The sequence below is a fragment of the Neovison vison genome, chromosome 7, assembly GCF_020171115.1.
Source record: "Neovison vison isolate M4711 chromosome 7, ASM_NN_V1, whole genome shotgun sequence".
NCBI lineage: Eukaryota > Metazoa > Chordata > Mammalia > Carnivora > Mustelidae > Neogale > Neogale vison.
The window spans coordinates 2,466,018-2,606,361 of record NC_058097.1 but is presented as its reverse complement, the minus strand read 5'-3'; the positions used below and the strand labels follow the sequence as shown (position 1 = coordinate 2,606,361).

Genomic DNA, 140,344 nt, shown 5'->3' with positions numbered 1-140,344 from the left:
TTTTAGCCTCTGTGGGTCACACGGTCGCTACCACTACGACTGTTCAACTCCGCCACTGTAGCAGAAAGTAGCCCTAGGAGGTGTGGGAACGGATGGGCATGACTGTGTTCCAATAAAACTTTATTTATAAAAACAGGCGGTAGGCTACTATTTTCTGACTTCTGGTCTAGACCAAGGTTTGTTTAAGTCCCAGCTTCCAGCATTTACTCCATGTGACTCTGAACATGTCCTTCGACCTCCCTGAAGCTGTTCCATCTTCCGTGAAATATTTTAGGTTGAACAGGCAATACTGTCTCTGTTGCAACTGTTCAACTCTGCTGTCGTGGGTTTAGCACCCATGACAGGAGAAAAGGAGACAAACGTGTGAATGCGCGTGAAAGGTCGTACGGCAGTGGGGTCAGACTTCGGTGTTGCTCTAGCAACCCTGACCCGGGCTTCCTCGGGGTGGCCTTGAGCTGTTTGAGCCACCAGAGCCTCAAGCTCCCCCTGGGTGCAACAGGAATAAATACGGACACATGGTGTCGTGGTGAGGGCCAAAGGAGCACCGTAACTCCGGGTTATTGGGGTCAATGGTCCGAGGCTGCACGTTGGGCGTCAGAACAGACATCCCACGTTGGGGAACTGGGTAAGCCACCAGAAGGCCAATGGGAAGATGAAGCAGCCGCTTTACTAAGTGGGGCCCAGAGGCCTACATTTGAGGCAGCCCCCCGGGGAAGATCTAGAACCCTATGAAGACTCAGCTTCTCTCTTATTTCATTGGTCCTAAGGTGCGGAGTGGTCCCGTTTCAGCACTTTGAAACCAGAGGGCCTTTTCCAGTCCGTACTCACACTTGGTGCCCGTTCCTCTCCTCCAAGGGAAGGGCAGCCCTTGGGGGACACGCCGACCTCACATCGCACAGGGACGCCGCCATCTGGGGAGCCTCAAGATTTGGCCGGCCACCCGGGGATGGCGCCCCAAGGCCCTGGGGCTGGAGTTGGGGAGCAGGGACTTCACACCAGACACCCACTTCCTCGGCGGGGCGGACGCTTCCTCACTCTCAGCACAGAGGCAGGCCCCTCCCGCGATAAGGAAAACAGGGTGCCAGCCCCCGCGTGTAGAATGTGACATTCTTTCCAAACAAGCCAGTTGGTTTACAGCCCTGCCTTGGAAGACTTCAAAAACACACAGGCTCCAAAATCAAAGGCTTCCTGTTATAAATTCATTTCTACACCTCAGGTACTTGGTGGGTGGGGGAAGGGAAAAAAGTTGAGATTCAATGAAAAGTGGTTGAAAATGCTCTAAAAATACCCTGCTTCTGGAGGAGAATGGTCTGGCCTGTCTCCGAGGCCAGTGGAGAAACACTCCAGCTTGTCCTGGGGTTTTTGAAGGCGTTTTACTTTCAGAGGTTAGTATTTCTGCTGTTCTAAAATCTGAGGTGCCTTAAAAAATTCTTTTTTTTAATTTCAAGGCTTAGAAAGAAATTTAAGATGCAGAATGGATCTTTGCAGTCAGATCTCCTCACCTTCTAGATGAGAAAATGCAGGCCAGACTCAGCAGGGCGGGCCGCAGTCGCCAGCTGGTTACAGACAAAACAGGACAAGACCACCGTTCTCCTGGAAGGTTCCAGAAGGTGAAGTTGGACTCAGGGGCACTACAGGACAATCCTCTCTTGCTCTTTAAGAAAAAAAAAAAAAATCCCGATTACGGAAGCAACATGTGTTTGAGAAAATCCAGAACATTCCTAAGAGCCAAAGAGGAAATGTGAAGTTGTCTGTGACCCTGACATCGACAGACACTCTCTTCCCAGACCTGGCTTGATCTGGATGATGCCCCAGAACTGCGTTCGGAGGTTGCAGAGGACGCCAAGACGCCACGCACCTCTGAGCTCATCTGTAGCTGTCCTGTCCCACCGCTCAGCTCCCAGCCCAGAGCCTGGTTCTCTCTGGGAGCCTGGGGGAGGGGGACGGGCCTTTCCAGCCTGGACAGCACAGGCAGGCATGCACGACGGACAAGCAAGGAGTGAGAGAGTGTGCTACAGACTCTCTGCAAGGACGGCCGTGGGGCTGGAGCTGGTTTCAGAAAGATTCCCGAACCGTGCCGGCGGGGTCCAGGCCTCTGCCTTGGCTGAGGCAACCCCACCCTGGGGCATCCTTCCCCTGCTTGTGTCTGGCCGACACCTTGGGGGCTCAGCTCTAGTCAAGCTCCTGCGGGTGGCACAGGTGCCTCTTTTGCCTTTCCCAGGCCCAAGGGCCACGTCGACAGCGGCACTAATCACCCTGCAAGAACTTGTCCCCTCCCCCACACCTGTGCCGACCCCTGCCCCGCGTGCCGGTATTCTCATTCCAGCCATGGTGGGGTGTGTGCCGTGTTTCCGGTGACGGACTCCGCACAGCCCGGCTCCGGGAGAGCCCTCGGTCTCGGTCTGCCTCGTACCCGACTCACAGGGCCAGGTCCGGGCCAACGCCAACCACGCACAAACATTATAAATCGCCCTCTTGGTTCCCATACTCTCGACCTGTGCCTCGGTGGCCAGCGCTGTCCTCTGAGAGCCGTAGAAAGGGACAGCTACCGTCGCAAGGAACAGCCCATCGACAAGCTTCTCATCACACCTGCCGGGCGCGACCTGTGTCTGATGACCTGCTGCTGAGACCCAGACTGGACCTGAACGTTCCCGCCAAGCCTCCTGCCTGCTGAGGGCCAGATGCTTGGCGTCGGGTAGCAAAGCATCTGTTTGCCGGGCGGAATTTTCTGGTTGTCACTCTCGGGTTTCGTGTCACGGAGACGGGAACTCGGGGTGGACAGGTCCCACCACACGCGTGCTCCGGGAACAGCCATTCCCGCAGGAGCTGGTCTCACTGTGTCGCCGGATGTCCACTGGAGCAGCAAACAAGCAGGCAGGGGCGAGGCTTGGAGGACAGGAACTTCCGTGCATTTCCACAGCCCTCCACGTATCGCTCAGGGGATTGAGTGACGGTGGCAGTAAAGCCACAGTCCCGCACGTGACCAACATACAAGCGTACACCATGGGGGACAGAGCAGGGCACCAACTCTGCGAGGTGACGGACGGTAACGAGACTCACGTGGCGACCCCTTTCGCAGGGCACGCAAGTGTCAAATCACTGTGTTGTTCACCTGCAACTAATAGAAGGCCGTGCGTCAATTATGCCTCAATAAATGGTAAAAAATAAAGAAAGAACACACAAGCAGAGTCTGTCCACGGCCAGACGCGCGGGCAGCACGTACATGTGGTTTCAAAATACAGTTGGAGCCGTCGCGAATAAATGGAATTTCGGAATGATTTGCTTTACAGTTCCCTTAAGTCACATTATCTTGTTAAAGACATTAACCTCGGGCCTTTGCTGTTACAGATTTGCTCTTATTGTTTTCATCCTGGGAGCAACCTGTAGGAGAGACACTCGTCAGGGAACGGGGGTCAAGGGTCATGAAAACACTGATTTTCAAGGTGGCTGAATGGCCGTCTGGGGATCACTCGCCAATTATAGAAAACAGACATTACTTTTCAGAACCTGCTTTATAATTTGAAAAAAAAAAAAGTATGACATCTCCAATATTAATAAGCGTTTCCCAGGGTGTCTGGCACGAGGCAGACTTGAGGAGCCAGCCCCTCTGATACAGCGGACTGCAGGCAGGCGCCGTCCCCCAGGGGCCAGGGCTGTCTGGGGGCCTATCTGGGGGCTGGACACCCAGCCCGGCCCCACACCCCCAGCCCCGTGCCCCCTGCCAAGACTGTTGCAAAACGCATCTCCGTTTTACTCTGTGAGGTCTCTGGGTAGCCTTCTCGGGCAGCAGGAATTGGGGTTTTAGCTGATCCCTGTTCAGAACCACCAGACCCTCGGTGTCCCAGTCTGTAAAGCAGGGGAGTCAGCGAGTTTGCCAGGGACACGCCAGCTAACAGAGTGAGGGGACCGCCAGCTGCTGAAGGGAGCGTCAATTGCGGCCATGCCGCTGGCTCAGGGCGCTCTGCTTGCTGCCCTGCGCTATCCCAAGTGGTGACACCACCAGCTCCCACCAGGTCATTTGCACACCCCTCCTTGCAGTCATCTCTAAGGCTCTAAGACAAGTTCTGTGGTCGCTGGGGTATAATTCCTTCCCAGGGGTGGCAGAGTAAACTCTCTCCCTTCTTATAAAGGCTAGACTTGGGCAGGAACAACTGGAGGACAAAATACAAGGCAAACTAATCCTAAGGGAAGAGCCTTTCTCAAGAAATCCGCAGGATCGAGCCTCCCATCCTCCTTCCTTCTCCTGCCTTGCTTTTCAGGGCCACATTTTGCTGGCCCGGCTTCCTAGGTAACTGGAATACTCCTCTTTAGAACAGGGCTGGGGTCTTTGCGTCCAAAAGAGCCTCTGTGACACCAGAGTCCTCATTAAGAAAGATCTGCAAAGCCTCGTTGATCGTGCTTGGATACAGTGCAAATCTGTCCAGCTTTTCTGGAAGGCGACGGAGCAGTATCTACCAAAGCTACCAGTAGGAATAAGCAGTGACCTGAATTCCCCACTGTTAGGGCTTTGCAGAGAGGAGATAATTAAGGATGTGAGCAAGAAAATTTAACTCTAGGATGCGGACTGTGGCGGCGTCTGTCTGGAGGCCCAACACCAAGGGACCGAGGAGGAAGCAGGGCCTGGAGGTGCAGGCGCTGCGGGTGAAACAGGGACGCGTCCCCGCCGTTACTACGTAAGACATTCTCGAAGTTGCGTTCAGCTTCCCTTGCTCGTCAGTGTGCACCTGCGTGCGTGAGTGGGGTCCTCGTGCAGATGTGTGTGTGTGTGAATGCGCATGTGGGCGAGCACACGGGTATGCCGGCACGTGTGAGTGGAGCGTGTGCCCGCCAGCAGGCTAGCCGAGCCCGCGTCACAGCCCATCGCTCCCGCTCTCAGTTCCCCTCCTCCGTCCCGCACGTGGGGCCGCAGTCGTGCAGGCAGGGGGAACTCCCAACTCCGTGAGGATGCAAGGAGGTGGCCGGCGAGCCCTGACGGGGGACGTGTGCTGAATCAAGCAGCACAGCCTGTTTTTAATACACACCAAAGGTGGGGAGGAGGACATTTAAGTATTCAAAACAGCTCTCTGAACGGTGGATTACCCGAAATCTTTTCCTTCTTGCTTCGCTGATTTTCCTACTGACAAGTTTTATCCTTAGGTACCAGGAGGAATCGACTCCTCCGTCCTTCTGCATCCAGCAATGTGAGCAGAGCTGAGCTCGCCGGCGGGGCGAGCCAAGTGGGCCGGCGTGGCCTGCAGAGACAGCAGAGCGCAGTCACCTGCCCGAGGATCCGCACTGGTGCGTCACAGCGCGGGGTGAGGCTCAGCAGCGAGCAGGGCGGCTCTGCCCCCTGAGAGACCGGGGCTGCGGGCGGGAACTTAGAACTCCCACCGGTCTGAGTTTGGGTTGGGCAACTGTCCGGATTTCCCTGGGCTTTGGTTTCGTCAACTGACTGACAGGGAAAACAAGAGATGCCGCCCCATGGAGACGATGCGGGGCTGGAGTCAACCAGGTGAGGCGAGCATCTGTGAACAAAGCCAGAAGGGGCCCTGCCCTCAAGGAGCGGACCGGAGCGTGCAAGGTCATCATGGGATCGGCTAAATCCACATAAACTTGAGGCCCTCCTCCATTTATCGAAAATCCACGAGTGCCCGCCCTGTGCCAGGCGCCGTGCCAGTGCTGGACGCGCCGCTGCAAGCGTGAGCGTCAGAGCCCCTGCCTCAAGCTGACGGGGAAGTCCCGTCTGTAAGTACATACCCACGAACGCGGATGCAAAGAAATCCCCGCCTTTCACACTGTACTAACCGCTGACTTTGCATAAAGAGTACCTGAGGGTTCCGAGCAATATTTCTTCAACTGTAGGGCTGGAATGTCTCAAAATTGCATGTTGGTGGCATCTGCAAAGACCCTATTTCCAAATAAGGTTACGTTCACAAGATTATGACTTCGAAACATCTTTCCGGGGACACAATCGACCCATAACACTTCTCAAATCACTCAATGAGCTCAAATCCCTGTCTGAAGACCCAGTGCTGGGCCAGGGGGCAGGGTCCAAACAAAGATAACATTCCTCCTTCTTATGTTAAAAGCACGTAGTGCTCACCTATAAGTACCTGGAGAGGCACAATAGAGATTTATGTTGATATTAAAATGCAAACTCATGCTAGTGGCTTCACAGTCTGCACAAAGGGCACTGGGAAAGTTCTGGAAGGGCCATCTCAGACCAAGGCCTCCAGCAAGGCAAAGAACCCTTCCATGTAAACTCTGACAAGCATCCTGAACCACACCGGCTTCCTTGCCCATGCAGGGTTTGGAACCCTACTTCAGATCCAGAACATGTTAGGACATACGAGCTTTCAGCAAACGTTTGCAGAGTCCAGCACAGCTCACCCAAACCTGCCATGATTACAGAGCTAAAGTACGGCCAACAAAGCTTTTCAAGCAAGTCGAATACACACCAATCACATAAAAACAACAGCAACAAAAACAAGATTTTCTTCCTTGAGCTCATAAAGAGGCTGCTCACTCCCAAAGCCCTGTAGTCGGATTGTTTATTGGGACCACGTCTGCAGCTCATCCCAGACAAGGCTCTACTTCTGGGGGTCTTCCCTGAGCAGACTAGAGTGAATACCACACACGTCCAAAGACCAGACGCAAATGCACACTTTTGCCCCTCCAAGAGCTGCCGGGTACATAACAACAGTCTTCTGGCCCAGGGAAAGCTCGACTTTACTGCGACCCTGAAATCAGTCTCACTGAGAATACCACTGAAGTCAGCACTGCCGCCACCACCACCAAAACCGAAGACCGGCGGCTTCTGGGGTTTCTGCAGACACAGGACGGCTGTGCCGAGCGCATGGCTCCTGTGCCCCTCACAGAGCAGATGCTCAGTAACACCTACTTAGTGTGTTTTCTCATATTAATAAAGAAGCAATTTGTATTCCCTTGTTGTTAAATACACAGGTGCCTGTAAGATATTTAATGAATAAATTGGCCAATGGATGGATGGACGGACAAAAGATTTCTTTTTTGATGTCCTAAGCCTCACTTCTCAGCCTCGCTTCTCAGCTGCCATGCTGTGGGCAAGTCCTAGCAGCCCCGCAGGGAGACCACAGAGACAGGCCAGGCCCCCGCTGGACAGCCCCGACTCCACTCTGTGCAGACCGCGGGTGCGACTGAGACCTCACGGACTGGCCTTAGAAGTCGATCTTCCACTGCTTCCTGGCTGAGCTGACCCAAGGTGTCGGAGCCTGGTGCACCAAACCCGGCACAGGTTCCAAACCTGTGCAAGATAAATGATCGGTGCTGTCTGAAGCCACTAAAATTTGGGGTGCTCTGTCCTGCAGCAGTGAATAACCGGATGGCTTACTGAAACGAAACCTCCGGAAGTGGCCTCTCGGAATCCGTTTTCAACAAGGGCACCCCAGGATGGAGGCTGCTGCCGTCTGGAGACCCCAGCTACGGGGACTGTCCCACGGCTCGTGGCATGAAGACGCACACTACGTCCACTATGCGAACAGCCAGACGGAAGAAAGCGAGGGTGACTGTACGCTGTGCGCTCCTGTCGTAAAAGAGCGTTTTTGCTCATACATGAGTAAGACATTTCTGGAAAGGGAGCCAAAAAACTTAACAACGGGTGCCAGAGGGAGGGTTAGAGAGAAAGAGTCTGCAGCAGGAGGGAGGTCATAACCTTTTATACTCTTTTTGAAAAGAAATACCCATTTTCTCCCCAGCTTATTTTATATTTAGGTTATTTTAAAGGTGGGGGAAGCTGGGGCTCTGAGGTTGGACCCCATGGGTTCTGGTCCTGATGCACGGCTTACTGGGTATGTGACTCACAGAGGTCACTTGAGCTTGCCAAACCTCAGTTTCCCCATCTGCCAGAGGCAATGAAAACACTGCCTACTTCCCTGGGTGGTGGTGAAGACCAGGTGAGCCAAAGCTCAGAGGATGTGTAGCTCAGGGCCCAAAGTACAGACCCTCCCACCAATGGCGGCCCTAATGGCATTAGTCTTTCTGTACTCTGTGCTTTAGGAATGAGCGTGTGCCCACATTACCTTCCACCGGCATCTGCCTCAGCCTTAGGCAGGTTGACACTGAGATCTGCACCCACACTCAGCCCAGCACCTCCTGTCCCTCTCGCCTTTACCTGGGTGGCTACAGAAAAAGTGGGAGGGGCACCTGCTTTCAGGTGTGGAGGGTGTAGCAACGTGGGAGGGGAGCACCACCGACAAAACCCCTTCCAGCACCTGATGTTCCATCTTGGGCTCACAGGGCCTCTCCCTGTGCGCTCAGGAACAGGCACTCGCATGGTTGAGGCAAATCCCCTGGCCCGTGGTGGTGAGCCATCATCCACCAACTGCCCCAGCACCAGAGAAAATGCCTCCTGCTGAAGGGAGGTTCCCCCTTGGCCCCCATAGGGGGACACTCTGTTACAGGAGAGTGGCAAAGCCCTCTCTATCCCAGGTGCTCTTGGGCCCAGCCAACCCGGGGGAGTGGAGAGGCTCCACCAAATAAGAAATGGGAGTCTGGGGGTACGGTCAGACACGTGTGGGCCAGCCTCGCCAGCGCTGAGGGTGAGGTCCGGCACTGGTAAGAGCTCCCTACGGTGATGTTCAGTGAACCAACATGTATTTGGTAGTCATGGGGATGACAGCACAAACGCGGTGAGCACACGCGCCCTGCCCTCGAAGGTGCCACAGTCCATGGCAGGAGTTAGCAAAGAGCATTCAAACATGATGCCCGAGAAGCCCCGGCCAGGCTGAATTGCAAGTGAAAGCGGGCTGTGATCCAGGCACCCTTGGGCGGGTTAGAATCAGGGGTGTTCACCTGAAGGCCATCATCCAGCATCTTCCCCAGGCCTGGAGCTCTGAGATAGCGCCCTCTGTGCATGTGGGAGAAACTTTGCAGAGCAGCTGGCCTGAGAAATGGTTCTGGCTGGATGGGCAGGACTCCTCCGGTGGAGGCCACTCCAGGTGGAGGCCATGGCAGAAGCAAGGGTCTGGCAGGAGGTTCGAGTGGGGTCTGTGGGGGATGTCCAGGCATGTGGCTGGATTGTTGGGTAGGTGTAGACACTCTGGAAAAACAACCAGGACGGTGGGAGCCCCATTGAGGAGGGCTGGCACACTGGCCTGAGGACTGGGAGACTGTGAGCCCAGAGGCAGCTCTGGGGTCACCCACCCGGCTCCTGCCTTTCCACACTCATGGACAAGCGGCTTAACCTGAGTCTCAGCTCAGCTTCCTCCTCCTCATAAAAAAGGAGCCAACAAATGCCCAGTCCTTTGGGGCACCAGAAGGCTTACATGAGACGGTGTGTGCCATACGCATGCCAGGCTTGCGTCACCCTGACACAGGGAGCACGCCCTGTCACGGTCGCTGGTCTAATTTCTGCCTTCATTGGAAACACCTGTACTATGTGTAACAGATCACCCCCAAAACTTAGTGGCTTAAAACAGCGAACACGTGTTTAGCTCGCAAAGCTGTTGTCTGGGCAGGGCTCTGCAAGAAGGCTCATCATCTCCACTCCACAGGGAGTCAGCTGCGGCAGCTGGACTGGACGCTGAAGGGTCCACGTCCAAGATGGCACGGCGCAGGGCTGGCTGACTGGTGTTGGCTGTCAGCTGGGAGTTCAGCCCAGCTGAAGGCAGGCAGTCTTGGGTCCTCTCAGTGTGGGCCTCTTGGGCTTCCCTACATCACAGCGGCCAAGCTCCAAGGATGAACGTCCCAACAGAACGGCACAGAAACTGTACCTCCCCACAGAGCCTACTCTGGGAAGTCACACAGCTTTGCCTCAGCTGGAGGCCCAGGCCCACTGAGACTGTAGTGGAGGGCGACGCAGACCCTCACCGATGGGGCAGAGCACTGTAAGAAGAGCATGGGTCGGGGAGAGCTCGCTGCAGCTGTTTTTGAAAATACAACACACCAAATGCCTGGTTGAGAGTCTAAAAATGAGAAGGGGATGCTGGGACACATCATAAGCCACCACCCTTGCTTCTCTATGGCATGGCTTGGTCTAAGCTGGAGGGTGAAATAACTCTCAACTTGCCAGTCTGTGCCCATTGGGAAAATGGTAAAGACACAATCACACCCGAGTGGGGTTACGCCAGACTTACCCAAATCATTAGTGGGTACACATTGCCAACCGATCTAGAACTTCTATTTAAAAACCCCACAGATTAAGGCACCTGGGTGGTTCAGTCGGTTGAGCGTCTGACTCGATTTCGGCTCAGGTCATGGCCTCTGGGTTCTGAGCTTAGCAGTCTGCTTGTCCCTCTCTCTCTGCTCCTATCTGCTCCCCTAAAAGCTTTTAAAAGAAAAAAATCCCATAGATTATCCAAAGACAGCGACTGCTGACCTCACGTTTCCAGAACATGTTATCTTATTTGATACAATATACTCAAACCCAACAATGGAAGGGGAGTGTCCGTCATTGGCATTTCTGGGTCAAGTTGCCCACTAAAAGTCACCAGGCCTAGTGGTGACTATCCACTATAGTCGAAGGACAGAAACTAGCAAGGGGTGAATTGCTCCCAATTTTTTTTTCTGCATGGATTTCCTGCTTCCCCGCTCACTGTAATCAGAATATCTGCAGGTTGTTTTTAAACACAGAGGACACCCAGAGCAACTTGAGAAGTGAAAGCCAGGCATGGGCAGCCAGCGCGGGGTCCAAGGCTGTGAGCTCATCCTGACCTGCAGGTGCAGGGAAGAAGTGCCCCCGGGGAAGCACCGTCTGCCCTTCCCAGCAAGCTCTTGCTTAATGAAGGCCACGTCACGTCGACGAGTCAACGGAGGGCTCCATTTCTTCTCATCTCCCCTCCATTTGGCCCCTAGAGCAGGTGTTTGCCGAGCTTGAGGTCTCTCTGCTTACATAACCCTTGTTCCATTTGGAAGGATGAAAAATCTCCCTGGGGTTTATTGTAAACAGGCTTATGTTCACCCAAACACAGAGAGGAAAGGTCAGCGGATTATTCATGCGCCTCTGTCTCCCCGCCGGGCCCTCTCCACCCCCAACCAACTGCAGACATGTCTTCCCACCCCAATATCTGGGCGGGGGCCAGGACCTGCGCCCAACCTCTCCACCAGGCCATCCGAGGCACAGGGCCCGATGACGGGGATGAGGGCCAAACTGGCAGCACCGACGCTGTAATGGGCCCTGCTCTGGCGACCATTTCCGTTGGATCTCAAGGAGGAGGCGAGGGGGAGTGGAGGTGGGGAGCAGGAGAAATTTCTTGACGAGCCGCCATGAGTAGAGGCTTGGTCACGGCAAGACAATCTTTCACGATGACAGAAACGAATCCAGGAACTCGTGGTGTGGGGCCAGCGCGTTTCACTCAGGGGAGGGAGGACCCGTTTGCTCAACCAGCCGCTGTGATGCCGGTAACACCCACACCCTCACTTGGTCGTGCCCAGTGTGCGAGGGGTATTTTACATACGTGACCTCACCCGAGATGGCATCACTGGGCCCGTTTCACAGATGAGAGGTGGAGGCTCAGCTCAGCAGGGAGGACAGACTAGTCTCCGCTTCACCTGGCCTTGGCTGGGCAGCTGACCGGAAGCTGCAGGCCCCCGCTCCGGGCTGGCCCCGCTCCGGGCTGGCGCGCTAGTGCTGGCTGCCAGGGGGACGCTCAGTCCGGGGAAATTGGGAGCCTTGGCTAGCTCCTCAGCTGGGGCCTCCTGTGGCAAGCCCACTCAGAAACGGTTTTGTGCCCCACGGTTGCAGACCCTGGTTAGCTACGCTGTGCACCTACAGGCAGGACTGACCGGCACAAAACACCATTGAGAAAGACTGGCCGGCAAGTCGCTCAGTGGGTGGCGCCCAAGGTCCGGCCACAGCAACGGTGTCACCTGGGAACCTCGTTCGATATGAAATCCTGGCGTCACCCCTGCCCTCTTGAAACTCCGGGGATGGGGACAGGGCGGGAGGGGCGCAGGCCCAGCCCTCTGTGTCTCAACACCGGCTCTGGGGCTGCAGAGGTTCCAGACGCCCTTTGCGACGTGCTCCCTCAGGCCCAGCCTGCCGGCCCCCACCCCACAGACACAGACCAGCGCCTACTGAGTCTTCCCACAGGGCAGACGCAAGTGACCCACGGCCCCTGCGACAACCAGACACTGCCGCCGCCCCTCCCTGGTCCTGTGGTCACACAGAGGGGTCAGGTCATGCTCTGAGGCTCCTCACGGGTTTTGGTCAAACCAGAGGGACAGCGCAATACGGCTCAGGACCCCACGTGTGCATCCTGAGGGCACCCACCAGACCCAAGGCTAATGCAGCTGGGAGCTGGCCACAGAGGGTGGGAGGGCTCACACAGCCTAGGGGCAGGTGTGGGCACGAGGGTGGCTTAGGGGTCACGGGAAAGGGCAGAGGCAGGATCTCAAAAGGGCCGCCCACTCTCCATATACCGCTGGCAGCTTCGGGCGAGTCAACAAGCGTGCCCCGACCACCATGCCCCATCTGTGACCGGGTGAGCCGGCCTCCACTGGGCTCACAGAGAGCGCTCCCACCGACCTCAAGCCTCCACTGCGTGCTGCTTCCGTTTTGTTACTTTGCTTTTCAGAGTGAAGATGCCCTGGCCTCCCCCTGGCTTCCGATGGAAGCACAGAGTGCGAAGTCAGGCTCACCCGGGCTCCCCCCGCATGGTGCAAACACGCACCCTTGCTACCACGGAGACCGGGCCTGGCGCGGCCCTGGGAGGAGGGGGTCGCACAGTGAAGGCACATGCCTCGAGCTGCCCCCGATGCCCTGCTCCAGGGACCGCGGGCTCATGGCACGGACCGGCCTGGGTGGGCCAGCCAGAGGAGGGGGTAAAGAAGGGGTGACACCCACGAATGCAGCTGAGGAGGGTGCAGGGAGGGTGCTCGGTTCAATGTTCTGTTTCACTCGTTCTTCCGGGGTAAGACGGAAGGTGCAAATCTGTCCCAGTGGATGAACAAGCCAACCCCTGCCCCTGCCACCTACTCCGATGAGAGCTGGGCAGGCTGCTGCCCTCCCCAGCCTCAGTTTCCCCAAGTGTTCATGCGATTTATGAGCGTTCACCAGCTGAGCAAGGCCTCCACGTGACTCGGCAGCTGAGATGTTTGGGTTCAGACGGCCCTGGTTTGGGCCCAGGCTCCACACCCTTCAGCCCTTGGCTGCCCTGTGACTTGGGGAGAAGTCACTCAACGCTGCAAGCCCCAGGTTCCCTGTCACTACCGTGGGGATGATGGTGACAGCTGCCTCAGACAGAGACAGCCCGGGCCAAGTGCTTGGCTACAGAAGTGACTCTAACAGCAGCACTGGCTGCTCTCGTCTACCAGCGATGGCGACGGGCGACCGGTCTGACTCGACTTACCAAGCGCCCAGCCTGAGGGGTCTCCAGCCAGGCACAGTCCCACTGCCGGCCGGGCTCCTCCCCTCCACCATCTCCGATGGCCAGTTCCACCAGGTCCCGGGGGCCTCCCGTGCAGCAGCCCCCTCCACCCAGCACCTGCCCCATGCCCTCCGCCTCACCCTGACTTCCTGGGGTGGCTGGTTTGCTTGGAATGTGCCTGAGCTGGGGGTGACCTGGGTCTCCACTCCTCCTACAGAACAGCTTTGGTAAACACAGGAAATGCGGTTTTGTTCCCAGACACGACTGCACGAGACTCTGGTGGACAGGACATGCTCTTTCCAGGAAAACACTCTGAATCCGGAACTGACCCTTCCTGGATTCTAGACCTAGGCAAGGCCAAACCCCAGCTCCACAGGAGGGCAACTCCCTGGCTTGAGGGGTTTTCTAAAATCTTGGGGGGCAATGATGTCACACTCGGAAGTCGCAGTTACACCAAGGAGGAAGGAGTCACTCACTTCTATTCTTGCCCATTTGGAACGGCCAGATCCCTACGGGGGCAGGAGCCAGACAGCCCCAGGCACTGCTGTGCAGAGGTCGCATCCCTGCACTGCCTGTGAGAGTTCTAGGACATTGGACAACTTGCTGTGTCTCACTTTCTTCACGTGTCCAAAGGAGGTATTAACAGTTGTCACGTGATTAAATGAAGTTCCAACAGTGACTAATGATGATGCTCTAGGCAAATGCTTTCTGCAGAGATGGATATTTGGATGGATGGGTGGGTGGGTGGACGGATGGATGGACGGATGGATGGATGGGTGGATGGATGGATGGATGGATGGACGGACGGACGGATGGATGGACGGGCACCTGGTAGACAGATGGATGGATGGACAGATGGATGGGTGGGTGGATGGATGGACAAACGGATGGATGGTTGAATGGGTGAATGGATGAATGAATGCTATCACAAAGGGGAAGAAGAAACCTGCTCAGAGTTTTTAAAGTTTTATTTTTGCACATGAGAAAATGTAGTTTGAATTCTTGGAGACAAAGAGATGTGGATTGGAGGCACTGGCTGTGCCTGGCAGAGTGGCTGTCCCAAGCAGCCGTCCTACCGCTCACATGCTTGTGTGACTTGAGAGCGACATCAAGGACAGTGAGTCGCATTTCTGTAGGGACTTCAACTTAGTAAAACCTTAAACAGAGATACCTGGGGAAAATAAGTCAGTCTCAGAAGCAAAGCAATCCGATGTCTCCAGGAAAAAATTAAGTGAAATAAAAGCTGATATAAGAGGGATGGAGAGAAGGAAGGACAGATGGACAGGTACCAGGTAAGGCAAGAAGAGCAGGGTGTGAGCTGGAGTCTGGGTGGGCGGTAAGGCACGGGCGCTGCCGGAGACGCCTTTCAACCTCCCGCTGTGTCTGAACAGTTCCGTAGTAAGAGCTGGGAACACAATGCCCCCCATCTTCTTCACCGGGAGTGAAGGCTAATTTCCACGGGTCCTTCGGGCCCTGATGAATAGGGTCGCTGCTTGACCCTCAACAGACAGCAGCAACAAAGAAGGTACCAAGGACGGCCCCCAGAGGACAGCAACTGCCCCGCCATGGGGCGCCAGGGAGCTGGCTTTGTGTCAAACGCTGCTGCGGTGGCGGGGGCAGGGCAGGGGAGTGGCACGTGGCTTCTGCCCCCCACAGGTCCAGTCCTTCGTGGGGCACCTCTGCTCCTGCCGCTCCCCCTCCTTGGAGACCCTGTAGTCCCTTTCTATCTGCCTCCAAATTTCGAGAATCTGACTCTGCCCATCAGGTTCCCAAGGAAGGGCCAGCTGCATTCTGTAGGGGGCTGCAAAAGTACACTGCTAAATCCTTAAACAGAGACATTTGGGTTAATAACTAGATCCCAGAGGTGAAATCTAGTGCTGGCAAAAAAAAAAAAAGTTAAAATTAAAAAATTTTTGTAAAAAGGTGGCAAGAGAGACGGGGGGATGAAGAGAGGCCTCCTGGGAACTCAGTCCTGCAGGTCTGCTATGTGGCCAAATCCCTTTTATATTTAAAACGGTACTATATGGCACTCTGGATTCCCTTTTCCCACAAGGGGAAACTGAGGCACCGTGCGGTGGGTTTATTTGGGGTTTTCTGGTGGCGGCCTTGGTGGTAGTGGCAATTTTCAGCCCCACATGACGACCACCAGCGGGCCTGAGCCAGAGTAGGGATTTGAACCTGGCCAGTCTTGCCCCACACTCCAGCTGCCCAGTTTTGCCCAGCGCTGAAGGCCAACTCAACGTCTCTCCCTCAGGCTTATGGCTGAGCAAACGGCACAGTCTGGCCAAAGGGCCTGCCCAGCTTCAGCCAGAAGCAGTGCCCCCAAGTGGTTTCGGTCCCCTCCAGAGCTTGGCAGCCCATGTCCCACCTGCACTGTCAGTGAAGCTGACACCGTGTGCCCGACATCAAGGGGCAAGACCCCAGGGGACAACGGGGGCCAGGCCTCCGAGTGGCCCGAGACCAAGGACATTAGCCCTGGGGGCCGCAGCCACCCTGGCGAATCTCAGTGGCGACACAGACGTCAGAGAGGTTTCCTCCTCAGCAGCGAGGGGACGGCTCACATGTCGGAGGTGAGTCACCGTAGGAACCCATATGACACCAATACTAATAAGGCCAGGCATGAAGGCTCGGCTCTGCCAAGCCAAACAGGCAGGCGCGGGGTGGGGTGGGGGGGCTGCTGCTGGTTCAGTTTATAGGTCTCTCTGCCCATTTATGAGGCTGCGTGGTCAGGACCCTAAGTGGGCAGTATGGTCAATTCTATTATAACTGGGCCTGTTCCAGGCCTCAACGGTTTAAAGGAAAAGCCAACCGTACAGAATAACGGTGCCCTGCCCAACGTCCTCGCGCACAATTTTCTGCAACGCTCCAGACCCACCCGCTTCTCAGACGGCCGCCCATCAGCTCTGGCCCTTCCCTCCGCTGCCCGCGCGGGTGCAACTCGCGGTGCCGTGGGGGTCTCCATCGGAGACGGGAGCTCACACCCTCTCGGTCCTGGTGGTACGGGAGCATCATCTGGAGAGTTCTACGAGCTAGATGCTGCACTGACTCCCAGATTTCAATGTTGCGGGGTGGGGTACAAGGACGGGTGTTTAGAAACAGTTCCCCCCCGAGAAGTGGAGGGATGGGGAGTCGTCCTAACTCGTGGGCATCAGAATCACCGGTGGGGCGGGGGGGGGCAAAGATGAGTACGCCAGCCCTGGCCGCCCCCTGATTCAGCAGGTCTGGGGCGGGGGGGTCTGGGAATCCACATCGTGTACAGCGGCTTCTGGTGCAGCCACGGCACTTGGGAAACACTGCTTGACCAGCGGGCCCCTCCGCGGCAGTGGAAGTGGCCCCTGCAAAGGAGGGGACATGGTTTGGTACCAGCTTCCTTTCTCTCACCCTAGGCTTCCCTGCCTCCAACTCCTCCTTCCCAGTCACCCTCAGAAGACCGTTACCAAAGTGAAATCCTGACTGCAGCGTGCGGCGCCCAGGAACGGATTAGAAAGGCCAGTTCTCAGCCGTAGCCCAGACCTCCCAAACCGGAGACTTTGGGGCTGGGAGCAGCCTGCTGTTTTAGCACATATCCCAAGGCAGGTCTCATTTGGTAGAGACCAAGACCTGGAATTTCCTGAAGACACATCCCCCCTCATCAGCTGTGTGAGCTTGGATAAGACACTCCCATCTCCGGCCCTGCTTCTACAGATCACTGCGTTTGGATCGTGTATAGCCCTTTGGAGCAGAAACACCTTCATGCATTTAACCTGAGGCCTAAGAAGCTCCAATCCAGGGACGTGGCAAGGCGAGTTTTGTGGTCCCCACCAAGTTCAGATGGGGAAACTGGGAGGCTCAAGGCGCAGTAGGACTGGATAATGGCAGGGCCTGGTTCTAAACCTCTCCCACCCTGCAGGATGAGCCTAGGTCATTCCCAAATCCAGGGCCAGCTTTCCAGAACTTCCCCTCCAGGCTATACGCCACACCCAAGGCCACAGGGGGTGGGTAGAGATGTTAGAGGTACCTTAAGGCCAGCAGCTAAGAACAGTGCTCAGAGACCCCAGGCTACACCTTGGGGTGGGGTGGGGGGTTATCTTCAGTGTTTTTCAGTAAAATGTTCACAGCAATGGCTCAGACAGGGGTGGCTGACCTTTGGGATAGGGTCGGGCTCTCCTGCAGGGCCTCTGTGCTCCCACCACACCCACCATGGGCACGGGATTCCAAGCACAGTAGCCTCATGGGACCCTGGCAGAGAGGCCACCATCCTGTCCTGCTGGGGAATAGGGGTGAGAGTACACCACCCAAAACTACTCCCTTGGCCAGGTAAGGTGTGTGGGATCCTTGCCTCAGGCCCCAAATTTAAATAGACACCCCAAAACTCAAAACACCAAAAAATCCACAGTGAACAAAATATTGAATTTCTAGTAACAGCAGAATCTGATCCTGAACTGGAACAACCTTGCCTTGTCACACCCTCATCTTGGCTCTGGTTCCAATAAAACTTTATTTACAAAAGAGCTAGGCAACAGGCAGTAGTAGGCTAGTTTATCTTTGTTTTTAATTATTATACTAAAATATCATCTTCTCAGTTACCAAGATCTTTTGGCATCCCCTTAAATTTTGCACCCACTCCTGCCTCTGCCCCGCCCACACTGCCGCATCTGCCCGGGACTGAATCCTCCCACTGTCGCGTGCTCCTGAGCCCATGAGCCAGAGTCCAGAGGTGCTGGGTGTCCCGGCAGCCCCCAGGCGTCCTGCTGCCCCAGGCGGCCCCCCTTCCCCCTCACTCAGCAGGACTGTGTATTTGCAGGGAACATTCCCAGCACATCGCTGCTGACGGGGCAGAGCCTTTGCCAGGGGTATTTGCATCAAAGTCTTTTCAACTTTAATGGTGTATGACATTTTTGAGACAAAGTACGGTTCAGCTAATCACGTTTTAATAGCTCTACCTTTACAAGCAGCCTGACTTGGAGTGCGCACTGCGCTATTTTAATTCCTTAGCCCTGATGAGCACCATTCTAAACAGGTATTCCATTTCCCCATTTATAAAGTTTGCTCTCAGATGCTGGACGCCAGCGAGCTCTACAGAACAACTATACAAATATAATACTTAATATTGGATGTCAGTTTGGGTGTTCCACTCAATTTCCTGGAAAGAGCTCGAAACTCCTCTTATTTGGGGCAGAATATCCAATCAGTTCCATACTCTAAGACCCGGCCCGGACGGCTATGCAATACCACGTAACTAAGTTCTCTAATTTCTGAAATGCAAATTTGGAGCAGATGTAGGAAAGTGTGTCACTTACTTCTAAACGCAACAGTTATCGGGCCGAGCAACGAGGAGGGATACTTAGGGGCCACGTTCATGGGCAGCTCCCCCCCCACTGAGGCACGGGCTGGGCGACGCGCCCCGTCCCAGCAGGAAGGCACAGGAGGGCTGCGGCTTCTGCTCGCATCCAGCACTGAGGGGGGCTCAACCGGACTGTGGCCTGCAGCAGGTCCTGCAGCTGACTTCTGGGTCAAAAGGGAGCTCTGGGACGCCCGAGGGAAGGTGGGCAGCACAAAGGCCCCCCCCCATTCTAAACAGAAGACCCTGGAGCGCAGGTCAGGTCTGCGGTTGCCCACGTGCCATCCCGGCACATGCCGTCCCGGCGGAAGCCCCGCCTCAGCTCGGCTCAGACCGGCTCAGCTTGGGGATCACTCGGTCCTTGGAGACTCAAGGGGCTCTGTTCGGGGCAATGTCTCCTTAGTGACTCCGACGCCTGCGGTCAGCTGGGAGAAAGCTCCTGAGGTGCAGAGGGCGTGCAGAAGCCAGTGCCTCTGGAGACTGGGAGCAGCCTTGGTGGTGACTAAGGGAGGGGCACCTTCTCTGGGATGTCACTCACTGACTCCTCCCTCCCTCGGTTCCCCCATCCAAAGGGGTGCACGATCCCCGTAAGGAGTGTCCCGCGATGATCTGAACAGGTGTAGGAAATCACGGAACAAGGCGCTTCGAGCCTCCCAGTAGGAAATCGGGGTGAATTCCTGACACCCAGGATGTGTGCTGTTCCTGGTCCAGGCAAACCTGCGGCAAGATGACAGGCCCTTCCGAGGGACCTGGAAGGCAGCCTCAGGTCTAGCTCTGGCTCTTCTGGGACTGTGGGGGCACGTGGCCCTCGCTGAGCCTCGCTTTCCCCTTCTGCCAGAGGAGGACGTTGGACACCATGGCGGCAAGGTCCTTCCAGCCCTCAGGGATTCTCTCCGGGCTACCCAGGGGGAGGAGAGAGGACGCAGGCAAGGCTGGGGGGCGGGGAGGTAACGGGTCCTTTGCGTGTTTGGGCCCCGAGTAGAGCTTAAGGAGCCACAGCTGGGATGCCATATGGGGGAAGTGTGTGGGTGGCTCCAGCCTTTCCTACCTCTTCCGTCCGTGGTCCGGCCGAGCTCAGGAGCATCCTCCCTCTCCGCCTGCCAGAGGGTGGAGTCCCCGCCCTCCGCTCTCTTCTGTCCTTCCTTCTTCCCAGACATCCAGCAGCCCAACCTCCATGATAAGGAGCCTCGCTGTGGGAAGCAGACCGCTCCAAGCCTCCCTGTTGTCTGGGGGGGTCTCCTGCTAACTGGGTCATAAAAGATGATGCCGTAGCAGACCTGTCTGCACGGCGGGGCCCAGTGACGGGATAAACGAGATGCAGGCAGCCAGGCGGGGTGACTTGCTACATCTCTGCCGGCCCAGACCCAGCAGTGGGAGAGGGCAATGGGCACTTAGGTGGGGCAGAGGGAAAGAGAGGCAATCAGGAAACGCCCCCCAGAGACCCCGGGGACCTTCTGAGACTCTCCGTCCCCTGCAGGCCTCCTCATGCCCGGGCCCTCGCGCAGCTCTGAAGTCAAAGCTGCCGGACCCTCTTCACTGCTCCGATCAGACGAACGCTGCTCCGAGGGCAGCTCAGCAACAAAGGGGCAGGTCGGGGGCACCCCCGACCCTGCAATCCTGTGAGGCCCCATCAGAGTCCTGCCTCCCATCCAGGTCACGCTGCTGGCAGTGCGTCGTTTACTCACTCAGACACCCACTTCCTGAAAATCTGACCGTCCTGGCTCCTGGATGGACGTAAGGAAAGCACAGCCCTCCTCTCGTCCCCCATGTCTGTCATCCCCTTCCATGGGAAAAGAGCCCGTACTCAGTTGGGTGAGTGACCACCCAGAATCCAAACCCCACCCCCACTTGCAGCCAAAGGTGGCCATGTCATTGCGATCTGACCTATCAGATAAGCGGAATGTGGTGCACCCTTCCCTCAACAATGGCACGGCTGACCCAGCCCTCTGCCATTTCCTCTCACAGGTCTTCTTTCCTGCTGGCTGGAATACAGATGTGATGGCTGGGGCTGAACTGGCCATCTTGAGCAAAGGTGACTTTGGGCAAAGGGGGGACACATGGTGGATTAATTAGACAGAAGAAGCCTTGTCCTGAAGACATCACGCAGGAGAGGCACTTCAACAGCCCTGATCTGCTTTCCTCCAGACTTCTTCATGAAAAACAAAGCAAAAAAGCCCGGATTTCTATTGTTTCTAGCTGAAGATAATTAAAATCCATATAACAAGTAATGACACTACTCGGGACACGCGGTACTGGTGCTACAGAGGAACCCAGGCCTGGCCTTGGGGTTAGATGAGGGCTTGCCAAGGAGGCTGTTGATGGCTGTGACCCACAGGGAGTGTTGGTCTGGGGGAAGCAGGTAGCAGCGGCATTTCAGGGAGAAGGCAGGCCAGAGGGAGCAAGGGCGTGTGTGGGGAAGCACTGGGTCCTTCAGGGAGGTGGGGGTACACCCCCACCCCCGCCACACTGGATCTGTGAGATCTGAGTCAGCATCCTTGATTGAGAGGGAGAGAGGCTCATCACTCATGGCACAGCACAAGGCCATGTGCCTTCCAGGCCTTTGGTGCTGCCTTCTAATTCTGAGGCCTAGCAGACACCCACGAATAGGCTCACGGAGAAAGTCGTGGCTGTGGATCTTAGCCTCCGAGAGCAGCTTCGCGGATCAGTTCATGCTGCCTCCTTAGCCCTGGCGGCCACAGGTTCCATGACCAGTGGGTCAGCGCCCTCCTTTTAGGCTCATACGGTCCCGTTCTCTCTGGAATGCCAGCAAGCCCCAGCATGCTAGCGAGCAGGAGGGGACAGAATGAAGCCACTCCACGGCTGGGCTCTGTGACTGACAGCGGTCCTCCCCAGGCACGGGAGAGGCTGTCCAATGGGAGGGGTCCATCCTGCCGGGCCAGGAGGGAGCCAGCTCTGGAGCAAGGACCAGAGTTCCAGGTCCCTGTGTTCACCCTGTGTCCTGTGAGCAGAGCGCGCTCCATGAGGCTCCCGGCATTTTCAGAGAACATCTGGGCTGACCCATCTGGCTGGAAGGGCCGGGCCTCCTGCTAAGGCGGCGGCACACGCTCAGTACAGCCATCTAGGCTGTGGTGCGGCCGCCACTGGGGCTGGAGCAGAGACGGTCATTGCCCTCTTGCAGAGAAGCTGCCCACGGCTGCCAAACGCCAGCGGTGGACGCTGACCCTCGCACCCACGCTGCTGCCCGCTGTGTCCAAGCAGAACCCTCCAGCACCCTCTGCGTTTCAAAATGGGGATGGCGAGGGCCAGTGTGTACTGGGCACGCAGCATGTACCGAGCTGCTCAGCCCCACCACCCACCCACGAGGAGGTGCCGCCGTGGGCTCTCCGGCACGCGCCAGTCTGCGAAATGCATCTGGAGCCCAAGACCAGGAGCGAGCGGAGCGGACTGTGTTGTCGGCCGCAGAGCACACCCTCCCGGAAGAAGAGTGTGATGTGATTTGCTATTCCCCACCCCAGGGCTCGATCACGCATGCAGGACCGCTCGCACAGGGCAGGCAGCACCTCGGGAGCGAGGAGCAGAAACCGGGAGATGCAGCTGGCTGTGTGACCCTGCCCCGCAGCGGGTACACATCGGTCCGGCGGCATCGCTGGCTGCCGGTGTGTGTTCCATCACTCAGAGCGGGAGCTTCCCTGCGTTGGGAGCTGCCCGGGGACCCTCTCTCGTGCCCATCCCATGTTCTCATTACTGCCAGACAGCAAAGCTCAGCACCTGCAGGACCATCACAGTCCCTCACTGGAAGACGCCAACTGCCCCCAGCAGTCCACGTCCACACCCAGCCTGCTGCCGCCCGAGACTCGCCTGGCCCCGCAGATGGGGGCCAAGTGCATCGAGGCTCCCACACTGGGGATGCCAAGAGGACTCAAGAAGACAGCTGCCCCCCGAAGCCCTCCCTGGCCGGAGGCTGGCCGGCCACCTAAAGACACACTCGGTGCCACGGGGTGCGAGCTGTGTGCAGGACGCTCAGCGGACGGCCACCCCAACACCCTCCTGGGGGGAAGACGGGATTCGACGCTGTCAAGAAGCAAACACACGTGGACCTCACGCCAGTTCAGATGCATTTTCCTCTTGTGGATTATTAAATTACATGCATATTTAACCAAAAAGGATGATCTCCTCTGTTGGCTTTGGAGGACATAGTTAGGAGAGGTATTTCAATTCTGTTGACATTTAAAACTAAAAATCATAAAACATCATTTTTGATGTCCGGGCTGTTTCTTCTGCAGAAATACACACTGTGGTGTGTTACAATCATTTCTGCATGAAATCTGCTTTAGATGTACATGTAGGGTGTTTACTTGGTTTTGACTACGTTTTTTGCTGAAACATGAGGCCCACATGTCTAATCTCAAAGGGTGGGATCCTCCTAGCAAGATGCAAATCTGGCAAACGTTCCAACTGGTTTAACATCAACAAATGGCAGCCATGGGGGGAGCAGGGTGGCCCCTGCTTTATACTTTGCAAAAGACAGCTTTTTGTTGCGTTCCCCCGTATTGTTAGGAACAAACTACTTTCTTATTTGAAAAAAAAAAAAAAAAAGTCCTGCCCTTTTATGGGAAAACCAGTTCGGCTCCGTGTATATTACTCCACATGAAAGCATTTTGGCCTTCATTTGTGGCTGCCTGATTACAAAGACAAGATCTTTAATTAAAATTGGTTTGGTTATGTGTATTTCTTTCAAAGAAAACCATCGAAATAGCATTTGTGACTCATTACCTTCTTAACAGGGATGTTAGCCTATCTGCCTCATTATTTAGCCTGTTCTGATGAGGATGCTGACCTTGAATGACAAGGCAATGTACTTATAAGAAGACATGTGTACACCCTGCACTTGGCTTTCTGGTCCTACGGTGCTGACCCGGGGAGGAGTGGGTTGCGGTGTGCGTATACCTCGAGGGCACAGAAACCGTGAGGTCTTAAGTGACTTCAGGAGCACAGGGCTGAGGCTTGCACAGAGGAGCCAGCATCTTTTGGGTGGGCCCTGGGCTGGAGCAGTAGGGGATGCCCCCACTCGGCTTGGCTGGAAGTCGAGGGAAGGCAGGAGCTGATTTCCTCATTATCCCCACATGCCCAGTGTGGGTTTGGGATCACATGGCTTTCGGGAACTGTTTCCAGCCGAGGAACAAGATTGCCTAGATCCGAAAGGCTGTCTAACATGTTAGTGAAATTAGTGCTTAGCAATATTCTTGAGAATTTTGTGGTTTGGGCATTTTGTGTTTTTTCCTCTGCCAAAACAAGCTTGCTAACTTCTCTGCTTCTCTGTTTGCTGCAAAGAAGAGCAAAGGGACTCCAGGTCATTTGCACATCTCATGCGGACGGTGTCCTGTGCTAGCAGGGTGGGAAGTGAGGCTCTACCTCGGTTTTATCAGCAGGATGACCCAGGCTCTCCCACTCCCCGCACTTCCCACCTCAGTCCAGCAGCAGCACGGCCTCTCCCAGGGGCCTAGTGCCTTTGCAAATTGTACGGGGTGAATCTGAGTCTCTGTTCTACGTGTCGGTGGTATTTCCCATCTAGACAAGACCCGCCGTGTTCCCGTTCCTTGGGCAGGTGACGTTGACAAGGGCTAATCTGTGGCGAGCATGTAGGCATCTGGTCCATTTCTGAATATGGAGAGTTCACTCATGCGCTCAATCCCCACAATAACCTGGAGCCAGACTGATCGCTGCGACTGAATGCTGGCTCTGCTGAGCTGTGTGACCCTAGGCAAGTTACTTCACCTCTCTGTGCCTCGGAAAGATTTACTACAGAGCCGATAATGTGACCTCTCTCGCAATGTTGTCAGTAAGTGGGATTAAATATGAAACGTTCTTAAGAGTCGTGCTGAGTACACAATAAGCACCCCCGGGTCGTGTTGGCTATTTCTGTCCCAATGCCCCAAAGCAGAGTCCTTGCCAAAGGCGCACAGTGAATTAGCAGCAGAACTGGGAGCCCGGGCGGTTGATCGCTAGACTACAGCACCGAATACAGAAGCAGCAGCTGCACGCCACCACCGCTGTATGCAGGGTATTTGCGAAAAAGGATGTCACTGGGGGTGGCCGCGGGCAAGCGCCGTGAACCCTGACCCTCCTGGAGGGCAGGACCCACATCTGAGCCCTGTGACAGGAGGAGAATGTTAAATGGCGAGTGCCCATGGTCTCCCCTGTGAAGAGAGTGGTGCCAGCACCGTGCAATAGCCCATGGGGTCACCAGCTGAACGTCCCCAGTGGGGCTCTCCAGCATCCCCGCCGGGGAGTGCCCCACGGCCGTCCCAGGGAAGCTCGGCAGCGCTGCCGTAACAACAGCACCAGGACAGTGTTATGGGCAAAAGCTACACGCAGAAGAGCACACGTCACATGCTAACTTCTGTTCAGGGGGAGTAAGAACATATAGATTTGCATCTTCTCCTACTCTAGAATAAAAGTGTGTCTCTGGAGGGCGGGGGGTCGGGCGGTAAAGCTAGATGCATGGAGCACGGAGATGGGAGCGAGCCCTGTGACATACGCTGTGTCGGTACTTACACACACAGGCAGCATGTGTGGTGACGGTATACACAGCGCGTGCCCATCGAGTGCACACATACATCTCACACTTCGTGTGTGTAGTAGTTAATAAATGTACATTTTAATCTTTGTGAAGATGTAAACGTGGAAACCCCTGCTAACGGTGCTTCAAAATATCACAAAGCAACATTTTATAGGAAGATCCCTTCCTGCCAGGAAGGTCCCTGGGAACATCACCATCCACTTGGAACTTAAGGAACACACGTCCGAAATAATCCGAGAGCCTCGGGAGTCACAGCGGAAACCACGAAGTACTTTGTGACGAAGGGCCGAGAAAGCAAAGCGCCACGTAATCCGCAGAACACAGCAAAGGCAGCGCGGAGAGAGAAAGCCAGAGCGGCCGCTGCGGCGTCAGGAACCTCAGAGCAAAGTCTGCAGTTGGTGACCTCAGCCTCCGCGCTTAGAGAGCGAGAGAAGGAGCAAGTGAAGCACGAGTGGAAGGAGGAGAATAAAGGTGAGACCAGAAGGCAAGGACACAGAAACCAAGTAACAGAGAAACACTAAAAGCCAGACGTCATTTCTTTGAAAGATTAATACAGTTGATAAGCCTCGAGCTCAATGATCAAACAAAACAGAGAGAATGACTGGCATCAAGTATTAGTAATAGACAAGGATTATTAGGTCAGTAGCAAAAAGGACGGAACCACTGGACGTCCTTAGGGAGAAGCAAGCGACTCTTGACACCAACGTGACCCCACAGGCAGACTGCACGTGACACAGACCGTGCGCCTGAACGGAGGCGAGCCCCCAGACAGAACGTGACGCGTGAGCAAGGACCCGTGGAGCAATGACGGCCAAATCAGAGATTGCAAAACCGGGCACGCCGGGGTGGCTTGGTCGTTTAAGCATCCGACTCTTGATTTCAGCTCGGGTCTTGATCTCAGGGTCCTGAGACCCACATTGGGCTCTATGCCAGGCGTGGAGTCTATTTAAAAAAAAAAGAAAAAAAAAAAAGACCGCTAACCTGTACTCCACCAAAACTTGGGGCTTGCGCACCAGTAGGAAAATGAGAAGGCAAGCCACAGGTCACGAGATACGACTCCCACCAGGACACAGGAAGGCTCACGACTCGTTAATTAAAGCGGTGAACTACTCCAGTTTCAAGACGGGCAAACGACGGAACAGACCTCAGGTAGACAATGGTACCCAAGTGGCCATTTTCCCCACCCGGAAAGACGCCCGACACAGCTGGCCACCAGGGAAGTGCGACCTGATAGCACGCACACACGCCAGAACAGCTCCAGCCCTACGGCACCGGCGCCAGCACGTGGCACCAAGGACGCGGGCGGCCGTGACGCCAGCACGCTGGGTGGCTCTGAATGGCAGGGGCGCTCTGGAGCCCAGCTCACAGTCTTACCGAGTAAAGCATGTTCTTACCCACCGGACCAGCTGTTCCACCTCCAGGCATTTACCCAAAACAACAGCAGACAGACGTCCCTGAAAACACTAGTATGGGACCTTCGCAGCAGCTCATTCATAAAAGCCAAGTGTTGTCAACCGGGGAGAGGACACACACATTATGTGTAAACGGTACAACGGGAGGCGATTTTTTAAGAAGAGTATTGATGTGCACCGTTTGACGGATGACGTTCCAGAGCATGTCGACAAGAACCAGCCAGACACACAGCGCCTGCCCTGGACCTGGCTACAGGTAGCTCGGGGATGGGTCAGCGAGCATGGAGGCGGGAGTCTGAACAATGCTTTGTGGGGTTCCAGGGGCCCTGACCACAAAGAGGCACGGATGAGCTTTCTAGATGTGTGGGGAGTCAAATGGCTGTATGAGTCATCAAACTCACCGAACTATATATTTCAAATCTGTATATTCCATTGTACGTAAAGAAGATCTTGATAAAAACAAAACAAAACATGAATATCAGAAAGACTCCTGGCCCAAATCTTTTGCCCCATATTCCCAGAGGTTAGGGACCAGGGACGAGGGTATGATGGGGGATAAGGGTGGGGTGGTTACAAAGCCACACCAGAGACCCCTACGTCATTGGAGCTGTTCTGCACTGTGACGGCGTGAGGATCCCCACACCTACACAGGTGAGAAAAGTCACATGACACAAGGCACCCATGCAGAATACAAGGAAAGCTGCAGATATCTGAACGAGATTCATGGATTATGACAATACAGCATCCCGGGGTTGATATTGTACGGCTGCTTTTCAAAGTGTTGGCCCTGGGGAAAGACGGGGTAACTGGTGACCGGATCTCTCCGTATTATTTCTTATAACCACATGAGAATCTATAAAAGATTTACATTAAAAAACAACTACTTTGTTGCTCTTCGTCCCTTTCTCTCCTACTAACTGGAATGTAGATGAGATGGCTGGAATTGCTGCAGCCATTGGGGGCCATCAACTGGAGGCCACAAGGGAATGGAGGCTGTTCACAGCAACAGGATGGGAGGGACCAGGTCTCCCGGCACTTCACAAGTAAAGCACTCCAGACCCAGACCAGTTCCCAGGGCTTTCATGAAAGAGACATTGTTCATGCATTTAAGTCTTTGCTCAAAATGTGGTCCACAGACCAACAGCCTTGACATCCCCTGGGAGCGGTGAGAAATGCAAAATCTCAGGCCCAACCCTAGACACACTGAATCGGAATCTGACTTCCGGCAAGACCCCTGACTGGCCCATGGGGATTACGAGCTGAGAAGCACAGATTCTAGCGATGGCTATTATGCGCCTCTTCATTTTCAGCCGATCCAAGTACAGAGGTAACTTACTGCTAATGTTCACAAGAACCGTCCTTAGAGGTGCCGTAGTATTTGTGTTCCCTGAGAGCTACTTCTCAGAGCGAGAGAAGATCCGCAAAGAGCCTGCATCTTTCATGCATGAACACAGGAATGCATGGCGAGGTGCAGTGGACATACCCTGCCCAGGTCCCCTTGGCCACCTGAGTCTGCCTGCGGCTGCAGACATACCCACCAGCTTGCTGACAGCAGCCCACCCCAAGCACCTGCGCCTCACCCTCCCCACGGGGGGCGGGGGGTCAGGAACCAGTGAAGGATGAGAGCCTTGGATAACCGCCCAGCACCCCTGCCTGCAGTGGGCCGACTCCCTCCATCTCTCAGAGGGTGTCCGGTGGGATCAGGCTCATAAGGCATCCACATGACCTTGTTCTTTTGCCCCTCCCTGTCTTGCTCTCTCCCCACTCTCTCATCCCTCCTTCCTGGGATCTTCCCCAGGCAGACCCCGGTCTGCTTTCTGGGGGCCCCAAACGTAGACTCTGCGGCTGAAGTCATGAGCTCCAGCTTACGACTCTCAGGGAGCCCGCTCACTTCACCCGGCGCACGCACAGGAGGAGGGACCACGCCTGCCCCAGCAACGCGTGGGGGGCTTCAGTTTGGGGGAGATGAGGCTGCCCTTTGGAAGAGGTCACCGGGAAATCACACAAATTCCCGAGACGCCCTGGAGAGCTGGCATAGGGGGTGTCTCCATGAGAGTGCCGGCCAACGCTGGACCCACGCGCCCGGTCGTAAGGGAACAGCCACTGTGCCCTTCCCTGCCAAGGACCTGGGATGACCTCTTTCCAAGGGGTCAAGAGCTCAGGCCAGCTGTGGGGAATGCAACACACTCCCTCAATCCACACAGCTGATTTCCTGGTCACAACATGGCCTAAGCCGTGCGTGCCAGCCGCGTAGAGACGCCAAACAGACTCCGAGAACAGAGAAGCTGGACAAAGCCTCGGAAATCAAAGCATTGTCTTTCTTCAAAAAATGCTTACTCATCTTGAAAATGACAGCTAGCCGAAGACGACCACAGTGTGCAACTACTAGTCTCCCCTTCCTGCCCGCTTCTACCCGACTCCTACTCCAAGGCCAGCTGCCTTGACCATGGGCCCCGCCGTGTGTGCACGCGCTTCCCTCCCCATGGACACCGCGTACATGAAGCAGAGTCCTCTTGGGGTTCGTCTTTGCAGAATGGAGTGGGGTGCACCACCGTGCCACGGTCTAGCCCACGGCTCCCAGAGCCAGGCGCTGCAAACCCCGCTAGGCCCACTTACAGCTGTGCATCCCTGGGCAAGTTTCTCGGCCTCTCTGGGGCTCTGTTTGCTCGAGTGTGAAGCGGGATGACAGCGGCACAGAGTCTGGCGCCGGCCGCGCGGGAGCCTGCCGCCCCGGTCGCGCAGTTCTCCTTGCTCGTCCCAGAACGTCTCCTGGCCGTTCTTCCCGGGTCAGCAGATGTCCCCTCATCACACACGTGCCTTTCCAAGCTGGCAACAACTCCGTGGGGGGTGGGTGGCTTTATCCCTACTTTACACATTGAAAAATAAACTGGCTCAGAGAAGTTAATTAACTCGCCGGAGGGAACAAAGCTAGAGACCGCCATGGGGCAGAAAGGGGAAACCGAACAACCCTCTGAAAACATTCTGAAGGGTGTCTTAGCCTCTTCTTTTTTGGGCTCTGAAGGGTTGCCACCCCCCTTTCGGAGTCTCCCGGGTGGTTTTCACGGGCACAAGGGACAAAGCCCTGTCACTCGGACACAGCCCTCCTGTACTTACATTTTGGCTCATTTTTGTTGCTATTCTGGGGGCTGGGGCAGATCACAGAGCCGGGACCCCCATGTCACCAGTGATGAAATACCGGATTCGGCGTGTGTCCTCGGCGGACACCTGGCATACTGGCCCGTCAGCCCAAAGCGCAGACGCTGCTGTCATCAGCCTGGCGGGGACGGCGGCGACCATGCCAGGGGCTCCTCCTCCTGCTCCCCCTGCAGGAGGCACAGCCAGGTGGGCAGGGGCCGCTGCCCTCTCGTCCTGCTCTGGGAACCATTTTGTTCAGGGAAAGAGAAGAAGCACTTCTGTCCACGGGGAACGGCACGGTACCCGGTGCACAGATCGCCACTTAAACTCGGGGCGCCCGGAGCCCCCTTGGGCTGTCTGTACCGCCATGTCTGCGGACAGAGAGCAGTGCCAGGAGGGTCTCCCCCAGTGCAGGGGCCCTGCCCATGTGTCCCTGGTGACGCCGGACCATGGACATGCCTTTTGCATGGTCAAGCTACTTCTGAATTAGCTACATCCTCGGGTGGCTGACAGCCCCGGGTCCAGAAAGGCAGTGTTGCGAGTCTCCCTGGCACCCTTTCTCTGGGCTGCCAAGCTCTCCCTGGGCAACCAGGGCTGGCGGTCTGTCTCTAAGTCGTCCAGACCCGCTGACACCATAAGTCCATCCATCCACAGGTAGCCTTTCTTCCAGAAGGAAATAGCTTTTCCGAGAGAGCTTTCTGGATCATCTGTGTACGCTGCTGTGGGGACGGCTCCCCATGGCAGTCCCATAAACGGTTGGTCTGCAGCGAGGGCTGGTTCCAGGTGCAGCCCGGTCGACCGTGGCCGCTGCGCCCAGAGCTGCCTCCTGAGCAGGCCGCCGGTCCTTGCCCTCCCAGAGCGGCAGCCGTGACAGGCCCCGTTTGTGACAGGGGAGTCACAATGCTCTCTTGGCAGAGGGTCTCCTGGAACGGCTGTGAGGCAGGCGGCCAGTGGAGGGGAGCAGAAGGGAGGGAGCAATTTTATGGTGCTTTCCCTGGCCCAGGAGCCCCAGTGGAGGCTCTCGTGTTTCTAGGCTCCAGCCGGAGCGCGGGGTCCTTCCTCAAGCAGACCCCAGGAAGGCCAGGGGGCCAGGCACAGGGACGCCACTCTCCCTGGGACATGCTGGCCCGGAGGGGTTCGGGGACACTAGGAGGCCAGGGTGGCCAGAGAAAGCAAGGCTGCTCAAGAGGGCGTGATGGCCAGGTTGCCATTCAAATCTGTGTTACGGGCGATTCCCTTCTTCCTGTTATTCTAAAACTAAGTGCTTCATGCACTGGGGAAGTATTATTAAATACGGGCCTGCTGGATGGGCCATGGTTGAAGCTCATTTCTTCCATTTTGAAGAGTGTCCAGTTCCCCTGAGGAGCCCTCCGGAGGACCCGTCGGAATGGCTCGGACCTCAGCGTGGCTCGTGAACATTCGGCTGGCCCGCCTGCCGCGTGTCCGTGCCTGGGAAACCTCCAAGTGTCTTCCCGAGGGGCTTGGGATTTTAGGCTGTCTCGGGTTTACCCCAAAGGCAAATCCATAACTGATTAACAACAACAACAACACTAACAATAAACAAAAAATATGGCATTTAAAAAATTCTTTTCATGTTTCTCTAAAGTGTCTGATACACACAAACTCTCAAAACATTCCAGAGAAGACAGAAGGGGATTAAGCCCTGTTTGGGATAAGGAGATGTGTACTTTTTCAAGAGTGGAATGAAGTTCGAATTTGGCCAGAGAAAATGTGCGTCAGGGCTAAGACTCTCAGGTGCGTGTCCTGCCCCCAAGAGTGGGCTCCTAGGGCGGCGCGCGCTGCAGGCTCTGGAGAAGGGGTTCTGGAGCCAGGGAGTGGGTTTGGATCCCGACCCCTCCATGTGCTAGTCACATGACCCCAAGCAACCTGCTGAGCCTTTGGGGACCTCAGTGTCTTCATCTGTAGTGTAATACCGGCATCCAGCTACATGATTAGAGGAACCAATCCCTACCACACGGCTCAAGGCTCCTGGTGCATAATAAGTGCTCAGTGAACACTGCTAAGGTCCCGTTCCCTTCTGCACATGTGTGAGGTCCTGCTATCAGCCCTGGGGAAGGGCCCCACTCTATGGAGAAGGTGGTCCACATGTCTCTGTCTCATGGCGGGAAGGCCAGCAAATGGGCACAACTCTGATTTTTTCCTGCAAATCGACAAACTCGGGGAGAATGATTGGCTAAAACCTCATCAGCAAGTCTCTTAAGATCATTCTCAGCAGCAGGGCTGAGCACACAGACCGAACAGAACACACTGGCCAAGTGGCTCACAGCCTTGCCTGGTCCCTGGCCCCCAGGCCCGCAGGGCAGAGTGACTGACAGCCAGGTGCACCGTGAGCAGCTCTGTCAGGTGCGTGTGGCCTCGGCCAGGATGCCGGGCCCGGCTACTGACTCACCTACATATTGCTTTGAAAGCAACTGGTGGATGTGATCTGTATCCAGAGGCCGTTCACTTTAGGTAAAGGAGATGAGCCTCAATAATCTGGGTGGGCCTTGTCCAATCAGGTGAAGGTCTAATGAAGCAAAACAGGTTCCCAGAGAAGAAATTCCCCCTCAAGACTTCAGACTCAGCTCCTGCCGGAGCTCCCGGCTGGCTGCACAGAATCCAGGCTCGCCAGTCCCCGTGGTGGTGTAACCTACTCCTTGAAGTCTCTCCGTGTACGTATGTATAGAACATGGACAGAGAGACTTCAAGCAGCAGGACACACATACAACGCAGCTACCATTACAGAGATGTGTGTGCTCCGCGTCTTGCTCTCCCAAGGATCACACGTCACGTGCGCACGTATAACCCCTACGCACTCTGCCTCTCTGGAGACCTGGCTGCCGGCAGGGGCAGGAGAGGACCCTCTCGCCGCTGTCGGAACAAGAGGAGGATTAGCCGCGGCTATCCCGTCCGTGCTGATGGGCACTCATGGGGCATGGGTCCCCTCATTTAAGCCCACCAGTACCTTCCTTTGTTACTTGAAACTTCCAAATGAGATTCGGGGGCACCAAGGACGCTTGCACTTAGAGCTGCTGCCTTCATGAATACAACCGCTCCAGGCACCTCCTGTGGGCAGAACCATGTAGTGGTCGTTCTTCTGTGACTGGCTTCTTTCACTGAGCGAGATGTCCTACGGGCCCATCCAGGTCATAGCAGGTGACAGTTCCCTCCTTTTGAGACTGAATAATAACCCGTTTTGTGTTTATTCCACGTTTTGTTTATCCATTTATCTGTCAATGGACGCCTGGGTTGCTTCCACTTTTTGGCTATCGTGAGTCCTGTCAGTAGGAACGCAGACTGTGCAAACATCTGGCCAGACCCTGCTCTCGTTCCTTTGGAAATCTACCGACACGTGGGGCACGCTGGATTTCTTACTGGCGTTTCCCCAAGAGTCCTCCCGAGGTCGGACCCATCCTCACGTCCTTGTAGGTCAATTCCTACTGTCTCCAACCTCACAGCCTCACGGTTCACAGCACCGTCTGCGTCGGTCCGGCCACAGCGGCACGTGCTGATGTGCCACACGGATGACGCCGGGCCACTTGGTCCCTCGGAGGGACTCGATACATGACACTTATTTCTCATTCACTAAGCGAACCGAAGGGTGATCTGGAGTGGACAGACAAAGGAACACCCTGAGCTATTTCATTTCCTAAGGCTCCTGAGCCTCAAAGAGAGCAGGATGGGGAAGCACGTGGCGTTGGGGTCTTGCCGGAGGCTCTGAAACAAATGACGCAGGGGGACACAGCCAAGGAGCACAGGTGGTCCGACCTTCCGGGAACATAACCTCACCGAGCCCTGCTGGACACAGAGCACCCCAGAGCGGCCTGCAGGCCCTGGGAGGCCCTGCGCCAGCTACCCTGTGGGAGTGTCTGCATCCTCTCTCGCAGAGGTGTGTGGCCAGACCTCTCCAGCAGCTTCTCAGCAAACTGCACTGCAGGGGCGTTCCTGGGAGTGCCTGGCATCTGTGAGTGCAGTCAGGGCAGCCCCCTCCCCACCAAGGGCTGAGAGTGGGTCAGCATCTCCACGGACAGAGCCAGACCCTGGCCGTGCTGGGGGCGTCGGCTGGGGCACAAAAGAGCAGAACTATGGCCAGGGCTGGCCCAGAACTGCTGTGCACAGTGACCCAGGAAAACAGAGAAAGCTCGGGCTTTTCTAGGCAAAGACTCATCAGGTTTCCTCCAGCAATTCCCAGGCAGCTCAAGAGTTGGGAAAAGCTGAACCTACTCTCAGAAAGCCAGTCCCCTCTTCGCAGAGATGGTCATTGTCAACAGTGCCCGTGTCCCCTTCTTCTGTGGTAGCTGAATGTTCCCAGGGCGCATGGCCACCTCCAATAAAGAATACACTTCCCATGAGGTGCCTGGGTGGCTCAGTGGGTTAAAGCCTCTGCCTTCAGCTCAGGTCATGATCTCAGGGTCCTGGGATCGACCCCCACATTGGGCTCTCTGCTCAGCAGGCAGCCTGCTTCCCTGCCCCCTCTCTCAGCCTTCTTGTGATCTCTGTCTGTCAAATAAATAAATAAAATCTTAAAAGAAAATAAAAAGAAGAAGAATACACTTCCGGGCTTCCCTGCAGCCCGCTGTGGTCACATGACCGCGTGCAGGCCAATGGCGTGTGAGTGGAAGTGACATGTACCATGCCCTCAAGGGGAGACGGCCAAGGCAGAAACCGGAACACTGAACAAACAGAACAGACAGGCTGCGAGATGAGAACACACACTGACCACAAGGAGCCCACCCTCTCCCTTCTGCTGAGTCGGGTGCGGCTCTGTGTAAAAGGATGGGCGAGTGGCCCCCCATGCTCAGGTCCCGTGTCTCTGAATGCACCCACCAGCCCCCATGGAGGGTCACACCCTGTGCCACCTCCCTTTGCTCTCGGGTCTCCCTTCTCCACGCCAGGTCCTGGGTGTGGGCAGCAAGACCCTGTGCCCAGGGTTCCCCAGTCTGCCCAGGGGGACTTGCCTCGTGATATGAGAGGGCAGGGTAGTAGAATGTAGGAAACGCTCTTGTGTCCTTAAAGCCTCTGGACCACTGGGAGGCCACAGACTCAGAAAGCCTGTCTTGGAAGTCAGAAGCTTTCTCTCTGCATTCCTACCATAACATCCTAATCCCCCTGTGGTGGACTGCTGCTTCTCAAGGAAACGAGAAAGGTCAGACACGGATGCGTTCAGAGCTGCTACAGCGGAGACCCCAGCAAAACGGCTCGCACAGGCAGCTCCAGTGTCTCAGGCTCACACGCGCAGAGAAGTCCCTGTGAGGCGGTTCCAGGGTGGTGGGGGGAGGTCAGTTCTCGACCCTTCTGCTCTGCTCCCCTTCGCACACCAGCCTCCGTGTCACAAGACAGCTGATGACGTCAAGAAAAGCCGTGACCACGTACCCTGTGCCAGACCTTTCCCTTACCCCAGCAACTCATGCCCGTGAGCCTTCAGAGCTGGCCCCACTGCACAGACAAGAAAACGGACACGATGCACAAATTCTGTCCTTTTACACAGCAAGAGTCTCACAGGCAGGGGGGCGCCACGGCGCACAAGAACGGCACGGGGGACTGGTTCCCTTCCCCGTTCTGCTCAGCCAGGAGCTCTCTCCTCAAGCTCACAAGATGCTCACAGCAGCTCTGACCGTCACTACAGCTACAAGCGTGCCGGGCAGGACGAGCGAGGAACGGACGCGTCTGCCCACACACACGCTCGTCCCACAAGCCCTTCAGAAGGCTTCCATGCAGGACCTACCGACCAGACTCAGGTCACGTGTCCATGCACCCGCTGCAGGGCACTTGAAAAATGAACTCCTCCTGACACAGAGACCGCTCAGCCTGTGCCCGTCACACAGGGACGGCCTGACAGAAGGGGTCGGTTATTTCGGAGTGTGTGCTTGGGGCCTGACAGACCCTCCAGAGCTACACAGTCCAGTCCAGCCACGGGGGGCGAGGACGAAGGTTCGCGGCCCAGGAAGGAGGTGGAGGCCCCAGCCAGGCAGTCGGCTGCCATCAAAAGATGATGGAAACCGTCTTGTGGTGTCGGTGTCTCCGAGGTCCTCAGCCCCAGAACAACTGCCCCTGGCTGTGGGCAAAGAAGAGACGGCAGTTGTTTTCATAACTCCCTGATTATAATGCCTAATTGTTAAAAAAATGTTTGCCGGAACCCAACCAAAACACAGCTCTGATGGCCTCTAGACCTGACCCTTGCCTTCCATATACGCATCGACTCATGTTCGAAGCTGATGCCTTAATGTAAAAGCAATCTGCTCTCTTCACCTACATGGAATGATCGCAGAGCCAACTTATCACGGTAGGAACTAATTTTTACAACATGTGTCCTGACCCAGGGTCCATCCGATCCAGAGAGGGGATAAGGCCTAGTCCGCAGGCCGGCGGAGCACCGTCCGCTCCAACGCATCAGCCTTTCTGTTCTGCCTTCGTGTCTGCTGAGAAGTTAGACGCTCTTTCTTTTTCGACATGAAGGTATTGCTGTGGGTCCCAACCTTCCAGAACCCCTGTCCTTGGCTTCCACCCCTCCTCCCCACGCCGTGAGAACGCGGGGCAGAGTGGCAGAGCAGAGTGCAGGAGTCAGCGGGGGCCCGTGGACAGGCGGTGCGCCCGCACGCCCCGCGGCCCCTCCCTGAGTGACACACCGCCAGGCCAAGCAGTGGCTCGAGAGGACAGGTGTTTGTTGCCCTCGCAAACCCGCAGCCTTGGCAGGGCGGGTGGGAATGTTACCAGCAGACCCGCTCCCGAGGTGGCGCCCCCGCGCGGCTGTGGGCTCTGGCCCCCGGGGCAGATCTTGGGGGAGAGACTGGCACGCACCATCTGCCCCCGCACAGAAGGCCGGGGCTTCGGAGGCCAGCTCTGTTGTGCCTGAGCTGAGTGAGCTCAGGCAAGCTCCTCAACTCTCCTGAGCTTCTGCTTTCCCGAACACAGAGTGGGGTCACTCTGCCTGACACTGGGGAACCGAGGAGGTGAACGCCGGACGGGCTCTGGATTCCATTTACGTCGGCGCCGCTGCGTGTTTTCCCGCCGGGGTTCTCACGGCTCCAGAGCAAAGCCACTCAAAAAACCAGTAAGCTCCTCTGCCACCATCCGCTGCTGCTGCAGTCCCACTTCCAGACCAAACAGGACTCAGCAGAGCACGCAGACACGCTCTTCTCTTTCCCCTCCTCACGCACTAGGCTCCGCGAGATACCTAGTTCTCTGCTCCGGGACGAGCCCTCGGCGCGTCTGTGGGGGCCACACCGGTCTGGCCCCCCACGCAGAACTCCTCTGCGAGGCTCAGTAAGTCCTGCTTGTGGTGTGTCCTACCTGGGTGGCCTCGCCTGCTCTCTGGAGCCCCTGTCCAAAACTTAAGACAGGAAGACACACGGTCAGCGTCCTGAGGGCACCGGCTGGGCCCCCGACGGCAGCAGCAAGCCCCTGTGGCGTTCTCTCACACCTTCCCACCCTCCGGGCCAGACTGGGGGCTCAGGGCTCAATTCGCCCCTTACTGGGTGACCTGCCTCTCCACGCCCAACTTTCTCATTTGAAAGCAGGGTGACTATCATATTCTCACTGCGGGTTCTTAAGAGCCACGCGGAACGTGGCTAGGATGGAGGGTACCGCACACACCCGCGAGCTGTGGGGGCCACTCTGCACCTGTTCTCTCCGGATTCCTGAGGTCAAGACCCAATTTGCTCCTGTGCCTCTGTCAGAGCCCAGGAGGAGGGGTGTTCCTTCCGGGGGACCCAGGACGTTGGAGCAGGACTCTGTGTGAGTGCCAGGAGTGGGAGGGGAGACAGAACCCTCCCTGCCCACAGGACATGGCTGTTCTAGTGGGGGTGTCAAGGCACACAGTAGATCACAGTGAGTTAAGACAATATGATCTCACTGTGTGTCAGGGAAGGCCAGGGTGGCCCCTTTGTGCAGGTGACATTATACGGAAATCTGGCCAGAAAGGAGCCAGGCCTGAGGACAGGTGCAGGCAGAGCCAAGGCTGACTCCCCTGGGGCTGCTCCTAGTTCCTCACCCCCCCACCCCCCCCACACCCCTCCCCAGGCTTCTCCATGGCCTAGAGCTGGGGATCAAACAGTAGGCACCGTGGGCGCTCTGGAACCCTGGTCCTGCATGTGCCACTGTGCGGAGGTGACTCTGTCTGTGCCTCGGCCCCCCACCTGCTGCTGAGCGGACGGCACGGACGGGTCCTGGTGCTCGGCGAATACTGAGCCCGTGAGTCCCAGCGTTTGCGGATCCGGCCACACTGGGGAGTTCTCGGGGATGTGGGTGCCCCTTGCTCCATGTAGCGGGTCATTCACAGAAGGTTCCTGCTGGCGGAGGATGAGACTCAGGGACAGATGGGGTCCCCACGGGTGGAATTCTGTCCTGGAGGGCGAGGGCTGGGACCGTCAGAACAGCCCTCGGAACCCTGAGCCAGCGGCCCTGTGAGTGTTTCTTGGAAAGGGTTCCCACTCCCTTCCCTGGAACAGGCGAGACCCCAAACTACACCGACGCTGCCCCCCCCAACACCGGGCCGTGCCTGGAGCCCCAGCCTGTTTCCACACTGGCGGGATGGTTTACCCACTGGAATCACTGAACCCTTTCTGTTTGTTTCGTGAAAAAAATGGTTCTGTTCGTTTTAGCCACATTGTTTGTTGTTAAAGGAATGAAATAATTAAAACAAGAGGAACACTCTGTGGGCTCGGATTTGTATCTTTACGAGCATGTAAAACGTACAGATCGCGGCCATCGTCCCTTCTCGACCAACACGGCCGCATCAGTTTTACTCGTGGCCGTACTGATTTATAACACCACGTCTTCTATTTAACAAACGCAAATACAGAGCATTAGAAATCTAAGTCCGTTTTAGCTTCCCGGGGCTACCCTAACAAGCCCCACGAACTGGGTGGCTGAAAACAACAGACGGCCTCTCGGCTCCGACGGCTGGAAGTCTGAAGCGGGGCGTCTGCAGGGCGCGGGGGGCTCCTCCAGAGGCTCGAGGGAGAGTCACACCAGGCACCTCTGGCATCTGGTGTTGGCAGCCGTCCTTGGCATCCCTCGGCTTGTGGGTGCCTCTTTGGGTCCTCTCTGTGTCTTCCTACCTTTTGAAAAACTTCCTTTGCCCATCTTTGTCCAAGTTGGGCAAAAAAAAAACCCGGAACAAGAGGCAGGTGTGTGTTCTGCCCCAGGACTGCGCGTGGGGAGGGTGAGGAGCAGCCCTGCGTGCACAGCGTCCACCGCCGGTGCGCATGTCCGTGAGGACAGAAACACACAGGGAGGATGAGTAACTTGCTCAAGGTCGCGGTCGGCGGGGGAGTGGGGACTCAGACCCTCCCTCACGGTGGAGCGCCCCCCCCCCACATACTTAAGAGTGCCCCATGCTCAGCACCTGCTCCTGTTGCCGTGACAGGCCTCACAGCTGCGCAGCTCCCACCACGGGCGCCCACCACACTGTCTCTCCTGGGAGGAGCGCCAAAGTCACCCCAATTCCAGGCTCCCCAGGCCCCACGTGGATGAACATCCCCAGGGCTCCTCACTGGGCCCTCGTGAGACTCCGTTCACGGCCACGTGCACATATATTTGAGGCCCATCATGGACCCTCTACAGCCGTCGGTCAGGACGCAGGCCAGGGAAGGTGTCGACTCACCCGCGCAGGGCTCACAGCAGGGGCCCTGAGAGGGCAGACCTTTAGTGCGGAGGTCCAGGTAAAGGTGAGAAGGGCCCCCAGGGGACTCTTGAGTCCTGCTGGATCGGAGCGCACAATCCACTCTCCAGGGCGACTAGAACGATCCCCACTGCGGGGCTCCAGAGGCTGTCTCCAACGACATGCCTTCCCATCAAGACGGAACCCTCCCCGGGGATCCAGGCTGACCCTCCCGCTGCTCTGGCCAATGGAACGGTGTCTGCACACCTGAACCCAGGTCTTAAGGAAGGCAAGAGGCCTCTACTTTCTCCCTCCTTGAGTCCAGGCACCTGGTCACACGGTGAAGCCACAGGAGGAGAGCGGGTCACTCTCACGCGGTCCCACGTGCGCGGCCAGCACCGACTGCCAGCCAGGAGAGCAAGCCAGCTCGCACAGCCAGCCCACCGACGCCGGGGAGCGTCACATGGAGCGGAAGAACCGCCCAGCTGAGCCGGGCCCATGGCAGAATCCTCAGAAAGAAGACTCGGTTGCCGTTATAAGCCACTAAATTTGAGGGTGCTGTCTTGTATATTAAGGGGCACAGAGACAACATCCAACAGAAATGCACACGTTTGCCAAAAGACGCGTATTAGAGCACTCTGAAGAGCACCACTGACGACGCTCTCCAACCAGAACCACGGTCACATGCTCCCACCTCAGAAGGAGCGAAGGGCGTGGGCCAGAGCGTGTGACGGGACGTTCCACAGCAGGGTGGATGGACGCCCTGTGGCTCCCTGCAGCAGCCTGTGTTGAGTCACGAGTGTGCAAGTCAGAGCGAAGTCTCCATGTCACACTCTGTACAACAAGTCAGGACGGCCGGCTGCACCGAGTGAGGGGGCGGTCGCCTCCCGCGCCTCGTAGTTGCTTTGGGCGGCTATGACAGAGCACGACAGCTTGGGGGCCTGACGCAACAGACTGATTTCTCACAGCTCTGGAGGACAGAAGGCCAAGACCAAGCTCCTGGACACTCAGTGTTCAGTAAGGACCCACGTCCTGGATGAACAATGGTGCCTTCTGGCCATGTCCTCCCGGGGTGGCTCTCTGGGGCCCTAATCCCATCAAGGGCACAAATCCCATCACAAGGCTCCACACTGACACCCTCATCACCCCTCTTGTAGGCCCACCTTCGGTACCATCACATGGGGGCTGAGGATTTCACACCCCAATTCTGGGGGTCACAGACAGTCACTGTAGGGGCATGGCCGCAAGGGGGCACATGGAGCTTCTGGGGGACGGGGATGACCGACCTCCTCTGCGAGCTGCATATAGAGAACACTGCCTTTGAGAAAACTCATCAAGCTCACCTGTGGCCTTCTCTGCTTTATGTTCTATTTCAGTAAAGAGTGCAATTTTTTTTAAAGACTTTATATATTTGACAGACAGAGATCACAAGTAGGCAGACAGGCAGAGAGAAAGGGGGAAGCAGGCTCCCCGCTGAGCAGAGAGCCCAATCTAGGGATCGATCCCAGGACCCTGGGATCATGACCTGAGCCGAAGGCAGAGGCTTTAACCCCCTGAGCCACCCAGGCGCCCCAAAGAGTGTACTTTTACAACATAAGTCCGACAGTTTCTCGTCACCCATTGCTTCGTAGTGAATCATGGCCATGTGCAGTAGCTTTATGATTTCTCACGGCTTCTGCGGGTCAGCAGCTGAAGAGGGGCTGGACTAGCCGACGACTCTGGTGCAGGGTCTCCCATGGGGTCCCGAACACAGGGCCTGGGCCAGGCTCACCTGAAGGCCTCACCGCGCACGCTCTGGCCTCTTTCCTCCACCGAGCTCACCTCCGCGTCGACTTTCTTCAGGGCTCTTCCCTCTAGAGGATGAACTCTCCCGCTGGCTTGCCCTTCCTTGCTGCTAACCACCTGCCTCTCCCCACCAGGACGCACGCTCCTTTGACCACGAGGGCAACGGCTAGCGCTCAGCAAATATTTGTGAAATTAAGAGGCAGGGAGGTGTTGAATGCAGAGCGAACATGTCCTTCGAAGCACAGCCTCGGTGCTGTCTAGATGCTGAGGACCAGGACAGGCCGCCGTGAGACAGCACATCACAGGCAGCTGGGTGCCCTGTGTTGTGTGGTGTCGCATCAGACAGACTCGCAGCATCCACTGCCGTCTTCCCATGTGTCTCCAAATCTGGAGAGTAAAAGCACTTGTTTCCCAGACTCCCAGCAGCCCGCGGGCAGGAGGAGTGAAACCCAGCCAGTGAGATGCCCCTGGCCAAGGTCTGGAGCAGGTGCCAGCACCCGGTGGCTCCACAGCTGCACGGCACAGAGACCCGGGGGTCTGTGCACAGCAGGCCAGCGTCCAGTCACGCGCCGTGGCGAGTCCAGACGCAAGTGGGTGGTGACTTCCCGATCCCGGCTGCCAGGCACAGCCGTGGTCCCAGCTTCAGCAGATCCAGAGCCGCCTCCCGCCTCCTGCCCGAGGGAAACTTGGTGCTGTCTCAGCAGGTCAGAAACTTGTGCGCGAGTCCGTTCGGGAGGCCCTGCTAGAACACACCACTCCCTCTGACAATTTGGGACGCCCCGATCCCTTGTATCAAGTCCCACTCTGTGGAACACGCTTGCAGGGAGGACACCATCATGCGACCTGCCAGGCCTGGGATGTCTGAAAGGAGGGCGTGAACATGCCACGCCCGGCTACTGACAAGTACGGCCACAAGGCCCAAGGCAGCCCGAGAAGCCCGGAGTCCGGCCCATTGCCACCTGGACGCTCCGGCGACGAGTGCACAAAGCTTCTAGACATTTCGTATGTCGGGTGGCTCCCTGCCTCGCTCGCCTTTTGGCCCACGTGTTTAGGGTAAGACCCGCCGGCGGCTCGCATCAGTGATTTTACAGAACAGTGAACACCAAATTCTTTTCTTCTGCCACATGCCACAGAAGTCTGTCTTCACGCGATCTAGTCCTGATGCGACCACTAACATTGCTGCGCCACACTGGGCAAGCCACTCACCCCTCCTAGTCTTCATGTTTGTCACTACAGGAAGACAGAAGGACCCAAACCATATCAAGCTTCCTTCCAGCTTCGAATGCCGAGAATTCCTGTCTATTCTGCTGTGTGTTCTGTGAGCGTGTACGTGTACATGCGTGTGAGTGTGTGTGTATGTGCACGCGCGCGCATGTGTTAATGCCTCCTTATGACCAGTGAACTCTGCACAGCTCCCTGTCCCAGTCCGCACCCTGCCATGTTGGTGCCTATGAGCTCCAGAAATGGAGCTTTTTTTAAATATTTTTACTCTGGGAAGAAACAGGGCAGGGAGAGTAAACACAACATGACACCCACCCCCCCGCCCGATGCCCAGTTCCCACAGCTTCTCAGCCTGTGCCTACTGTCCTTCCCTCTCTGCCCTTTGGCAGGCCGGCGCCCTTGGCCTGCTGTGAGGGAAAGCCCCTCTCTACACCTCTCCCTGAGTACCTTTACAGAGCAAGGACGGAGCTGGGTTTCCTGGCAATGCAGTTGTGGGTCAAATTAAGCATTCTGCATCCCAAGTTGTCTTTGCATCTGGGTCACCTCTTCCCAAATCCTGTTTGGAAAAGTGCCCTTATCAAGAACAGATGCTCCAGATGTTTCACAGACACTGGCACGTAAGTAAGAACACGGCCCCGACACACACACGTTTTTTCAGAATGCCATTTTTAGAACAACAGGAGTGACTCCAGGGTGGTCTGAAGTCAACTGTCCTCAGAGAACTATGAACTTGATATGAAAATTAGGCAATGCATTTTAACACCTACTCACACCAGGCCCAAATTCCTGCGCTATCACCTATGGCTCCTCCCGGACGCGCCGGCAGAATCCCGCACCTGGTGTCTCTGTTCAAGGTCTGGGGCAGCAAGGAGTGCTCAGGCAGGTCCCGGGCCGGCCCTAGCTCTACCCCTCAGAAACGTGTGACCGTGGGCCAGTCACCACCTCCCTGGGCTTCCGTAACCTCATCAGCAAAATGGGAATCATACTCTCCAAGTCTCTCTTGTGGGCCTCTTCGGGGACTCACCAGGTAACAAAATACTCGGCGTGGAGCCCGGCACAGAGGAAGGGCCCGCAACGCTGGGGTCCCGCCTCCCAAACCGTGCGCGGGGCTCCCTGGCACCCGGGTCGCTCCAGGACGGGCGCAGGCTTGCGGGCGCGGCTCACACCACGGACCCAGACGCGATCCCAAAAGGGAAAAGCTGTGTTGGTTGCCTGATCCCTCCGGCCCTTCTGCCACTTCCTCACCGCTCCAGCAAGCCTGACACAAGAAAGGCATTCAACCTCATCTTCAAAGGAGAAGAAAGCCCAGGAAGAAAACGTTTTAGCAGAGGGACTTTGTCTGCGTGAGAACCACGACTCCAAGGCTCCGAGGACACAGTGCGGCTCTGTTTTGGGGCTCCTCGCCGGAGCAGCCGGCTCGCCGGACAGTAAACACGCTTCTGATGAAATACACGTTTTGTGCAGCGGATTCTCCCGCCGTGAGTAACAGGCAGTGTGCTTCCAAGAGCGTGTCAGGCTAAACGCATCTGTCATCTCAGATGGGAGACCCTCCCAGCCACGGCGCGTCCTGAACAGTAGCAAGGACGCCAGCCCTGGGCGGGGAGGCCCGGCTTCTGAGTCAGCCCGCGGCGCGTCCAAGCCAACGCTCTGGGGCCACTGAGGCCGGCGTGCGGACCATCCCGTGGATGCTGATGCCCCGGCTGCCCGCACCCTCTCCTCCTTCCGCCTGGCAGAGTCCCTGGGTCGTACAGACAGTGTGCCGCCCAAAGAGCCTTGGGCCCCCGGTTGTGTACTGGCTGAAAACAATAAACCACATGTGTACTTCCATTAACCAACAAAAGTCACATCCCGCAACACCACTTAACAGGAGCTCCCTGCAGTTGTACCTCCTGAATGTCTCCTCAAACCCCAGCGAGTGCCCAGGTGGGATCTCATCTCCCACCTGGGGATCCAATGCCCGTGAAGCACCCGGGATGTGCTTCATGAAGCTGATGGGGTTGGTGATGCCCCCGAGAGAGACAAGCCAGTCGAAGCAAGCAGGGTCACACCATCCAAAGTCAGAGGTAGAAGGCCTGGCCTTCGGCATGCGACCACAGAACGCTCATTTCCTGGGAGAAGAAATGGAGGCTTGGGGACAGGACGTGGCCTGCTAGCACCGGCACCGGCCCCGGCCCACCATCCAGAGCTTCCCTCGCAAGTGCAAACACCTCCAGAGACGCCCTGGTGCCCGGAGACCAAGAAAGGCTGTGGGCACCTCCCCCCCTTGCCAGGACCTCTGTTCAGAGGGACCCCAGGACTCCCTGTTGTCTCTAGACAGTGCAGAAGAAGGGGACGCGGGGGAACTGAGAGGACAGCACTGCAGGGCAGCGGGGAGGCTGCCCTAAGAAGGCAGTGTCAGGGATCGGGGGGTGTATGTCTGTGCGTGTGCCTGCGCGCACACGAACGTGAAAAAGAGATGTCCATGGGGAAGGATGGAGACTAGTGTCCCACCCAGCCCAGAAGCCAGGGAAGTCAGGCCTTGACAGCAGGGGTGGTGGCCACAGCCTCTTTCCTCTAGGACACACCTGCCTGCCCTGAGAGGGGCTATTAGCCCCGTGATTAGTTTACTCCTTCCCTCGGGGGCCTTGGGCAAACGTTTAGACTGGGGCCTCCCTCTTCTCATTTGTCCAAATATTTGCAGCTTGTGGGTCATGTGGTCACTCTCTGAAAGGCTAAATTTGGGGTGGTTCTGGCTGAAACCATCTCCAACCCCTCAACACTGCCAGGGCCAAGCTGAGAGTCCCCAGTGTGTCTGGAAGCTCCTGGTGACATCCAGGTTGTTGGGAAAGAGAGGCAGGGAGTGAGAGGCTTGAGCAACTCCTTTTAGGGGAGCTCTGCACGGGGGACCCTGCCGCTGCTTCTCAGCTCCCCCGGCCCCTCTGGGACAGTGTTCAGAGATGAGGACCCCGGGGCCTGAGCAAGGGAAATGGGACCCAAGCCAGTGGTGCGGCGGGTGACGGTCTGAGCCCCACCGACGGGGTCTGCCTCCGTCCTACTCTTCACGGGGCCTTCCTCCATCGTCGGGTCGGTGACCCAGGCCGTCGCGTTTCATCAGCATCCTCGTGAGGTTGCCCTTGGCCGTCATTTACTGAGCTCTTCCCCTGGCCGGCAGCTGCGCTACTGCCTTCGCGTTCACATCTGATAGAATTCTCCTGAGTCCCCCAGAAGGGGGTCTGACTTCTCCCATTTTACAGATGAGGCTACTGAGGGGTGGGGGTCAGGTAACACACCCAAGGCTCATGGCAGAGGCAGAACCAGGCTGAAAGCCGACATGCTCAACCTGCCCCCTTCCAGACCACTCCCCAAGAGAGCTGCCATGCGACCTCCCTACGAAGCTGCCACGGGCTTCCAAGAGGCAAACGGGTCACGGGGCTGGTGGGAATCGGAACGTGGGAGCTGCGACCAGACTGGGTGGATGTTCAGCGCCCCTCTTCGCCAAGAAGCAGTATTCCTCCCCAGGGTGCCTTCAGGGCCTCGGGAAGTAGCGCGGAGGCCGCGCCGGTGCCAGGGCTGGGGTGGGGGCACAGGCGAAGCCGGAAAGGGCTTGGAAGCACGGCTCGTCCTGCCTGGGGTCGCCTGGAAGCCTGAGCCTGTACTTACTTCTCCCTGCTAAATAACAGCTCTGGTTTCTGCTAAAAGGATTCATTCCCAGAGCACAATAATTTTCATCTCCTCCTTGCTACAACCCATAGTTTATGGCTAAATATACGCCATAATGAGCCACTGGCCTGATAGCGTCGTTAGGGAGATATTTGACCTCGGGTTTAATTGCAGGATGGAATAAATGGCTGGGCCCGCCAGCGCGCAGGCGAGTTCAGGACTCCGCATCTGGCATCCGCTAGCCCCAGAGAAAAGCCCTGGAGAAAGTGATGCGGGCAGGGAAAGCGGCTCTGGAGGCTCCTGGCCCGCTGAGCAGGGTGAGAGCTCAGGAGCCTGGGCGGGCGGGGGTACCTCCCTGGCCCGACCCTGGAGCCGCCTGCTTGAGGGAGCCAGGGCAGCCGCTTGTCCCTGAGAGCAGCCCGAAGAGTCCCTCTTTAAGTCCAATCTTCTGCTTTCCAAAGCCTCCCAGAAGATGGCTGCCCCCATCCCCGCCGGCAGAACGCAAGGCCAGCGGGCTTGGCACTGGGCTCGAGATGTGCCTTGCCACCAAACTCAGCAGACTAAACACGAGTTTGAAGTGTCCCCAGCATAAACTTCCGGCTTGCATGGGGGCTGGTGACTGGTGAGGGAAGCTGGGGATGAGGCCACCCCGGCACCTGCAGAAAGCTCCTGCCACAATGAGAGCATGCGGGGGGGGGGGGGGGGCCGGGGTCCCGAGGAGGAGGAGGAGGAGGAGGAGGAGGAACTCGGAGCAGCAGCTGTGTCAGGTCTCCCGCCTCTGGGCCCATGACCCCAGCACTTCGGTGAGAAAAATGTGGCCTGGCTGGAGCCTGTGACCGCCCACCCTGGGCCTGCAGGACAGGGGTGGAGTGAGGCCTGCAGAAGCATGGCCCTCATCCTGGTCTCTCCTCTCGGATTTTTCCCTCCGCTGCACAATGTCAAGGCTACAGAACCCGTCAAGAGAATGTCAGCTGAACGCATGGGCTTGACAAACGGCAACTCTTTGAAAGAACAGGGAACCGAGAGCTGCCAGTGAGGTTCAGTTTGCTCCATCTGGTGGCTCTTACCTGGGTGGGAGTGTGTTAGGGATTTTGAACAACCAGTGAGAACTATGGGCTGCTACCCCAAATGCACCCGCACTTCTGCACCTCCCACCTCCAAGATCCCTTGATCTAGTTAAACCCACACCTTGAACGGCTCCATTACCCAAGTGTCTGGAAGCCGACACAGATCTCACCTCCCAGCCCCAGTTTCCAGGGGTCGGCATGGAGCCATGAGGTGGCCCCTTAAACAGACATCCCCCCCACCGCAAGTCAGTGACCCCGGTGTGGCACACTACCTGACACTAGGAAGTACAACGAACTGCCCAAAACCGCAGCTCTCCTGCAGCCGGGAGTGCCCGCTTGCAGAACCTGAGCTCGGGCAGGCAATTTCCCCGCGTTTTCCCTTTTCCTTCAGAGACTGTTTCCTAGGTTCCCCGGACTTTGGCGCCACTTGGGCACTGGGTGGGTTACCCAGTCCGGGTGAGTGCGGCCTTCGAAGTGAGCTTCACCCCGGGGCACAAGCGCTGGGAGATCCAGCTCGGAAGACGGAAGCGCCAGGCTAGGGTGCTCCCCTGGCCGCCACCTCCACCTGCGGCGGCGGCTGTGTGCCTGGAAGCCCTATCCTAAGCTGCGCCAAAGGAGAGCGCCGGCAGCGGTGGATTCACAAGAACAGTGTGGGGAAAAGCCAAGGAGATGTGTGGGGAAAACCAAAATCCCCCCCGCACCGACATCCACCGGGAAAGGATCCGACAAGGCCTGAAATTTCCCACTGTTTCACTTTACCTGTGGAGACACTGCCGGGTAGTGTTTGAAAGACCCGGGTGTGTTTCCACGAAGAAAATTGGGGCATGGTGTCCGTCTCAGCCCTGCTGGCCAAGGCCGGCAACACCCACCTGCCTGGCCACAGCCACAGCCACAGCCAGCAGCCCTGACTGCCTGGCCAGCCTCCCCTCAATGTCAGATCGGCCGGGACCTGTCCGGCCAGTGCTTTCTCCTGCTCTTCCTATCCTCAGTCCTCACCAAGTTAAGAAAAGGAGGCACCAATGTTTTCCCTCCTGCAGAGGAGCAGCAGGCTGTGGGTGCCGGGGCAAACAGTTCCCTTGGGATGGGGAACCTGGAGCTCTCTCTGCCCACAAGAACATCCTGGACCAGGAAGCAAACTGAAGAAGTCCGAGCTGGTTACATTATTTTTAAAATAAAGAAGAGGCAAGGGAAAGCCAGGCACTGAAGAGAGAAGGGAGACTGAATTTATCCCCACCGAGGTGTCCCAAAAGACTTATCTGTGTGCGCTTCAAAAAAGGCACTGAAGGACACAAATTAGGGTTTTCCTTAGCCCAAAAACCTGGTTGTACTGCTGCGGGTTTGGGGGGCGTGACTGCGAACGGAGAGCTCCAGATTACGGGCAGCGGGGGAGGAGGCACGACAATTTCACCCCTGGGGGCATTCGGCAGCGGGTCGGAAGGGGGCTGTGCGCGCCCTTTCATTGGGCCTGGGACTCCAGCACCGCAAATGCCCCGCGGCCGCAGCACGATCGGCGGGCTGTTTGTAATTCCATCCTTTTTTCATTAACATAAACACCACTTGAACAAAAATATACACGGCCACCTACTTCGCCAGGAGAGGCGGCCCAGCACCCACCGGCCGGCGCTCGCCCACCCGCAGGGTCCCCGCCCTAGTGGCGCGTCCGGGGCACCTGGGTCCACGAAGTCTACGCTGTGCGGGCCAGCCCGGGCTGCCTTTGCAGGCTTTGAAGCCTCAGGCCTCCAGGCTCTCCAGCGGCCCCCAGCTCAGCTCGTCACCCGGCAGCGGCGGCTGCCGGTGCCCCACGGAGGTGCTGAGTTGTCAACCTAAATTCCTAGTTAAGCCTCTTGTTGATAAAGCCTCAGGGCAAATTGGTTCCTCTTTACCTGCCCGCCCCCGGCCTCCGCCCTCACCGCGCAGCGCTAATCGCGGCAGAAGCCGGGCGCCGGCGGCCCGGCAGCAAGCTAATGGAGTTGGAAGCTGCACCGTCTCCACTCAGCCAGACACCACGCAAGGTGGAGGAAGGAGCTGGGGGGCCGGGGGACGGGCCACCTGGGACCTCCGTCCTGGGGTTGAAGGCCCACTCTTGCTGGGGTGGGCTTCTAGAGGAGGAAGCACAACAACAGCGGCGGGGTCTCCGCCGCCCACTTCAGTGGTCCTGGCGACCACCTGGTAGTTCTCGTTGGTGCTTCGGCGGCCCTGTTCGCACAGTCTGATCCCGGGTTAGCGACCTCCCGAACACGCGCGTAAGCATGTGCGCGACAGAAATCTCCCAGACCAGAGCCCACCAGAGTCCGTCTGAATCCTGGGTCTGCATCGCCCTCTTCTCACTCCCAACAACCCCCGCACACACCACTAGTTAGACCCCGCTCCCGCTCGAATCAAAAATCAGGAGGGTTTTGGAGACCACAATCAGCCCGGCTCACCGAGGACTCAGCTCGATCTACAGGGGCAGAGGCAGGTGGAGCACAGAGCCGGTTCTCGGGGAGTTCTGCCTCCAAATCAGGTAGCCAGAATGGTCCACTTAGTAGACCTTTAACGTGCGATTTCTCCTTCAGTTACTGCATAATCTTTGGCGTCCTGCTATTCTCCATCACCCTACAGACATGTTCCAGGCCATCTTGCAATTTAAGTGCAGTTCCCGGTTTTGCACAGGGAAAAAAAAAAAAAGCCCCGTTCAAGACATCCCACTGCACGGACCTTAGCTCCAACCTGGGCGTCCCCCTCTAGTGGCAACCTATGCTGTATCCAGAGTCCGGCGCAGAGACCCTTCCCCTCAGCCCCTCTCCCTTCGTGTGCTCGGGCTGCCGCAGGATCCGGGACCAGGCAGTTCTGCCACGGCCGGCCAAAGCGGGGCTCCGGGCTCTGAGGCGCACAGAACTGGTTTCCAGAAGGCGCTGATCCCGGCGCTCCCCAGAGACCCTCCAGCCTCTCCCCTCACTCGCGCCAGCGGGAGAAGACTGAATCGGGCCAAGTGAGTGAGAAAGAGGTGCTCACTGCCACTACCCGCCCCCAACCCGACCCTTCCCGGGCTGGAGAGTTTTCAATTTGCCACTCCAGCGTCCCCCGCCAGCATCCAGGCGCGCACCCCCTCCCCCGGGATGGTCGAGGTAAAATAAACACTGCGTTCACGCAAGCAGAACCCATCATTTGCCCAAACCAAGATTAAAATAATTGCTTCGTCGCAGAACGAGAACAGTAGTAACCAGCCCATCCGGGGCTGCCCAGGACCCTCCTGCCGCCGGGGCCTCGGTGGGCGCGCAGCGGCCTCTCAGCCCGGCCAGCCCGGACTCGGAGCAGGGGCACACCCGGGGCCCCGCGGGGGCCGGGGGCCGCTGGAGAGAAACCGGAGCACGGTGGCTGCTCCGAGTCGGTCGCACCGCCTCGGCCGAACGCCAGCCCTCGGCAATTCTTTTCTGGGAGGCGATGTAAAGAATGCTTGAGTCAGACTCGCCAAACCAGAGTGAGTCTGGGCAGCTTCAAAGGAGAGAGACAGAGGGGCAGGGACAGAGACAGAGAGGTTAGGGGCAAGCAGGCAGTGGTGAAGGGCGGCTACCCAGAAGCGAAGTCCTCAGAAAACGCTACTTTGCCAAAATGTGGAGAAAACCGTTGGGCAGTGGCCGGAGGGGGCCGGGGGTAGGAAATCTATAAGTGGTCTCTTAAAAAAAGTGAATTTGATTCCTAATTGAGTTACTTTTCCTAAGGAATGAAATGGGTCTTAGCCCAATGCAGAGGGGTGGCGGGGGGGGGGGTTACCCCGCGGGGGGGGGCAGCAGTGCCTGCAGCAGCCAAGAGGACCTAACGTTTTCTCAAACTTTCACAAAGAAAAGAAAGGTGGGAGGAGGAGGGAGATAAAAGCATCGACTTTGGCCCTGGGAATATAACAAAATGTTTAAAATACTTTCAGAGATGCTTTTAGAAACAGCAGGTCTCACACATCTTCCGTGTTAGGAATAGAATTTTCGTAGGTAATTGCTAAATTATTAAGAAAAAAGGACCCGGGATAAGGATTAATTGGCGGCGGGCAGCGCCTGCAGATGCCCCGCGAAAGCCGCCGCCCAGGGCAGAGACCAGCGGGGCCAGGATCCTGGTGGGGCAGAGTTGTTCAAAGATGGGGTGTCTCGCAAACACCCAGAAAATATGTTTCAGAATAAAAGGACTAGAAATTTTGAGTGACTACTTTGTTTTTTTCCGCTGTTGGATTTTTAATTCCGCCGCTTGGGAACAAGTCTAGCGTTGAGAGGCAAAAGGAGAAGTATGAACAGGAGCCCAGCGCATTTTAGATGAAGGAGCTCGGCCTGCCTTAGGCGTGGGGAGCAGCGGCTGGAGGAGGCGGAAGAGCTAATCTCCCGACAGAGAGAGTTGGTGCCCGGGCTGATCAGGACCGCACTCCCAGGAATCCCCAGGAGGTCCTGGGGAGCAGGAACCCCTTGGCCTCCAAAGAGCTGAGCTGGGGCCGCTCCAGCGTCTGCCTTGCTCCGAGTCCTCTGCCCCAATTTTGAGCCTGGGCACCCCGGGAGGGGGCAGTCTAGGAGCTAAGGGAGCGCCCAGCCCAGCAACACGGATGTTCACCCTGGCAGAGGGCTCAGACCAGACGCACAGTGCCAGGAAGTAGAATCGGGGCTGCGGGGGGAAGGGAGGGGGTGGTCTCTGCAGGAAGCCTTGGATTTGCCCCTCCTTGTCTGGGGCGGGGGCAGTTATGGGGCTATTATTTTGCTGTTACGAGTGGTGGAAAGAGGGGGCAGTGACAGTCTCCCCCTCTTCTTCCAGATTAGCCAACGGAGCCCAGAATTGGGACCCCTTATTGCTGTCACGGCAGGGAAGGAGGTATCTTTTAATGGACCCCACATTTACTGAGCTCTCGCCGCCTGTGCCACGCCTTGCTTTCCCGCCTGTGAAGTGGGCTCCGAGGCACCAGCAACTTACGCGACACCTAGCATGGTGCTGGACACGGGAGGCGCTCAGGGCTTCCCTGACCACAGTACTTATTCTCACTGCGTCTCCCCTGAAGAGAAACCTTCATTTCCGCCATCATGCAAATGTGAAAGGGGGTCCAGAGAATTTAAGAAGCTTCCCAGAGGTCACACAGCTGGCCTGGCAGGGAGGCAGGACTCAGTTCTTCGCCAACCAGGCAATGTGCCCCGGGCAGCCCCCACGCCCGTCCCCCCGATGGCAGGGACTGGAGAGGGTGACCAGGGACTAGGTATGGCCAGTGGGGGGTGGCATCTGAGACCTCATCATTATTCTGTAAAAGAAAGTCCAATTCTGGGCCAGAGGCAGGTCCCCTCCAACCGAGCACTCTTCTCCCTGAGGCCAGAGCCACAATTCTAAGCCACTTTCACAACCGTCTTGCCCAGGGTAGCCCATTTCACCGATGAACGATGGAGCCCACAGAAGAAGGGACCTTTCCCAAGTCACATGGGCTGATTCTCCAATTTGTGTTCACTCCACCAAAGCTCTGGTCCTGCCAAACCAAGTCCCTAGACAGGGGCCACATAGGCTTTTGGAACCTCCAAGAGAAAGGGACAAGGCATCTTAACCCCCTAGATCCGCAAACACAACGGCTGAGGGAGCACCCCCAGTAACAGCAACCCCAGTTAACAGTTACTCACGGGTCGAATCTTCTCAGTACCCAGGAGGAGCTACTGTCAACTGTTTTTATTCTGCAGATGGGGAGACCGAGGCACAGAGAGGCAGGGCCACCAGCCCCAGGCAACCAGCAAGGGAGCCAAGTCTCAGTCAGGTGGAACTTGCATTCCCAAAACCTCTCTCTGCCCTGGTTCCCAATCAGGACCCCCACTCACCTCACCACCCTCCCGGACCCAGCATGGGGCACTTCCAGCCTTTCTCAACTGGTCCTCAGTCCAGCTCTGTGGATGGGTACTGACCTCATCAGTTTCTCAGTTTCTCCGTTTCAAAATGAAGAAACTGAGGCAACGGGAGTTGAAACCATTCGCGGAGGCTCTCGGTTCTGTTCTGCCCCTGGCCTCCTTCAAAGGCTTTACTCACAGTCCCGGGGACCCCGGAAGGGCCCCCAATACCCTCCCCACTCTCCTGGGAAAGCCCCATTCTAGGGCTAAAGGGAATGAGGCCCGTGACCGGCTCCCAGGAATACCTTCCTTGGAGAAACATCCGTGTCAGAGCGGCTGCTGACAGTGCCAGGAGCCCCAGAGAGAAAGGTGCCCCGTGTGTGCCTCTAGTCCTCTCTCCCTCCCTCCCTCCCTCCCTGTCTCTGTCTCTCTCCCTCCCTTCTTCTCTCTCTCTTTCTCTCGGCTCCCTCCCTCCCCTCCCCCCTCCCTCCCTCTGTCCTTCTTACAAACATTCCTCACTCCAGTCCCCGCTGGTGTTCTACATGCCCTCCTTCCCAAGCTGAACCCATCATTTCTCTAGTGTCTGTTCCTGTCTCTTCCCGGTGTGTGAACCAATTTTCCCACAATCGGAATATGCTTCTTGAGGTCCTTCTCTCCGTGTCTCTGACCATTGGTGTTTCTGGGTTCTAATGACCAAATACCCCCGGGTCCCTCTCTGAGGAGAGGCAGGGGCCCATGTGTTCCAGGCATTCCTGCCTTTCTGCTCTAGGTGCACAGGCCCAGCGGCCCAGCACCCCGCGCTGTTCTGACTTTCCAGGAGCTGTGCCCCCTCCCCTGTGTTATGCACAGACAAGAGCGGCCCCTCCGGTCCATCCTGCAGGAAACAGGCCCAGCAGAGGTATGCAAGTCCTCTGTGTCCACACACAGATCTTTCCAGGGTCCTTGAAGCAGCAGAGTTACAACCCGGCTGGGACAAAAGGACTCAGCCAGACCACAGGGGATGTGTAGGAAGAGGGTGTCACCTCCATTCTCTCAGCAAACCCTGGACTATGGGCCGAGCCCCGAGGCAGGTAAAGCCCCTCCCTCTGACCATCCCTCCCTTCCCAAGCGGTAACACAGCTGGGCAGATTTTGTTTTCTCCCCCAAAATAACACTTATTTTCATCATTTTTACCGCCCCCCGAATGGAAATAGAGCACCACTGGCTATAAATGGAGACCAATGGGCACATTTCGCCCGCACACATCGGCCGGGAGCAAACTGCTGCTTTTGATTAAGGAACAAATCTGAGCGCCTTCCCTGCATCTCCCCACCTTGCCTGGCCCCCAGTTCCCTGACCTCACACTGGTCCAACGCCCTCTTCCTCACAGTCTGTGTGTGTGTGTGTGTGTGTGTGTGTTCTACTCCCCCTCAACTCTGAGAAACACAAAATACCTGGCCCTTGAAATTTAATTCATATTTTCCTTTTGGTTTATTTCTTTTTGGAACGTCACACAGAATGCATTTGCATCCCCCCTGCCCCGCCCCGGCACTGCCCCTCCCATCCCAGGATTTAATTCTACTGGGAGCCCCACCCTCTGAGTACGGGAGGGGCAAAGCCCCTTCCTCTGGCTGTACCTTTTGGGTATCAGTTTTCTCTCCTTCCCTGTGGATCCTTTGTTGGAAAACTAAATCTGGGAGATACCCCTCTCCCCCAGTGCGCGCACACACCACGCGTGCGCCCGTGGGAGAAGGAACCCCTTTGCCCCAACTTTCTGAGCACAGTTTGCAAGCAGAGAGCTTTAAAATATACCGGGATGCCTCCGTGGGAAGGGGAGCGGCAGGCGGCCCAGGCATCCGGAATGGGAGCACCAGGACGTTCAGCGTCCCGGGAACAGTCTCTGTCTTAGAGCAACAGGCACTGCTAATGCCAGAAAACTCCCGAAAACCTCGCAGGGCAGAGAGCTGTAAATTCCTAGGCTGCCGTGCTGTCAAATATTTCACTGGAGAACGTCATGGAAAATGTGTACTTTTGGGTAAAGTGCCCACACAGAGGGGCGAGCTCAGGGCTACAAGAGCCCAAGCACAGACTTTTTTTCCGTGAATGTGTAAGTGTCTCTAATGTGCTGCTGAGCCGGGAGGACTATCTGTCAGGGCCGGGCGTGTGGCTGACTCGCCCCACAGCCGCTCCTCCCGAGGCGGCCCTGGTGGTCCCCAGAGGGGAGGTTTCCAAGCCCCAGCTGTGCAGAGGGCACTGCCACTGTCTCCTCTGCACCTTAGGCTCCCTCGTGGAGAGCCTGGGAGGCGGGGGCCAGAATATGGTTTGCTGCTGACCAGGGGGCAGCCATGGGGTTTAGAGTTTGGCTGGGGGGCCCTGAGTACAGGTGAGGACCGCCCCGAGAATGAGGCGGGCACTGCGATCCGCTTCCCGACGGCCGCAGCCGTCCCCTGCACTGGGGCTCTCCGCAGTCAGGGCTCATTCCACAAGGTCCAGAGCCCACGGCCTCTTGTGACGGACACAGGAGCGCATCTTCCCCACGTCTCGAGTTCACTCCGAGAACCACCCACCCCTGCCAGCAGGACGGGGTGCAGAAAAGTCGCTCCACTGCCAGAAAAGTAAAGTCGGAGAGTCACTCCCCTTCTGAGACGGGGCCTGAGATGAGGCAGGGAACGCCTTCCAGAGTCGCAGTTTTATGTGGTAGTGACAGGCCAGGGCGCACAGGCCCAGGTGTTAGTGGCGCGATCCCTGCGGGATGGCTCCGTGCGTGAGATCACACTCGAAGCCCCGACATCTGTGTGCTCTGCTATTCGCGCTCCAGCGACCACGCTGGCTGCCGAGTCTCCGCCTCGGTGCACCAGCGTCTCTCCCACGATGCCCTGTGTGCACGCGCACCAACGCGTGCATGCTGTACAAGGTTCGTGTGAGTCGCCCGTGAGAACACACGCAACCCTGACCGCGGTCTACGACTTCTAAGTCACGTGGTCCGAAGAGCCTCTGCAGTCCCGCGTGCGAGCCCACAGCCGCGCGTGCGAGGGATGTGCTGTGCTGCACACGGTCCGGAACCGTCCCTGTCCCTACGTGGAGCACCGCAGAGTACACTCGCATATTCTACGCACACACCGAGTTCTACTGACCGACTCTGACAGTCGTCGCGCAGGAAGCTACCGCACCACACTCCTGGCCCCGGAGCCTCGGCACGGACGCGAGTTAGATGTGGGCTCTCCAGGCTCTTCTGTACACACAGGCCTGGTGATGCCCACCTGCCCGACACGGTAGTGCCCACAGGACACGCCGGCATGGACCTCATCTTACCCTACTCCGGGCCTTTTTATTGCAGGTTTCTCTCTCTGTCTCCCATTTTTTTTTTTTTAAGTAAACTTCCCAACGTGGGCCTCAAACTCATGACCCTGAAATCAAGAGTCACATGCTTTACCGGCTAAGGCAGCCAGGCACCCCGTGTCCTACACGGTCCGCCTCCCCGGGAGGACATTCTACACGTTGGCCAGCATCATATGTGTGCACATCTGGCGCCTGCAGAGAAACATCCCACGCATTTTGTGCACAAATCATCCTATTAGCCGGGGGTGGGGGGTGGATGCTCTGTCTCCTGACCCTGACATTTCTCCCCACAGTCCCCTGTCCCCAGGGTCACATTTTTCACCCACAGATACCTCACCACCGTCCCCAACTCCGGACCTCCCTACTGACTCTGCCAGGCCAGGTGGCTTCCTAAACTGCCCAGTGCCCACCTCAGGTCTGGGCCCCGCCTGCCCTACCTTCTGTTGCCTTTGGACACCGCCTGGAAGGGGTTGGAGGGAGGAGGGACAAGGGAGGCTCAGGCCCCTCACTAATGCAGAGCAGGGATAGTGGGGGACAGGGTGGCTGTCCTCTCGGTGGGTGGTCGGCTGCTGCCTGAGCCCCAGCCCCCTCCCACTGGGCACAATCCGAGCTGGATCTGGTTCCCTGCTCGGGTTACGGCGCACTCTCCGCCAGGGCGGCTTCACTTAAGCAATTAGCCAGTAAAAATACCTTGGGCTTGGGGAGTGGAAGACCCGGCAGTCTTGTCTGTTTTTACACCCCCACCCCAATGTAGGATTCCTGGGGCCAAAGCTGGGGCGTAGATTTGATTTGGGATGGGAAGGGTGTCTTTATGGATCTTTAAGCTAAGAGCAAAAAGCTACCCACATCCCTGTCTGTATTTTCTTCACTGTCCCATGGGCTGGGCCCCTGGGACTTTGTTTCCGTCTCTACCTAAGTCTTTCTCTGTACAGGCTCAACGCCTACAACAGCCCTGAGAATAGGTGCCGTCATTTGTCCCCTTCTTAGATGAAAACCTACAATACACAGCATAATTACAGCTAATGATACTGTTAACATATGCTTGAATGTTGCAAGAAAGGAAATCTTAAATGCTCTCACACACAAAAGAAACAGTAACTACATGATGGGATAGAAAGGTCTTAAAGGAATGAGGAGGGCAATCGGCACACTGTATCAGCACACTTGAATTTACACGATGTTATGTGTCTATTTTATCTTAATAAAGCTGTTAAAAAAAAAAAAACAGCCCACAACCACCTCCCCTTACCAATAAACAAGGCACAAAGAGCTTATGCAACATCCGTACAGGGTGAATGCTGCATTCAAATCTGGATGTTCCCAGTGTGCGGGCAGAGGGTCTCTGGCTTTTCCACAGCAGACCCTGGCTCTCCCAGTGGCTTAACTCCTGGTTCCTGGGACAGCTCTGAATTTGCATCCTGGCTCTGCAGGGTGACCCAGGGCATGGGATAACCAGAGCTGGGGACACATCTGTAAAGGGAGGGAGAATACTGACCTCCTGGGGGCTTCTGTGAAGAGTAAACAAATATCCTTGGGTCATTTAACCTTGGTCCTGGGCTCATAGATGGGAGGTAGTGGGTTCATGGACAGGCTCCAGCTCTTTGGTGAGACCTTGAAAAACCATTCTATGAATGTCGCAGGTATGCGCTTTGCCTTCTGGGGTTGGGAGGGTGGAGGGGATCTGGTTTTCAATGGTCTGTCAAAGGGATTCACAGCCCATGGAAAGGTTAAGAACATCCAAGGGGTGTTGATAAGGCAGCGATCAGCACCTGGCGGCCAGTGGTCCAGTGTGCAAAGTCCTGTTCCTGACACTGCGTCTGCGACAGCCGGCTCCCCAAAGGACCTCTCTGCGCCTGTGTGCCTGGGAAGCCAGGAGGGGGGGGGGCAAAAGCTTTTCTAAACTCACTCTCTCTACACTCCACCTGCACTGAAGCTTCTGGGGGAGGGTCTCCTCTTGGGGGTAGAGAGAAAAGATGGAGAGGTCTTCCCTTGGCAGCACTGGCTAACCCAGGCTAGGTCCCTGGTGGGCCTCAGTTTCCCCACTTCAAAATGCAAGATCAAGTGATACTTCTCCGGCTAACTTGAGAGCTGAGAGCCTCCTTTCTGAGCACACAGAAAAGCCCTCCTTGCTATGGATGTGGTTTTTCCTAGAATTGGAGGGGGGTCCCCTACAAATTACAGAGCTGAGAGCTCATTTCCCCTCCCCTCCTTCTCACATTCCCACGTTTACCTCCCTCCTGGGTGGAGATCAGGGGTTGGAAAGAGCCTCCATCTGCTGCGTTGCTGAGGATCCCAGCCACTCAGCCCCTGTCCTTGGACAAGGTAACTGCTGCCCCTTCCCTGCAAAGTCTGGTTTGCTGTCAGAGCCCGAGGGGCAAGTGAAGGCCAGGCAGGGCCCCAAGTCCACTTCCTCCCTAGGAAGGCAGGAGCTCCCCCGTCCCAAAACACACAGGAGCCCCCAGGGGAGCCAGTGAAAGACCCTCATGTGCTGGAGGGAGGAAATGATCTGGGGTTTAGCTGAAGATGGCATCTGAGGCCCCTCCCAACTGGAGAGGACCCAGGAGGGAAGAGGCTACTGGGAAAAATCTCCCCCAATTTCAAGTGTGTAGAGTCCCCTCACTTTGAAGGCAGACGGTCAGACTAACGGAGGCACTGCTCCCGATTTCCGAGAGCCTGAGAGCCGCAGAGCCGCAGGGTACTGCCGCACCCTTAGCAGGCTGGGGAATGGGGCAGCCTCTCCCTCAGGCCTCTCTACTAAACGCCAGATGTGCTCCCAGCAGCTGGCGGTAGCGACCCTTTCTCGGGAACTTCCCTCCCAGCACCGACAGGGCCTCCTAGCCTGCAGCTGCCGTTTAGCAAAAAATAATAATAATAAAAAAGTGACGGAAAGAGAACGTAAGAACGCGTGCGAGCGTGGACATGTGTACCCGCGAATGGAGCGGCTGTGCGTGGGCGAATGCGCAGTGCAGGAGTGTGTGCGCTTCACCGATGGCGTGTCCTCTGCGGAGGGCAGGCCTGTGTTTTCAAGCGAGGGTTGGGGCGCCTAAGCTCTGTGAGGGGTATTCACTAGGGCGCACTGGCGGCTACGCGCGGGCTCAGGGTCTCTGAGGTCCGTGGATGCCGGCTGGGCCGTGTGAAATGGGGGTGGATCCGCGGGTGCGCATTCTCCTGCGCGAAGATACAGCCACACACAAACTTAGTCACATCCCACACACCCTTCCCCTAGGCCGGGGAGCCCGGCGGAAGCGGAGTGCGGAGAAGTAGACTCAATCGGCTTCCGCGAGCGCGGCTCGGCCTGGAAAGCTAGCGACCGCTGGGCGCGTTTCGCCTTGAGACCCCCAGCTCCTCGCACAGACGTGCCAGGCGCCCCGAAGGCGACGAGGCGTCTACCGCCAAGGCTGAAGGCGTCTGAGCAAGGAGGGGGGACAGCGGGGGACAAGGAAGCCAGAGAAACCCGAGAGGACAGTGGGCTTTGAAAAGTGCCGCGGGGCAGGCGCACTCTGAGCCTCCCGGCACTCCCGGCATCTGTGTTTCGTCCAGGCTCCTGCCAGGGCAAGGCATCTAGGCTCCTCGAGACGACCCTGGAAAACTGCCCTCTCCTCCCTCCGCCCGACCCAGGGCCAGGGCCAGGGCCAGAGAGGCTGGGCTCGGTGTCCTGCAGTCAGCGCGCGAACAGCACTCACCTGGGTCCCCGCTTGCTGTGTTGCACCCAGCTCCTGCGCAGTTCCGCGCTCGGCGCCACTGTCCTCCCCCGCAGCCCTAGGCCGCACCCCAGCACCTCCAGGGAAGGCGTGCGTGCGAGCCCCCTGCTGCGGACAGCCTGGCGCGAGAGGGCCGCCCGGGCCTGTGCTCCCCGCCCGCGCAGACTGCTTTCCGGAACCTGGCCTGGCTCGCAGTGTCAGAGGCCCCGCGGCGGCGGCAGGCCGAACCCACAGGGGCATTAGGCCAACTCCCCCCGCGCACGCGGAATTCTCTATTATTATTATTAAAGAATCCCCAGAACGTGTTTACGTTGAGCCGTATAAACTTCCTGCCAGGGCCTTTACCATCTATGAGGAATCGGAACCTGTTCTTGGAAAGTGGGGACACCGGAGCTGCGGGGCCAAATGGGCGGATTTTCATTGTGTGCGTGTGTTGGGGGCGGTGGGGACAGGGTACAATGTGGTTCGGATCTGAACGTGGCTAGTGTCCACGTGAATGAGAATTGGAGAGAATGTAAGATCCTGTGGTCTTACTCCGTGCGGGTGAGTGAGCGCATTATTTGGGGCGCATGTGCCTGAGCACGGTGTGTGCGTGAGTGGGAAGGCACGCGTGAGTATGAGAAGGCACACATGAGTATGAGTTTTCACTTCTGACTCTTCATAATTTGCCAGATTTGCACGTGCACCAATGCATGCGTGTGTGCGCATGAATGAGCAAATGAGCGGGGCCGCTTGTTTCGGGAAGCCCGTATGGTTTCGGCCCCCACAGGGCCGGCGGTTCTCACTTGCTCCCGCCCGGTCGGCGGAGCCCGAGACAAAGCGGCAGCGACCCGCCCTGAGCTTTCGTTTTCCGCCCGTGCTCGGCTCCCGCGGCTGCCCGCCTGCTCGCGCGCTTCTGGGCGAGTCCAAAAAGTCCCAGGCGCAGCGCAGTCCTTCCCGGGGCGGGGAGAGTGGGTAGGCGGTCCCTCACGGGAACATACGCCCGCTAGCCGCGGGGACCCGTGGCCGAGCCGGCTGTGCCCGTGGTGGCCACGGCCCGGTACCCGCTGCCGCCGCCGCAGTTGCGATCTGCCACCCGGCTGTGCGCGTCCGGAGAGACCCAGGGTGTCCGCGCCTCCGAGCGGGGAAGGGGGGGGGTCGCTGCGCAGAACGGGGCAGAGCCGCGGGCGGAGGGCGCATTAACACTTGCTCGCCAGGTTGGTGGAGGCGGGGCGGTTTTGCTGGCGGCCGCGGGGCGCCGAGGGTGGGGGCCCTTTAAGCGCCCACCGACGCTGGCCGGAGGGGGCCGGAGGGGGCCGGAGGGGGGCGGGGGGGGGGAGGGAACTCCTGGAGGGTCTTAGGCCGGCCCTCAAGACGCCGCAGAGAGAAGATGCAGTGAGGGCGGCCTGGCTGGAGCCGTGGAGCCACGGGTGGCAAGGGCCAAGTGCTGTTCCCCGCGGGGGCGCACGGCCGCAGGCCCCGGAGGTGGTGCCTTCCCCCAAAAAACCGGCGACGGAGGTGGGGGGGGGGGCTTCCTCGTGGCCACTGCCGGGGCTGCAAAGAGGCTGCCCCTCAGCCGTTGTTGGGCTCCTTCCCTAGTGGGAGGGCGAGAGGGAAAGAGGGAGGAGAGAGAGGAGGGGGAGGAGGGAGCTGGGGAGAGGGGGGCTCCGCGCCAACCGCCGGCGGATCCAGCAGCTCCTCGGGGAGGACGGGTGGGCGGGGGAGGGCGCGCCGAGGCCCGCTCCGGAGAAGTGGCCGCGGATGACGGCAGAGGTGCAGCCAGCCCCGCGCGCGCAGCCCCCTCCCCCTCCTCCTCCTCCCCCCCCTCCTCTTCCTCCTCCTCCTCCTCCTCCCGGCTCGTCGGCGGCGCAGAGCAGCGGCGGCAGCGGCGGCGGCGGCAGCAGCCACCCGATGTCTTCGGCGCCCGAGAAGCAACAGCCACCGCACGGCGGCGGCGTCGGCGGCGGCGGGGGAGGCGGCACGGCCATGGACCCCGCGTCGTCCGGCCCGTCCAAGGCCAAGAAGACCAACGCCGGCATCCGGCGCCCGGAGAAGCCGCCCTACTCGTACATCGCGCTCATCGTCATGGCCATCCAGAGCTCGCCCACCAAGCGCCTGACGCTCAGCGAGATCTACCAGTTCCTGCAGAGCCGTTTCCCCTTCTTCCGCGGCTCCTACCAGGGCTGGAAGAACTCCGTGCGCCACAACCTCTCTCTCAACGAGTGCTTCATCAAGCTGCCCAAGGGCCTCGGGCGGCCTGGTAAAGGCCACTACTGGACCATCGACCCGGCCAGCGAGTTCATGTTCGAGGAGGGTTCCTTTCGGCGGCGGCCGCGCGGCTTCCGAAGGAAATGCCAGGCGCTCAAGCCCATGTACAGCATGATGAACGGGCTCGGCTTCAACCACCTCCCGGACACCTACGGCTTCCAGAGCTCTGCCGGCGGCCTCTCGTGCCCGCCCAACAGTCTGGCGCTGGAGGGCGGCCTGGGCATGATGAACGGCCACTTGCCGGGCAACGTGGACGGCATGGCTTTGCCCAGCCACTCGGTGCCACACCTGCCCGCAAACGGCGGGCACTCGTACATGGGCAGCTGTGGTGGCGCTGCGGCGGGTGAGTACCCGCACCACGACAGCTCGGTGCCCGCCTCCCCTTTGCTGCCTGCAACCGCCAGCGGGGTCATGGAGCCGCACGCAGTCTACTCAGGCTCCACGGCCGCCTGGCCGCCCTCGGCCTCTGCAGCCCTCAACAGCGGCGCCTCCTACATCAAGCAGCAGCCCCTGTCCCCCTGCAATCCCGCGGCCAACCCCCTGTCTGGCAGCCTCTCCACGCACTCCCTGGACCAGCCGTATCTACACCAGAACAGTCACAACGCCCCAGCTGAGTTGCAAGGTGAGTGGGGAGACCAGGGCTGTCCTAGTCCTGGGGGACTCTGACCTCTGTCAGTGCACGGAACCCAGCCCCCAAACTGCTGGCCGCCGTGGGCGAGGACTCCTTGCCACTTCTGTGGGGTGCCAACCCCACTACTCCGGGGAGGCCCCAGCTCTCCAGAGTATCTCTGTCCCGCATGCCGCCCTTTGAATGGTGGCAGTTTAGGTCCAGATAATTGTTCTCCTCTTCGGCTCCATCTCCTAGCTGCTGGTAGTCCCTAGCCTGGCCAAGCGACCCCTTTCTAACAAAAAGACTCAGACCCCGATATTCTACATCTCTTTAAGCCCTTACCCCCCTCATGCCTCATCAAGTTCCCAGGATGGAGCCCAAGCCCAGTCTTGGCCAGCTGGCTGGGCCTCCCCTGGAATCGCCACCGGAAAGCTGCGTGGACAGAAAGGAAGAGTTAGGCCCGAAGCTGCCTGGGCTGGGTGCTCAGCAGCCCAGCTCCCCAGCCTCCCAAGGAACCAAGGCTGGCTGTGGGACGGCTGAGCTGGGGGACATTTTGTAGGGATAGAGGCAGAGAGGAGCTGTGGCCAGGCCCAGAGCAAGAGTTAGAGGTGCAGGCCCCACAGACTCTGTTTCCGAGGATCCAGGCTTTGTGTCGCAGGTACATTCCTCCCCGCCCCTCCGAGGAGGAGATGCATAAGAGTGCGCCCTTCGGGCCTCTCCTCTCTGCACCCACCAGCCTCTCCCGGCCTGGTTCTGAAAAGGGCGCTCAGGAGCGCAGCAGGGCCTGTCAGGGCTCAGCTGTCAGCTGCCCCCGAGAGGCAGGAGCGGGTCTGGTGGTTGGAGGGCCGGAGGGCCGTCTCTCCGCAGGGATCTCCTGGCCCAGGCTCTGGCTGCCTCTCCACCCGCTGCGGGGAGGGAGCTGTTCTCGGAGGGGCCCTTCCCCTGGGGAAGGCTCCAGCGGCACCAGGGCCTCTGCAGGCTTTGAGGTTGGGAGATAGATGCCCCAGGGCCCGGCACAGGCCTTGGGCTGGCCATGGAAGCGGAGGCCAGACTCTCCTTGAGATCTGCTGGCCCGTGAGAGCCTCCTCACCCCTTCCCCTTCAGCCTCAGGGAGCCCCAGTCTGGAGCTCTGATGTCCAAGGCGATAGAGGCCCCCACAGTGGGCACCCAGGGAGCAGCGGTCATCACTGGGGTCCTGGGATCTTGTGCTGGAGCACAGAGCCCAGGGCCTGGAATCTGGGGCTGCCTGGACCCGCCCAGGGCCGGAACTCTGGGAGTCTGGCACCTCGGTGGGGCGTAGGGAGGCAACAGAGCCCTGCGCTGGGGCCCTGCGCTGGAGCCGGGTGGCGCTGCTTCTCCGCCTGGAGCCCTGCGTCCCTGACCCTAACTCTGCTCCCTGCCCTCCTCTTGCCTCCTTCCCAGGCATCCCGAGGTATCACTCCCAGTCCCCCGGCATGTGTGACCGCAAGGAGTTCGTCTTCTCCTTCAACACCATGGCGTCCTCATCCATGCACTCGGCTGGCAGTGGCTCCTACTACCACCAGCAGGTCACCTACCAAGACATCAAGCCCTGTGTGATGTGAGACCACAGCGAGCAGGCCCCACTGGGCCCGGGCGGCCTGGCGCAGGGACCTGGAACGCATTGCAAGAAACTGCTTATTCTTGAGGTATAACCATAGGCAGAAGACGAGGGTTTGACCCCTACCCACCTGGATTATTTGGAAAGAAGTCCCCAAGGCAAAGACGCAGCATGGCGGTCAGCACCTCCTCCCCCACTTCTTCAAAAGATTAACAAATGGTGGCTGTGGGGTCCGTCTGACCGCAGCGGTTGGTAAAGAAGTATCTGTTTTTGATCCGGCTGAAGGCGGCTGAGACGGTGCTGTGTTGGGGGGACCCTCAACATCTAAACGAGAATTCTGCTGAGGCCTCTCCCCGCCTTCCCTCCAATGGCAGAAGTGGGGGAAGGTTTTCAGAAGAAAGGCCAACATGTGAGACCATCATTATCAAATACTTTATTTTTTGGTTGAGTATTTATCTTTTTATTTTTAATTTTTTTTTTGAAAGAATGTCTTGGAATGCGCAAGTCTCCTCTTAGGGCCCTGTTTTGCAGGAAGCGGGGGCAAGAAATCCCATCTCCCTCCCCATCTCCGAAGCCCTCCAGCAACCACAGGTGGATCTTTGTGCGGACTTGCATTTCCGAAGCCACTGTCCCTCCTACAGAAAGAAACCAGGAGAAGCCCAGAAGCAGGGGCTCCCGGGCCTCTGCCCTCCCCTCACTCCCCCTTGGCCTTCTCTACAGTCCTTTTGGTCTTGTTTCCGATTGCATTTTGACTTTTTCGGCGGGTGTTCCTCTCACAAGACCCAACTGTCTCCCGATCTCTACTGTAAAAACGTGCTGGCGTGAGAGCAAGGGGAGCACCGCGGCGCGGGGACAGGGAAGGCCGGTGAGCGCACGAATTCAGGATTGCGGCGAAGGCGACGCAGAAAGGTTAAGGCACTTTTTTAAACTATAGCAAGGCTCATCCTGTTATTTATTCTACTTTCTTCCCTAATAATCGAAACACCGCATCGGCTCCTCCGTTTATCAGTATTAATGGTGTAACTTTGTTGGCAATATTTGCCGCGTAGAAATTTTTTTTTTAGAGGTCCATTGTAAATTTGAAACAAAGTCCAATCTGTGTAAAAACAAATTTCCATATGTTTATATAAATATATATATAAAATGAAGGACTACCCCTTTTTTTGTATTTGGCTGCTGGGGTGCAGCGTTTGTGACACGTATTTTAAATTTCCTTCTGCACTGTATAAAATGACAATTCAAGGATGTTTTGCCTTTTGTGTATTTTTTCCTAAAAAAAAGAACAAAAATAAAAATGTATAACATTTGTACATGGCCTTTAACATTGTATCAGCTAGAAATAAAATCACTTGAGTATTTTATTGGGATTGGGATTGCAGAGTATCTTCTCAACCCCAGTACACACAGCAATCAGCTTGGCATCTCTAGCCTTTTTTTATGTAAAATGGGGACGTTTCTGAATCCTTCTTTTTCTTTTCTTCTCTCTCTCTTTCCTCCCCCTTTTTTTCTTTTTTCGCTAATCCTCTTCTTTCCATCCTTCGCTTCCTACTGACGTGAGATCTGGACGTGAGTAACTATTTTTCTTGGCTTCTGTTTTTTAAGAAGAGCCCTCTGCCCCTCTAAATGTCATTTCTTGTTTGAAATACATAATCAGATGTTGAAAGAAAAACTGCCCCTCCTTTCCCCAGGGAAAGCCATATAGATATAAGTATATATATGATTTTTTTAAACTTTTTTTTTTTTTTTGCCACCAATGAGAGTTTTACTTGGAGTTTCAGGCTTTACTGTTACCATTTTCTAGCTGTTATAAATTATGAAACAACTTTATTTTTTTGTAGAGTTTTGTTTTTGTTTTTTGAGGGTTTTTTTGTGTTTTTGTTTGTTTGTTTGTTTGTTTTTGGTTCTCTATACTTGTTTTTCCCCAACTCACAAGTGAGTAAAATATAAGTAAGAAAAAGACCACTGGTGTGAGAGCAAGGTGACAAAAACATTTCCATTCAGGAACATTTCCTCCAAAGTCACTGTGGGGGGGGAACAAGGTTTAAAACCTGTGTCTCTAACGGACCACCCTCCTTCCCTACCGATTCCCGCCTACCTAAGAAAACAAACAGTAAAATCACATTGTCCATGCGGCCATTCAGGACCCACCGCAGTCTCTCCGCGTCGTGGGGTTGCGAGCCTCTGAACCTGGTTCTTCTCAAATTTGACATTTTGGACATGAGGGTAATTTCTCCAGTGCTCTGTTACATCAAAATTATCAAACTCGCCTAGGCAATTAATGTCCCAAACTAACCGCTGTCTATAAAACCGAGATAAAGAGTACAGGAAAAGGCTGGTGACTCCATCCCTGGGGTCTCTGGTGGGCCGAAGCGACGGGGCTGGGGTCTCCCTGCTCAGCAGGCTGCCGCCCACACGCACCTAGTCCTGCGCTCCGGGAGCATGTCTGCGGCAAGCAGCGACGGCACTGTCCCTTCTGGGGTGGACGCCACCACAGCAGCCCATCAGACCGGTGCCCAGGAAAACAAGGCCGGAGAAAATCCCGCGGGCCTCCAGCGCAGAAAGCGCGCTCCGCTCGCATCCAGGCAACAGCCGCAGGCAAGAGTGGGTCTTGTCCTCCCTCCCGCGCACGGAGACTGAGCCCCAGTTAGGACCTAGGTTCTGGGAAGTGGGGTTGATTAGGAGAAACCCAATGCCTGCCCAGCCGGCAAGCTCCCCAGTCTCCAGCAACGTCTCCAGCCTCTGCGCCCACTCTTTTGCCCCCACAGGACTGCCAGGGATCTACTGCGCGCCCGGACCAGAGACAGCAGAGGCGAGCCCCGGCTTCCTGCTCCACTCCCGGGCAGCACCTGCGTCTCTGCGGCTCTCCCCACTGCTCCCACATCCTGGCCAGGCATCGAAGGAGGCACGCAGAGGGGCTGGTGCTGGAAAACCGGCCAGGGACCCATAGGCTGGGCCTGGCCTCCATCTCCCAGTCTGATCCCGCGCCTGGGGATGAGAGAAAAGTCTCCCCCTCCCACCCCCAGGAAAGCTTGGCTCGGAAAGGAGGCAAAAGGGTCTCTGCAGCCATGACACTGCTGCCGCCGCTGCTGCTACTGGTGCCTCGTGGAAACTGCTTGCTTGGGTTGCTTCTTCCCCAGGGCCCGATTCCCGATTTGCAAAGGGTCCGGGGGCAAAGCTCCGACCGCCTGCACAAGAATGTGCTGTGCACGTACAAGCAGCATTCTTAGAAATGTAAAGGCATTTCTGACTCTTGCAAAACCACGTGCGCTTTGTGCATTTGTATCATTCTACCGTAGAGACATCCTAGGTAGAACTAATTCATCAAACCTGAGCATACCTCAGTGGGGGGGGGGCGGTCTTGGAACAATGCAGTCAAGCTGCCCTAAGTGTATGAATTCCACCCCCCAATAAAATGCCTGGAGGTAGGAAGTAGCAAGGGTAATGCCATAGGATTTCTAATTGTGGATTACACATCCCGGGGACCCCAGGGTTCTGCATGGGGAGAGGGAGGGGCTGATGTCCTGGGTGTACCCAAGCCTCAGCAGCTGGCCCATCGCAGACCCGGCAGCAGAATGGTTCTGGCATCCTCCTCGATGCCCCGTCCCAGGCGGGAAGGAACTGCAGGTCCAGCCAGTCCTCACCACATGGAGCTCCCTCATGCCCACCTCTGGTCCACATCTGGCTAGAAGGCACTCAGGAAATGTGCCTCTGATGGGAAGGTGCCTGGCCCCCCTGTGCCATCAAAGCCCACCTGTCCCAGTTTTCTTCTCCCTTTGCAGCTGGAGAGCTAGGGACAGGAAGGGAGGAGGGGTGCATAAAGGCCTGGCTCCCTGACTTCCAAGCACCCACCAGCTGGCAGCTATTCCAGAGACAGCAGAGAGACGAAGCTACACAGTCTCTGCCCTGCCACCACCATACCTGGGCAAGCCCCATCACCTCTGAACCTCAGTTCGTGTCTAGCGATACTGACCTTATGACCTATGAAGGGCAGTGGCAAATGTCCTTAGGAGTTCTGGGGTCCCAGACAGGAATGGTCACAAGACCCGCCCTGCTTCCCTAGAGATCTGTCCAGGGTGCGTGTGGGGAAGGGTGTGTGCCACACAAATGGCAAGACTCTGCACTTCCCTAGAGCCTAGACTGGAGGCTTTCCAATGAGCGCTCAGTCTGGGAGCCAAGGAGCTCCCCACCTTCTAGCATCCTGCCCCCTTCCCAGGGAGGACCTCTCAACCTCCAGGCCAGAAGACCCCTGAGCCCAATGACTTCATTTCTGAAGGTGGTTCTCAGTGTGGAACTGCCCTCATCAGAAACACGCAGGGCGGCCACTCAAACTGCAGACTGGGGAGCGTGGCACCGAGAGCTACCTGACTCCACTCTCTGGAAGTGGGACCCAGAACTCCAGTATTCACAGATTCCCAGGGGTCCTGGTGACTGCTTGAGTTTGCAGTCTCTCCCCCAGTGTTCTCTGGACTCCTGAGAAAAGCCCCGGTGAAGGAAGCTCAGCGCGGCCTCTGCTGCCCCCTCCCGCCCAGCTGCCATGGCGGCTCCAAGTCCAGACATGCAGCGGACGTTCGTGCTCACCAGGCAGGCTGCATGCTGGCCACGGAAAGCCCTCTTCCCACACACCCTTCTGCCCTTCTTGGGATTCCCTTAGGGAGTCCTAGGACTACTCCCGCCTTCCAGAGGCAGGAACCAGGCATGGACAGGTCAGGGGGCTTGTTCCAGGCACTGCTAGTAAGAGCTGGAATTTGGAATCAGATCCAAAGCCCTGTCCCTAACTCACTGTGCTTCTCCTGGTCACCCACTTTCCTCCAGCTACCAGGCCTAGCGAAAGGGCCAACTGAAATGCGGTCCACAAGACCATTTCTGCTGCTCGTAGAAAAGGTGCAGGTCATATCCCATGGCTTCGGAATAGAGGTCTGGGAAGAAGCAATGGTGACAAGCCTCTGCAAGCATCTTATTAAAACTCCCACACCATGGAGGAAGCACAGGCCATGCGTCCCACTGTGCTTAGGGCTTACGGCCACAGGGAAGTGCGCCAGGTCCTCAGACGTCCCCTGGAAAAGGGTAAACTGTTTCTGTATTTGGAAATGCCCCTAGAGCCAGCCACAGATCAGCACACGTCTCTGGGTCCTGCAATACCTTGGTGTGGTCACCGCTTGTGTGACACAGGCAGCGAGCGCTCCGTGCTCTCCATTCAAACGGTCAGAGGCCTGGTGAGGCGGCAGCAGGTGTGGGCAGTGGGTATCCGTTAACTCTCCAGGGGTCTTCCCCAGAGGGCCTTTCCTGGGGAGAGGGGACTGTCCCTGGGAGAGAGGCAGCCCAGCGCCTTTGCCCCACCCCAGAAGGCGCATTCCTGGCGGCTTCTCCACGAGGCGGCAGCGCCACCTGCTGTCCATGGGGCAGCTTGTGCGGGGCCAACAGCCGACTTCCCAACCAACTCAAGGAAAACAGGTTTCTCCAGAACGTGGACAGATGTGCACAGAGGAACATGATTTCGAGGATTCAGGCCCTTTGATCTATGTTAAGGGACACATGACCTTGGAGGTGGTAAAGACTAAATAGAATCTTTCCTTAATCGTACAAGTGATGCTGCTTATTTAAAATAAACCTTGCAAAAGTGAAAAGAGGGAACCCAACCACTTCAGACCCTGTCCCGAGACAGCTGTGTTGGTCCCCAAAGATGTCCCCAGGCTCCTGAGAAGCAGAGAGCAAAGACTCTAGTTGACAGAGCCGGGGTCCGAGGGCATGGATTAACTTGCTGAGTGCGTGAGCTCGGGCAGGCGCTTCTCCTCCCTGTGCCTCAGCTTCCCCATATTTGAAGCGGAGGGGACGGTAGGAGGGCGCCTTTCAAAGCACTGCTGGTGGCTCAAGCGAACTCAAAATTAAAGGCTACGGAGGGCTGACCGGTGAAGAAACCAAGGCACCGAGAGGGAAAACATTCTGAGATCACACAGCGAGGACGTGCCAGAGCTGGATTCGCCGCAAATCCTGGTGGGCACAGCTTCACCACCACACTCCTCAACCATTAAATGATCTCTTTGGTGTCCCCCACAAGCCACTATGGCTTCTAGTTCCCCCTGAGGTCCCGGTGGTCGCCAACACATGACCCAGCAACATTTCCCCTCTGGCCAGGCTTCTCCCCGCCCCACCGTCCTCACCTGGGAAGTGGGAGTGTAACACTGCGTTCTCCCGAGGCTTGAAGGAGTTAACCCGCCCTCTGGGTCGGGAGGGAGGGTTAGTTTGCTCATAACTCAGCACCTCAGGGCCTGAGTTTATTGCTTCCCAACCATCCCAAGTGCAAAACGTCCACTTTACATGGTCACATGTCAGCTCCCATTTTAACCTTTGTGATTTATGGATGTTGAAAATAAAGGGTTCCATTCACAGGAAGGAATCCTGCTCTGTCAGAGCAACAGGAGTGTGAGCCTGTTTGAAAGATCGCCCAGGCGGTCTCTGGTGAGAAACCAGGACGATGACAAGGCCTGGCGAAGCGGTCGGAGCCCACCGGGGACGGGGGCGGGTGTCCAGAGGGGCCGTACTGCACACCAGGAACAGAGGCTTTGCTGCCTCTGGTTCCTCACCGACAAAGGCCATGGGACACGGGCCACATCAAGCAACAGAGGCCACACTGGCTCAGCGCCCAGCACACCGTGGGCTTGCAGCGGGGGAAGGAGCTCAGTGACGCACAGATCAGATGTGAGGGCAGCAGGACGGCACAGAGCGGACAGCACCTGGGGACCCGCGGCCAGGGATCCCTCGCAGGCTTCTGAAGTGAACAGGCCTGAGTCCAAAGGACACTGTGCCTCTGGTGTGCCGTGGGCCTTGGGGAAACCACACCTCCCACATTCCTCTTCTAGAAAACGCCCCTGGTGGCGTCTGCCTCTCTCTACCTCAGGTGACAAGGTGAAGACCCGCCACAGGCGGAGAAGGCACACAGAGGACTGCCTCTGGCCTGGTGTGCCATCTGTGACACTCCGACTCAGCCTCACTACCCGCCCGCTGGGGGCCAAAGGCAAGGGGGCTCCTCTCCCTGCGCCTTACCAGTTCTGTGGACAGGGATGTCCCCCAAGCGGAATGGAGAAATTTGATGAAATTACGCATTTGTTCATCTACGTATATAATTTGTGTTTCTAGATTTTATCCTCGTTAATACAAATACATATAGTTTATGTATGGATATCATGATATAAACACCATCATACAACTAATTATTGATAAAGAATAAATCAACCTCCAAATTTAAAGGAGCAAACACCATCCACTTCACTCCTGACCAGTCTAGGCACGGCTCCGTGGAAAGAGCCCTTCTCTGCCTCGGGGGAGTGTCTGCTGAGACGGCCCGGGTGGGGCTGGAGGACCCACTCCCAGGGCGGAGCACCCACAAGGCTGCTAAGGGTGAGGTCGGTCCCTCTCCACAGGGGCCTGGCCCCGGGCGAGCCTGGGCTCCCTCACACCGTGGAGGCTGGGCTCCTCCAACCAGTGTCCTAAGAGGCCGCAGCGACCAGTCTCAGGTTCTTCCTCCAAGCCACCAGAGCCACTTAACCTTAACCATGCTGTCCCAGAGCAGGTGGGATGTCAAGGGGGTGGACACAGACCCCTTCTCTCCACAGAAGGTGCATCCAGAAAACCCCCTTGGGGCCACATTTTACAACTTCCACGTTCCATTTACAGCAGTTCAGTAAGGGGCACCCGCTGGCTTGGGTGGTGCAGCGCTCGACTCTGTCTCAGGGTTGTGACTTCACACCCCAAGGTGGGTGCACAGAGTACTTTAAAAAATCTATGTAAAATAGAAAACAACTCAGCAGATGTGAGCTGTTACCAGGAGGGAAGCATCAGCAGACCCCAGAAGCCAGTGCGGCCGAGGCTGCTGTCCCCTCCCTCAGCGGCAGGCAGCGTGGGGCAGGTGGGCTGCGCCCAGGCAAGAGTCACACCGGGAAGTGACTGAAGTTCACCTCCACAGCAGCCTCTTCCTCCCGCTTTTACGCATGAGGGTCATGTAAATTTGTTCTGAAGGCTTCCCTGGGACGCCCCCACCCCCAACTTCAAATTTTGTTTCTGAAAATGATTATCGGTCCTTACGTTTCGGGAGTATCTGTCCTACTTGGAACACTGGTTGGATTCAAGCTGGATAAAGGGAAATGTACCAACCCCCGCTTACTTCAGGGCGGAGAAGGCGGTGTAGCCCCAGAAGAGTCGTTTTGGAAACAGTCCTCTACAAGCCTAGATGAGAAGAGGGGGCACCGCTCCCCAGGAAGGTCAGAGGTGCTGCAGGGAAGCAATCCTCACTTTCGCCCAAAAAGACAGGAAGGTCCATCATCTCCTGCACAGTAAGACCACCTGGCCGAGGCTCAAGTGTGGCGGGAAGGCCTCCTGATGGCTGAGCTGCTGGGGGGCAGGGGCAGAAGGGGTGGCGTGCAGGCTTCAGATTTACCACCCCGGGACCTGGCCACAGCTTCTCTGTTGCTCTCCCTGGACGGCTCACCCTCGCCAGCATCCTGTCGCCAACGCCAGCTCTTGGTGGCTTCAGCTGTGCTGGCTCTTCTTGGACACATCTGTTCTCAGCACCCTCGCCTGCAGTCCTGTCGGCACAGGTTTCCTTCCCCTTACGAGGTGCTTGGGGTGAAGCACGGCAGGGCCACTGGAAGACGATTGCGGAGGCTCCCGGGAGAGCGGGAGGGCCGACCAATGGCCCAGGGACAGAGGGGCTGGCGGGCCAGATTTTTATAGAAGCTCGTGTTGAAGAGGGTACTTGTTGCATCCGGCAGCGTTAACAAAAATACTAACTACATAGCTGCTGAAACGCGCCGGTTACCCTGGCTGATGGCAGTATTCCTCGGGGAGCACACTGTGGAGGCTCCCCGGGATTCCGACCCAACCAAAATTGGTCGTTCCGGGGGTGGGGGGAGGAATAAGTTCCTCCTTAAATTCAGGGTTGTTTTTTTTGTTGTTGTTTTTGTTTTTAATGATGCTTTTCCCTATCCCGACACTACTGAAGGGATAACTCACTCTCTGGCATTATCCCCCAATTCTCTCATATTTCATGATTCGACACCGGCTAGCCTGAGTTTACTTGTACGCGTAGTAGGATGTGGCTACTGCGGCACCTCTCAAAACAGCAGCTGGCAGGTCTCGTCGCATCTTCCACGAATCCCTCCTCTGTCTGTGGCTCCGCTTCTGTTCCAGCTTCCCACTTGCTTCTGCACCTTCTGTTCCGCCTCGCTGCTGCAAGCGCTCGCGGGCCGGGCTGCCGTAGCTTCTGGCGTCCGAGGACCGCGCATGGCCGCCCATGCACACAAGCCCCACGGAAGTCCGCTGCTGGGATCCCGTCAGGGACATGATGTCTACGCACAGGGAGAACCACTATCTTTACAGTATCGAATTCCCCCAGCGAGAACCCAGCATGTCCTTGGATTCAGACCTTTCCCCCTTTACAGCAAAATTTTATTATTTTACCCATCTGAGCCCTGGACAGCTCATTAGGTGTACTCCCAAATTCTTACTAGTTTTTGTTGCTACTGCGTTAAAAAGTTTTCATTAAGTCACTGACACTGTTGGGGAAGGCGACAAATTTATAGACTTTCACTAGTTTGGACTCTGAAGACTTCAACACAAAGTCCAATCTTTCTTTAGCTAAAGGCGGTTTTACCTCCTACACTGTTCGTACTTCTGTTCCCTGCGCACTGTCTGCATCCTGTGCCTTCGGCTTCCAGCTCATTCCGCAAGCATCGATTCTGCCTTCGGCGGGACTAAGTTTATGACATTTCTTATTTCTAAGAACTTTTTTCCTTACAGTTTATTCTCTTTTTAATGGATAAGACGATCTTCAAATCAGCTTCTGATTCCCGTACTGGCAAGGGTTGATTACTGCTTCGAGATGCTGCCTGTCCTCAGGTGACGGGGGAGTATGGCCTGTGCTCCCATCTACAGAGGCACCCCTCCTTGAGAGTACACAGGCGGCTGACTGCAGACCTGGCTCGGCACCGCCTCCTGCGGGAGGGACTCCTGGAGCAGCAGGCCGGGCCTCAGCTTCCGTTCTCTGGCCTTCTTGCTGGAGGACTTCCTTCTCTTTTCTCTACGTCACACCTTCTAGTACAAATTTCAATGTTATACCATGCATTTGCACATTTCAAAAATATATTCACCTATCCCCGAGCAGGAAAGGGTAAAAATTCACTCTTTTTTTTATAGAAACATGAAAACCAGTTTCTGAAAATTTTCAGGAGTACAGAGCAGGTGCAGCCTGGAACTTGCTTGCTTCAAGGAGTCAGTCTTTTTCCTACGTGCTCTTCCTTCACACCTCATGTAACAGGTCCCGCCCTGTGTTGCTGTGCTTTCTGTTTACTCACCGGTATTGTGGACTGTATGTTTTCCAGAAATGGGCCAAGTGGTTTCTCCTCGGGTTCTGCTTTCTCACTGCGTGGGCACAGACTTCCCTCTCCTCAAACGGGAGGGGCTGCTCCCAGCTGTGATCTAGTCAGCTGGGGGCCGGGGAGGGCCGGGGCTCGGGTTCTCAGGCTGGGGAACAGAAGGGGGTGTGCCTTCCTCCGCCTACGCCAAGACCAGACAACACCATACCCTGCCTCCCCCGAGGCAGAGAGGGCTCTTCTCCGAGGCCCTTCTAGATGGTGTGCCCAAGAAAAAACCCTCACAAACATGCTCTCCTGCAAGTTCAGGGCTGCTGCCTCCCCTGCCCACCTCCACTGGTCTCGACACTCTGTAGTCTGGGAAGTGGCTCCAGGGCCATCGCCACCATCACGGATACCCAAGTCTTGGGAACAAAAAGCCAGGTCACTGAGTGCCTGCCTTCTACTGTGAGTGCTCGTCCTGGAGGCCCCGACAGACTGACTCCAGGCTGTCCACAGCAGGCAAGGAGGGAAGGCGTGCAGGCAGGTACACTTGAGATACTTACATTTCAGGTGCTTGGATCTTGGGTTTTGCTCATACTAAACTATTTCCCACAAATACAAAAACCATGAATTCATTCAGATGATGTGTATATCAACATATCTGAATGATTCTGGGCTAATAATCTGTCCAGATGGACAGCAAAGTCAAGCAAGTTGGCCTAAATGGGAGGGATGATTCAACAGCCTGAGGCAGGCTGGTGTCGGGCACAGGTTGTGCTCCCAGTGCTGCGATCAGGCAACGCTCCTCCCTCTCTCGGCTCTGATGACCTGTCCGTCCATGTCTCCCATTTTTCCTGGGCTGCTGTGTACCTGCCAGGTGCCCTGACAGCTGGAGCATAGTGCGGGGTGAACAAGATAGCCAAAAACTCATTTCCTGATCTCCTGGAGTACCACTCTAATGGTGAAAGATCAATGATAAAGTCAACAAAAACTAAACCAGAATATGTCAAGTACAGGAAAAAATTATGAGAAGAAAACAGTAACAACAACAAAAATCAAGGCAAACACCCCCTCCCCAAAAAACAAAGAATTAGATGACCAGATTCGGGCTTTGATGTCTGAGCTAAGTGCCGGGTGACAAAACGAAATCAGCCATGCTCATGGGGGAGATGGTTCGGGCAAAGAAAAGTGGGCCCAAAAGCCCAAAAGAAAGGTGCTATCCTGTTTTTCAGGTTTTTTTTTTTTTTTAAAGATTTTATTGATTTATTTGACAGAGAGATCACAAGCAGGCAGAGAGGCAGGCAGAGAGAGAGGGGGAAGCAGGCTCCTGCCTGAGCAGAGAGCCCGATGTGGGGTTCGATCCCAGCACCCTGGGATCACGACTGGAGCGGAAGGCAGAGGCTTAACCCACTGAGCCACACCGGCGCCCCTTGTTTTTCAGTTATTTCTGCCATTTGCTTTACTCACGATGCCTGGGGAAAGGAGGCTGCACATAGTGAGCCATCTACGGGCAGACTTTCTTTCTGACATCTGCACAGTATTTTCACGTAAAACCAATGACGAAGTGCTTCTACAAAGGGAGACAGTGCCCCGAGGTTTTATTGAAAGTACGTACAAGGCATACCCCCTTGAGCTACGACTGTGCTTAAAACATGCTCATTAAGACCCTCTGGTAAAAAAATTAAAATTTTGCCACTTAAATGCTTCATTTGACTTTTGGCCCTGTATCAACTGCAAAATCACTTGTTAAGAAAGCGTCGTTCAAAAATCAAAAATCCAGTTTTGTTTTTTAGGAACAGAGAACTGGAGGGAAACCCCAAGAAACCTCAGGCCCTGGGCAAACAGGTGTGAGCACTTCTGTCCCTGCCTGTGAGGAAGGCCGGGACAGCTCTCTCCATGACCAGGGTCTCCTACAAATAGCGCGGAGCGTGGGAGTCCACGTAGAGACGGCAGGAGGCTGGAAAGTGAGGAGGGCACGGAGGGGAGCTGCACACCACCCGCACATCACACTGGCTCTCCGTCGCTGACACTAGTACCGAACTGTGACAAGCAGTTTGCACCCGGGGAACCTGGATTCTGCAGTATGAACAGAGCTCTCCCCCTGCAGTTATACCAGACCGAGGACCCAAGGACAGCTGGGCGTGCTCAGCACCTGATCCCTGCTAGGGGATCTCCCCTTCTCCCCGACCACCCCCTCCCAAATCCAGAGCACAGGCGCTCCTCACCGCTGCCACCATCTACCCCCCCCTCATCCCTCACTCTGCTCCCCGAGGCCTCCGAACTCGCAGGGAGATCAGCGCGGCTCCAACACCCAGCAGGCAGGCTGAAGCACAGACAGAGCCGGGCCCGGACAAGTCGGCAGTGCGCTACGGCTACCTTCCTTCTCACCGGCAGGCCCCAGGCAGGAACAGCAGGCTGGCACGTCCTGGAAAGGACCAGCCACAAAATGGCTCACGCGGCAACGCGCCGAGCCCCGCTGCACGGGCTCCTTAAGTTCCACAGGGCCCAGGGCAGCACATCACAGGCCGGAGACAGCTGAGCGACGGTCAGGGCGCGGTTCCTCCGCACAGCTGCCTGTCCCCTCTCCGGCCCTCTGCGGCCTGGCCAGCGCCACCTTCAAGGTGGCAGCACCCAGACGCAGGCCCTGCAAGCAGGAGACAGCCTGTTGGGCTGAGATGGGGGCCTCGTAGTGGAGGAAGGCCCTGCGCCGTGGCCCCTGCCACGTGAGCCTCTGGGGGACCGTGCCCAGTTCTCGGAGAGCTCTCTTCAGCTCACTCACTCGGGTGCCCCGCGGAAGGTTCCCGATGAAAACAGTGTTAGAAGGCCCATCCTCCCCCTGCCCAGAACAGGATTCGGGCTGCTCTGGGTCCTGGTGTCTTCTGACAGTGCTCAGGGGAGGTGGCTGCCGGCTGCCGGTTCCCAGAAGGTGCCGGGGCTCGTCCTGAAGGGTGACATCTCTCCCAGCCTGCCTCTCTCGGCAACGAAGGCTTCTGAGTATGGGGATTTTCCCCATCACCTCAGAGCTGATCTGAAAGAGCAAAGCAGTTCCAGCTGTTCGCGTGTCTACACTCGGTCAGGAGGGAAGAGAACTCGGACCGCACAGGGGCCTCTGCCTTCCTCAGGCAAGTAGTCTGTCTGCCACGCTGCACCAGTGGTCCAACATGGCCCTCTGAGAAGCAGGACCCCTCGGCCTTAATCAGTCACTTTGACCTCACACTGCCCCAGCTTAAGTCAATCTGGGATCCCCAGAGCCACTCTGGACTGTCTCCTCTGGACTGTGCCTGACACGCCACGGCAGCTGGCAGAGGGAATGGTTCTCTCTATCCTCTTAGAGGCCCAGGAAGCAGAAAACCAAAGGCCTCCTATGCAGAAGGGACAGTAAGCGACGTTACTGGAAGGAGGGCTCCCCGGCCACAAGGGGCACTGCGCCTGGCTGACTTCCAGAATAACGGGGGTTCTGCCGCCTGCCCTGTCCTCCCAACGGATGCCTTGGGTGGGAAGGGTCTTTAACGAGCCACCCAGGCCTCCTCCTCCTCCCCACCCCCACTGGAGGAGCATTTCTTAGGGACCAAGCCTCTCAAGTGTCACAGGAAATGCAGAAACAAGGCAGATCGGAAATAGAACAGCACGTTGGAAAACGCTTTCCAGCAGCGGGTCATCGAGCTACCAGCTAACACTCCAAACAACGTTAAGTGTCGAGGCACGGAATTCCTATATGAAGGAAATGTTGGCTTTTTGGGAACGTGCAACAAATGAGGCGATAGAAGAACCTCAAAACATGAGGTGGTTCCTGGTCCTTGAGAACTGGGATTGACAAGGGGGGCCTGTGTGCACAGGGACTGCCCGGACCCAGCCTGCAGTGTGCGGGCTGACGGTCCCAGCCCGGTGCAGCCGCCGCACATGGCAGGGCCCTGTGTGTTAGGCTGAACCAGGAGAGTGGAGCCCGGGCAGAACCGGTCTTCTGTCACTTGAGGAATCGCATGGCAGGAAAGACACAGCAACGCACCATTTTAGTCCTTCTTAGCAATCCTCACTCTTCAGAGATGCTTTCTGCCCTTCATCAGGGCACAAACCCTATGAATGGCCAATTACTAAGAGGCGGGCAATGGTCCAAACACCGGACTCCCCACAAACACGGCTACGTCAGAATACAGATCAGCACATGAGTTAGACAGGTAAAACTTCCGTCTAAAAACAAAGAGCTTAACGAATCACAGGGTTCTTGTTCTCTGCACCATCTGTAACAGGAGTAATGGTGCTTACCCTTGCCAGAGTCAGAGACCTCTGCAGAAGCTCCGGCTCGTCCCCGGGAGCGAGTCCCCGGCAATTCTGGGTGCAATTTCCTGAACTCTGCTCAGAGATCCCCAAACCACAAGAGGCACACGGGCCCCAAGTGAAAGATCAGTGATTCAGAGGAAGAGTCAAAGAAACTTAAACACCTAAAAACAGTCGATTCCAGTACCTTCTCACAAATGTTAAGGCTCCTGATCCTCATTAATACAGTACCTGGTTCTCTCTCCTAGCACTAAGTGGACGACCCTCTCCACTTTGTCACAGCCTTCCTGCTGGCTCCGAGCCCTCTCCAAATGGACAGTGCCCTGCTCCCAGCACGGCCACGTCAGAAGCCTCTGCAGGTGGCACTTGTTTACTGGGGTCTTCAGAGTAGCACACAGATGCCCGGATGCCAAGGACTGGTCAAAGAAAGACCTACTCCTTCTAATGCTCCCCATTATTGAGACGCAGAGAAACAAACAGAAACCATGTCTGCACCATGGAAATGTGCAGGAGATGTAACCACTCTTTGCTAAGCAAAAGGAAGTTTTCTTCCACTTGACTCTCTGCAATTCTTTTGAACTGATTCATCCAAAGATGACTAAGCTCACGGGCCAGTACCCTGAGAGGCTTTGGTCCCAAAGAATCCTAAAAATGACCTAAGTCTAGCCAACCAAACTCCGGCCCACACCCCAATTCCACCTTCTTCAAGAGTTCAGATTCCTGTGTCCTTTCAGAGTATTTAAAAACAGATTTAAACTGGTCATAATTAGATTCTTTTTTGTTTTAAGTAAGCTCCATGCCCAACATGGAGCCCAGCTCAGGGCTCCAACTCACAACCCTGAGACTAAGACCTGAGCTGAGGCCTAGAATGGAATGCTTAACTGACTAAGCCATCCAGCTGCCCCTAAAATGGTCATAATGAGATTCTTAAGGATGTCTTAAGTTACTAGGATCTAGTAATTAGAAAGGATGATCAAATTTAAAATTGCCATTACAATCAGAGGAAACGTGACTACATTCTTTTACGGAAAAACTGAATGTCACTCCACTGTGACACCAGCAGACAAGAGCAGCAAGGCCAAAACCCTGGCAAACACCACGCCTCCTCCAGTACCCACCGGGAGCTCTCTTGCCTGGGTGACCACCCTAAGTACTAAAACTCCCATGTGTTTCTGCCTGGTGGAACCACGGGGCTCCCTCGGGCCAAAGCTAGTGTTCTCAGGAAACCCAGCCCAGGGGGCAAGGCTCCACACTCTCCCAGCAGACATTTACCGCGTGTCGTGGGGAGCAAAAATACATCCTTCTGTGCACAGCACAGGCGGCTACTTTATCCCGAGCTGGCACACGGACAAACTGTAATCAGCTGAACAACAAAATGATTTAACCATGCACAGAATATGAACTAAGTCTACAGCACCGCCACACACACACACACACACACAGACTCATCTTTAGAAATGGAAATGGCCAAATGCGTCACTTTTACGTAAAACTGCTCATCTCAAGAGCAGGATGTTTTCTGGGTAAGGAATGACAAAGCTTAATGTCAGCTCATGCTTCTGCGCCCACAAGTTCTAAATGGAAAAATCTCCCTGTCCACAAGGTGGCTTTTGCCACTTGCCCAGCTGTTTGCCATTTCTGTGCTCTCTGCGGAGTGGCTGGGGCCGACGCCGCTCCCTCAGCTGACACAGAGGCCTCTGTGCCCCAACTGAACGGGCTGGCTGCACACTCAGGGCGGCCCACGGCAGGGCCGCGCTGTTTTTCCTGGCTAGCAATTAGGAACATTTGTTACCTTCTGTAAGTGTGCCATGTGAAATGAAAGATTCTGCCTGTTAATCAAACATAAAAAAACTACTTCTGCTTTTCTGTAACTATTCCATTCCATAGTAACAGACGAAATATGATTTTTTAATATGCTACAACCACGCTTCTCTTACACTTACAGATGCCATTTATAAATATACATTCTCTTTAAAGATTAAATGAAAAATCCTATTCCCTGGAAATACAAGCTAACTGCAGGACACAGCCGGAATCTCACTCTCAAGGCACCCGTGGCCAGCCCAGCACGAGACTCCGGCCCTAATCTTGCCTCCACTACCCACTGGCTTCATAATCTTGAACCTGTTGCCCTTCCTGGCTCTCGCTTTACTTGACCAGAACATCCAGAGACTGGGAGGGATGATATCTAGAATCCCTATCATTCTAAAATGTCAGGACATGCTTGAGCAGCTGCCGGCAAAAAACCAGGAACACCGTTAGTATTTCTAACGTGAAATAGAACTTTCACCAAATTACTAGTTGTCCTCCGTGAGACTAGCGCTTACCATTCACGGAGTGAAAATACCCTTAGAAACGGCACTTCCAAATGACCAAGGTGAAATCATTCTCTAGAGTAAGCTTGAACGCACCGCCGTCCAGACGCCATTCATGCCTGGGCAGCACGTGTTTGCTTTCCAGTTAGAACATCTCTTAATGACAACAGGACTCATTTAAGACAACTTTTTGCACATAGTTGGTCAAACGTGTCACTTACTAAAAAGCCCCTATGGCATTAGTCCTTTATAATTATGCTTTGACTGTGGGTGCTGAAGGACCCGCAGGGCAATGACCACACACCACCACTGCTTCAGACCATGCGCACCATCAGGGCGGTGGTTCTATTGGAAGTGGCCATGGAAGTCACTAAGAAGAACTGTTTAGGGGCGCCTGGGTGGCTCAGTGGGTTAAGCCTCTGCCTTCCGCTCGGGTCACGATCCCAGGGTCCTGGGATCGAGCCCCACATGGGGCTCTCTGCTCAGCGGGGAGCCTGCTTCCTCCTCTCTGCCTGCCTCTCTGCCTACCTGTGATCTCTGTCAAATAAACAAATAAAATCTTAAAAGAAAGAAAAAGAAAAGCCCTCTACTTCCTGGTATACATGATCACTTCAAAACCTCTGCCACCACAAGACGCCAGCTTCCAGCTGCGAACGCCAGCTCCTGCCTGCCCGATGCTCTCCAGGGGGCACGGGCAGCATAACAGACAGGCCCACTAGAGCAGTAAGGAGCCCACTAGAGCTGCTGGGCCAGCTCAGGGCCAAGTGTGGGACGAGTTCATGCCCGGCAGCTTGAGGCTCAGTTCCAAACCAAGTGTCAGCCACGGGGGACGAGCGGCCCGCGCAGCCCACCTCACACACAGGCATGGGCCTGGCACATGCAGCTTGGACAGTCCTGTGTCACCGCCATGCACGAGCCCATGACTTCTAAGAGCTGGTACACATTTAACCATCTTCCATACTGGCTTCTCGTTTTTCCAGTTAGGAGTATGCAGAGAACAGAGGCTCCTTGTGGAACCCGACGCAAACACGCCTGGGTGGAAGGCTGCCCTTGGGAAATGGTTTCAAACGTCCTGCTTTCTCTACTGACTAGTGTTGACTACAAAAGTGTATTCTTTTTGTGGGAAACTTAGAAAACAACGAAAAGAAATCTGAAATCCCAACTTGCAGACAGAACTACTGTTAATGTTCGGATACACTTCACCTGTTTTTTCTTTTGGTGGGGGGAAGGGGTATAGAGACAGGAAGAGAATCCCAAGCAAGCTCCACCCCAGAACACAGTCCAAGGGGACCTCAATCCCATCACTCTGCGGTCATGACCGGAGCTGAAATCAAGAGGCGATGCTTAACTGACTGAGCCACCCAGGCACCCTTCCATCATTTTTCTATACATGTTTTATTAGCATAATGAATATAAAATAATATACCAAACATGTATAAATTCATACTCTGTGCTTTTTCCACTTAGTATTTATTATACCATCAATGTTTTCTCATGCCATTAAATACTCTCAAAAAAGGCTATCTGTGCTTAAATTACGGGGTCAGAACACTTTAAGGCATCGTATTATGCTGGGTACTCATGTATCTCTTATCTAAATTTTTAAATATTTCTCTAGGACAGCTTCCTAGAAGTTCAATTATTGGGTCAAAACCAGCATATCTTTTCAAACAGAAGTATCAGCCACTCTAACTTGCTGGCCCAGGTGTGGGTAGGTGTCAGCTCACCTCTGGCTGTCATTTCCAGACAACAATGCTGCTACACGGGATCGGAGAGCAAGCATCAAGGTCCGAGAATGGCCATTTCTCAGAGGTCCTTTTTCCAAGCCCCTTTCCTCAAGGCATCTGTCATTCTCAACAAGTCAATCAACAGGGCCTGGTGACCACGTGGGAAAGTCCCTCCCCACGGCGGTGGGTGCCCAAAGTCGCTTCTCTGAGTCTGCACACAAAGGAATGACCCTGGCAGAACCCCACTTCCTGAACTACGGAGAGAGTAACTGAGGAAGGCAGACATCCAGGTTTTGGTCAGTGGTGCCCCACTGCTCTCCTTTGTAATCAGTGATGGTACCTCTTCCAGTTACTGTGGGGAGCAAGGGGGTTGGGAAGCCATCCTTCGATCTGTGGCCTTGGTGGCAAGGAGCAGTCTCAGGGGTGCCCTGGCTCTCTCGGAGCTGCAGCCACACCCCGCTGCTCGACCACGTCTCCAGGGAATTCCTGAAGTAAGTCTTACACCTTCTCCCTGCCTCATTCTAGCTCAGCAGAAAGCAATAAAAGAGGTATGGGGCTCGGCTGTCCAGAGGCTCAGCCCAGTGGGGCCACGTGAGGGGACCGCAGTGTGAGGGAAAGCCTGGAGCCTTGCCCACGCAGATGGCTCCATCCTGCCGCTGCCTTCCAGGAGCTCGTGTGGGTCCGGCAGGCAGCCAGGCTCCCAAGCAGGTGCTTCGCTGCTCCACCGTGACTCCCGACACCTCACAGCCCTGGAACTGACTGGCCGCAGGGAGCTGCTGGAAGCTGGCAGCGGGGACTTGGGCCACCGTCAGTGGACTCCTGCCAGAGCTGAGGGCTGCAGGCAAATGGCTTCTGAGCCACTGCAGATCACCTTACACGTGGCTGTCGACAAGCGGGGACATCGGGTTACTGTCCCAGAGACGGAGCGCCTGCCTGGGCTGGAAGTGCTGCCCAGAGGGTTAGGACCCGCTCCACGGCCAGGTCTCTCACACCACGCACCAGCCTGGCAGAGATCCTGGGGAAAGTGCATCCTGATGCCAGGGCATCCCTGCTGACCTGCTGGATTGGAGCGGGGAGCGGAGCTCAGGGAGCACTAGGTTCTCAAGTGGGACAGTCATGCGGCCTTGTAGCTCAGCACGGCCAAGTCCCCCAGAGCCCTACAGGTCACCCGGTGCACAGCAGACGGCTCACCCAAAGGAAAGGAGGACCCCACATGAACAGAGCAGACACACCTTCTGGAAGGAAAGTCTTTTTCTCCTTCACTGAGAGGCAGTAAAGGGCACACGGTGACAACACAGTGCCATGGAGAGACACGGGCAAGGCCCCATCTTGGCTCAATAAACCACTCAGAGGGTAACCAAGGATTCTGCCCGCAGCGACACTGTCCAGGGACGTTTCTCACACTTACCTACTTGCATGTCACACCTGTGATGGCCCCAACAGCAAAAATGGCCAAGTTCAGCAGGCACTTTGCAGGTACTACCTGTGAGGTCAGCACTGACAACACCCCACCTCACAGATAAACAAATGGGGGGCTTGCAGAGGGTGTACCAAGGTCACAGATGAAGTGACTGAGACGTGTTGCTGCGGCTTCTAAGCTCACTCTAAACCACTGATCACCTGGTTCCCATCTTTAAAACCACAAGGCACAAGCAGAGAAAAGCAGGTGGCGGGTCGAGGAAGCTATCTGTTGGAAGCAGCTGCAGCCGACAGTGGAATCCGTAGCAGCCTGGTCCCCACACGGGGACACCATGCACATCCCTGAGAATGTGGGACAAAGGCCAGGGAGTCAAGCGCTGCAAAACCTTTGTGTAGTAGAAACAAGTTAAAAACATATCACATTCCATGTGTGTTTTACAGCCCTCATCTGAGGCATCTACAGTGTATAGAAGGAACAGTGATGCCATATGTTCCAACGAAATACATAAAAAGCAAATTCTGGGATTCTAATACCTACACAATGATGTCTATGGGTAGAAAATCACACAAGAATACGTCAACGCTATCAAGACTCCATACAAAAGAATACCATAGCCCGGCACCGAAGTGCCCCTGCCCCTCCCCAGATCTTCACTGGAATTCAGGGATGGTTTTCCCAGTGTCGAGGAAAACTCGCTCTGGCTGCACACACAGCAAGGCCAGAACAGAAGCCCCAGGGGCCGGAGAAAGTCGCTGCTTTCCCATGATTCATGCAAAAGGCGGCCCAGGGTTGGAAAAACAAAGAACCCAGGACCCCAAGATGAGATATGGCATTTTAAAAGTTTGTAATTCTTGCCTAGGCCTCACTAGCAATGAGGTGTTCCAGGAAGAGGATGAGACGGTTGGCATGTCAACAAACAGCGCCGGCCCCGAGAGGCTGCACACAGTGTGACCAGCCGTGTCGCTGGCCCCTCTGGTTCATGTGGTTTCCTTTCACACACGAGTCTCCTCACCTGACATGACCAATAAGATCATCTGTTGCTGTTTTTTGTTAAAATTAGCGGGATCTAACCATGGCTATTCCCCAATCCTGTCCTCTCAGCTGTGAGCAAATGTCACTTCGCTCCTCTGACCCGTGGAGCAGCCTCCACCTGGAAGCTGTGGACCCAAATTCCAAGGTGAACCCAACTTCTGAAAGACACCAACGGGCATGTGAATATTCACAAAGGGTGCCACTGCCTTCCCCCGGCCACTCGCCTGCACTCAGGGAGACCTGTCCCTTCACTTCTAGGTCACACACGCTCCTCCTCTCTGCTCTTCTCAGGACTAACCTAGAAGGGGCACAGGCCCCAGGCAGCCCAAAACCACCTGCCTGTGGCATCTGTGGGAAAGGCCCACTGTGCCGTGGTGTTTCACTTTGTTGCCAGTCTCAGAGGTGGATGTGACTGGTTTTCCATGGCCAAGGGAAGGCTCTTTTCCAGCTCTGATGATTCGGGTTGAAGGAATGGAAGACACGAACAACGGCTTCAATCCAGATGAAGCACAACTCTCCCTGATTCCCACCTGTGGGCCTCTGGGACAGGACTCCCTATGTAGACTACTGTCACGCATGCTAGTGACTGTTCGCAGATGAAGTCGCAAAGGCATCAGGTTACGGAGGCTGTGGGTACTGCCCGGCGACCCAGGTCACGGCAAGACAAGCTGGACTTAGAATGGGAAAGCTGATTAGACAGCAGGTTGCCGTGGCCAGGACGGCGGGACACAGACAGCAGGTTGCTGTGGCCAGGAGGGCGGACACAGCTCTCAGAGGTGAAACCCGCTGGCCAGCAGTGTGTCATGGCACTGGTCCTGAGTGGACAGTTCCTTCTGCCATCTAGAACTGGTGTCTTGCTGCAGGAGACCTTGAACCTGGCTGCTTATCAGAATCCCACAGGTTTGCAAAGGAGATTCTTGGGCCCATGTCTGGAGACTGTGATGCAGGAGCTGAGTTTTCAAAAGCTTACGGGTGATTCTAATGCACAGACATGCTGGGCCTAGGGACAGCTGCCAAAGAATGCCACACAAGAGGAGACGCCTCCGAGCTATAGGCCACTGCTGGCCACAGGACCCACCTTGGACCATATGATTCCCGTCGGCTTTGGGCGCTCACACCCCGTGGCAATGACTCTCGTCGGAGTGAGAATGTAGTCCACTGTTAGGTCGTGGTCCTCGAGCAGCGCTTCAGGTATGTCGACGACCTGGTCAGACAGAAGTGGGTGAGGGAGCTGACGGGGAATGTGGCTCCTGTGCTCACTGCGCCGCACGGCAGAAGCACAGGGCTCAGCAGCCTCATGGGGTAAGGCTTCACTGCCAGACAGCGCCAGCGCTGCCAATACCACCTCTCCCAGCAGATGTGGAAGGAAGGCAGACACCAGTCTATCCCTGTGTGTCTGTCTCCTTCCCTCCCCGCCCGCTCTCTTGGGGGTATGGCAGTAGCTCTGCTTCGCCTGTCCACGGGCAGCACCTGGCAGTCATGGACGATGGTGACCACAGGCGTCCCCTGGCTGACTGCTCCCATCGACACCATCATGGCATATTCCAGATCAGCGTAACCTTCTCCCTTCCCAATTCTCCAGCCTAAGAGACACACAGAGCATCGGTATTTCAGGAGGAAATGTTTCATCAGGTTGTAGTGGAAACAGAAACTTGGACTCAATATCCCTGGCACCTCCATAGAAACTTCCATAGAAAGCCCACAGGGAGCCCTCAACAGTGGGGTCTGGGGGCACGCCGACGCCGCACACATACAGGGGTCAGCGCACAGTGATGCCAAGCTTGAGCCTTTCAGTTGTGTTACAAAGGCAACGGAACCTGCGTTAATGTGAGCAGAACTCACATTTAAAAGCAATGAATAGTAGTTTGGTTTTTAAAAAGATTTTATTTATTTATTTATTTATTTGACAGAGAGAGAGAGAGAGAGAGAGAGAGACAAGTGAGAGAGGGCACACAAGCAGGGGGAGTGACAGAGGGAGAAGCAGGCTCCCGCCAAGCAGGGAGCCTGACACCGGGCTCGATGCCAGGACTCCGGGATCATGCTGTGAGCTGAAGGCAGACGCTTAAGGCCTGGGCCACCCAGGCGCCCCGCAAGAGTAGTTTTTAAAAAGATGAAGGAACAAATTCCCACTAAAACCAAAACCTTTTAAATCAATTTATCCTGGAGAGGAAATAAAAACTAAAATCAGGGATACGTATTTCAAGAGGACATCACCTTGTCTTTTGAAAAGTCCAGCAGTCCCTGGAAGAGGGCCGGGTCGGCAGAGCTAGTCCCACACTGAGGACTCCGGAGGGGCTGCAGAAGCTGACTGAAGGCGCATGAGAAGCTACAGAGCAGGTGAAAAAGCAGCAAGACGGGAACATGGCAGCAGCCCTGGCTCCCACAAGGTAGCCGATGTATCCCACACCAGGAAGCCCACGACGCTGCCGAAATTCTAACTTCCGCTTAGCATCCGCATCAGCATCCCCACCAAGGGCATCGCTGCCCGAGCCTCTTTCGGACATTCTCCTCTGTCATCCTACTTCTGCGACTACCAACCTACAACCATGCGAGCCGCTGACCGTGAGGAAGCGCGGCAACGGCCAAGGACAGAACAGTCTGCAGAGGCCGGCAGTAAGCGGCAAACGTGAGTAAGGACCACCTTCCCTCGCCATTAAAGGCCACTCAGACGGCCTATGAACCACCACTGCTCACTACTGGGTCGGTCAACATGGAAGTCTGATGATTCCAGCTACGCAGAGGGAGCAGGGAGACGTGAGGTATGGTGCTGGGGATGGGAGGCAGGCCACCTCACAGCGGGTTGTTCAGCAACTGCCACCAGGATTTCAAGTCCGCGCGTCGGTTCGACAGTCCTCTGCTCGAGTTATGCCATGGACGGCTCTGGAAGGCACATAGAAAGTCTACCACAAGACTACACCTCACTTTAGTGTGATCTGCAAGGGGAAAGCCAAAACCAAACCCCGGCGACATCTTAAGTGCCCAATGGATGGGCGTCCTCTAGCAGGGCACAGAGTGCTGTACGTGCTACTGCCTCGCCTGGGAAAACAGAACCAGGACAAACATGACCCACACACAGAACGCAGGACATGTGTGTCGACACAAGCAAACGCCGACACTGGGCATTTGGGAAGAGGGTGACCCTTCTGACCCCACCTCCCCAGCGTCAGTGCTGACTTCGGTGTGCAGCCCACCACACCAGGGTCCAGCTGCTGCGTCTGCTCTTCCGGGCACTGTGGGCTCAAGACAGAGACCACCTTGGCCTGACACCTGGCCCCCAGTAGGCACCCAGGAAACGTGCTCCTGGGAACCCATTCCTGATGACACAGATGAAGTGCTGTAACTGGGAGCACAGGGAAAGCAAAGCACACTGCGCTACAACGTCTCACGTTCTACTGCAGAGAGCCGGCAAACACTGTATGTTCCAGGTGAAGGCATCAAAGGTCAACATTTAAAAATATGACGCTCGGGGTTTGGAACGAATGACTTAAGAGCATCTCTCACAAACTGTTTGTTGGAAACCTCTCTTTAAGGAAGATCTGGGCTTTAGCTGGGTAATTTCCAAAGGGGCAGTTTTAAGGATGGGCATCTTAGAAGAGTCTTTGTCCCTCCTGGAGGGAAGGAGCAAAGGGAACGCTTTCCCAGCAGGGGGCACAAACCACATTGTGCGAACCAAGTCCGTGACCAGCTGACCCGTCCTGGAACCCACTGAGCCGGGGGCAGTATAAGCAGCAGCGTAACCAGACTGTCTCCTGAGAGCACTGAGCCGGGACTGGGGTAGAGCAGCGGAGGAGGGAGAGGTCCCAGGAGAACCACAGGGGCCCAAGTCCCCCAGGCGGCTTGGCAGAGGGCAGATGGCTGACAGCATGGGACACCCTCCCCCTTCACCTGCCTGAGCGGCGCAGCCTCCCCAGGCAGGCTCAGGACACCCTGTTGGCCCAGAGGCTGCTGCTTCCTAACAGAAGCAATGTCTTTCCATTCACTGGAGATTTTACAAACCAACTATTTACTGACGGACTGTAAGTAAACCCAGCTCCGGTTTCAGGCAGCTCAAGATTAGAGGAAATCTCTCTCACCATCCAAAGAGAGAGGAGCTGACTTTATGTTTCCTGCTAAGGAAAATGGCGATACTGTGAAGGTACTGAGTGTGAGGAACCGAGTTAATTTTTCAAGACGAATGAGAGATACAGTGGCTTCAGAGGACAGACGTGTGTCCAGAAAACTGAAATTACTTACCGTCGGTGTTTAAAAGATGAACACACGGCAGTGTGAAGCTGAGGTCACCTCAAGGAGTTTCTGATTTTAATCTTACCTTTTTCAGAAACAGCAACGGACCCCACCACAACCAAGTCCACGAGGACCCTGGAATCCAAGCCCACGGGAGTGCTGTAGCTCCTCACGCCCTGTGGACACAGATGGGGGCCTGAATGCTTCCTGGGCAGCGAGCGGCTGTCCCACCTCGCGGTTCACGGGCGAGGCGCACTCAGGGTCTGGGTCAACCTCCTGGGAGAAGCAAACTCGCCCGACAGCGAGCACGCAGCATGGAAGTGGCATTTAGGAAGACCTTGGTTCAGAAACCATCGTAGGATAATTTCCCCAAATTTCTTCCGCAGGAGAGATCCCACTTGGAACTGAGAGCACAAACGAGTAAGACGTTAAGTTTACAATACTGAGCAAATCATTTCTTCCCACGCGGCAGAAGAGCACAGCGGTTAGACCACAGGCACAGGAGTCATGGAGAACCGGGTCCAGGTCCCCCTTAGCCCTGTGACCTCGAGAGGAGGAAGGTGACCTTCCATTTCTTCACCTCTAAGGCAGAGCTGTCACCCGTTGCCCCGTCAGACTGGCGCCGGGAGGCAAGGAGATCACGGAGGTAGTGCGTTTTAGCACAGTGGGCAGTTAATGTGTGGGACAGATTAGGTATAAAATACTGGGGCTATTACCTTCAAATGTAGCATCTTCACTTCCGAAATATGACTATTTCAACCAAAATGTACCAAAAGTACACACGTTTACACTAATGAACGGAGGCTTGTATTTACAGAGTAGGGAGGCTGATATGGTCACGACTCTCAGATAGCAAGAACTACAGGTCAATCGAAGAGCCAATCAGGCCCCTGTACAGACCTCTGCCCAGCACGGGAGGGTCACCGCATAGAGTATAAAGCCTCGTCTACAAGTACATGACAAGGCACTTATGGGACCAGTACACAGAGCTGGTCTGGGGCCTCTCAGGAGTCACCAGTCACCAGCCCACTGTGCCCCACGGTGGGAAGGCCTGCCCACATCCTCAACCCTGTTTTAAAGGGCTTGGTGCCTGGCAGCCTTGGTGAGAAGAAACCTGTGTTAAAACTGTCCATCAGACTTCCTCCTCCCTCCAAAAGTCAGCTTCACCTGCTCTGCTGGCCAGACAGCGCGTGAGCAACCTGATTCCCCAAAGTCCGGTTTAATTCAACAAAAACTCAGCTGACAAACATTTCTGTGTGCCCGTAGAGGCGGCTGCTGGAAGACTCTTGGGTTAGAGAATAAACACAAAAACACCAAGATCACAAAGGCAGCTGAGACGTGCTGGAGGCAAAGGCTGTAAAGGGACAAATTCAGAGATTTCTCTGCCAAAAAGTAAGGCCATATCTGAGTCTCCTCGAGTTGACCCACACGCCGACAGTATTTCTGCCACTAAGCTCTGGCAGAGTAAATAATGATTGCACCAGGACCCACACCTGCACACAGACCTGATGCTAAGAGCCTCTCTCCCCGTGCCATCAAGAAAATGGAAATGTCCGTATCTTATGTGCCGACAGAGCCCGAACTCTGCTGCTGAACCCTTAGTGAAGTTCAGTCACGAGAGCTGGCCTGGCTCTCCCGGAGGCCTGGCCACACTTGCGGGGGTACGTTTAAGGGACCAGCTGGCGCCGGCGCACTACAGGGAACTGCTGCCAACACATACCGCGGTGTTCACCTTTTGGAGAGGATGCTGTTAAGGGCGACACAGATAAGTACGGACAACACAGGCCCCTGTGATGGGCCCTCAGATACGTCTGACCTGGACCTCAACCACCCCAGGACGGGAAGCGCTGGTACTTCCGAAACCGACGACTCGTGAGCCGCTCCCCACACTCCCAGCCGGCTCTGGGAAATGTCCGCTTCTGTGTGCGGCCCGGGTGGCCGACTGCAGGCGATCACACAGTTTGTGTTTTTGAACACCAACCAGAACCATGACTGTCTTATTTTTCTAATTTTCCATTCGCACTTTTTTCTACATATATTTTACTGTTTTACTTTATCACACACACTTTTGAAAGCTGTAGCAATCTGTATTTTTGGGAAAAGGTTATCAATAAATAACAATATAAACATTCAATTTTTAAATATCAAACCTAAGTGGAAAATCTTTTTTAAAAAGGAGTATCTCGATGTCCTATTTTTAATTCCTAATAGATTAGAAATCAAATGACCTGCGGTCTATTCTAGGAGTGTGAAAAAAGTCACCAAATTCTATTTCTTTATCTGCAAGATACAGGACAAATCCCCCCACGGGACACCCTAATGTAGTATCTACAAATTTCAGTTTTACCACATTGTGAACACTCAAGAAGACCACAGAACTGAATTACTAAAGCCATTACTCAGAACTGGCGAGGTGATTTCCAGTCCCAGTATTCTGGAAATTCCGGAGTCCCCAACTGCTCTGGTGGCACTTAAGAAAATGCTATGAATCACCAGACCATGGCAAAGGTTAACACCAGAAGGCGCCAGAGCACCACAGAACTTTTCATTTTAATAGGGCACAATCTGCTAACTTGGGACAAAAGAGAAAGTGGGTGACTCAGACGGTTTTCTCCTGGGATCCTTCACTGACAGGCCTGCTGAACACTTTCCCATCTCCACTCCTCTGGCTTTGTGAAAAACGAATTTCGATTTTGTGGTGTCTTTTACGTATTCTAACTCACCAGAAGTCTCGGCTGACAACCGTGCTCTCCTGTGGGTGAGGCGGCCTCCTGCACTTACCTGAGAGGTGGCACATTTTCTCAAGATGTCTTTCGTTGCCCCGGGAGGTGGTGTGATCTTATTAAATAACCCCGTTCTCAGTCGTGGTGTTGGGACCAACAATGTTTTTTTGCTCTTTTAAAAAAAGATAATCAATAAATTACAAAATTAGACATAGAAAATTTTATTGCATATGATAGCATTTCAGGGGCAAAAACAAATTACTATTATTGGCATCTTTTGGTGTGTGCCAAGGAAATGATTCCTTTGCAAACCCAATTAAATAGTGCACGGCGGTCCATCTTACTCAGGGCCACTACCCTACCCACTTAGGATGAAGAGGCAGTGAGTTGTCAAACTCCCAAATTCTACTTTACTTGCCACTCAAAAACACTACAGGCACAAAATGACAAATAAATCCAAATGAAGACCTGTTCTCATTAGAATTCCACCAGGACTTTCCTGTGTCCTCCCCTCCCAGCATCACACACTACAGTTACAATGTTTTGTTTTTTAAGACTTTATTTATTTATTCAGAGAGAACAGGAACAGGGGGAGGGGCACAGGAGGAGGGAGGAGGAGACTTCCCACAGAGCAAGGAACTGGCTGTGGGACTTGATCCCAGGACCCCAGGATCATGACCTGAGCTGAAGGCAGATGCTCAACCCACTCAGCCCCCCAGGCGCCCCCATTTGAAACCTGCATTACGTCTCAAGCCTTCACGACCAGTTTGCTGTTCAAAAAGTTCCAGCGTCAGAGATTAGGACTCATGAGAGTAGATATTTTGTATTAACCTGAGTCCACAGCCCCCTTTCTTCTATTTAGTCCCCAAACACCTTGTTCTGAATCCCAGAGCGGGGACTTGCAAAGTGCAGGCCTCTGGCCAGCAACTGCAGCCCCTGGGCACCTGTGAGAAATGACCAGAAGCTTGGGGGCAGGCACAGCAATCTGCTTTCACAAGCCTGCCAGGTGATTCTGATGCCCAGGAAAGTTCCAGAGCCACTGCCACAGGCACCTCTGCAGATTATGCCAGGGCAGGCCATGAAGCAATTGTAAAATTTATAAAATCTATCTGTAAAAAGAGTATTTTTTAGTTTTGTGCAAAAGATGACAGCCTGAGACCAATATAGGACCTGTAAAATCAAAGGCTGGCTTACTAAAAGCCGTGAGAGAAGAAATATTTCAACACAGGTCATGACCACGTGCTCTTTTCCTGCGGAGTGTGAAAGAGGTTTGGGTTCATTCACAGTCTGAAGATTCTGGTGTACTGCACATTATCCTGGTCACTCTCTCTTTTCTGGAAGCTGCTTATACTTTAGAATCACCTGGGGAGTGGGAGTGCACACCCACCCAGAGCATCTGATTCAGGACCTGACCATCAGCAACAGATAATTTTCTAAGTTCCCTGGGTGGTACCAATGTGCAACCAGGGTTGGCAAATGTTGACCTGCAGTGGTTCTTAAGGCACCATCAGGGTGTTTATTAAAAAAAGACTTCAGGGAGTGGCTCAGTTGATTAAGCGTCTGCCTCTGGCTCAGGTCATGATCCTGGGATCCGAGGAACAAGCCCCACATCAGGCTTCCTGTTCAGCAGGGACTCTGCTTCTCCCTCTCCCTTTGCCTTGTGCACACACGCACTCTCGCTCTCAAAAAAAGGGGGGAGCGGCGCCTGGGTGGCTAGGCCCTTAAGTGTCTACCTTCGGCTCAGGTCATGATCTCAGGGTGCTGGGACTGAGCCCCGCATCAGGCTCCCTGCGCAGCGGGAAACCTGCTTCTCCCTCTCATACTCCCCTTGCTTGTGTTCCCTCTCTCACTGTGTCTCTGTCAAATAAATAAATAAAAATTAAATTTAAAAAATTAAAATTAAAAATTTTTAAAAAATCTTAAAAAAAAGGGAAAACAATAAAGTCTTAAAAAAAAAAAGAAGAGTCTAGAAACTACTGAAGGTCTAGGGTTGAGCCTGGGAAACTGTATATCCCCAAGCACAGGCCACTGTGTCCCCAGGCATGGACTGTGGCCATGTGCATCAGGATCCCTGCCTACACTCAGGTGTAGTCTAGGGCACAGAGACCACATACATCTTCTTGTCTTTTTCACCACTATATGCCTGTGCCCACCAGAGAGCCTGTACTACCACAGATTCTCAAAGCTTGGCTTTCCTGCCCCTGAATAAAAGAGACAGTGAAGGCCCCGCTAGTCCATCTTGCTACCCGGCTGTGCTCCTCCTACAGGCTGTCTTGACTCATCTCCAACACACTCAGGGCTCTGATCCGTGCTCTGATGGGCTGACAGGTAAGAACCTCATACACGCAGAGAGCTGGCTCTGGAGTCCGTGTGAGCTGGAATCCTGGCTTCACCATTACTGAACAGGGGACTTGGCCAGGTCACTTGACCTCTCTGGGTCTAGCTTAATCCATGTCATTTGGGAACAGCAATCACCCCTACAGGGTTGTTGGCTGAATTAAATGAGATAACAGAGTGCACTGTTTCCACAGGGCTTTGTCTTCACACAAGGCAACCACTCACTTCGGGCTCTTCTCCGCTGCCATTATTTCCTCTAGTTCATTCAAGGGAACTACTGACTGGGAAAATACAGCTGGCAAGAGAGAAGGCTTCCAGTAGGGCCTGAATGGGAGGCTCCTCTGGGGCTGGACTGCAATCAGCTAACAAAACGATCCCCGACACACAATCCCTGAAAGAATGAGAGGAGGATCCCCACACACACACCCCGCCCCGTTCCCTGTAAAATCGCTTCCTGGCATTCCCTTCTCCACACAGGCTGCAAGGTGTGCTGTGTGACCGAGGCCTCGCAGGAGCGGTGGGAGAGTGGACTGGCCACACAGGCGTGGCCACTAAGGAGAAATTCCGAAGATCCGGCTGCCCACCACCGACAGCAAGGCGTCTCAGCAGAGCAGCAGCAGCTGTCGGCGGCAGTCAGTGCGGACAACGGATGCTGCTGCTCATACAGTTTCTATTTAACTTATGGGTTTATCGTGGTTTTACAGCTGCATCAGAGCTACAAACATGTAAACTCATACCAAGTTTTCTGATTATACTTATTAAATTTAGTGAATTTAGGGGCACCTGGTTAGCCCAGTGGGTTAAGCCGCTGCCTTCGGCTCAGGTCATGATCTCAGGGTCCTGGGATCAAGCCCCACATCGGGCTCTCTGCTCAGCAGGGAGCCTGCTTCCCTCTCTCTCTCTGCCCGCCTGGCTGCCTACTTGTGATCTCTCTGTCAAATAAATAAATAATCTTTGAAAATTTTTTAAAAATTAAAGTTAAAAAAAAAAATTTAGTGAATTTAAAGCACCCCTGGGGGAGGTTGTTTTCCCCCTCGAGCAGGGGCCTACGTATGTAAGTTAGGAAACACTGTTCTCATCAATAGATTTTTGGGGATTCCATCATATTTCTTACTCATGGGTTATCACCTCTCAAAGAATTATAATATTAAAGCAGCAAAAGGAAATAAACACAACCTTTCCCTGAGGAAAGCACATCAGACTAAATGTGGAGGAAGCACATCAGATTAAAGACTGCCTCAAGGTCATCATTGTGAACGTCCTTTATCTCTGAATTTAGAAACACTCATGACTTCTGACAAATCAGAGTTCTGGACTGTTCCTAGAAAAAACAACTCCAGGGGTCTGTTCTGTCTGGAAGAGAGTCGGAAGCACAAGCCTAAGTATGTAAGCCGCACACATGTGCCAGCCACCGGGAGAATGCGTTTTATCAGCGGCCAGGACGGCGGCTCAGGAAGCGGGATTACCTGCAGCGCCAGCAGCCGAACGCCTTCCAGTGGCTTATCGGGGTCCACTTTAACTTCCTGTGCTCTGGCAAAAACCTCTAGTTCTCTGATGTTTTGGCAAGCCAGGTAAGAGCCCTAGTTAGGCAAAGAGACAGAGTTGCACTTACGTCGAGGACGAAGAAGCGAGCATTGGTCTGGGGAGCATCAGGATTGACTTTAATAGTTCTGGCCACTTTGAACGCCTGCAAGCGTGGGAAATGCTCGGCAGCACGGGAGGCCCCCTGTTTTCAAACGCGATCGCACGTTACTGACAAGACAGCATGATCCTGGGCCACGACACGCAGGAGCAGATTGGTCTAGCATCTCACCCAGGCAGGTGGGGTGCACGAAGTCTGAGACAAGATCTCAGCATCGCCCAAAGAAGTGTGGGAAAGCAGGGTAGAAAGTGGCTGAGAAAGCTAGCTCCAATTTATTTTTAACCACACTAAAGCATATATTCCAAAAAGGTGTAGAAAGTATATAGTCTGATGAATTTTCACAAAATGAACACACATGTGTAGTAACTGCCTAAACCCTGAGTGCATGACCAGTAACCCGGAACTCCCTTTCTAGACATTTTTTACTGATTCTGTGCACCTTTCTCTTTTCCCTGTACTTCATGTACACTTCCCTCCCGGGGATAACAAGCACCAAAGCAAAACAAAGTAGCAATAAAAACACCCAAAAAGAACAGTTTTTCAAAGGTACAGGATGGCCTCAGAACCAGCTCAGCTGAGAACCAGAGAAGGATGGGAGCTTGTTCCCAAGAAGCCAGGCATGGGAGACAAAGTCCATCCAGAATAAGGGATGATGGCAAGTAAATGAGCCACACACCCTTTGGGCCTGATAGAGTCATCAGTGTATTTTCAAAAATCCCGTTGTTTTCCTGTGAAAAACACACATGCTGAAATTATGAGCGGTGTATGTTTGCTCATTCAAGCAAACTTATTTCCTATGAACAGTGTCATAAACAGACACCTGTGACTATCTTCTTTCTGAACAGTGGGGAAACTGAGGCCTGAATCATCTATCAGGAACCGGCAAGGCCGCCTTCTTTTGAAAGGCGCTGGCCCAGACCCCCTCTCAGAGGGCATCATTCCTTGCTGTTCTTAAGGGGGCCAACTTGGAGAAAAGGGCTCCAACAACAGTAGCTGTAGCATCACCTCATGGCAAGACACGCCAACCCGCCAACCCTGCACAGAATGGCAAGAGGCCATGAGTGAGGACTAAGGAACCCAGATGAGGGACATCTCAAAACACAAAGGACATGCAGGCCAGTGGTGTGAATTCTGCACTGCTGCCCACTGTGCCCCCAAATCGTATCCGCCATGAGCCCGGACAGCAACTGTGCTACGAACTCTCTCATTTAGGAACGGCGTGTTTTCCCTCTGAGTGCTGAGGAATGCTTCAGTACCTTGAAGTTGGGAATCCTGTGATGAACAGGCCGGGGAAAATCAGCTAAATTTTGTGATTCCATGTAGTCCCACATCTGCTGACGAATGTCCTGTTTGGAAACACCTACAGCAACAAAGAGTGGAACTAGTTAATGCGGTAGAAAGGAGTCCGGCTGCATGCCCGGGCGGGGGGCTGGTGGGTGCCTGCCCCAGTGGCGCCCTCAGTGTTCCGTCACGCCAGACCAATCCAGGGCTCAGCTCTGCGGCGAAAAATCAGGGTTAGTGATAAACTCACAACATCAAGTCCAAAACCAGAGCAAATTCAATATAATCCAGGTGTTGAACCTAGCTCTAGCTCTACTGGCCTGCAGCAGCAGAACAAAATGCGAAGCGAGCCACGTACCCCGGTTTTCCTCAGTTCTTGCCTGGAAACGCGCATTCTGTTCAGTCAAGGCACTGCAATCCTCACTCTAATCAGTTGATTTTTTTTAAGATTTTATTTATTTATTTGACAGAGATCACAAGTTGGCAGAGAGGCAGCAGAGAGAGAGGAAGGGAAGCAGGCTTTCTGCCGAGCAGAGAGCCTGATGTGGGGCTCGATCCCAGGACCCTGGGATCATGACCTGAGCTGGAAACAGAAGCTTTAACCCACTGAGCCACCCAGGTGCCCCTCTAATCAGTTTTGATGCAGGTATGATTCGTGTGTGCAGACTGTGAACCCAGAAAACCTGCCTTAAACCTACATGCTTTGCAAACCACCTACTATTTGGGGTTATTGATTACAACCTCCCTCATTAGTCCAGCAACTTCTTCCTCTACACCCAACTTCGGAAGCATGCTTTGTGTCAACAAGCACTCTTTCGTTATTGGATTGGAACAGTTTTAATGAAATTTACATCAGCCGTGTGTTCCTCTTAAGAGTAGAAAACTATAAAAAGCAGTTTCCAGTTAGATAAAAAAACAAAGCCAGCACCTTCACAAAGACATATTTAAAAAAATATTGACTGAATTTTCATTTCTACTGATCCTAAAGGATATCCTCCAAAGGATACCTGAACTGAAGTCTGCTTCTTATCACTTTACCTACTTGATCTGTCTTCATACAAACCTGTCATGCGGCCGGCAATGAGAAGCGTGAGGCAAGGAACTCCCCGTGAACTCATCTCACTCACTGGTGAACTCTCAACACCAACCTTCCCAAACTGCTGGCGAAGAGGAATGCACCCACCCCGTGCCATCTGCAAGTCACCGGAGGGACACACGTGCACGGGGCTCAGGGAATGCACACCTCTGAAGCGGGTAGTGAAAGCCGACCTCTTCTCTCCAGGGAACTTAAGTGCTCGCTGCAGTTAGATGTGAGGTTCTACGTGCACTGTGTGTGGCTGGGGCACCTCTCACCGTCTGAGCGGGGGGAGGGGCAGGCCTGACCTCACAGGTCCTCAGTCTCCCTTAAATGAGGGCTGGATATTGAAAAGTGACCCACGGGAGCAGCCCAGGTCCGGAGACAGCTGGGAACCACCGGGATGGGTGGTGCGGTGGGGCGGGCAGCTGGCTTCTCAACCAGACATTTCTCAACTGTATGGCCTCGAATCATGTCAATCAGTTCCATTGTGAAAGCTCCTTTTTCATGAACGGACTCTGAAAACAAGCAGAGAACACTACTGACAAGCCTCTCTCCTTGCTGCCTGCACCCCCCAGGGCAATCGGTCAGCGCACCCCTTTCTCCTCACGAATTCTTCTCCAGGTCCCTCGGGCGCACACAGAGACCCTGGCTGTCAAGCCCTCTCCCTAGTGTGGTGCGCTGCACGGCACACACTGCCCTGCACGCTGGTGTTCCCGCCAGTCACCTTGCAGATCTGCCCGGGGCTATACAAGAGTACCTCGCCCTTCGTGAGGCTGCACGGTGCTCCGTCGCAGGGACAGGCCAAAATTTACTCAGGAAGCCCCTTCTGAAGGCAGTACGTGGCTTCCAGTCTTGTTACTAACATGCGCTTTGCTACCGGCCCATTTACCTCCACGTGTTACCCTCCACGTGCAGTTCTGGGGCACACGGGCCAACAGCTGAAGGCTTCTGCTGCCTTCGCCCTGGGGCTGGGCCTACATCTCCTCTGCTCGGGGTGCAGCCCTGCCCCAGAGCCCCTGGAGCCCACCGCTAACACTTCTGGAGCTCCCTGCCCTTGGCAGTGCTACGCCACCACCGAAGTGAAAACCGCGGTTTGGGTGTGCTTCGGGAACCCGCGTCCGTAAGGTGCAGCCGGAGCAAGCTGACAGGCAGTGTCCACTTGGCTGTGCGTTCCGCCGGGACCCCAGCACAGACAGCGTCTGCTGCCAAACCTGCTCGGCTCTTTGTCCCTTCGACAAACTCACTCTTCAGGGCTCCGTTTCAGTACCACCACCAGGAAGTCCTCCCCTCCCAGTCCACTGCCTGGGGATCCCTCCGTCACAGGGTCACAAGGAGCTCTGGCCTACCAAGCCCGGCTGCCCACTTCAGCCTCACCGCCATCCCTCCTCGCTGTGGATTCAAAATGTGGCTCGAGCGTTGCCGTCCCCGCTTCCACACACCTGCCCTCCTCTTTCTGCCTGTCCGGCCTTGGTACCTCCTCTCCCTCAGGTCTCCCCGACACACCACACCCCGGAGGGGCTGAGTGCCCCGTCACAGGCAGCTGTCCCCCCCTTTAGCAACCAGAGCACGCTTCTTTTTAAACACAATTACGCTGGCACAGCTATTGGGTTATTTACCACTTTCACTAACACCCGTGGGGGCCACAACGTTCCCAACACCGTGCGGGACGCTGTGTGGGGCACGAGAAGTGCAAGGGATTGGGACCCTCGCTCTGCAGAACCCACCAATCGCGAGCATCTGCGCGACGCCCCTTTAGAAAGCGATGCCGACCGGGGACGCACGGGGCGGGGGGTGGTAACAGGGCAGGTCCTGGCCCTTGGAAAAGCTAGAGAACACGGGAAATACGCGAGATAATAAAAGGCGACACAGACTCGGGTGCGGCGCCCGGGCCCTGTCGGTCGATGCCTGTTCACCTCCCCCAACGCGGAGCTGCGTCCGGTCGCCCAGAGTCTCCCTCCTCCGCCCACCTCGGCTGCGCTCGGCCGGCACTGGAGGGTCTGAGCCGGCGGCCGCCAGCCGGGGAGGCGAGACGCGCGCGCCCGTGTCGCCGGACCCGACTCTGCCCCCGCCCCCGGCTCCGTACCGGGCTCTGTCTCTGCCAAGCAAGCCCGCACCCACCTCCGAGTGCGGGTCTCTCACGTGGTGGTCGTGACCGGCCGTGACCGGCACGCGGCCCACGCGCTCGGCAAGCAGCCCTCCCTCTTCTGCCCGTGTCTCCGCTCTGCGGGCATCAGGGTCCGAAACCGCCGGCCCCTGGACCCCCGAGCCCCGCTCAGATCCCTCCGCGTCCCCCTCCCGCCTGTCCAGCGTTCCCGCTCCGCCCCAGGCCAGTCCGCGGCGGCCCCTCCCGCGCCCGCCCCCGCCGGCCCCTCAGGTGGGTCCCTGGTGGCTCCTCACCCGGCTGCCCCTCACCCGGCGGCCCTCACGCGCCCGCCCCCGGCCTGCCCCTCGGTGGGTCCCCGGCGGCCCTCACGCACCGGTCCCCTGCCTGCCCCTCGGGGGGGGTCCCCTGCCTGCCCCTCGGGGGGGGGGGTCTCCGCCCGCCCGCCCGGCTCTCCCGCGGCTCCTTACCCGGCTTCAGCGCCATGACGACGCAGTCAGTGAGCGACGACTCCACAAACCAAATCCGGCGCGGAGTGACGTCATCCGCTTGCGCGCTCTCCCCCGCGCCTGCGCGCTGATAGTGGGGGGGGGCGGTGGCGTCGCCTTGGAAGCCTGGAGGGAACAGCCCGGGGAGCGCATGCGCATGCATCTCCGACGGCCGGGGGGCGGGACCGACCGGGGGAAGATCGACGTGGTTCCCGGGCTGTCATTTGTTTTGGGAGCTACTGAGTGTTCAGCCCCTGTTCTCAGGGGCGTTTGTAAGGCGCTGGGGCTGCCGAGGTGAAGAAGCCCCTGGATTCTCTGAGCCCACAGCCAATTCCAACATACTCCAGCTCCTCTTCTGTCCCCCCAGAGGCCCCCTCCTCCGGGAAGCCAGCCTTGATTGCTCTTCCAGGATGCGATTCTTCCTCTCTGAGAAAGACATCCAAGTGCTCTCACCTGGGTATGCATTTGCCTCAGCTGTGGACACTTTAAAATGTCAGGTTGTAAGGACACCTGGTTGGCTCAGTCCATGAAGCCTCGGACTCTTGGATTCAGGTCCGGTAACGAGCTGGTGGTCGCGGAATGGAGCCCGAATCAGGCTCTGCCCTCAGTATGGAGTGTGTTTCAGCGTCTCCCTCTCCCTCTTGCCGTCTCTCTCTCTCTCTCAAATAAATAAATAAAATATTTTAAATTTAAACTTTTTTTTTAAATATATTTGGCAGACAGAGATCACAAGCAGGCAGAGAGAGAGAGAGGAGGAAGCAGGCTCCCCGCAGAGCAGAGAGCCTGATGTGGGGCTCAATCCCAGGACCCTGGGATCATGACCTGAGCCGAAGGCAGAGGCTTTAACCCACTGAGCCACCCAGGTGCCCCAAAATATTTTAAATTTAAAAAGTAAAATAAAATGTCTGGTTGCTGGAGTGGAATTTGCTGCAGGTGGGATGGTGACCAGCCTGGGTATGGGTGAGTTGAGAAACACCTCTTGATTTTACGGCAACCTCTGGATCTAGGGACTGCAAGGACGTGGCAGCTGCAACACGTAGGGTGTGTCCGTCTAAGGGCCAGAAGGTGGCTCGGAAGATGGGGCTGAACACACTAGCCCACTTGGAGCCCTCTCTGGGCTCCACTCCAGCAGGAGAGAGAAGGAGGTGCGTTCGCCCTTTAGAAAGATGACCTGTCCTCCCAAAAGGAGGCTGTCACAAATTAAGTCACCAGTAACCACCTGCTAATGAGTAGCTGCACACCGTTAGCGGGGGCGTCTCATGCATCCCAAGCCCACAAGAACTGGCAGCTACTTTTTCAAAATTATATTTCCAATACTTGATACCATCCCCGCGACAAGCTTGTGAAACAAACAAAACATTTTAGAATCGTCTTCAAGAATGGGGAAGCGAGATTCTGGGGGTCGCAGAGACTTCCTGGAGCTCCCACAGAACTAATCCTATCCCCTTTGTAATCATATCCCCTTTGTCTATCAGGTAGAACATAATCTGCGACAGTAAGAAACACTGCTACAGACATGCCAGGCACCAGGCTAACGGCTTTAGCAATCATACCTAAATACAGTCCTCACAATGACCCTGGGACAGCAAATGTGACCGGCCTTCCACAGGGGAGGAAACAGAGGCTCAAGACGTCAGCAAGCTTTGCCCAGAGCCGGCCAGCTGGGAAGGGGCAGCACCCGGGCTTAATTATAAATCTCGGACTCCCGGTGCCAGCTCTACATTCCCGGATGGTGTTCGTGGCTTCATACGGAAAGACAGTAACGGGCCTTCGTTCCACACGAGGAGGGGGACTGTGTCTCTTACAGGCTCGCAAAAAGGAGTATAAAGCTTTGCTTTGGACAATAGAAGGTTATCAAATAAAATCTCTCAGGGAGGTTGATGTCCTTTCCCACTCTCGGGAAAACCCAGTAGATCTGTGGGAGTGTTTTAAGCAAACGGACATGGCTGCAGCAGGGGAAATGTGTGCGGGTCTCTCCGTCAGCCAGCTGGGCTCAGAGCAGCGCCACAGGGGCTGACCAATGGCCCAAGTCCCTCAGGCGGACAGCCTGGTGCATCCCCCAGAGATTAACAAGCCACCCACCCACTGGGGACAAACTTCCTCACTGGCAACGTCAGAAAGCAGGTGGCACCGCCCAGGACATTCCCTTGGGCCCCTCATTCCCTGTTGCCTGATTAGAAGCACCCCCAGAGCTCAGGCACTTAAAAGAATAAGTGGTTTTGAAAGACAGACACCTAAAGAAAAAATTAGTTGCCTCTCCTGAATAGAAAGATGTTCTAGAACGTTGACCCAAATGTTTCAAACTCAATCCTATATGTACATTTGCACTTGGGTCACTTGAGAGGTTTTTTGGCGTTTTTAAAAAAGATTTTATTTTTGTTTATTTGACAGAGAGAGAGATCACAAGTAGGCAGAGAGGCAGGCAGAGAAAGGGGTGGGTGGAGCAGGCTCCCCGTTGAGCAGACAGCCTGATACGGGGCTCAATCCCAGAACACTGAGCTGAGCTGAAGGCAGAGGCTTAACCCAATGAGCCACCCAGGTGCCCCACTTGAGAGTTTTTTAAGAGTCTCAGTAGAGCCATTTTCTGGTTGCAGCACAGTTGAGCCAAAGGCACAGAGAGGTTCCCATAGACCGTCACTACCTGCCCTGCCTGGCACAGCCTCCCCAGGAACAGCATCCCCCCCCCCAGCAAAATAGTGCATTTGCCACCATCACCTCTGACGCATCATTATCACCATGGACAGACTTCTGTGTCCACCCCCCACCCATCTCATGTTGAAGCCTAATGCCCAACGTGGTGGCTTTAGTGGGTAGAGTCTCTGGAGATGACAGGTCCTGAGGGCAGAGCCTCCTTAGTGCGGTTCGTGCCCCTCTAGAGGGGACTCCAACGAGCTCCCTCACCCTGCCCCTTCCACCACGGGCATCCATGGACCAGGACGCGGGCTCTCACCGGACACAGAATCTGCCGCCACCTTGCCAGCCTCCAGAACTGTGAGAAAGAAATGTCTGTTTAAGCTGCCCGGTCCACGGTATCTTGTCACAGCAGCCCGACCTGACTGAGGACACCAAAGTGGACACCCGACGTCCACAGATCACAGTAGGGGTCGCTCTCGCTGGAGGACATTCCGTGGATTTGGACAAACGTATAATGACGTGTGGCCGTCATGACTGTACCAGAGAATGGTCGCACCGCGGTAAACATGCCCGCTTCGCCCACTCCTCCCCGTCCCTCGAGCCCCTGGCAGCCGCTCATTCTCCTGTCTCTATACCGTGTCTTTCACAGGATGTCACAGAGCTGAAGTCACACGGGACGGAGCCTTTCTGATCATCTTATTTCACTTAGTGATAAGCCTTTAAGCTTCTTCCCTATCTTCTCATGGCTTGGTAGCTCTTTTCTTTTTAGTGCTGGTAACAGTCCATTGTCTGCATGGGCCACAGTTTATCCGCCACCTACTGAAGGACACTTTGGTGGCCCTGGGGATCTGGCGATGATGATCACGTTGCTGGGACACCATGTTTACGTCCACTTGAGGGTTTTAGAGCTTGTCACAGCACTGCCTTGTGAGTTCTCACAACCCCTTTGAGCCCGGCGAGAAGGAGCACATGGTGAAAAAGGCAAGAGCATGAAGAGTTGGACCGTGGATCTCCAAGCTGTGTGACGTTGGGTAATTAACCCCACCTCTCGGGGCTTCTGTTTCCTTTCCTGTACAATGCAAGGAAGTGATTCCTGCATCGGCATCGGCGAGAGGGCCGAGCGGGCTGGTCCACGGGGAGTCTGAGCACACCCAGCCCGCAGCAAGCACGCGGTCATCGTCCCAGAACCATCCTGTTGGACAGACAAGAGGAGGTGTTGAGAGGGGAGATGCACCCGAGGTGCTGGGGTGCTGACAGCCAGGCCTCTCCCTGCATGAGCTTCAGAAACGCCAGTGTTTCCAGCCCTTAAACGTCACAGGTGCAGACTTAACATGTAAAATGCCCCCTCTGCTTTCTGCTCCCAGACGCCCCCTGCATCATATGTGCGCGCGCGCGCACACACACACACACACACACGTCCTAAAGTGCTAAAGAAAACAACACCCAAATAATGTTACTAACAGCAAAGACTGGTTTCTGCAGAGCTAGACGCGTGCCTCCTCCCTTCAGACGTCGCTCTGTCATCGGCTCTGCCCCTGAGTCGTGTGCCTTCGCCCATCCTGGATCAGGGGAGGCCATCCGTCAGCCCCCGGCGTTTCACTGGAGACTGGACTGGGGCGAGACGAATATGCCGGAATGTCGCCGTGACGGCTCCGCGCGCTGTTTCTGGCGCCACCACCCAGGGCAAAGGTGCGTCCCCATGCTTCAGATGGCAACGGGCTCCTGTCTCCCAGTTCTTTTTTTTTTTTTTTTTAAGATTTTATTGAGAGAGAGAGAACATGAGCCAGGGGAGGGGTAGAGGGAGGAAGGAGAAGCAGACTTTCTGCTGAGCAGGGAACCCACAGGGCTCAATCCTGGGACCCGGAAACCATGACCTGAGCCGAAGGCAGATGCTTCACCGACTGAGCCACCCGGGCGCCCCATCTTCTCTCCCAACTCTGTCCACTCCCAGGCACTGCCCCCCTCCCCACTCTCTCCCCGCCTTTCTACCCCCATCCTTCTCCCACCCCCCTCTTCTTCTTCCTCCTTCCTTCCCCCTCCTCCATCTTCTTCGGCCCTCCTCCCCCTCCTCCTCTGCTTGCCCTCCGCCCACCCGCATTCCACCCCCCCCATACCTTCCAGTTGTGACCTCCTGGTCCCCATGGCCTCCCACCTAGCCGAGCACACACTTCTCAGCCTGCTCTCCAGGCCTTTCGAGGCCACCGGCTCAAACTCTCAGCCTCCTCTCTCAGCCAGATTTTGTCTCTATCAGCTTGACTTTGCCCTTCTTCTTTCTCCTGCTTTTGTTGGTGTTTTTCCCATTCCAGAAATGCCCTCCTGGACCCCAAACTGGCGTGGTGGCTAGCAGGAGGGAAGGGTGGGGCGCCAAGAAATTCCTCTAACAAAGTGGGGATGGGCTTGAAGAGGTATTAGTTCCAGGCACGAGGAGGACCTGCCCTGGGTCGAAACAGACCTCCTCTGGCAGCTGGAGAGGCGGAGAGAGGGCGGAGTGGTGCCCGCACAGAGCTCTGGCTTCCTCGGGTGAACCCAAATGCCAATTTAAAATACACACAGTGTGCCACCGTTATGCAACCGCGGCAACCGGGTGCATTCCGGTCCTTTTAAAATGTCCTCTGCACACAGGAGACCAACCGGTTTCTTCTTAGTAAACATACGAGCATCTTTAAACCCAGAGCAGGCGGGCAGAGGATCACAGTTCTCCTCACCAAGCGGAAACAGCAGCTAAGCTTTTTTTCTGAGATCTGGGGGTAGCGGCCAAAGGAGCAGTGGGAGGGGCTCGTGGTCTCTGTAAATGGGGGGCAGAGTGGCGAGAAGGTGCTCTTTTGGTTTTAAAGTCTTTTTTGCTATTAGGATTTATAGCCATGTAGTGTATGACGCCCACTCTTTAAAAACATCTGTATAATTTCTTTCGTATTTTGGGCTGCCAGCAATCCATTGACATCTCTCCTATCTGTCGCAGAGCCAAGGAAAGACCTTCTGTTATTTTCCCTTGAACTGAGAACTTGAAAGATACCTGGTTATTTGGAGCTGCATCTAATACTTAATAGATGTAAAATTGTTTAATAAGTCTGTATGTGTCTTGCCAGAATAGAAGTTTCAGCCTGTGAGCCCTTCCAGGACAACCCTGGAGCATCTGACCATGCTTCCCCATTCCCTGGGCAGCCTCTGCCTAAAATAAGTACAAGTAAATGTCTGAATTGAATCCTGGGTTTCAACCACTGAGTGGGGGAAATAGGCCTGTGGTTATGGCAGGAAGGAGACGGTGTTTCTGAAGCCCCAGGTGACTGGGAGCTGGGAGCTATGAGTCTGGGCTGAGCAGAGCAGTGGGGTGTGGCACGCAGTGGCTAAATGAGGCGGACCAGGTCCTGCCTGCTTTCCTGCTGCTTCTAACCTGGAATTGAGTGTGTGTGGGGGGGGGTGGGAGGTGGCAAGGCAGACCACAGACTAATAGGATCATCTCAGAGAGGGTGATAGTGAATCAGGGTGGGATGAAGGATGGCAGGAAGCAGATGGGAGGTGAGGTCTCGGAGGAGTGTCAAGGCAGCACGGAACTGAGGACCAGGGACCCAGGCAAAAGGAACAGCACATGCAAGGGCCCTGTGGAGGGTCCGGGTTGGTCTGGCACTGGAAGCCCCCAGTGTGGACACTCAGGTGCGAAGGCGGGGGTCCAGCTGGGGAACGCTCTCTGCTTTCATGGGATTCCTAAGGGTGATGAGCATCCAGGGCCCACCATGGTCTGAGTCCTTTGGGAAAGCTGCTCTGGACTCCTGACTCCATTCAGTCCTTTCGAGGTCCCCATGGGGTCTCCCAAAGGTTATTGCCACCATGAGACCATGTCGTCAGAGGCACCACTCAAAGCTGCCCCTGGACTGTGATTCCAGGTCTGGCTTATTCCCTGGGGCTCAGAACACCCATCCCACACTTCCTCTCCTCGCTCTCTCCCTGCCCTTGTCCACACAATCAGGGCCCTGTCTGTACCTCCCAGGGAATAGCCCGCTTTTCACGGGCTCCGATAATGAGTCTATTTACCCCACAGGGTTAATGACAGGGTTTCCAGTCGGTGATAGAGAAAGCTAAAATTTCAGAGACATTGAGTCATGTGTGTTCAGAAGTCACGCCTACGTGCATACACTATTCACTGTGGATATATAGTTATAAAAGTACATATCTATATGTTTCCATTTAGACTATTTTTATACATATATAGAAGTTTCTATTTTAACTTTTTAAGTGTCCTCTAATTTCCAAGGTCCTGACCCGAATTCCAAAGTGACGGGTTAAGAGACCCAGTTCAATCATGTGGCAGCTGCAAGACGCGAGTAGGATATTTAAGGTCTCCAGGCAGGGCTTAAACCCCACCTGTAAAGTGGTGATATGAAGCGCACCCACCCCAAGAGAGGATTAAGAGAACTGTTACGGGGGGCGCCTGCGGGACTTAACGACTGTTAAGCATCTGCCTTCTGCTCAGATCATGGTCCTGGGGTCCTGGAATCAAGCCCCACATCGGGCTCCCTGCTCCACGGGGAGTCTGCTTCTCCCTCTCTCACTCCCCCCTGCCTGTGTTCCCTCTCTGGCTGTGTGTGTCTCTCTCTCTCTCTCTCTCTCTGTTAAATAAATAAATAAACATTAAAAAATTAAATCTTAAAAGAGAGGTGTCACGGCAGATTCTCCAGCACAGCACACAGTGTGCGCACCTTCTACTTTCTCTTACACACCAGGGAAAAAAATCTTGGAAAGATCATACATTCGGTTCCACAAAGATTTTTGTGCACCTATCACGTGTCAAGGTAGCCCAGAAGGCACTGGGACTGCAGACAGAAATGAGGCAGACCCGACCTGCCTAGGAAGGCAGGGCGTGGGTGAGCGGGGGCTGAGTCGCAAATGTTAGCGCGCCCATGTGCCTGGGCTCAGAGCAGACGGGGCATCCTGTCCCCTGGGCATGTTGGGGCCACGTGACAGGCGTTGGCCATTGAGTGTTGAAGGGCGGTGATAGACAGCACTGGAAGGCGGGACCACTTAATTCCCAGGACAGGGTCTCCCTCTCTGGCCCCTGCCAACATGGCAGGAGAGGTGGCCTTCCAACACTTGGGCTCCTGAGTGACTTGGAGGAGAGAAGCCCCGCCCAGCTGGGACTGCTCAGCAGGAAGCCGCGGACACTTGGGGTGTTTCTGGCTGCAGCTTACACCCCCCTCAACTGAGCAAGCCAATCACTTCCACAGCCATCCGGCTGAAGGCAGCTCATTGACTCTCTTTAAGAAGAAACATGTACACTTGAACATTCTGTTTGGAAAACATCTACACCAGTCGACTGGATTTCTTGCGTCTTTGTACTAATTATGGCAATGCTTCACTTATAAGACAGAAAAGCTCCTTAGAGAATCAGCTTTTTTTTTTTAAACTTAAACAACCACAAGTTAATATGATAAAGCACATGACTGTTGATTATTTTTCAGAAACGTCCACAACACAAGGAGAAGGGACGCCAGGGCCAAGTTGGCCCCTATGTGAGGTCTTGCAAGTCGTTCTGTGGAAGGGTGTTTGCTTTGTGTCATATCCCTTTTTTAATTTTCAGAGTAATGGAGGTGTTCTTCTCTCATCTTTTTTTAAGTTTGAAAAATTTCAAGGGACGCCTGGGGGGCTCAATGGGTTAAGCATCTGCCTTCTGCTCAGGTCATGATCCTGGGTTCCTGGGATAGAGTCCCACATGGGGCTCCTTGCTCGGCCAGGAGTCTGCTTCTCCCTCTGCCTGCCACTACCCCTGCTTGTGCCCTCTCTCTCTCTCAGACAAATAAAGAAAATCTTTAAAATAAAAAAATAAAGTCTTTTTAAAGAACTTCGGTTTTACAGGAAAGTTGCAAGAACTGCACACAGCGAGTGCCCACACCCCTCAGGCTCAGCGGCTGTTCCCATTTGACGGTTCAGGCGTGTCACTCCATCTCCCCCCCCCCACCCCCACCCCCCGCAGTGGAATCTTTCTAGAAGTTGCAGGGAGGATGATACCAGCCCTCAACACGGTGACGTGTACCTTCCAGAAACAAGGACAGACGTGTTCTTGCTTGACCACATCGAGTGACTGCACTCAGGAATTTTAACCCCGATACAAGATTATTATCTAATATGCACTCCAGATTCAAGTGTTCCCAGGTACTCTCAAAACTGTCTTTTATTCGCCTTTGAATTTCCCCCACTCCGGTCAAGCACTGCATTTAGTTATCACGTTCCTTTCAAGCCAGGACAGTCCTGTCCCCTGTTACTATGTCATTCATGGCACTGCCATCTGTGAATAGCACCGAATGGCCTTTATCTCCTGGGAAGGCCATGCTTGGGGCTGGGGGTGGGGGCTCAGATAGTTTTCATCAGGGACACGCCTGTCGTCCTGGAACAAGATCATTGCTAGGAGCCGGGTTGCGATGGATTTTTACATAGCAGAACTGATTCTGTTCATCCCAGAGGTTCGTCACAGCCCCTGTAGATTCTGGAAGACGGGGGACTGCCCTTATCCCTGGTTCCTTTCCCTGAAACCCAAGGCATCTCCGGAGCCCGAGCCCAGAGGGAGATGTTGAAAGGCCTCTGGGACAAATGTCTGGAAAGCAGTGAGAGAAGACACACTCTCCCCTTTGGCTTGTGGCCTCTTTGAGTTCTCTGTTGTGCCTCAGAAGCAGAAGGGGCTTGCAGGCATGTTTGAAACTCCCCCTCTCGTTCAAGCCAATGCCGGACTCACACATCCAGTGCAAACGCTTTTCTGATGAATCCCTCCAAACCCAAGTCACACCTTGGGCAGAAGGACGGTGGGCACGGGAAGACACAGAGGGACAAGAAATCCCCGGCGTGGGGGTGGGGTGGGAGCGCCTAGACTTCTAGCCTCCTAAGAGGCACAGATTATATTTGCTCAGATTTCATTTATTTTCTTTGCTCAGAACCTCTGCGAATCTCCCCAGAGAGGATTTCTTGCTGCAGAGAAGTCTCAAAGACATTTCTGTTTTCCAGCCGACCCTGTTCTTGACACATTGCATCGCTCTGGAAAGCGTTTTGCTCCTCCTTCACCGACGCGCGGCACGCAGTCCTGGCGCAGCGCTTTCCCAGGGCCTTCCCCGCGCGGTGCAATGCCGGAGCGCGTCCGTGCGGTGTCAGCACCTGCCTTGCCACCAGCGCCGCCCGATTCCTTTTTTTCTGCCTTTTGAGCAGTTCCCCGGTTGGCCTTCAGATGGCGCCAAAACCACAGGCCCGCGCGAGCCGCGTCCAGGTGCGGGAGCCGGCGGCGCGGAGGCGGGAGGCCTCCGGGTGCGCGTGCTGGGTAGGGGGCAAAGGGGAGGAGGTGACGGGCGGGGGGACTCTTGAGTTTCTCCCGCCTTCATCACCGCTCCTGATTCCTGCGACACGCAGCACCCTCCGGGGCCCGATTCCGCTCTCGGCTCCGCGACCGCAAGCTCGGGAGGGGACGCAACCGTCCATGAACCAAAAGCCACCCCCCACTCAACCCCCGGAGACCCGCCGCAGGTTCCAGGAAAGGTCGGCAGCGCAGGTGTCCGCCAAGCGCAGGTGTGCGGAAGGTGCTGCTGTACCGGCCCGTGCAAACGTCTCTCCCGGGGTCCTACAGAGACGAGACCAAACCCAGGGCCGGGGGCGGAGGGAAATGTCTCTCTCACCTTTTCTGTCTAGATGATGGGATTTCTTTCCTCCCAACCCCAACTTTTTTTGGGGAGGCGCAATAATTTTGGCGACTCCACCTAGTGCTTTGCAGATGACGTTATGTTAAACCCGGACACCCCTGTAAATGCAAACTCAGATGGAAGCTGTCCTTTTGGAATTTGTTTTCCACGGTCCTCGGTGTTTCTGGGTTTTACCCTGTGCTGTGATACATTTTTTTAAAGCACCTCATAAAAGCAGAGTGAATAATATTTCTACAGGAAGCCTACAGACCGAGGACTATTTCTCGATCAAGAGTTTGCATTTCCAGTGAAACAGTAAGAACTCGAGGTGCCTGCCACACACTCCACGAGGAAGGCATTAAAAAAATAAAAGATGGATCTGAACATACTAAAAAATAATAAAGGCTTAGTGGCGCGGAGGAACTCTCAGACCCTTCACCTGGGAGCTGAGGACTGGGAAGCTTGATTCTATTTCGTTGCAAAAAAAAAAATCAAGTTAAAGAAAGACTCACAGCACCCATTTAAAAAAAATTGTTTCAGAAGTAGAATACTGAAGGGGAACCTTCAGTATGAAACCTGGGAGCCTGGTTTGCATTTGCCCTCTGACTGTGAATTTACCGGGAGACAGTACCACTCACACATAACGCACACGCCTGTTTTCTTCTTTTGTTCCTTTCCTGAAAATGAATGAGATGTCTCCAACGCCCTGTCCTCACCTCCCGAAGCTGAGCGCGGGCGGATTGTCTCACACCCTTTTCCTGGGAATCAAGTGAGCGACCGAGGAAGAGGGGCGGTTGGGGCGGGGGGGGGGGGTAAGTACAAGAGTTTCATCACTGGTCTTCCCCACCCAACCGAGGGGCAACTTGCAGAAGGATTCTGACCAGTCTTCAGCCCTTCTTATGAGTGTCCTTCCCCCTCAAGGGGAAGCGGGGAATGGGGAGCCGATTGTTGGAGGTGTTGGAGGAGTACTCAGTCCAAAAATTAACTAACTTCCCGGGGTATCCGGAGGAGAGGGGAGAGCTCTGAAGGGCGAAGGCCTCGAGTCGCTCCAGGGCGATATCCCGACTGAACAAACTCTGGAGGTGTCGTAACCGTGAGCGGTCACTTACCCTCTCCTCCCACGGAGCCCTGGTGCTCAGATCGTCTTATCAAAGGACGACGACAGAAAGTCAGCCGGGAGAGTCCCTAAGGGGGATTTGCCGGGAGCGGGAAGTGGGGACTGCGCCCCGGGGTTGGCGATCCAGCAGACGACGGGACCGGGGGGCAGCCTCCTCGCCCGCAGGCCGCCCAGTGCGGCGCCACGGACGCGCGTCTCCGGGCGCAGCCCCCGCGGAAAGCGGGCTTGGGTTCCTCCTCGCCGGCAGAGGAACCCCGGCTCTGCCTGGGCCGGTGGCTGGCTGCATTGTTCCCGTCTTTGGGGAGCGCGGGAGTCAGCCTGTCTAAGGGAATTTATCTCTGGGAAAAGGGAGAGGCCCTGCAAAACTGGAGAAGGTGGTCTGCGATGGTCTGCGCGGGAGGGGAGTGCGGGGAAATTAGCGGAGCTATTCCACTCTCTTTCCCCAAACCCTACAAAACTGCTCACGGTAACGCGGGCGATTTACCGAATCCACGGCGCACTGGACATTAAATTCTCAAGATACTGCTGTTTCCCTCACTCTGCCTTTCCCCTGTGGAGGCCACGGCCTGCCTGCTCCCCTCCCTCCAGCGGAGGTGAGGGACATTCATTCAGTTTCCATAATTTGCCTCTAAAAGCTTTTGGGTTATTCTTGACGGCCCTGAACCTGGAAACTCTCTGTTGGAAATTAATTTTTTTTTTTTTTTTTTTTTGCTTAAATGATGACAATATCCAGAAGGAGGCCCCTTCCCTACCAACTCAGCACGCCTGCTCAGAATCCATCACACCTGGGCCCCGATATTAGGAAATCTAATTATTCGCCTCATCACTCATTAATAAGAAAAATAGTCCCAGGGTCTTTGCTGCTTACATGGTCTTTGGGGAGATATTAGACTATGTTCATCAATTCGATTTCATATCTCAAACTAACTTTATCTGCAAAGGGGCATGGGGCCTTGGGTTTTTTTTTCCTTCGAGCCTGTGGGCCCATGAACCAAAATGTGATAATAGAATAAATTTTAAGAAGATATCACTCTTTTTAAAAAAATCTTTTCGAGGGAAGCCTGCAGCGCAGGGGAGTCTGGTTCCGAGCCGCGGGGTCTTAGAGCCGACGGATTCCGGCGCTCCTCGCCCCGATTGGCGCCCGCTCCCCGCAGCTGGCGCGCTATTGGTCCGCAGTCCCCGGAGGGGGCGTGGCCGGAGGGAAGTAAAAACTTGCTTTCAGCAAGAAGACTTTTGAAACTTTTCCCAATCCCTAAAAGGGACTTTGCCTCTTTTTCCGGGCTCGGCAGGGCGGCCACTCTGGACCCCGGCTTGCTGACCCTCAGGGCTGCCTCCTCGCTGGGGGGCTAGGAGAGCCGCCGTCCCCCTCCCGGCGCGGACAGAGCGGCCGGCCTCGCTCCGCTGCGCGCGTGGCGTCTCCGCTGCGCCCCGGCCGCCAGCTCGGGCGGCCACCCCCGGCCCCGAGAGCCAGCAGGCGAGCGAGCCGGGGCCAGCGCTGCGCTCGCCGGGCGCGCCCTCCAGGATGCCGATCCGCCCGGTCCGCTGACGACGAGCGTCGCGTCTCCGCGCGCCGGCGGGCGCCCAGGGCCGGCGCCTCCCCCATCTCGCCCCCAAGGCTTCCCGGCGCCCGGGGCTCCCCCCGCCGGCTCCCGGCCTCTCGCCCGCTCGCTCCCTCGCTCTCTCGCGCTCTCGCTCTCGCAGGGCCTTCCTCGCGGTGCGTGCGCGCAGGCGGCGGCGAGCCGTCTCGGACGCAGCATGCAGGCGCGCTACTCGGTGTCCGACCCCAACGCCCTGGGAGTGGTGCCCTACTTGAGCGAGCAAAATTACTACCGGGCGGCGGGCAGCTACGGCGGCATGGCCAGCCCCATGGGCGTCTACTCCGGCCACCCGGAGCAGTACGGCGCGGGCATGGGCCGCTCCTACGCGCCCTACCACCACCACCAGCCCGCGGCGCCCAAGGACCTCGTAAAGCCGCCCTACAGCTACATCGCGCTCATAACCATGGCGATCCAGAACGCGCCCGAGAAGAAGGTCACGCTGAACGGCATCTACCAGTTCATCATGGACCGCTTCCCCTTCTACCGGGAGAACAAGCAGGGCTGGCAGAACAGCATCCGCCACAACCTCTCGCTCAACGAATGCTTCGTCAAGGTGCCCCGCGACGACAAGAAGCCGGGCAAGGGCAGCTACTGGACGCTGGACCCGGACTCCTACAACATGTTCGAGAACGGCAGCTTCCTGCGGCGGCGGCGGCGCTTCAAGAAAAAGGACGTGCCCAAGGAGAAGGAGGAGCGGGCCCACCTCAAGGAGCCGCCCCCGGCGGCGGCCAAGGGCGCCCCGGCCGGGCCCCCTCTAGCGGACGCCCCCAAGGAGGTCGAGAAGAAGGTGGTCATCAAGAGCGAGGCGGCGTCGCCGGCGCTGCCGGTCATCACCAAGGTGGAGACGCTGAGCCCCGAGAGCGCGCTGCAGGGCAGCCCGCGCAGCGCGGCCTCCACGCCCGCCGGCTCCCCCGACGGCTCGCTGCCCGAGCACCACGCCGGCGCGCCCAACGGGCTGCCGGGCTTCAGCGTGGAGAACATCATGACGCTGCGAACGTCGCCGCCCGGCGGCGAGCTGAGCCCCGCGTCCGGGCGCGCGGGCCTGGTGGTGCCGCCGCTGGCGCTGTCCTACGCCGCCGCGCCGCCCGCCGCCTACGGCCAGCCGTGCGCGCAGGGCCTGGAGGCCGGGGGCGCCGGCGGCTACCAGTGCAGCATGCGCGCCATGAGCCTGTACACCGGCGCCGAGCGGCCCGCGCACATGTGCGTCCCGCCCGCGCTGGACGAGGCCCTCTCGGACCACCCGAGCGGCCCCACGTCGCCCCTGAGCGCCCTCAACCTCGCCGCCGGCCAGGAGGGCGCGCTCGCCGCCGCCGGCCACCACCACCAGCATCACGGCCACCACCACCCGCAGGCGCCGCCGCCCCCGCCGGCTCCCCAGCCCCAGCCGGCGCCGCAGCCCGGGGCCGCTGCGGCCCAGGCGGCCTCCTGGTATCTCAACCACAGCGGGGACCTGAACCACCTCCCGGGCCACACGTTCGCGGCCCAGCAGCAGACTTTCCCCAACGTCCGGGAGATGTTCAGTTCCCACCGGCTGGGGATGGAGAACTCGACCCTCGGGGAACCGCAGGTGAGCACCAACGCGAGCTGTCAGCTGCCCTACAGATCCACGCCGTCTCTCTACCGCCACGCCGCCCCCTATTCCTATGACTGCACCAAGTACTGACCCGCCTGGCCCGCTCCGGCTTCGCCTCCCACACCCCGACCTCTCAGGACAGTTCAGGCCGCAGAGAACCAAAACATGCCCACCAGCCTTGTCTCAGACCCGGGAGCCCAGGGAGCGCGCGCCGGCCTCAGCCCTCTGCGAAGCTGCAGGTAACTTTAATTCGCGGCCCCGTTTGCGAGATCCTAAGAGGCCCCGGTAAAGGGACGCAGTCCAGCGAAATGAATATTGATTTTAAACACCCTCCCCTACCAGGATGGTTGTGCTCGCTGCTCCAGCTGGGGTTTCAAAAATTAAGTTACGGACCAAATCCCATAGCGACCCAGTAATGACTCTCTGTAGAGGCCCCCATAACTCTATGGGGGCCTCTATAGACTCCGTTTGTGCTGTGTGTAATTTTAAATTTCTCTAACCGTGCTGTACAAATGTGTGGATTTGTAATCAGGCTATTTTGTTGTTGTTCAGAGCCATTAATATAATATTTAAAGTTGAGTTCACTGGATGATTTTTTTCACCTTGCCCAACCATTTCTAATTGCCAAAATGAAAATTCAAGAAACCTACGTGGGGTTTTTAATCCCTGCACACTTATGAGATATCATTCTATTCCCGGTGGTAGGTCTTTTGCAAAACAAGGAAATAATTTATTTTTTTGTTGTTGGCGGATAAAGAAGTCAAGTATCTGATACTTTTTATTTACAAAGTGTGATGGCTTTGTGTAGTAGATTCCTCCCTGAGCGTTCCTAAAAGAAAAAAAAAACTTTAAAAATTTAACTTTACCTGTGTTTGTCTTATGTGGTCTTAATTGTTGTACTTACCTTAAAATAAACCCGTATTGTTTCTCTGCCCAAAGTCCGGACAATGTGTTTGTGCTCTTGCATTTAAAAACAAACAAACAAAAAACCCCAACAAGGTGCGTTTTTTTGCAAATCCACCTGTTTTCATTATTTTTGTTATGCAGGTGGGCAAACTGATAGACGGATGTGAGGAGGGTCACGGAGGAATGGGGGCACTCCCCTATTATCTCGTTAGTGACTAGTGACGGAAAAGACTTTCGATTAATGTAGATCCCACCCTGGCCTAGGCAGTCAAGAAACAGCCCCCGCTGGATGTGGCCGCCTCAAGGACTGGGCGCAGTCGCCGCGTTTGCTGTAAATGCTTTGTGTTAAATGCAGCAAAACACGCCAATTGTCAAAACAAACTGTGCCATTGCACCTCCACATCCAGCCGTCCCCAACTGAGGAGGCCAGGGAGGGCAAAGATAAGCGTGTTCCATTAGCAAACTGCTGCAAACCAGGGGGAGGGAGTCCTGCTTTCCCTCCATTTCCTAAAATGCGGACTTCCTTCCCCACTGGAATGGTTTTCCAGAAAAGGATTTGACGTGGGCAGGAGAAGGTCCAGAGGGGACTGATTCTGGAGCACGAAATGACCATTCCCGCCAGTGGCTAGATCAGAGCTGGCTTTTGGACCTCTTCACTTCTTGATTTGATTTTTGTCATTCCTTACCCTGTTGCAGTGAAAACTTGTAAAGCCTTCAGGAATAATTGACGATGCTTCTGGAGTTCTAAATTTATCAACTCTCAGGACTTTAAGGAATAGGGAGATCATTTGCCCTTCCAATTTTGGTATCTTGTCTTTTAAAGTTTTTAATAACAATGAAACTGTTGTGAGATATGGCGAGGGCAGGGGAATGCCTTTATTTGTTTCGCGGCCCAAACGCACAACTCCCCTGCTGGTCTCTCCCTGTGAATTTTGAGGCCAGAGCTCCAAACTGGGAGTGGGTTTCCCACCCGAGGAGGGGAGCTGTACTTTGAAACGGCTGCAGTTCCCTGTGAATTTAACATTTCATGCGATGATGACTTTTCCAAAAACTGATTTTCCTCCATACAGTGGCGCTGAACATAACCTGGGTTTGTGTTGTTGTTTTAATCATGGCACATTGTCTCTAAGTCTCACTGAAATAGAACTGGGGGAACGTGTGAGCAAAATAAATTTCCCCATATGTGCAACACAGATTTTTTTCGATCTGTGGCCCCAGAGGTGGCGGCAGGTAAGACGTACAAGCAGCATTGTATTCCTTTCCCTAGCGCTCAGGTTCGGAGAGCTCCAGTGCTTGCTGCTTGACCTCCAGCAGGCCCCCAGGCCCCCTTGCTTTGGTTGAGTGAGCTGGACCAGCCAGCTTGGAAAGAGAGGGAGACCGCGTCTCCTCTCCCGGCCGCAGAAAAGGCCAGCCCTCCTTGTAGAGTACCCAGCTTGGTACTCTGGTCCCATTTTGCTCGCGTTCTCCAGATGATGTTTGCCGCTGGCTTTCTCCTTCCCCAGATTTTTCCTAAGCGTCTGCCCTGTAAGCTTGCCCTCATCTCAAGATTTGGAATGCAGACGAGGTCTGAGAGTCACACGAGAAATAAAGGAGAGAGAAATGGGAAAGAATTGGGTGAGAACCGGGTTGTCCCCGAAGCCACACTGAGATCTTTTATCTTTGGGGAGGCCTCTGAAAGAAATCCCTGTGAGCCTGCCGATCACCCAAGTGAGTAGCTCCAGAAGGGTCCCCACGGCCCACAGAGGCCATGGTTGGGGTGGGGGTGGGGTCCTTCCATTTCTCTAGAACCGTGGTCTGCTGGAGGGATTGCGTTTGGGGCTTTATCCAGGCCTCTGGACACAGCACAGGGGAGGGGTACGTAAGGCCTGGGCATGCTGGGACGCCCTGGCCCTGAAAGCTTCCTGCATCTGAGGCCCCAGGGGCCAGAGTAGGTGCCGGTAAACTCGCTCTGCCAGAGGCCTGCCCGGTGCGCTGGGCACCGCGCTCAGAGCCCACTGGGCTCAGCATCCCCACAGTCATTCCAACCTCCGGCCTAGGAACTGAGCGGCCTCCGGGCGCCCCTTGCTCCCTTGCGGGGAGGGGGCACCCAGCAGCGTGAAACTGAGCAGTGCAGAACGGAACGGAACGGAGGAGATCCACCGCTGCCTTGCCGGTCCCCGGGGCTCCTGCGTGTCTGCTGCTGCCTGACGCGGAAAGACCTCGCGGGGGCACAGGCTGTCCTTGCTCCGCTTATCCGCCGGCCTCCCCTCTCTTGGGCTGCTCAGTCCTCCGGAGGCCTAGGGCCTATCAGGAAAAGGGGAAAAGAGATCGGAAGTGGAAGGGCCAGAATGCTGGTGTCAGGCTGCCAGGACTCTCCACCGCGCTGCTCTGCCTCTGCATGAAGGTGGGGTGACCACGTCCCTTCCTGCCCCAGTAACATGGAACTAGATAGGCAGGTCTCAAAGATACTGCAGATAAAATGCAACCAACCCCAACACCGGGCAGAGACCACTGCCCATAGAGTTAACCCTGCTGGCCCTGTGGGCCTTGGCCGTGTCCCTGTTTGGACAGACGTGGGCTGCTGGGAAAGCCTCCACAGCCTCTGAGAATCCCACACATTCCCAGCCCCACAGAGGCTGCTTCTTGTAAGGATCCAAGACATGCCCCAAGCTCACAGCTTTCCTGGGGAGGGACTGTCGTGTGTGGCCCAGTCTCTCTCCCCAGGCCGGACCTGCGTCTGTAGCCAGGTGGCCTTCCCCTCACCCTACCCCACCCCAGGGTCCAATAGCCTGTCCCCACCCACACCAAATCAGTGGAGACCTGTGTCCTCTAACTGCTGGAGCATTAGCTGGGAAATGGAAGCCCAGGTGATGCTGTGTGAACGAGCCACTTCCCTCCCTGGTCTCAGTCTTCTCATCTCTAAAATGACCAGGTGCGTGTAAGGGCGTGTGGGGCGGCCCAGTCCTTCCCTTCTCTGCACAGCGGGCTTCCACGACGGGCCCTCACTTATCGCCGCTCCCCTACCTTGCTGGCAAGAAACGAAGATCCACAGTGGGAGGAAGGAGCAAATGTGGGGCCCCGGGAACTTTGGTGCTTGGCTCATAAATGTTTTGGGGTCCATCTCCTCTTACCCCAAGACTGCCTGGGGTTGCTGTTGGGCCTGGGAGAGGCTTGTGAGCTGCATTCAACGCAGAGAGGGCAGCGTTCCCAGATCCTCCAGTGAGAATGAGCCCTGGTGCCCGCTTGCCTTGTCCGTCACTCCTCACCCCCACCCCGAATCCAAAACACGCACAGGGTGTTGGCCAAGCCTGGTGTGATTGGAATTCATTGATAACCATGAACCCGAGGTGGGCGGAGACAGCCAACCAAGTAGAGACCCATTAATTAATGGGCAGAACCAAGTTTCTCCAGAATGTGCTGGGGTCTCGGAACCTGGGCCTCGTGCCTCAGGGCGTGGGTGCCTGCGTCGTCCCCGAGGGGACACTGCTGCCCCTCGGGGTGTGGTGGACACAGAGAGAGACCTGAGGTTCTAGACCTTCAGTGCAGCCAGGCCAGGGGTGGCTGGGGGGCTGGACTCTAGGTGAGCAGGACCCACAGGGCCGGTGCCGGCAGAAAGGGCCTTTTGGCACCACATACTCGAAATGCTTTCCCAAACCCTGAGAAGCATTCCCTGCCCGCCTCCCTTTTGCATGGCCTCGGCTCGCCAAGGCGTTTGAAATGTTTGCTTTCTGACACAGGCATGAAGGGAAGGGGGTGGGTGGTTTCAGGGAGTCTGCAGGGAGGACGGCCACTCGGCCCGACTGGATGCCACGGCCTTGATTTGCGCCAACCCCCTCCGGGCTAGGGCGACTTTCCTGCTTCACGGCACACGCGGGAGGACGCAGCCCCTGTAGAGTGCCGTTCTCGAGTGTGTGGCTCTGCCAGCGGCAGGCTGCGTGCGTGTGCGTGTGTGTGCGTGTGCAAAGCCGCTGTGAAGGGTTGGGGGTGAGCTGGCAGATGGACTAGCTCCCTGGCTGCACGGGTCCCTTAAAGAAGATGGGGTTGGGGAGCACAGGGAGGGCCGCCCCCGCCTGGGGGACAGCTTTGCGTGCAGTCCATGAGCCCACCCAGGCTGGAGGTCACGGAGGCCAGAGAGGCCCGTCTGACCCCTGGCTCGGTGGCCCTGGGCCCTGGGTCTTACCTTTCCCAACGGCCCCCGTGGGGCTCCCTCTCTGCCCGCGTGTTGTTTTTACAGGCCGCCCCTTCCGCACCGAGTCCTCACGTGCCAGCCCAGGGCCTCCTCCCAGGGAGGAGGACCCCGACAGGGGTTCGCAGGACCTCGGCTGTGCTCCCTCAAGCTCTCTGGGCCCATTTCTCAACTGAGAAGTGATAGGATCATCAAATAGGCTTATTGCTGAGGATGTATGAACCCAACCACGTCAGGACAGTCCTTGGGTAGTGCCCAGGCCGCTGGGAGGACTCCCCGTGAGCTGTCGGGATTCACCCCGACCCCAGGAGAGCCCTGATTCTTTGTTCCCCGGTGAGTGTGTGTCAGGCTGCTGCCAGCTATGCCTGAACCGCCCCTGTTTTAGACCCTTTAAATCACTGCTGGGAACAAGACGAGCTCTAAGGAAATCAGTAATTTGGAAAATCCTGCCCTGCTCTCTGGGCTTCGGCAGAGCGGCTGAGTGTCACATCCGTGGCTCACTTGGCCCAAGAGAAGCAGCAGGAGACCGTGCTCCAGACGGTGCTCCAGAAACACTTCTCGGAGCCTCTGCCGGCACCTGAGGACGTCCGAACTCAGAGAATCCACCTTCGCAGGAAACCCTGTGGGTTCCAACACCCCGTTCAGCTCCTTACGGCCTCCACTGTCTGGGGTGTTTGCTCTGCCCGTTCCAAATCTCATCTGTAAAATGGGCGAATCCATCACCCCTGTCTCTCATCGATGCTGTGAGGGCCCTTGGTACGCACACACAGTAATCCTATTATCATAGGATCGTCCTCTTATCTTTGCAACCTTTCTTCCGGTTAACTTCCTGGCCTTGGTGTCCTGGTCTGCAGAATGGGAATGACGAAGCCTCCTGCTTCTTAGAGCCAAGAGGAGGAGTGACTTAATCCAAGAGATGTTTTAGGAGGGCGCCAGCACATAGTAGCGATCAAGACATCTTAGTCATTCGGACAGTCCTGGTCATCACCATCTCCAGCGTCACTTTAGGGTGTCAGTAGGGTGACCTGGCCGAGGTCCCACCCTCTCCTCACACCTACTGCAAGCATGGGCGATCGTTCATTCGTGTGTGTATACACCTTGTCGACTGTCTTTGCTCCGAGAGGAGCGAGCCAATATTCGGGAGATGACCCAGATCACCCTTCACTCGAGTATGTGCTTTTCAGTTGACTGGAGGAGCAGAGGAAGGGGAGATGCCTTGGGGCCAGGGGGTGGGAAAACCTCCCAGTTCTCCCCTCCCCTCAGCCTTTTTTCCTGAGGCCCCTTTGGTCCTGCCTGGGGCCTGGCCTCTGCGCCGTGTGCCCAAGGAACAGGCTTTCTCCCTAGGGGCTGCGACCTGTACCCCCCGCCCTCATCCCACACAGAGCCCAGAGTGGGAACCCCCAAGGTCCTTCCAGGAGCATGGGGCAGGCTGGAAATCTCATGGCTTTGCTGCAGGCTGGGAGATGCCGTGGCACTGACTTCAGAGATGAATGCGTGTGGGGGGACCTGAAGACCCCGAGCCTAGGGAGAAGTTTCAGTGTCCCCATCTGCCTCTCTGGGATACCCAGGCAGCCTGGCCGTCTCCCAGGCTCCTCTGCACCCCACGCCCCTCCCGCCCCAGCCGGCCTCAGACAGGGCCTCAACACACAGAGCTTCCGCACGAGGGCGCATCCGCTCTCGGTCGCCAGAGGCTTGTGCCAGGCGCTCCCCGGAAACATGCCGGCGCGGGGCTCCTTCCCACCGCGGGCTCCTCCTCGGCTCAAGTTACTAACTCCCGGCCTGGGACCGCAGGCTTCGACCCCGCGAGGGAGCCGGGTTAGGGCGCCACGCACTTCTCCTGCTGGGAGGAACCTCCCGGAGACGCCGCAAATCTGCCAACGCGTGGGGCTGGACGCGCCTCTCCAGATCGCCACCCGAAGTGGGCTTTTTTCCTCCTTTCTCCCTGGCCTCTCAGCGCCCCGCCCAGCAGCCGCGCGGTCCCCGCCTGCGTCCCGCCCACGCCCAGACTGGGCGGCGTTTCGGATTCAAGCTCGGCTTTGCCTTGGAGTTTAGAAGCAGCGCTTCGGGCTGCGCGCCTTTCGGGAGAGGCAGGGATGTGCGTGTGGACGTTGGGTGCGGGGCAAGCGCCCGGGAGGGCTCCGGGTGCGGAGGGGTTGGTGCGTAGTGACCCCCATTTGTCTCCTCCTCTGGGTCTGTTGGAGCGAGAGCTGAGGCTGGACATCAAGCTAGACCCAAACTTGAGCTTGCCGGCGGGGGTGGGGGGCGCGCTGGTCTGGAGAGGTTGGGGGACTCCGGGGACGATGGAGCCACGGGTTGCAGACGCTTGGGCCCTGAGGTGTTCCCCCCCCCCCCAGGGTTGAAGGGGGTCCCCGGTGAGATCCAGAGAGGACACTGCCCCGCCCCCTCCTGGCTAGAGGGCCACGGTCCACACCTAGGCCAGAGCCAGGTTGGCCTAAGTTAGAAGTGCAGCTCCCCAGAGGGCGGCCCGGAGGTGTCCCAGCGCCTAGCATGGCGCTCCCTCAAACTTCGCCTGCTCCCAAACCGGCTTTTCGACTCTGATTTGACTTCCTTTTGCGTGTGTCAAACTTACCCACTTCCCTGCTATCTGGAACCCCCAAACATCCGAGTTACTTTATGGAGTCCCCATTGTGGAGTGGGATTCTTCCGGCTTTCCCTTGTCCAGAGGAGACCTGGCCTTCCGCAAGCAGAAGTCGCCTCTCTGTGACACAGGCGGCGGCCGACATGCCCGCCCCTTGCCCCGTAGTGCCTCTCGCTCCTTTCCCCTTTCCCCGCAGAGTAGGGCCACCCGTGGGCCATTCCTACGCCCATCTGTGGCCCTCACCCCTCCCTCCCTCTTCTCTGGCATCCCCACAGGGTTTACTCAATGAAATGCTAATTCAGTTATCCCAAGTGGTTTTTTCTTTTAAAAAATCATCAGCACAGATCATAAACAGGAACCCGTGGTACTGATGCCCCCCACCCCATCCCTACCCCCACCCCCACCCCAGCAATCCCGTGGAACAGAAGACCGCGCCTTCTGAATCGGCATCCTTCAGGGCTTTTGATTCAAAATCTAACTTGGCTGAATGTAAAATGAGACAGGGGTGGGGGTGCTTACACCCCAGGGTGAGTGGGGGGGGCGGGTGCAGAGCAAGAGGGCTTCCCAAATGCTTAATGTAATCACGGGCCAGCTGCGTGCACTTGTAAAGTTGTTATAACCCCCCTCCTTGTTATAAACAGGAAAGCGCAGAATATAAAGCAAGAAACCCGCGTTCACCAATACCGGCTCTCCCGCGACGCTGCCAAATTCCCCTTTTATGGTGTTCCTTGCTTGCAACCTCAGCCCCATCAGAAAGACTGTAGCTTCTCCCCCCTGACCTCTCCAAATGGGTCTATTTTGGAACTACCCTCAACCAAGCCATGGACCAGGTACCCCTGCCCCTCTCCATCTCCCTCCCCAGCACCCTGGGCCTTGGCTTCGGGGAAGCTGGGCTCCTGGAGGTCTCTTCTGGGTCCCCAGCGAGCCCTGGAGGTAGAGGCTGGCCCCCTCCGGAATACCAGAGCCCCCCTGCCCCGTGCCTCCAGCTCCTGCAGGGCATCCCCATGGTTTCTCCAAACCTGCATCCTCTTCTCCCAGACCTCTTAGATAGGCACACCACGCCCCCCCAATATCTAAAAGTTTCCAAAGACCCCCAAGGAGGCATTTTATGAGACCACGGCATCCCCGCATCTATGAAGCCTGAGAGAAGAAAAGATCTTTTGTGGGAGGCTCGGGATAACTGCACTCCCCCAGGCCAGCGGCAAAACTCACCCCTGCGCCCCCCGCCCATCCCCACCTCTCCTTCCTGGCCCGGCAGACCCTGCTCCCAGCGGCCGCGGTCCACATCCTGCCTCACTGACTGTGTGTGCTTACAGCGTCAAGGGGTGGACGTGATATTTCAAACATCAGATCAGTGCGTTTATATATTGGGTGCCCGGAAATTTTTCCAAATAAACACAGCTTGATTCAACTTGGGTGGGCGGACTTATCAACAGACTAATTCTATAAACAAATGAAGGAAGAGCCCCGAAACCGATTGGCTGGTATCAAAAAGACACGTGGAGGAAAAAGCTTGGAGTTTTTCAGCAATGAAATTTTAATTAATGTGGGTGGGCCGAGCACACAACGACTGTTTATCATAGACAATTTATTTTCCAGCGCTAAGTCAACATATAATAGCAAACTTACAACAATTATTTAACATTTTTAAAGCCATGAAGGGACAGAGCACGGAGCGGTCGGGGAGAGCGTCAGAGCCGGAGGCAGACGCACCGCGGGCTCCCCGGGAGGGCCCGCGCGGCGCGGGGCGCCGTCCCTAAGCCGCTGGATCGCCTGCGTCGCGGGGAGCGCAGCGCCGGCTGGGGCTCGCCATGAGCCACCTCTTCGGTCCCCGGCTGCCCGCTCTGGCCGCCTCACCCATGCTGTATCTGTACGGCCCCGAGAGCCCCGGGCTGCCTCTGGCCTTCGCCCCCGCGGCCGCTCTGGCTGCCTCGGGCCGGGCGGAGCCGCCCCAGAAGCCGCCCTACAGCTACATCGCGCTCATAACCATGGCGATCCAGGATGCGCCGGAGCAGAGGGTCACGCTGAACGGCATCTACCAGTTCATCATGGACCGCTTCCCCTTCTACCACGACAACCGGCAGGGCTGGCAGAACAGCATCCGCCACAACCTCTCGCTCAACGACTGCTTCGTCAAGGTGCCCCGCGAGAAGGGGCGGCCGGGCAAGGGCAGCTACTGGACGCTGGACCCTCGTTGCCTGGACATGTTCGAGAACGGCAACTACCGGCGCCGGAAGAGGAAGCCCAAGCCAGGCCCCGGGGCCCCGGAGGCCAAGCGGGCCCGCGCCGAGACACAGGAGCGCGGCTCGGAGGCGCAACCCTGGGCGGGAAGCGGGCCAGGGCGCCGAGGCCCCGCGACCCCACGCCAGGAGGGAGCGCCCGCGCGCCCCTCTCCCCTGCGCGACGGCTCCTCTCCGCCCGCGCCCCTCCACCGGCCTGGGCCCGCGTCCCTGGAGGAGGATGGGGGCGACGCTGTCCAGGGCGCCGCGGCCTTGGCCTTAGGCCAGCCACCTCGCAGGGCAGATGGCCAGGCGTCCCCCCCACACCCTGCTTCCCACGGCTCTCCGAAGAGGTCCGACAAGTCCAAGAGCTTCAGCATAGACAGCATCCTGGCGGGACGGCGGGGTCAGAAGCCGGCTGGAGGGGGAGAGCTCTTGGGGGGCGCCAAGCCGGGGCCCGGCAGCTGTTTGGGTGCCTCACTCGTGGCCCCCTCCTCAAGCCTCCGTCCGCCTTTCAACGCTTCCCTGATGCTCGACCCCCATGTCCAGGGTGGCTTTTACCAGCTCGGGATCCCTTTCCTGTCCTATTTCCCTCTGCAGCTTCCCGACACTGCGCTTCCCTTCCAGTAAGGCCGGCGGTGGCACCGGGTCCTTCCCCAACCCTGGGCTGGGCTTGTGAGTCACCCGGGTCCCATCGCAGGGGAAAGAAGCCACTTATTATAATTTTTTTTTTAAAAAAATGATCTTTTCTTCAGCAACGTGTGGATCCTGGGAAGTGTTATCAACTTTTGCACGCAGGTGGGCACCGTGGCCTGCCTCCTCCGAGGTGAGGCAGACTTTCCCAGAACCCGGAGCACCTTCAGAGATTTAAAAGACTGTGCCTGGCTAGAACTTGGGCTTCTCAGACCCCGTACTGCCAGCGCAGGAGAATTCCTTGACCTTAGGTCAGTCTGAGGTTGTGGTCTTCTGCTACCCAGCACAGGTCCTTCATGCCCAGAGCAGAAGGGCCCAGACAACAGGGAGCAGGACGGAAGGGACAGTGGGGTGCTTTCGGACAGAGTCACAGTCTGACCGTGGCCAGCTCCATTGTCGCTGCGGCTCAGGCCTTGGCTTTGAATCCATGGGGTGGTGGGTGTTCACAGCTGGGTTTGTCCTTGAAGTCTTGTTGTGGGGACACTGGCAGTGACCCGTGTGTTTCAGGTTCTTTGGGAGATCTAGGGCCTGGTGAGGATTTACAACCAATGTCCAGGTGCAACCTAAGAAACCACAGTTTTATTTTAAATAGAGAATTTCTCTCTTTTTTTCTTTCTAGACAGTAAAAGGAATATGCTATATTCTTTGGCTAGACGCTTGACTATAGTACAATTGCCCTGTGAAAATGTCTGTATTAACAACTGCTAGTAAGAAAGCGCACGCTATGAAGAAATTTTGTTGCATTATGACACGATGCTAGTCAGCACCCATGATCTCCTGGACGCGTTGCCGACATTAGCAGGCGTCCTATCTTGTTGTTTTTGTTCTTAAGGGATCAAAAGATAGCAGAGGACACCGGAAGTGTGTGAGGGGGAGGGAAGGTGTCTTGGACATAGAAGATTTTCCATCTCAGTGGTTTTTTTTTTCTTCCCCAAGACCTAGGTTTGCCTTTTCCTACAATTTCCAGAATCGTGTAGGAAAGGACCACTTTTCATCCTAAAAGTTGGATGAAACAAACACAAAAGGCAGATACTGGCCAAGATGGGTCATGCTGGCCAGAGAAAGGGAAACTTCTGATATCTGATATCTGCTGGGGGTGTCTTTGGACCTCAAATAGGAGGCTCGGTAGGAGGGTTCTTTCCGATATTCGATATTCCCGGCTGAGGGCATTCCAGCCAGCACCCAGATCTTCCCTCCGAGCCCTTTCCCAGGGGTGGGCCCAGAGCCAACAGCTAATAAACACCTTATGGAGGTGTCTGGAAATCTGGGGGGCTGGGGAGCAAGAAGGCTGGGGGCATGGGAGGGGGGTGTCCTGCAACAAAGATCTGGATAAGAAGATGCAGATTTTTACAACCCAGTTCAGCTTGGCACTTTGGGGAAGTGCATCTGACCTCTTGGTTCGCTCCCTCTTTGGGTTGCCTTGTGGGGGAAACGGACTTTCCTGAACCTCCAGGTGACTTTAGTTTTATCTGACATGGGAAAGGCCCAGTAAGTCACGAGTTCTGGAGTTAGGCTGCGACAGATTTTCAAAATAACTTTGGAAATAATTTCCAGGACTTGTATAAAGATGAACACAAACTTAACAGCAAGAGAGCCTATATCGCTTAATATCCTCGACAGGACATTTCAGACACGTGTAATGATGTAATGATTAGGAAGCACAGAGTTGACTTTCTGAGGATTTCTTCTTAAAGGCAGTTGCCACTGACCCATATGTTTCCCTGAGCATAGTCTGCCCAGGCTGGTGGGGACATTTTGGTGAGCTGCACAGTGTCCTTGGTTTTGCGAACTTTGATGAGATCCCACTGTAGAGACCCAGGCTCACTGTGATTAACCTACAATGTGGCAGAAGGGCTGTCCTGGACATTTTGTTATCCCAAAGTCTCAGCCTCTGTGAATAAAGTTGTTTTTTCATTAACCTCTCGGTGACTGGTTCAGTGGACTACCGGGGGGAATAAGCAAACAGTGAAATAGGAGAGACGAGCCGGGGATTACACGTGGGAGCCCCGTCAGCGTCTCAGGGGCTCTGGCTTCCGAGGCTGGGTTCACACATGGACTGGGTAGAACAGCAGCAGAAAAGCCCAGGGTCGGTGGGTGCTGCTGGAATATTGTGGAAACGCCACGGTGTTGGTTATGTTTTTAATTTTTCTTTTTTTTTGGCGTTTGATTTGCTATCTCACGCATTTTGTTAATTTAAGGTGGCTGTTTTCTGGAGAAGCCAATTATCCAGCACTGCCATTTTAAAAAAAGATTGCACGTTAGAGTTACAATTCCAAGAAGTATAATATAAACATCATTTTTATGGCTTGGAAAAAAAAGAGGCAGGAGCATGTGTCTGCTGTGTAAGAGTGTTTATACACACATGAGGAGGCATTCTGGTCCCTAATCCCCAAGTTCATCTGGTTTGGGAAGGCTGAGGGGAACGGGCTACAGGAGAGTGACAGCATGTGTGGAATCGGTACAATCCCGTGCAGATTCCTTCCTACGGAAGAGAGGGAGGACCTGTTGGTCTTAGCGGTCCACGCGGCTGAGCCAGTACTCTGGATTTAACCACAGGCCCCAGGATGCAGGTCAGTAAGACAGAAAATGGTTTCTTCTCTTAGTTAGAGCAAAGCCCCCTCCATATTTGGGGCGAACCAGAAGCAACCTGTTCGTTCTACTCTCAGGCGATCTGAAGGTAGCCCCTGTGTTCCCTTCTGAACAAAGGGCACAGATTCTGTCGCTCTGAGAAAGGTCTGAGGTCCGAGCTCAGTGCGCACACACACGGCCACGCGCCGATCGTCGTGGGGATAGAGTGTGAGCGCCGCGTACAGTGGTGGACACAGAGGGCTGGGCGTGGATGTGCATGCTTGGACACGTGCCCGTGTGCATATGCGTGGGCTCTGTACACAGGAACGCGCAGAAGGTCATGTTTGTTTGCACAAGAGTGGGACAGAGGGTGCAGATCAAACGCTGAATCCTTTCAGATTAATCCAAGCATTGCTGCTTTCGGAAAGATTTTCTTTCTTGACGCAGTTCCAGCCAGGGAAGCTTTGGGTTTTGCGCTTTTCTAATGAAACTAACGAAGATTTCATTAGAGTCTTGGAAAGCACCTCAGCGTTGAGGCCTTTGCTTCTATGATTTGCGCAGGGGTAAGAGAACTGTGCAAAGGCCTTTTGCTTTGGTGCTGGGCGTTCGTGGGCTCTCGTAGCGGCTAATGGCCCTGCTGGGTCTCAAATGCCTCCGAAAGTTTTCCAGAACCGGAGCAGGATGTGATTCGCCATTTCTGATCTAATGGCATCTCTCTGTGAGGGAGGCCACGTGTGGTCTCTACCGTCTCAGGAGGAGGGGCTGGGGTGTATCCACGTGCGGGTTAAAGCAATGGCCAGCCACGAGGTTACTGTTGCCGCTGAAAGCTACTGTTAGCGTCTCAGACGCAGGTGATATTTCCAGGGGCGGAGGCGCCGGAGAGGGAGCCTCAGCTCTGTGCACTTCCCATCTTCACGGTGTCTGGAGACATCTTGCTTGCAGGAAGCGGAGGTTACTCCATAAAGTAAAACAACAACAACAACAACAAAAAACCGGGTATGATAATAAGCAAAGTTCATTGTTTAAAAATAAAGAGGATGAGTTCATTGGAAAGGTAAAATTCTTCGGATCCACATTTCCAGCCGTTTTATAAAACACGTCTGAACAGCTAAACGGCAAGTTCTCTACTACAGTTGTCCTCATCCAGGTTCCGCACTCAGGAACGCCAGACTCGGGGTTCTCTAGGGCCGGGCAGACACCATGCACGTGTGCAGCATTCTCGTGGGGAGCACTAGGACGAGGTGGAGACTGGGCCGAGCTGAGGGGCTTGCCTCTTCCAGTGGCATCCAAATGCCAGTCCCACCGGGCAGACCGTGTGAGGGGCACACAGGCCTGACGTGTGTTCAAGCCCAGGGTCTCCAGCACGGTGGGCAGATGAGAGCGAGTGCAAGATTCAGTTCTGGCCCTGGACGGTGGCCCTAGGGAAAGGGGGTAACTAACTAGAGCACACGTCCTAGGTCCTGGGGTGGGGGCGCCGTGTGGTCAACTTTGTTGCCTTTATTTACCCTGGCAGTGAGGGGGGAGAGCAAAAGGGGGGGTGGGGCAAAGGTTTGGTCTTAACCTTTTTCCATTAGGCATTAGAATCAGGGTTCCAGCAGGAAACAGAAACCCCGTTACATGAGCCAATGGGGAAGACCAGAGTGGAGGGACTGCTTACGGTGGGGGGGGTGGGGGTGGAGGGCAGGCCAGGGGAAGGGCAGCTCCATGGCGAGTACGGGTGAGTGTGGCTGCAGCACCAGTGTGGGCACTGGAGGGAGCCGAGGAGGAATGCCCCAGCCCCTCTCCTGTCCTGCCTTCCAGCTTCCCGTGGATGCCTCTGATTGGCTGAGCCCGCCGGACGCCCAGGAGCCCAGGAGATGCAGTACATGGGGGTCAGCCCGCAAGGCCAGGAGGGACTGACAATGTTCAGGGTGGTGGCAGGGCAGACAGACTGTGCCCAGCACGGCAGACGGGGAGGGAGTGTCCTTCCTTCAGGCCGGTCGGTGGCACCTGTCCTGACCACACCGTTGGTCCAAGAGCCAGGACTAGGATGTGTTGGACGACACTGGCAGCCACAGCCGGCCTTCCGGGAGATCGGACTCTCCTACCACCAGGCTTCCAGGAGAGGTGACTCTAGAGCTATCGGAGACCCTCATAAGGGGGCAGGGCCTGGGTCTGGACTTAGATCCGGGGGCCCCGTCCCTGGGCACACAGAGTTCTGAGCCTGGGTTGCCGGGGTCTGCGAGTGTCGCCGCGCGGAAATCTTCCAGTTCACTGAGAATCTGATAGAAAATCCGCTACATGCGTCCTGCACATGGCCGGAGCGCTCCTGTCCGCAGGCCGTGTGGACCTCACGCCGGTGAGGGCAGCCTCCAGCCCGAGCGCAGAGGAAGTGCGACATGTGCGAGGTGTCTGGGCCCCGGGACGGCATCCAGGTCAAGTGCTCTGGGAAGGGCGGAGGGACACACTCTGGGGTCCAGGGGACCGCGTCACCTTGGACACCACGAAGTGGAAAGCGTGACTCCTGTCCTCACAGGGTGTGATGTAAGATGCAGAAAGGCCACGCCTCCCGGCACGCTGGCATCACTGCTTTCCTAGGTGGCGGTCACCGTGACTACTGCGTAGCTTTCCAGGTGCTTCTAGACACACCTACCGGGGGAAGAATTCCACTCATTACCGTCTCGTTGACTTGTTACCTTTCTGTAGGTTGAGTTTGGGTGGGGGTGGGGAGGGGTGGGTTAACCTGGGGGAGAGGGTATCCTCGGTGCCCACCAGGCAGGAGCTAATTACCCAGCCTTGCCTCTTGGTGCTGTGTGACATCCGCAAGGTGACCTAACACTTCTGTGCCTTCACTCGCTCATCTCTACAAATGGGGACGGCGTCAGTGGCCTCACGGATCCGTCCGGAGGAGCAAAATAAGATGATGGGTGTGAGTTCACGAATCAACGCCTGCCCCGGTCCCCGTCTCACAACGGCAATCCCCACGATGCCTGTGTACAGACAGGGCCGCTCATCTAAACACTTGGTTTTGTGGGCCCGTCTGTGCCCTCCTAGTTACGCAACGAGATCACGACCCGTCAGCCCTGCTCCCGTTGTGTGACTCTGGAGGCAGCGGAAGGCTTCGGGGCTGCCTTCTCCGGGAGGCTGGGAGGCAAGTTCCTCTCTTCACTGCCCGGCTACGTCTCTTGAGATGGTGCAACCGTTTGAACATGAAACCAAAAGCAAAATAAGCAGCGATTCGTGGCAGGGGATCCTTGGAAGCCGCAGGGGAGCGGATTCCGCAGGCCGGAGAGAGGAAGGTCCCTTCGGCGTTTCCTCACGCGGGGGCTCAGAGGGGCTTCCCAGGGTCACTGTGCGGCCACTGTGGACCCAGGGGCCCCAGGAATGAACGCAAGCCTTCATTTCTGCCCCCGGCACCAGGGCCGCTGCCGGGGAGAACAGGACCGGCCCAAGGAGCAGGGTTCTTTAAACCTTTGTGTTCCACAGCCCGCCTTGTAAAGTGCAGGGGACGTTTCTTTAAATGCTGTGGCTAAATATAGCAAGGGCTTGGTCAGCTAGAACATTTTTAGAAAGCACATTACAAATCAGGAATGTTTTGAAGAAATAAATAAACTTTCCCACATTTTTGGACTTTAAGTCGGCTCTGTGGGCTCCATCTTGGGAGCCTGATGGTGGTGGTGGGGGTCATGGTGAATAATTCGCGGTGGGGCTCCGGCTGGTGCCCGAGTCCCCTGGCAGTGACTTCTCCTTCCCTCCACTGGGTGTGCGTGGGAGACGCTGTCAGGTTAAGGGCACCCAGCGTCTGAAGAAGGGCCGCCTGGTGACCTAGGAAGTGAGGATTCAAGGGAAATCAATCTACCTCCAGCACGTTTCACAGCTCGTCTTGTCTTGTTCTGGGTGTTTGCTGGACTTCCAGGCCAGAGGAGCAGGATCCTGAGGACGGTGATGCCCATTCTCTCTGTTGCAGGGGGGCCAGCAGTTCTGGCCCCTTCCATGGCCAGGGTCCGGTCCCCAGGGGCCCCCATCGATGTGGTGGGACCGGATGGCATGTCCCTGGAGGCTGCCTGACCAGGCCAGTCTGCTCAGCAGCCGGAATCAAGAGCCACACGGTGAGGGGCCACGGCCATCTGGGGGATCAGTGGGGCTCAAAGGATCAGCCCAGCCTTTCTTCTCACCTATCTGTACTCTGTTTCCATGTGATGGCATCTCTCCATGACCTTGACTGTCCTTTTATAGTTCGGGTCGAGGGACCCTGCACTAAAGGCACCGTGGCAGCTCACGTGTTCACGACAGAAGCGTGGAGAGGATGGGAAACAGGGCAAACCCGCAACCACTGATCACCTGTAAAATCCTGCCTCCAGGAGGTTGGAGAAGGCGACATTTCGAGGGTGTTCTGGGGGGGTCCCTCTGGATGGGCCCAGGCCCAGGCACACCCACACACACGTGTACGAACTGCCTTTTACTTCATCCCTGCCATCAGTCATCATCACCCAGTCACCGAGGTGCTTCCCTGTGTTCTCAGTGCAGGGACACGCGCAGTGCTGGGGACAGAGACCTCTGGAAGGCCCCGTCCCTGACAGCTGACCGCCCCGCCAGAGGGAGATGAGCACGATTCGGATGTCCGTCCGTCTGTCTGTCCTTCCTTCCTTACCGAGACTTTTCATTTTGAAATAGTTACGGATTCACAGGAAGGAAACAAAGAAATGTCTGGGGGAGGTGAGATGCTTGTTTTGTACCAGAATTCTGAAGTCATTTTGCAATCTGATTTTCACATCGGGCACCAAGGATTGGGGACAGAGGCCCCTCACCAAATGATGGCTGGCTGACGGGTCTGCTCAGCGAACGTGCTGTCCCCTCCCTCCTCGTCAAGGAGAGGCCACCCCGGCTTCTGTGTCCGAGCCACGCCAGACCCCAGGCTCCCCTCTCATGTGCCCTCCAATTCTCCAGCTGTTACGGAAGTGCCCACCGGGAAAATCACCAGGGGGCTTTACAAAATACGGGCGGCGGGGCCACAACCCCTGACGGTATGCCAGAAACCTCTCCAGATGGTCCCAGTGTGCGGCGCAGTTCAAGAACCAGTGGGTTCGGAATCGGTAAGGGGAGGTCTGAGGTCAAGTGCCCAGATTATTCAGAAAAGCCACTTGGCACGAAGAAACAGTAAAGTAGGTTTGGGGCTGCGCGAAACGGAGCAGCTGCTGGCGTTCCCCGAGGCCCCATCGCTCCCGCGGGCCCTCCCGGGAGAGGGTGTCGGCCTCACCCCCTGGCATCTTACTGGATCATTTCAACAGCCCCGTGAGCTTGCCCTGAGCCTTCCCACTGGGCGGATGAGAGATTCGAGGCTGGTGGAAGGGGAAGCGGACCAGGAGCGCCTCGTCAGGGAGAGCCCGAGTCTGAATTGGGGACCAGCCTTCCCGACGCGCCCGCCCACCTTCCCACCGGCCCGATGCGGCGACACGCAGCAGAGTTCAGGCTCAGGGTCGGGGAAGCCCCGCGTCTAGGGCTGTGCAGAGAGCGGCGCGACGTTCTATTTTTCTCGCCGTCGGCAACGGGGCTCGTTCCGGGCGGTCCCTGCGATCAGCATCACTGGTCGCTCTTCAGCTAACCAGCGGCGAGCGCCTGAACACCGGGCCTCGGACACTCCGTAGGGGCATAAAGGTGGAGCTGGCCCAGGTCTTGTCCTCGAGGGTTCTGTGCGCAGGTGGGGAGAGCTGGGAAAGCCGAGGGACACGCGGAGGCAGCCCCGAGCAGCAGGGTTGTCTGACTCAAGGCGTCAACAGCCCCAGGGCCCCCAATCCCCCCAAGAACCCCACAACCGAGAACCAGCTAATGGCGAAAGTCACGCTTCTCCCGTCCTCTCCTCTCGGACCTTCAAGTTCATGGGTCTCTTGACCTCCCAGACCCGTGAGTGGAGAGAGAGCAATTTCACAATGCTTAGCAGCCACCCTAAAAACAAAAAAACGAAACTAAAAAGCAAACAGGCGTGGTTGATGTTGGCCGTGTGTTTTATCGAACCCCACTGGTCCGAAGCTCGACCGTTTCAGCCGGCCACTGACCACCCCAACGCACTGAGGTGCTTGGCAGTCTTTACGTGGCTCCAAGTCTCGGAAACCGAGCGTGTGTCGGGAGCCTGGGGGGCATCTCCGCGGAGACGTGGTCACACTGCCGGCGCTCCGGGGCGGTGCATGTCCGGTGGTCGCCGGCGGGCGGGGGTGGCTCCCGATTCTCTTTGCTCGTCCCTCCTCAGCCCTCCCTGGAAGTCCGCAGTCCCGTGGGGTCCCCGTTCCCACCGCAGTCGGGTCACGAGAGCCGCGCGGGTCTCCCTGCACGCTGCGCAGGCGACCCCCGGCGGGGGCTGTACCATTTTGGTTGTGCTCCCTTTCCCTGCAAGCGCTAGCCTCCGGCCTGCCGCGCACTCCGGCATCCAAAACACGTCACGGGGTTGCGCCTTCCTTGATGCCTGACTCTCCGCTCGAGCGAATGTCCTTCAGCTTATGATGAGCGAGTGCTTGGCGCGTAATGGCCAGCATTTGTCAGAGGGACAGACAGTTTAGGAAGCCCTGGGGCCCCCTCTGATGTCTTCTTCCACCCGGGGTTTCTCTGACCCCCCTTATGCCTTCAGCCCAGGGACTAGCGTAGGGCTTAGCGGACAGCTGACCGTGGACAGAATTAACTGGGCACTGGGAGCCTAGCCTGGCATTTCCCCTTGGGAGTGAGCTACCCTCAGGGGTACACATTCTGTTTACTCTCGAGGGTCTGGGGGTGCGGGCAGAGGTGGCCCACAGCCGCCCGGACGGGTGGGCACGTCGGCCACTCACCATGGCCACATGCCGCCTTCTCCCACCGAGCATTTAAACTAAACACGCCGACTTCTTTCGGCCCAAGCCCACCATTTCCCCAAAGGTTCCGAGTTCAGGCAAATCCCCAGTTTAGCTGGGGAGAGCCCCACCAAAGAGCGAGGAGGAGGTGTGAACTCCCTGAGGCACAAAATGATACAGAGCAGGGTCACAGCGGGTTCCCCGCCCCCAGTTGGCGGGGAGGGGGGCAGCCGGCAGTGCATGAGAAAATTGCTAGCCGGAAGGAACCGCTCTCCTCACTCTGGACGCGCCCCTGCAGGCGAGGACCTCCCGGAAAAATCAGAGGGAGTGCGCGGTCTTCGAGCACCGTGGAAGAGACCCAGGGTTCCGTGTTTAATCTCCACAGCGTCCAGAGGGGCAGGGAGCCCGTTCAAACTGCAGACGCGACCTCTGATTTATAGGTTTTCGAGGGAGTTGTGTCCTGTCCCCTCTGGTGAGAAGGATGCTCCCGGGGACGCTGGGATTGTGGGGATGGGGGTGGGTTAGGAACCAGAAGGCGGGGGCAGCAGCTGGGGACTGTGAGAAGCCGGAGAGGTCCTTGGAGCTGCATTAAGAACGGGCGGATGTCTTCCCCAGCAACAGAAATTCTCCACGGGCCCCATAACTCATGCCGCAGAGCAGAGCTTGAGATCAGCTCAGAGAAGCTGCTCTTGGTCTGACCACCGACTACGATGCGCCTGCGTGTGCGCGGCAGAGAGAGGCTGCGGGGGGACGAGACCGTCCACCGGTGCCCCAGATCGGGGTGGGGGGGGACCCTGCCGGCGCCCGGCCCTTCCTCCCCTCCGTGTCCCACAGCCATCCTCCAGTCCTCGGAGAGCTTCCCGAGCCTTTGTTTTCATTAGCAGAGCAATATGTAATAATAGTTGTTAAAATAATTGTATTTCTGTTTTTACATCTGTAAAGATTAAGTTAAACAGTATGAAGCCCATTAAACTATTTCATGACACGCTGCCGTAAATTGCCCTTCATTCCCACTGCTACTATTATTCCAGAGTAAACTTCAGAGATCAGGCGGCTGCCACGGAGGGTTATTTATAGCGGCTCATTCATCAATAAAAAACTTCAAAAGGAATCTGTTACTCTTCTATTGGGAAGCCAAAGAAAACTCACATAAAGACAGCCCTGTTAGGAAACAAAGCGGAGACGACCGCAGGACGTTTAGTGAAGTAAAATCCTAATTTCTAACAAATACCATGTCGCGAAAAGAGATTGGTGGCAACCTGAATCCATTTAAGCAACCCGGACCCCACTGGATAGTTAAAATAAGCTGTTAAACAGTTGTATTGACGTTGGCTTCAAAGGGCCTGGTCCTCCTTTGGGGTTTTAAAAGTGGAATAGGTGTGTGATCCTGACGTGGCGGAGTAAATCTTTTCATCTTCTGCAAGCTCGGGGACGGACCCGTCCATTTGCTGGTTGCTTATGGTCTGGAACTAGAGTTTCCGCAGTTTTAGTGTGAAACCAGGCTGGGGATTGGAGGAGAGTCTGCGAGGTGGGGACACCGTTCACTGACACGTACTGTGTTCCCGGTGCCGCCCTTCAGAAGCGGGTGTGCTGGGCTCCGTCTCACAGATGAAAAACCTGAGCAAAGCTCCGTCCGTGTCCATCATATGGGCCCCAAACATGACCCATCTGTGACCCCACCTTTCATGACATTTTAGGACGGCAGTGATTTCTTCCATGTCAGGTCCCAAAGCAGGACCGGAGGTAGCCATTGGCACATTCACGGACAAAACTGCACCAAACAGGAAGGTGAACCCCAAGATGTCAGACGAGGGGACCTCTGGCGCTCCGCATTCCTGCGCCTCGACCCTGGGCAGGACCCTGGGCAGGACCCTGGTGGGCACGGTGCCCAGTACCCGGGAGATGAGCTGTGGGAAGGAAACCGTGTCTGACCGACTCTGTGTTGTGGAGACGGAGACGGATGGTACCTCTGGAGACGGAGGCTGGGACGTGGCTGTGGCATCGCGGGCTCGAGCATTCACAGTCATCAAGCAATTAGCCTGCGCTGGGAACCTGCCCAGTGAGAGCCTCACGGGTTTTCTGTCACTTATTTTCCCAGGCCTGTGATGTAAGTAATAACTTGTGCCCATTTCACAGATGGGCAGAGGGAAGCTCGGTGAATTGATTCGCGCGAGGTTGCTCTGCTGGGAGTGGCAAGGGCTCAACTTCAGGGCTGGCGTGGGAGGCTCGTGTCTTCTCTCTGCCTGTGCCCAGATGGAAAGGTCCAGATTCGGACAGATGGGGTCCTGGTGATGGTCATGCTGGTTGTCTACCACGTGGACACGGCCGGGAGGCTGAGTCCAGATGGAAAAGCAGGACGCCCTCGGCTTGCTGAGCTATGTGCCCCGGAGGAGGTAGCTCGGGGGAAAAGCCCTATCTGGACTGGAAATCTGGCTTCGCCCCTTGTTAGCGAGTGACACAGCCTCTTGGAGACTCAGATCTCTCACTCGTAATAACGGGTAATAACGTCAAGGTGGTGGTGAGGATCGCATGGGAGGAGGTCATTTATCGTGTGATAATCATCACGGCCCGCACGGCCTGGGCGCCGACTCTGAGCCAAGTCGAGGGCTGCCCTGGGGAGACGCGGGCGTTTCCTTCTGCACCAGGATGGGCCCTTCCGCCCTCGTTCTGCAGACAGGGTCGGTCGCTTGCCCAGCAGCGCAGGGGTCCCCGTGGGAGAGCGGGGAGGCGAGGCCGGCGGTCGGGCCCCGGAGTCTGCCCTCGTCTCTCCCAGCGGACTGCCGGTGGGTGCAGAGGCGCCGGGGGCCGCCCTCAGAGTGCACTGACCGGCGAGGACGAGAGCCGGGGCTCCTTCTGGCCGTCTGTTGGCCGCAGCGCATTTCTTGCCCGCTGCCATGCTCCAGCGACACCGTCCCCGAGGATTTGTGGGGTTGTGTTCTAGAATGTGGTCCTCCAAGTGTGTCATGCCTGGTCTAGACAGGCAGCCGCTGTGGGCTTGGGAATCGGGACTCAGACACCATCTCCGGCTCCACTGCTGTGGGGCTCAGTGGGTGACCCTAGCAGGACCCCATGCGCTCCAGACTCAGTTTCCGGTGTGACAAGGCATGGGACGCCGTGAGGGCCAAGGGCGCACTGCATTGGGGCACACTCCGGGTCTCTGCTGTCGGAGCTCGGAGGGCCCCTGTCGCACGGGCCTGAGCACAGACGCTCCTTCTAGCCTCCAGACGGACTCTCAAAGGACAGCACTTTGTTTCTGTTCAGAGCTTAAGGCAAGAGCCCCATCCCAGGCACCAGAGCAGTGACCAAGTTACTGTCATTTAACTACGGTCACCGTGTTCATTGCCATAGACGGCTGCAGGGGGAGGTTTGGAGAGCATCTCTGATTAGGGCTGGGGACCAGAGCAAAGTGGAAATGCTGCCTTTTGCAATTTGCTTGAATTTCCTTGAAAGCAGTTACTATGAAGACCAGAATGACTCCCTGGCCGCGTTAACCTCCTGGCGCGAGGAAGGGAGCCGGGCTTGTTGGATGCAGGATGGAGGGAGTGAAGCTAGCTCGCAGCCCGGCCTGGCATTCCCCCCTTCATTCAGGGTCCTTTCCTTGGATCTGTTCTTGGAACTGAATGGATTCAGAGACACGTAGGATTTGCTGACCATCTCACCCGGTTTTAAAAATGCTTGGGGTTCCATAAAACCGAAAAGATATTTGCCCCACCCCTTCCCCTCCATTTCTAAACCCATGTGGATTTTAAGGGGAATTTAATCCATGTGTTTCTGATTCATGTGCTCTTAACTCATCAAAACCTTGTTTCAAAAAAGCTATTTATGTCCAAGGAGCTTGTGGAGCTGGGCTTTAAATCTTTTCAAAGTCTCCCCTTCCCGGCTTTGAAATGAGATGTTGCCTTTTGCCAAGCATAAATGAGCTCAGCAGCCGAAGAAAAGGTTCCCGTTTGGTTCACAGTTGGAGACTGTGAATTCTCAGTGGGCTGTGAAGGACAAAATACCTCTCCCCTCTGAAGACTCGGCAGGTCCCTTTCTCGAGGCAGGACCCATGTCCTGTGCCTTGGCGTCTGTCCGGGAGCCTGCTTGGTGGCCACAGGCCGGTGAGTGGCAGGATGATGGAGCCCATCGAGCCTTCCACCCCGGCTCTGCCCGGAGAAGGGGGAGCGCTTGGAAGACACTTTGAGGAGGGGTCTCCCCACATTTAGGGGAGTATAACTTAGGAGTGACTGCTAACTTCTTCATAAAGTCTGAGATGTTTTTTAAATTGGAGTAGACCTGACAGGGTCTGAATTATTTTCAGCTAAGGTAGGAGAGTAGAGAATGCACCCACCCCCGGCCTTTACCAATTACCTGCTTGGTGCCAGTCTCAATTTTGAAATGAATCTTGGACTTCACATCATTTCATTCTTAAATATTTTGGCCTATGTCTCCAAAATATAAGGAGAAGTTCTTAAAAAATCCACAAGACCGTGATCACGAAGTGACAGTAAATTCCTAAATTTCATACACTATTGCAGCCGTGATTAATCTCCCCC

General features: G+C 56.0%; 4 protein-coding genes across 7 annotated transcripts; 3 read left to right on the top strand and 1 right to left on the bottom strand.

Annotated features, from left to right (window-relative positions):
* Positions 1-61,753: 61,753 nt before the first annotated feature.
* On the top strand, positions 61,754-64,860 carry FOXF1 (forkhead box F1). Its single transcript, XM_044255607.1, has 2 exons — positions 61,754-62,738; positions 64,149-64,860. The coding sequence occupies exons 1-2, from the start codon at positions 61,760-61,762 to the stop codon at positions 64,307-64,309; spliced, it is 1,140 nt and encodes a 379-aa protein (XP_044111542.1). The 5' UTR covers positions 61,754-61,759; the 3' UTR covers positions 64,310-64,860.
* Positions 64,861-76,219: 11,359 nt separating this feature from the next.
* On the bottom strand, positions 76,220-101,341 carry MTHFSD (methenyltetrahydrofolate synthetase domain containing). Of its 4 annotated transcripts, none has more exons than XM_044255605.1 (8): positions 101,277-101,341; positions 97,603-97,706; positions 96,171-96,284; positions 92,426-92,539; positions 89,730-89,820; positions 86,891-87,003; positions 86,499-86,624; positions 76,220-77,679 (listed from the first exon to the last, which is right to left on the bottom strand). In XM_044255605.1, the coding sequence occupies exons 1-8, from the start codon at positions 101,290-101,292 to the stop codon at positions 77,170-77,172; spliced, it is 1,188 nt and encodes a 395-aa protein (XP_044111540.1). In that variant the 5' UTR covers positions 101,293-101,341; the 3' UTR covers positions 76,220-77,169. The 4 variants fall into 4 exon arrangements, with proteins under 4 accessions (XP_044111540.1, XP_044111541.1, XP_044111539.1 ...); XM_044255606.1 differs by lacking the exon at positions 101,277-101,341 and adding an exon at positions 98,871-100,086; XM_044255604.1 differs by lacking the exons at positions 96,171-96,284; positions 101,277-101,341 and adding exons at positions 96,317-96,430; positions 98,691-98,862.
* Positions 101,342-114,401: 13,060 nt separating this feature from the next.
* On the top strand, positions 114,402-116,802 carry FOXC2 (forkhead box C2). Its single transcript, XM_044260368.1, has one exon. It carries the CDS (start codon positions 114,450-114,452, stop codon positions 115,953-115,955), a length of 1,506 nt encoding a protein of 501 aa, XP_044116303.1. The 5' UTR covers positions 114,402-114,449; the 3' UTR covers positions 115,956-116,802.
* An 8,544-nt stretch (positions 116,803-125,346) lies between these two features.
* On the top strand, positions 125,347-126,406 carry FOXL1 (forkhead box L1). Its single transcript, XM_044260367.1, has one exon. The coding sequence runs from the start codon at positions 125,347-125,349 to the stop codon at positions 126,382-126,384; it is 1,038 nt and encodes a 345-aa protein (XP_044116302.1). The 3' UTR covers positions 126,385-126,406.
* The last annotated feature ends 13,938 nt before the right edge of the window (positions 126,407-140,344 follow it).

Coding starts and splice junctions, on each gene's coding strand:
- FOXF1 (XM_044255607.1), top strand. CDS start 61,760: ATGTCTTCGGCGCCCGAGAAGCAACAGCCACCGCACGGCGGCGGCGTC. Junction 62,739..64,148: donor CGCCCCAGCTGAGTTGCAAG/GTGAGTGGGGAG, acceptor CCTCCTTCCCAG/GCATCCCGAGGTATCACTCC.
- MTHFSD (XM_044255604.1), bottom strand. CDS start 98,820: ATGGCACGGGGTGGGTGCATTCCTCTTCGCCAGCAGTTTGGGAAGGTT. Junction 97,707..98,690: donor CATTGCCGGCCGCATGACAG/GTTTGTATGAAG, acceptor TTGTTGCTGTAG/GTGTTTCCAAACAGGACATT. Junction 87,004..89,729: donor CGTTGCTGTTTCTGAAAAAG/GTAAGATTAAAA, acceptor TGTGTCTCTTAG/GCTGGAGAATTGGGAAGGGA.
- FOXC2 (XM_044260368.1), top strand. CDS start 114,450: ATGCAGGCGCGCTACTCGGTGTCCGACCCCAACGCCCTGGGAGTGGTG.
- FOXL1 (XM_044260367.1), top strand. CDS start 125,347: ATGAGCCACCTCTTCGGTCCCCGGCTGCCCGCTCTGGCCGCCTCACCC.